The following is a 144179-nucleotide window of genomic DNA, read 5'->3' on the forward strand; positions in this document are numbered from 1 at the left end:
GTTGCTTGACTAGGGCTTGATGTGATATGCCACCATGGACCCATGTTTGAATAGTTATTCTCCAGCTGGTGATGATGTTTTGGAAGGTTATAAAAACTTTAGGAAGTAGAATGTCTCTGGAATGAAATAGGGAAATGAGATTGGACTTTGAGATATTTTTTAAAAAAGAATTTATTCACTTTATATCCTTGTTGTTGCCCCAACCCTTCTCCCCTCCAAGTTCCACCCTCCCTCTCTTTCCCATTCCCTCCCCTTTTCCTCAGAAAAGAGGAGCTCCCTTTCCCATCCAGCCCAGTTCATCAAGTTGCATCATGACTGAGCATGTCTTCTTCCCCTGTGGCCTAACAAACCAGCCTGGTCAGGGAAAATTGATCAAAAAGCTGGCAAGTGAGTCCATGTCCAATGTAGTCCCTTCTTCCCTTACTAGAGGACTTACATGAGGTCTAAAGCTGCCATCTGTTATATCTTTGTAGGGGACCTAGTGGACTTTGAGTTTTTATAGGTCAGCCCATGTCTTATCCACTCTCTGGTTTTTCTTCCAGTATACTAGATGAAGAATTCCAGCTGCATATTCTAGCCATCATGGAAGTTCCTGAGGCCATACCATCCTCTCTATGATCAATTGTAACACCTCCAACTATGAGCCAAAGTAAATGCTGCCTTTCTTAAGTTTCTTGTCAGGGATTTGGTCATAGAAACAAAGAACTGGTTCACCCAGGAAGCAATAGGAATGCAACTACAAAAGAATACCTTCCATGGACTTCACCTTGCATTTGTATTGCTGTAAAGCTGAAACTGTAAGTGAACCATGGTCAGATGGAGACCATCTATGTCTTTCATTACACCTTACCTAGATGAAAACCAAACCATTCATTTACTATTGTCTAGAACATGTATTTTGTTCACTGTGACTTGTATTCTAACATTTTAAAAATCTGGTACTTTGAGAGAGCAAGTTCTTCAACCAAGTTCTTGATACATCAGACTTCCGGTTCATGCTGGACAAAACCCAGTTTCTTCTGCCTCTCCAGAGAGAACATGGGATATAAATTCTTACAAAATTTTATTGGTGATTTAATAACGTGATTAAATAAAGAGTGTCAGACTCTCTCTTCCACATGGCCACATGTCACTGTGGTTTACCATTTAAAATTCAAAAAGTAAAATTCAATGTGGTAATAACTTTTTGATTCGATCTAGTCGTTTTGTTTGTTTTTGTTTTCTTTGCAAAAAATCACTGTTAGTTTTATTTTTAAAGATCGGTATTTTTTGCAGTTTTTTTTAAAAAGTTTATAGTCTCTGAAATGTTGATCAGAATGACTTAGAAGAGTTGGAATTATAAAAAAAAATCAAAATAGCCATTAACCATAGTAGCTAAAACAGACATGTTAACAATTGTCATTTGTGAGAAGACTTATGGAAAGGCTTATGGAAACCCTCCCATTCTAACAGGACAGTCACAGTATTGTGCCTATGCCAAGAAACTAGTCACAGGTTTTACAGTTATGCACAGTAAGCCATTTAGTAACTTGCTTCTGACAGCTGTCAGTTGGTAAGAAACATCATTGCTACATACAATGAAATCTACTCAAATTGAATCAATAGCATATACATCCCACACCCCATCAAGGAGTTCAGTATCTCCCAGCTAAACTCAGAGAACTCCTACATGCACAAGAGATTCATGCCAGGTAGGATGTCCTCTTTTTTATTTCAGTTAATTTGAAGATAACAGAAAAGGATGGGAAGGAGGGCAGGCTATTTCTTATTGCCCAGTTTGTGGAAATATGAGCCAGCTAGTGATTTATCTTAACACTTGTCTACACTTAGAAGGAGAAGGACCAGCACCAAGATACATTGACCAGCTGTTTTCTGTACCTCGCTCTTGAAGGAAAAATCCTGGAAAGCTTTCCCCGGTTGTTGATTGGTAACAAAAGAATGATGAACAAGACTATGGAGAGGACCTCTTTAGCCTGAGGTATTGGATTACATGCACTGTACATGTAAGAGTTATGCTGAAAACTTAAGTGTTATCTCTTGTGTCCCAACATTCACAGCCAATAATAGATATTTGCTAGATATAAAGCATTTGGTGAGACGTAATAGAGAGCTAGAAGTGAAGGTAGTCTATCATCCCAGCAATTCAGAGGCTGAGGCAAAATTACCATAAATTCCAGGCCAGGCTGGATTATATCATACCCTTTATAACCAAACAAACTTAGAAAGGCTATTAGCATTGGTAATCTGAGTGACTAGCATGAGATGTTTCATGACTCTACCTAAGACAGTGAGGGCTGAATGACCCTAAGTCCACTGATCTTTGTGTTGAGTGTTGTTGAATATTAATATTTACTATTGATTTATCTTTTAGTTTAGCAGCAATTATTCCTAAACCAGCTGTATACCCAAATCACCACATAGAGACTAGGATTTATTTAATTAACCCAGAGCACATTGCTGGGCAATAGTTACTCCTTTCTAAATCTCCAAGCCCACATGGTTTCCTACCATTCAGATTTCATCCATTGTACTTGCTGTTAGTCATATCTTAGGTCTGGTTAATCTCTCCTCATGGTTCAAAGTCCCCTCCTGCTGATCTCTCTCCCTACTCCTCCCACTTGCTTCCTTCCCCAGCTTTACACAATTTCTTTATCTATTCCTCAGTTAAGGTACATCAAGGTTGTTACCAGAAGCTGGCTATTATGAACAAAAACTGCTATGAACATAGTTGAGCAAATGTCCTTGTTGAGCATCTTTCAGATATATACCCAGGAGTGGTAAAGCTGGACCTTGACGTAGCACTATTCCTAATTTTCTGATAGATTCATATATCACCCTGCACAAAATTAGAGCACAAGCAGATCAAAGAGCTCAACACACATTAAATATGTTAGAAGAAAAATGGCAAAGAGCCTTGGACTCCTCTGCACAGAAGACATCTTCCTGAACAGAACACCAACAGTACAGGTTCTAAGATCACCAATCAATAAGTGGGACCTCATGAAACTGGAAAGCTTCTATTAAGCAAAGTACACTGTCAACAGAACAAAATGATAGCCTACAGGTTGGGAAAGGATCTTCACCAGCTCTATATCTGACAGAGGGCTAATATTCAGATTATATAAAGAACTTAAGAAGTTAAACACCAACAAACCAAGTAATCCAATTAAAAAAATGGGTACAGAGCTAAACAGAATTCTCAATAGAGGAATATCAAATGGCAGATAAACCCTTAACGAAATGTTCAACATCCTTAGACATCAGGGAGATGTAATTAAAATGACCCTGGTTTTCACCTTACACCTATAAGAATGGCTAAGATCAAAAATTCAAGTAAGTACACATGCTGGAGAGGATGCAGAGAAAGGAGAACCCTCCTCTATTGCTGGTGAGAATATAAACTTGTATAATCACTTTCCCTGATTTAAAAGATTTTTTAAATGTCCTCTTTAAGGACCTGTATCATCTTCAAAAGTTGTTTTTAAGATCATGCTTGTGCTTCAGCTGTGTTTGACTATTCAGGTCTTGCTACTACAGTAGGAATAGCTGGGCTCCAGTGGTACCTTATTGTCTTGGTTATTGTTGATTGTGTTCTTACACTGGTGTTTACGCATCTGGGTTTGTGATGATTATATGTCTACGTGCTGATTTTTGAGGTTTTTTTTTTAATTGTTGGATGGGTGTTCCTTTGTTTCTGTTTTCTCTGATCTTCTGGTCTTTGTGGAATGGATTTCTGGCAGCCAGTGTGAGTTCTGATCCAGTATGGAATGTCTATCCAAAGTTGGGGACTAGTGTTCTGGTGGCTAGCTTGGCTTTTGGTAGAGCATGGAATTCTGGTTGATTAGGCAGAGAGTATGTATTTGGCCACTGAATGAGTGGAGGGGGTCTGCTGGTGGCCCACCTGTCTGTGTCTCTGGAGGCAGGTGTGTTCTTTGGTTCATCAGGGAGTCAAGTTTGCCTTTCTGTTTTACTTGTCCTGCACCTACTCTTCAAATTGTTCTGACCTGCATCAGGGCAGCTGTTGTTCTGATTGGTGTGGCCTGCACCTGGGCAGTGGAAGTCAGCTGAAGTTGGGGCTAAGGGCACCACAGTGGGGCAGGACGGAGGACAGTGGAACCTAATGTAGGATCTAAGGAGTTGAGGAGTTTGTGGGCAAGCAGATCAGTCACCTGTTCTTCTGTCTGGTGTGGTCTGCTCCTATTCTGAGTGATGGGGGCTGCACCTGTTCTTCTGACTGGCATGGCCTATACCTGGTACACTGAACCTCTCTTAGGGTAGCCTGTGGCTCCAGATTGGCGCAAGTAGTACCCTATAGCCGGGTTTCCCTGCACTTCTTTTGACTTTGTCCAACATAATCTTTCTTACCATCATTTTGGAGAAGCAATCCAATTTCCCCTTGGTAATCTGGGTCAATTACCACTTGTAACACTGTTATTCCTTTCTTTGTCTATTGGCTTAAGGACATCAGGAGTCCAAAGTGGACAGGGGGATGGGAGATGGAGTCTGAGCTCCTATTTTATTGAAATGTTTGCTGTGACTCTAGGCAGGATCACTCCCAGGTCTGGAAGAAAAATTTTCCTAGTGAGTGACTAGAAGAAATAGTGCATAAAGCTATCCCCTTTCTAATTCTTTGATTCCTGGACCCATTGATTCTAGCTATGGAAAAAACTGTACTATATAGTAAAAGCTGATTCAATCTAGCCCAAACCCTGCAAGCTGCTTCCAACTAATTGGCACTGTAACCATGTATTCAAAAGGCTATTCCATCTTTCTACTAGGTCAGCTGCTTCAGAATGGTGGGGAACATGGTAATACCAGTGAATTCCATAACCATGGGCCCATTGTTACATTTCCCTGGCTATGAAGTGAATTTCTTGGTCAGAAGTAGTACTGTGTGCAATACCATGACAGTGTAAGGCTTTCTGTAAGTCCACAGATGGTGGTTTTGTCAGAAGCATTACATAATACAGAAAAGGCAAATCCATAATCAGAATAAATATCTATTCCAGTAAGAACAGAGTATTAACCTTTCCACAAAGGAAGTGGTCTTGTGGTCCAATATAGTCAACCTGTAAGCAGGTCATCTTGAATATTGATGCCATATCTGGGACTCAGTGTTCTTCTCTTCTGTTGTCAAATCTGGCACTCAGCAGCAATGACAGCCAGGTCAGCATTGGTGTTTGGCAGTCTATGATGTCGAGCCCATGAATAACCCCATCTCTGCCATCCTGTCCAGTTCATGAACCCACTGGGCAAAGACACGGATGACTAGGGAAAGAAGCTGACTGTCTGCAGAATGAGTATTCTTATCTACATATTTACTGAACTCCTCCTCAGCTGAAGTCACTTTATAATGAGCATTTACATGGAATACAAGTATCTTAACATCCTTCACCCATCTGCAGAGATCTAACTGCATACTTTCCCAGATGTCTTCATCACCAATTATCCAATGATGCTCTTTTCAAATCTCTGACCATCCAGTGAATCTGTTGGCTACAGTCATAAACTAAACATTCAACAATCCCACATCTGGCCTTTTCTCCTTCCAAAAAGAAAAAAAAAAAAAAAAAAAGCCATGTATGCCCGTAAGTACTCCCTGAAGTTTGCCCACTCTGAAGATTTCCTTTCACAAGTGTCTTTCATGATTGTCTAAGAAATGGTTTGTAATGCTGTAGCTTTCCACTCTGGCTTTTGCCTGTATAATGTACAGAACTATCATAGGAAACCATGAAGCTATAAGTGCATGTTTGGCAGCAGATGACACTGTAAACAATTAGAAACCATAGACATTCGGTTGTGCCTTCAGGATCTGCTCAGGTCCAATCATGTATATATACCATTTCCACTTGATAATGACTTGCTGTTCTGCATGTCCTACTTTAACATCTAGCTCCTGATGGGAAGCTCAGGTTGCATAACTTGGTGGCCCATTGTCAAATGTTCAGCTTTCGCTAAGGCCCAATAGTAGGATAAGACCTATTTCTCAAAGGGAGAATAATTGTCTGCAGATGATGATAGAGCCTTGCTCCAAAATTCCAAAGATCTTTTCAATGATTCACCTATAGGGGCCTGCAAAAGGCTCCAAACAACAGCAATATCTGTCACTGACACCTCAAATACCATTGGGTCTGCTGGATTATATGGTTCAAGTGGTAGAGCAGTATGGACAGCAGCCTGGATTTTTTGAAGAGCCTTCTCCTTTTCCAGATTCCACTCAAAGCTAGCAGGTTTCTAAATCACTTGATAGATAGGTTGGAGAAAGACATCCAAGTGAAGGAATCTAAATAGGCCCACCAAATAAATGTTGTGCTTCTTTTATGGTGGTGGAAGGGGTCAGGTACAATAACTTATCCTTCACCTTAGAATGACTTCTCCATGTCCCACATTACTGGACTCCTAAAAATTTTGCTGAGGTTGAAGGCCCTTAAACCTTGAAGGATGGGTTGGATTTATTATCCATCCTCTGATGCCCTATGTATTGCTATCAAGTTCAAAGAGTTCCTATCTCCTGCTCATTTGATCAAATTAGCATAATGAAGTCAATATAATGAACCAGTGTGATATTTTGTGGAAGAGACAGATAATCAAGATTGTTTTGAACTAAGCAAAGACATAGGACTGAATAGGTAATATAACCTTGAGGAAAACTACTGGCATATTGCTGCCCTTGCCAACTGAAAGCAAATTGCTTCTGGTAGTCTTTACGGACAAGTTACCAAAATACGTTATTTGGTAGAAAAATAGTTGCATACTATGTACCAAGAAATGTGTTAATTTGCTCAAATAAGGACATTACATTTGGTACAGGAGGTGCAATTGGTCACTGTCATGCTACACAATCCACCTTCCTTCTATATTGGCCAGAAAAGAGAGTTAAAAGGAGATGTGGTAGGGATAACTGGTTGCCCCATTGGTAGCTGATCTTGGGAATCCCAGGCTTCTGTAAGTCTGAGGTTGGAGCTCTGTGCCCCAGTACCCAAATGGTTATCAGTGGCTGGTGAGCAAAAATCTCATGCGTGCAGCAGGAGGCTAGAGCCTGGAGCCTTCGGGGACCCAGATTTCCCAGAGTTGGGCTTCCTGAAGGCAGACCTGATGTTAGCGCATGCAGGCTCAGGCAAGTGGTGGTTCCAAGCTGGCGATTGGTCGCCTGCAAGAACTTGGGAACTTTTCCGAGAACTTTTCCATGTGTGTATGTGTGGGTAGGAAGGAGGTCGTCTGAGTGCTCTGAGTTCAGACCCTCACTGTGGTGTTTTCTCCTGACAGGGAAACCCAGTCTCAGGTGCTCTGGGGCCCAAAGCTCTATCTGGGATGGTGAGTCGCGCATGAAGCAGATCTATGGGCTGGTGGCTGGTCCCGGGACCTTTTCCAGGGATTGACTGGGTGACCTGAGGTTAGTCCCTTTTGCTTCCTTCACTGTGGGGTTTTCTCTCGACTGGAAATCCCAGTCTCTGGTGTCTTGGTGCCCACAGTTCAGTATAGGAAGGTGATCAAGACACACAGGTCTGTGGCTCTGGACTGGTGACCAATTGCCTGCTAGTACCCTGGAACTCTTCTGGGTTATAGCTGGGTTACCAGAACCTGACTGATTCCCATCCCACGGGGTTTCCTCTCACCTGGGAAACACAGCTGGTGTTTTAGGGCCCAGAGTTAGGTCTCTTGGTTGCTGTGCCAACACTGCTGTCCTGCTCCTCAGACAGTGTCCTCCTCGAGGCACCATTTTGGATCCCAGAAGTTGTGGTGGGATACCTTTCCTATATCTTCCAAGTCCTTGATGGTGGCACAAATTATTCCATGGAGAAGATACTGTTTTTGATTCACTGTATTTCCTGGAAGAGGCAGCTCAAAAGGCTTCTATTTAGCCTTTCCAACTGTAATAACCCTCACTGCACAGGTCATGGAACCCTTGTGAGAATTTTGCCAGTGTCTGAGTATATTTACCAAGTTTGCATTCCTGGACTGGGAAAATAACCACAGGATGAGTTCAGGGATCCACAGGACCTACTGTGAGTTGTACTTTGGACAGTACTCTATGAGTCACCTGATCTTCATAAGTCCCTACTTTAACTGGGCAATTCAGAAGCAGTATCCAATAGATTCTGGAAAGTTTGATTGCTTCCTTTTTCCCAGTGTAAGAACCATAAAAAGGATAAATCATCTGGAGTATCTGGCTGTCTCTTCATTCAAGAGGTTCTTAATCAGTGAACTGATACACAGGCCAAAATTCTCTTTGCCATGATCCAATGGAGACTTTAATTTGTTTGATATTTTTTCTGTTTATAGTGATGAAACAAAAATTTAATAAGCCTTCTTATTATGTACTTCATGCCTGGAAACACTATAATTGCCAATATTAAATGCCAATATTAAAGAGTCATACAACCATAAAATTCACTTTGTATGTGCCACCTAAAAAGCTCTAAATTAAAGGTGTATCTTAGTTATGTTTCTATTGAAACAATGAAACACAATGACCAAAAAGCAAGCTGGGAAGGAAAGGGTTTATTTAGTTTACACTTTTACATTGTAGTCCATCATTGAGGAAAGCCGAGACAGGAACTCAAAAACTGGCAGGAACTGGAGACAAGAGCTGACACAGGCTATGAAGGTGCTGCTAGATTGCTTGGTCTTTTTGGCTAGCTCAGCCTGCTTTCTTATAAACTCAAGGACCATCAGTCCAGAGGTGGTCCCTCCCACAGTGGGATGGATACTCCCATATCAAGCAGTAATTAAGAAAATACTCTACAGGCATGCCTACAGCCCAATCTGATGGAGACATTTTTCTCAACTGGTGTTTCCTCCTCTTAGATTACTCTACTCTGAGTCATGTTCACATAAAATTAGTCAGCATAAAATGTACCTTCCAATCTCAACAATCCGGATTAGAAGTGGGATTTAGCCTGATGTGGTGGCACACACCTTTAATCCCAGGCAGAGGCAGGCAGATCTCTGAGCCGGAGGCCAGTATGGTATACAGAACAAGTTACAAGACATTCAGGATTACAGAGAGAAACCCTGTCTTGAAACCAAAAACATTTCTGTTGAGTTCGAGGCCAGCCTAGCCTACAAAGTGAGTCCAGGACAGCCAAGGCTACCCAGAGAAAACCTGTCTCAAGAAAAGAAAAAAAAATGCCTCCGCTCCCCACAATCAAACAAAAAGAAGCAGGTTTTCTCACTCCAAATGATTTAATTAAGAAAAAAGGTCCCTCATATGTGCAACCAGCTGCTTGGTTTTTAGTTAATTCCACATGTAGTCAAGTTGACAATGAAAAATAGCTATCACAGAAGGTTTAAAAAAATGCAACAAAGTTTCCTTTATTATAAGACTTAGTGAGTGATTCAAGTAAAACAGCCAGATAGTAAGGCCTGACACCGACCTTAGAAACAGTGACCTGGTGACACTCTCATTTCTCATCCTCAGGCCACACAGCTCTCTCTCCCCTTGGCCCTGACCAACTTGTTCATAGATTTGTTTTTTTCTTTTTAAATCCTTCATGTCCATTCTTTTTATATGAAAAATATAAAGAGGGAACCTGCAAACAAGTCTCAGTAGTCATTGTCTCCTGTGAGTCACTGTGTCCTCACACTACAGACTTACTTTCCAAAGAACTACAGTTGTTTTTAAAGATTTGTCACTGCACACTACATTAAATAGAGAATATAGTGGCATGAAAGGGCTATCAGTTTAACATATGTATTATATAATTTTTGAATATATTATTAAGCAAATATTCATTTTCATGCCATTATAATCTGTATTTTATATGCACACACATACACACACATACACAAACACATATACACACATGGGGAGAGATGATTGAGAGAGTTCCTCTGACTTAAACTGTTAAGAATGGACTCCCCTTCTATCTAACCATGACTTATCAGGTCTCATCAAGGCTGGTGCTAGGAAAAGGGTACTAGGAAAAGGACATAGGGGGAGAAAAGGAAGGGTAGGTGGAATTGGGAGGAGATGAGGGAGGGCACTGCAGCAGGATGCTAAGTTAATAAATCATAATAAAGAAATATATAAATAAAATTAAAATTGAAAGAAATTAAAATTTAAAAAAAAAGAATGGCCTCACTTCACACTCCAGAGGTACAGTTATGTGTCAGGCTTTTACAACTGCAGAACACTGCATTTGGAATCAGTAGAACAGCCGTGTAAGTTGAAAAGAAAGCTCTGGAAACCATAAAAAGAGTTCGCTCCCATGTGGGAAAACTCTAGGCAGTTAGCCACTCACCCAAAGAATAAGCACTTTGTTTTACTCGTTAACAGAGTAGAACATGGATGACTTCACATACTTCCAAACAACTCCTCATATACAGGCTCCGGCATTGTCCTTCAGCTCTGACATTGCTTGAGTGCTTATAATTCGTATTATGGGGGAAAAATAAAAGATTTGTTTCTTCCTTCATTTTTTCATATAAAACATTCTTTGTGAAAGGTGATACTTCTGAAGTGCTTGGTAAAAGTGAGGCCTGACTGAGATACTTGTTTTGGTCAGAAGCAGCTAATTTCACCTATATGCTCTACTTAAGAAAAGCCAACCATCAAAATCAAATGTGGCTGGATGTGGACATGGAAGTGTGTTCATGTAATCCTAAAACCCAGAGAGCTGGTGCAGGAGGACTGTTGAGTTCAAAGCCAGGCTGGCTCAAGAATGAAAGGAAAAATGGTATGAAGTCAAAGGGAAGGGTAAGGAGGGAGGGGTAAAACTACACATAGAATATTTACACTTTGTGATCAAATATTCTCAATCTCAAGATCACTCTAAGGTAACAGCTAAAAAAAAAAGTTCCTTCATGACATGTTTAGTACAGCATTATTATGTTAAAAAGTATATCACTTTTATAAGATTCCCTGCATTCTGGTCAAAGTTTGGCTATGAGTCTCAGCATCTGCTTTAATACCCTGAAGTCTTTCAGAGGCCCTCTGTGGTAGGCTCCTGTCCTGTTCCCTGTTTTCTCCTTCTGTTGTCTGTCCCACTTGCCTTTCTGACTGAGGATTGATCATCTTACCCAGGGTCCTCCTTCTTGCTTAGCTTCTTTAGGTATACAAATTTTGGTATGTTTATCCTATATTATATGACTAATATCACTTATAAGTAAGTATATTCCATGTGTGTTTTTCTGCTTCTGGGTTACCTTATTCAGGGTGATCCTTTCTGGTTCTTGCCATTTGCCTTCAAATTTCAGGATTTCCTTGTTTTTAATAGCTGAGTAGTATTCCATTGTATAAATGTACCACAATTTCTGTATCTATTCCTCAGTTGAGGGACATTTGGGTTGTTTCCAGATTCTGGCTATTATGAATAAAGCTGCTATGAACACAGTTAGGCAAATGCCCTTATTGTATACTTCAGCATATTTTGGATATATGCCGTGGACTGGTACAGCTGGATCTTGAGGTAGCACTATTCCCAATTTTCTGAGAAAGTGCCAGATTGATTTCCAAAGTGGTTGTACAAGTTTACATTCTCACCAGAAATGGAGGAGGCTTCCCCTTTCTCTATATCCTCTTCAGCATGTGCTGTCACTTGAGTTTTTGATCTTAGTGCCCTCCCTCATCTCCTCCTAATTCCACCGACCCACCTGACTCTGGTGGGTGTAAGGTGAAATCTCAGGGTCATTTTGATTTGCATTTCCCCAATGACTAAGGATGTTGAGCATCTCTTTAAGTGTTTCTCTGCCATTCAATATTCCTCTATTGAGAATTCTCTGTTTAGCTCTGTACCCCATTTTTTAATTGTTTCACTAGATTTGTTGTTTTTTTTAACTCTATACACTTAAAAAATCTAAGCAAGAAGGAAGAACCTTGGTTAAGATGATCAATTCTTAATCAGAAAGGCAAATGGGATGGACAATGGAAGAGGGAGAAAACAGAGAACAGGACAGTTGCCTACCACAGAGGGCCTCTGAAAGACTCTACCCAGCAAGGTATCAAAGCAGATGCTGAGACTCATAGCTAAATTTTGGACATAGTACAACGAATCTTATGAAAGAAGGGAGCAATGAAAGACATGGAGGGAACAGGAGAGCAACAAAACCAAAAAATCTGAACCTAGGGGTCTTTTCTGAGACTGAAACTCCAACCAAGGATCATGCATGGAGATAACCTAGAACGCCTGCACAGATCTAGTCTATGGCAACTCAGTGTCCAAGTGAGTACCCTAGTAAGGGGAACAGGGACTGTCTTAGACATGAACTCAGTGGCTGGTGTTTGATCACCTTCCCATGAGGGGGATGCAGCCTTATCAGGCCACAGAGGAAGATGATGCAGCCAGTACTGATGCAACCTGATAGGCTAGTGTCAGAAGGATTGGGAAGAGGACCTCCCCCATCATTAGGAAAGGGGCATGGGAGGAGAAGAGGGAGGGAGAGGGATTGGGAGGAGATGAGGGAGGGGATTACAGCTGAGATGCAAAGTGAATAAACTGTAATCAATAAAAAATAAATTTTAAAAATTAAAAATAAAACAAAAAAAGCACATCATGTCAATAGTCTTTCATCTGCTTTAGTCAGAAGTCAGTGTACTGAAGACACTATGAAGACACAGAAAGCATGAACACCTATAATCACCAATGAGAAGAATACAGAATGCATGGATATGAAGAAAAACTCAAGAGAAACACAATAAATATAGAAAAAGTAGGATGGCAAAGTTTGGTTCCTGTTTAATGCTTGTAGTCAGCCTCTTCCTGTAGTGACAGAGCTTATGGTAGCCCAGCCTCCCTAATGTTTTGCAAATGGTTTTGGATGTCATATAACCACATCACTTTCACAGCATATAGTAAAGATGAAACATTCTATTGGACAATTTTCTAACTAGGCCTAGATCACGGGAAACAGGACAGACAGAGAATGTATTATTCAGCCAGGGATATGATCATTTATAGCAAAAAGTGACTGTAGTGCAAGTAATAAATCTGTATTATTCTATGTAATAAATCTGTATTAGAGGGACAGAATTTACAGAATGGAATGTCTATTTACACACACACAAACTTATTAGAATTCCTTACAAGCTGTATAGTCCAGATAATCCAACAACAGCTGCCTATGAATGCAAAGTCCAAGAATCTAATAGTTGTTCAGTCCACAAGGCTGGATGTCTCAGCTGGCCTTTAGTATACATTGGAATCCTGAAGCAGTAGGTTGTAATGCAAGTGAAGGAATGGACTTGATAGAAAGAGTGAGAGCAAGCAGACAAAAAGAACTTCTTCTTCCATGTCTTTTATATAGGCTGACAGTAGAACACATGGTCCAGATTAAAGGTGGATCTTTGCACCTCAAAAGATCTGTATTAAAGGTATATTTTTCCACCTTAAAGATCTGGTGGGAAATGCAAACTTTGGGACTATAAAAAAAAAATAAGTGAACAACAACAACAAAAAAAGGAGAATCTGGTGGGAAAGTTGGTCTTCCCACCTCCAATGATTCAATTAAGAAAAAACCCTCTGTGCCCAGCCATTTGGTTAATTAATTCTAGAAGTTAATTTCAGAAGTTTTCAAATTGACCACCAAGAATAGCCACCACATCATTTACATGAAATGAAGGAGTCACAAGTATACTGGTTACATGACATGAAAGTACATGTAATCCTTTACCCTGATACCTATTCACTGCTAAAGTTAACCTCAGGTAACTACCATTCAGTAGGGCTTACAGTGAAACTGGGCCCAATTAGAAACTTGTCAAGAAATACACATTTATTTCTAAAAATACTCCAACTTTTCTAATCCTGTCATTAGCCTTGTATGGGTGTTTCAGTTTTTCAGTTGAAGAAAGATCTGAGAAAACATAAAAGGTGTCCAAGACTAGAGCAGTTACTGATGTCTATTTCACCAGAGTGTACACTTAGGTGGAACTTCATTTCAAAGCATTCTTCCTAACACACAGTGCTCACTGAGCTCTTCTTGATGACATTCTCATCACAACTGCAGTGTTACTTAAATAACTACAGAGCTGTTAAAACAGTAGGTCAGGGCAGGCTACAGTTCTCTGCTCCTGAGGTTTGTTTAATATTTAAAGTTTCTGTAGCTAGTTTGGATCTGGCACATCTCACAAAAAGGCCCTATGTTAAAGGCTTAGTGCCCAGCTAAGTATATTGCAAAAGTAGTTGTGATTGTGTCCTCTTTAAAGAGGATAGTGAGGCCCCGTGGTAGTCTGAATGACCATGGCCCCCATAGACCCTGGGAGTGGCACTATTAGGAGGTATGACCTTGATGGAAGTAGTGTATCACTAGGGTATCCTCTTTAAAGAGGATAATGAGGCCCCGTGGTAGTCTGAATGAACATGGCCCCCATAGACCCTGGGAGTGGCACTATTAGGAGGTATGACCTTGCTGGAAGTAGTGTATCACTAGGGTAGGCTATGAGGTTTCAGAAGCTCAAGCCAGGCCCATTGTCACTCTCTCTTCCTGCTGCCTGAGGATCTGGATATAGAACCTTAAGCTACTACTTCTTCATGTCTGCCTTCATACAGCCATGCTTCCCATCACAATGATAAGAGACAAAATCTCTTTACTGTAAGCCAGCCCCAATTAAATGTTTTCCTTATTGAGTTGCCATGATTATGGTGTCTTTCCATAGCATTAAAGACTCTAAGACCGACTGAGTACCTCTTCAAGGGTCCTCTTCTATTGAGCCATGGCTATTTGTACCACCATACAGCACCAGCAACCATAAAAGCAACAGATCTACTTGATCAAGAAATTGAACCACAAAGCTGCTAGCTAAAAATAAAGATTTTGACTTCTTTTTTAATGGCACTAGGAGAACACTATTATCATTGAACTACATCCCAGATCCAACCTTTCCACCTTTTAAATTGAGTCTATCAATTTATTTTTTAAGTAATAAAAAGGAGAGTCACACTCAATTACTGCTTTGAAGTAACCAAAAGATCATCAACACATTTAATTTTTACAAATTAATGATCTTTAATACTTAGAATACAAGCCTATATAAAATAAACAGGAGAGGTTAGAGAGAGGGAAACAGAGAGGCACAGAGACACAGAGACAGAATGACTGATTATAAAAGTAGTTCTGTAGAAACTAAGCCAAACAATGAGTTGAATTCTTAAGAATTCTTCAAGTGATTTTAAAAGAATTAATGTCAAAAAATAATAAGAAGATGACAATGCAGCCACTTCTGATGAGAAGTGATAGTCTAAGATCAGAAAGAAGGAGAGGAGAACCTCCCCTATCAGTGGACTTGGGGAGGGGCAGGCATGCAGAAAGGGGAGGAAGGGTGGGATCGGGAGGGGAGGAGGGAGGGGCTTATGGGGGGATACAAAATGAATAAAGTGTAATTAATTAAAAAATGAAAAAAAAAAGAAAGACAAATGGGATGGACATGGGAAGTAGGAGAAAACAAGAAACAGGACAGGAGCCAACTACAGAGGGCTTCTGAAAGACTCTACCTAGTAGCGTATCAAAGCAGATGCTGTGACTCATAATCAATCCTTCGGTAGAATATGATAAAAGGGGGAGTTAATATGACCAGGAGAGGACAGGAGCTCCACAAGGACAAAATATATCAGGGCACGGGGGTCCTCTCTGAGACTGTTTCTCCAATCAAGGACCATGTATGGATATAACCTAGGACCCCTGCTCAATGTAGCCCATGGTAGCTCAGTATCCAAGTGGCTATCCTAGTAAGGGCAACAGGAACTATTTCTGACATGAACTGAAGGACTGACTCCTTTACCTTCCCCTGCCCCCGAGAGAGGAACAGCCTTGCTAGGCCACAGAGGAGGACATTGCAGCCAGTACTGAAGATAACTGATAAGCTAGGGTCAGATGGAAGATGAGGAGGACTCCTCTAGCAGTGGACTTGGAAAGGGACGGGAAGGAGATGAGGGAGAGAGGGTCAGATTTGGAGGGAAGGAGGGAGGGGGCTATGGCTGGGATACAAAGTAAATAAGCTGTGATTAATATTGAAAAAATAAAAATTAAAAAAACAAACCAACCAACAAAAATAATAAGAAGAATTAATGTCAACTGGACACTTCTAAATGCAACCATAGAGGAACATAGAGGTAGTATCACAGGATGGAAATGAGTGCTGTTAAAAACTCAAAGCATAGCGTGAGGGCATCAACGGGCACAGGCACCCAGCAAGGCATGCGAGTAACCAGCTAGTAAATTTACTAGCATTATAGCATTGGGCAAAAAGGCAAGTATCATTACCACAATTACTTGGCTCTATCTGGCTAATAATGAATAAAAATGGGGGATATAAACAAACAGGTGTGGGCTTATAGGAAATATTATGAGAAGCCTTAACCCCCTCGTTGGAACATCCTGCATCAGTTCTAGAACTAGCAGTGGATGCCCTCACGCTATGACTCTCTTCAGACAGAAAAGGGATCTTGGAATTACAGCTGCCATTGTTACTGCCATCTCATTAGCGGCTGTTGGAGCTACCACCACAGCATTAGCCATGAGTCATACTGGGCAGACTGCTCAGACCCTGAATAACCTTTTAGCCAATTGTAGCTCATGCCTTAGATGTACAAAAAGGAATTAATGCTCAACTAAAAGGAGGTTTGATGGTGTTCAATCAGAGGATTGACCTCGTGCAGGAGCAAATTGATACCCTATGGCAAATCGCTCAACTTGGCTGTCAATGTATGGCTGTATGTTGGACTTTGAGTCACTAGCATACAACATGAGAATTTTCCCTGTGCTGCAAATCTGTCTAAACAATTGTCTAGCTATATTTTAGGTAATTGGACTGGAGAATTCGATACTACAATGGAGCAGCTGAGAGTGGCCATTGTCACAGTAAATTCTACCAGAGTGGACGCAGGACTAGCCACAGGATTATCATCATGAATTGCTGCAGCCATGAATCATCTGAAGGAATGGGCAGGCATGGGAGCATTAGCAGGCCTTTTGGTGTTGGTCACCTTGGTTTGCCTGTGGTATATATGCAAGATTAGAGTCTCACAACAGCGTAATGCAGCCATGACCATTCAGGCCTTTACAGCCATTGAAGCAGGACAGTCTCCTCAAGCATGGTTGGCTACCATAAAAAGCCAAAATGTTACGCTCAGGATGCGAGGCTAAGCACTGCACTCAGGGTCAGCTGCTTTCGACCCAGAGAAGATCAAGTCTGATTGCATGCGGGTTGATGCCCCAGGTCCCGCCTCTGAGAAAAAGGTATCAGACGGGTCTGATGCTCTTTGGGTGGATGACACCTAAATGAACATCAGTGCAAAGTCCCAATTTATTTCTAATATCAGAGATCAGACCTCTACTCTTGCCTGATGCATCCAAAACAAAAAGGGGGAACTGTAGAGAGCTGCGTAATGCTGCGCCTTAAAGATGGAGCTGGTTTCCGCCTTCCACCTTCCCGATAGTGAGTGCTCTCTGTCACAAACAACTCCACATTTGGCTAAGGCTGAGGATCTGGCTTGCTTCCATGTATGTGGACCTATCTGCATTGCCCACGTGGCATGCTGAGGTTGGCTACCCAGAGGCTATTTAAAGTGGGCTGGCTTTCCCCAGGGTCCGATGATTGTTCAAGGTTCCTGAATAAACTGCATTGAAAAAAAAAAAAAAAAAAAAAACCTCAAAGCAAAGTGTCTCAGTAAGTACCTGATGAGGGGGTATGCTAATTTGAAATTGAGAGATTCACAAGTCTAACAATCACTCTCATTGGCCACAGTTCAGAGCCAAGAGACCTTGGACCCTCTCCCAAGGTAACCAGCTGGACTACAAGGGGCTAGACAGTAGCTGACCTCAATTTAGAAGACCCAACAAAAATGGTTCCAGGACCCAACCTCACAACTCTACATAGAACCTACCACTGAAACAGAGCCTGCAGACCCATCGAGGTGCAAAACAGTTAAAATCCAGACCTAGAAACAGCTAATTGAAAAGGCAGTGTGGTGAGGAAGCTTACATGGCAGATCCTCAGCACCCTGTTTCCTGGAAGTAGGAAAGAGCACAAGAGGATATGATATGTTGTGTGCTGAAGGGTAGATTAGGGTAAGCAAACAGGTAGGCTCTCCTCAACCAGAAAAAAAGCACTGAGAAAACAATGACTGGGAGACGACAAGATGGCGGCGCCAGGAGAACAGGGCATCAGAGGAGCAGGACATTTCCTGTACAGCGACCAAGAGACTGAACTCTGGCCCTAAAACAACAGCGATTCTATTTCCCAGGTGAGAGGAAACCCCCACGGCGTGGAAATCAGTCTGGACCACTCTCAGGTCACCCAGCCAGAACCCGGGAGAGATCCCAGGTCGCGCAGGTACTAAGTCCCCAGACCAGAGCCACATGCCTGCATGTCCTGATCACCTTCCCAGGCTGATCTGTTGGTATAAAAAACACCACAGACTGGGAGTCCCTGTCGCGAGAGAATCCACAGGGAAGGAAGGAAACTGTACTGACTTAAATCAACCAGTCCTTCCCTAGAAAAAGTCTCATAGACCAGTGGGTCCAAGCCGCCATCACTGAACTGGGCTCCAGCAGCAGGCACAAACAGTTGCTGCACGCCAGCTCTCCAACTGTATGCGCCAGGGCAACAGAGCCTGGGAGTCACAGAAATCCTCACAGGGAACTAAGCAAAGAGGACAGACTTAGGCCACCCAGTATATCCCTGGAATAGGTCTCACAGACCGGCCCAACCCAGGGACCTACGGTGCACCAGATAGCCTGCTGTTACCAGGAAAGCAGTACCCACCCACCACAGATTACCTCTTGGGATTGGGACACAAAGCCCCAACCTCAGACCTACAAAAGCCAGGAATCCCGAGATGAACCCCCAGATATGGCTCCAAGGGGCAACTAGTTACCCCTAACAAAACTGACCAAACCATGGGACACACAGGTCACAGCAACAGATTATTAAATTTACAGCAAGAAACCCAGAAGCAGGGCAGCTGTCTTCAGGACTTCCCTGGGTGAGAGGAGAACCCTCTCGACTAACAAAGACCACAGTTACCACTCAGGTCTCTATCCCTGAGGGGAGCAGTAGCAACTCCTGAAAAACGCCAGCCATCCAGGGACTATACCCAAAAAGCTGAGACTTCCTTCAAGAAAAATCAGCTTTCTGCCAAGGGGGGATTTTCTCCACCACAAGTTCCCAGGAACCACTAGAAACTAACCCCAAACACCTACGATAGCCCAATGGGTAGAGGCCAGCGTAAAATCTCAACCAACAAAAGACAGAGTAATACGTCATCTCCAGAACCCAGTTATCCAGGGGCAAGTAGCCCTGGATACCCCTGCATAACTGAAATCCAAGAAGATGACCTAACAACTAAGCTCATGAAGATGATAACAGAGGAAACAAATAAGATACGTAAAGACATAGAGGAAGATAAACTCAAACAGAGTATGGCCATCCGTAAAGAGAGGAAGTTACAGCCAAACGGTTTGTGGCTGTTAGAAAGGAAATGCTTAAATCAGGGAATGAAATAAAAGAAACAGAGGTTTGTTAAAACAAACAGCTGAAAGAACTGATGGAAAAACAGAAAAAAACAGGAAGATCCAGCCATACCACTTCTAGGCATATATCCAAAAGGGGCTCAAGTACACAATAAAGACATTTGCTCAACCATGTTTATAGCAGCTTTATTTATAATAGCCAGAAGCTGGAAACAGCCCAGATGCCCCTCAACTGAAGAATGGATGCAGAAATTGTGGTACATCTACACAATGGAGTATTACTCAGCAATGGAAAATAAGGAAATCGTAAAATTTGCAGGTAAATGGTGGGAACTGAAAAGGATCATACTGAGTGAGCTATCCCAGAAGCAGAAAGACACACATGGTATATACTCACTCATATAGATATATAACATAGGATAAACCTACTAAAACCTGTACACCTAAAGAAACTAATTGAGAGAGGACCTTTACTAAAATGCTCAATCCCCATCCCGAAAGGCAAAGAGGATAGACATCAGAAGAAGAAAATAGGAAACAACGTAGGAATCTGCCACAGAGGGCCTCTGAAAGGCTCTGCCCTGCAGACTATCAAAGCAGATGCTGAGACTTATGAACAACTGTTGGGCAAAGTGCAGAGAATCTTATGTAAGAAGTGGGAAATAGTAAGATCTGGAGAGGACAGGAACCCCACAAGGAGAGCAACAGAACCAGAAAATTTGAACACAGGGGTCTTCCCAGAGACTCATACTCCAACCAAGTACCATCATGCATGGAGATAACCTAGAACCCCTGCACAGATCCATAGAAGTGTAGTATCCAAGTGGGTTACATAGTAATGGGAAGAGGGACTGCCTCTGACATATTCTGATAGGCCTGTTCTTTGATCACCTCCCCCTGAGGGGACAGCAGCCTTACCAGGCCACAGAAGATGACAATGCAGCCATTCCTGATGTGATCTGATAGACTAAGATCAGAAGGAACGAGAGGAGGACCTCCCCTATCAGTGGACTTGGGGAGGGGCATGCACGAAGATGGGGAAGGGAGGGTGGGACAGGGAGGGGAGGAGGGAGGGACTTATGGGGGGGATACAAAGTGAATAAACTGTAATTAATAATAATAAAAAAACAATGACTCTTGTAATCTTCATTTGGGTTTATTATTTTTAATTTCCTATTTTTCCTTTATATATAAATACACATATCATATTCCCTAAAATTAACTTTTTTTTTCTTTGGTTTGTCTTCTCTTAATAGGTTCAATTTTGTATTTTAAGTGTTCAGTTGATATGCTGTCATTTGTGTCTTAGAAAAAAACATTTGTTTTGTTCAGCCTTCTTGTCTACAAATCTAACATACAGTATTGTCTTGGCTTTTCATGCTTCTGGTTTAAATATAATCCCCCTACTTATATTTTAACCCCTCTCATCCCATACTCAACTCTGCATAAGAAAACTTCCTTTTCCCCAACCCTAGAACTGCTGGCTACTAACTTTACAGGGGACACAAGTAACATGCATTGAATCTTCCCTGTTACCTATCAATGGAACTACTATAAAGCCATCATAATTGTGAGTGCTGTCAGCTTTACCCAAATGAAGGCAGGTCACTGAGACTCATCAAATCAAATAAACATTGTGAGGCTTTGTTGGGTTCACACACTTTCTGAGTCCTGACATTAAAAGGTATAAAACATTGCATAGGTTGGGGTACCTCACTTTCACACTAGATATGCTCTCCAAATAAAATTCAGCAAAAGCTGGGCAGTGTTAGTGCACACCTTTAATCCCACCACTCAGGAGGCAAATGCAGGAAGATCTCTGTGAGTTCCAGGACAGGCAAAGTTACACTGAAAAACTCTGTCTCGAAAGAACAAAAAAAGTCCGAAAGAAAATTCATAAAAGAAAGCTCAGAATTAAACCATACCATAGGTAAATTGAATTTAACAGGTAAGTCTATAAAAGGTTGAACCTAACAGATAAGGATTACAGTCTTATCAGTGGCACATGACACTTTTTTGTTAAACTGAGCATATTGTAGCGCACAGCAAGCCAAAGAGAAGGACGGGTAAAAGAGAGTGAAAAAAGAAAAGTAAATGATTTCTGCATCTCAGACTGAGTACAACCAAACTAGAAAGCAACCAAAAAGCTAACTTTAAAAAATATGAAAATACTTTTAGGCAGAAGAGAGTAGGTCACTAAAGAAACCTGAAAGGAGATTTTTAACACAATGAAACAAGTAAAAATGAAAACAAAACTTCCCAGGAACTCTGGGACACAGCCAGGCCATCATTAGACTAAGTGTTATAGCTGGACATGATCACACAAATAACCTAATGATGTATCTCAAAACTCTAAAAAAGTAAAAAGTCAAAATAAAATTGATCACAGGCAAAAAAAATTAAGATCAGGGCGGAAAGTAATGAAACACAGAAATTAACCAAAACAACCGCAAGAAAAAGATTTCACAAATTAAAGGTGAAAAAAAAAAAAACAAGAAAGCTCAACCTCCCTAATTAAGGGCATAAAAGGAAATGAAGAATGCTACAGGATGCTCGGCAAGATGGCAGCAACAGGACAACTCTCATTCTGACCAGCAGCTCAGCAGGATCAGCACAGTGACCAGCAGTCAGAACTCTTGGCCCTAAAACACAAGAGATTGTGTTTCCCAGGTGAGAGGATACCCCACGGTGGGGATTCAATTATCTTCAACTCACCCAGCTAAATTGAAGATGAGATCCCAGTTCGATCAGGCGCTTGGTATCCAGCCCAGAGCCACACTCCAGCGTGCTCTGATCACTGTCCAAAACTGAACTGTGGGGACCACAACATCAGAGACTGCGATTTCCAGTCTCGAGATAACCCTACGGTGCAGGAAACGATTGGGACCGACCTTACATCACCCAGACATTCCCTGGAAAAGACCCGAAGTTCCACAGGAGCCAGACCAAAGCCAGAGCCGGAGACCCAGGCGCTGGCACAGAGTCTGGCCTGCACACCTGACTCGCTGCCCTGGATAGAACTGTGGGACCCAGGGCACCAGAGACTGAGTTTCTCTGGTGCAAACCCACAAGGAGGGGAACAGCAGGACTGATCTCAGAGTACTCAGCCAATATAACCACCCTGAAAAGGTCTCGGAAAAAATTACCCAGTTTCCACAGATGCCCAGGCACCCAATCGCCAGAAAGGTGGACCCACTTTAGTAGGTGCTTGCCGGTTCTACTCACCATCCCAGGCAGAATGGCTGTCTCCAAAGCAAAGACTGGGTGTCCCTGTCAGGGGGAAACCCCACAGTGGGGGGATCATCAGGTCCAACACTCAGGACATCCAGCTCCAAAAGACTTTCTGGATTCACGTAGACTATAGGCTCTAGCTTTCTACTGCAGGCATGAGCACCTTGCTTACATGCCATTGATGAATAGTGCTAGGGCATTGGGGCACAAAGCTGCATTTTCAGACCTACAAAAGCCAGAGCGCCATTACAGCAGACCTCAGATACTTTTCCAAGGTTCAACCAGTTATCCCTAGCTAAAATGACAAAATTGTGGAATCCCTGGTTCTTCAAGAGGGCTGCACCCAACAATTACACCTTAAGAGTAACAGCTGCTGCTTACTAAATTCAGAGCAAGAAACCCAGCAGCCATCACCAGGACTTCTCCTGATGAGAGGAGAGACTTCCTGAACACCACAGTTACCACACAGGTCCATATGCCTGAAGTGAACTGTGGCAATTCCTGAGAAGCACCACCATCCAGTTGACCATTCCCAAAAAGCTGAGGAGATCTCCTTAAGAACCATGCCAAGTAGATTCTCCCCACACCAGGACCCAGCAGGCACAGAAATTAACAGACAACACCTGAGACAGAGAGATAGGTAAAGGCCAGCAAAAAAGCATAACCAACAAAAGGCAAAGCAGTATGGCATCCCCAGAACCCAGTTATCCAGGGGTGAGTAGCCCTGGACATCCTAACATAAGTGAAATTCAAGAAGATGACCTTACATCTATGCTTATGAAGGAGGTTAATGGAGGAAGCAAGTAAAATGCATAAAGATTTAGGAGAAGATATAATAAAACAGATTATGGCCATCTATAAAGAAATACAGGAAGATGCAGCCAAACAGTTTGTGGCTTTCAGAGAGGAAATAATTAAAACACTGAAAGAAATAAAAAACAACAACAACAACAAAGGAATGTTCAAAGAAACAGGTGAAGGAATTGAAGGAAAAACAGGAAAATACAGTCAGACAGGTGAAGGAAATCAACAAAACGGTTCAAGATCTGAAGACAGAATTGGAAAAATTAAAGAAAATACAAATGGAGGAAATCATGGAGAGGGAGAACCTAGGAAAGAAAACAGGAACTGCAGAGGTAAGCATAACCAACAGACTACAAGAGACAGAAGAAAGAATCTTAAGAGTGCAAGATACAATGGAAGAAATCGATGTATCCGTCAAAGAAAATAATAAATCTAAAAAGTTCCTGACACAGACCATCCAAGAAATACAAGACAACATAAAAAGGTAAAACATAAGAATAATAGGAATAGAGGAAAAAGAAGATTCCTTCCTCCAAGGCCCAGAAAATATTTTTAACAAAACCACTGAAGAAAATTTCCCCAACTTAAAGGAGAGGCCTATAAGAATACAAGAGGACTACAGAACACCTAATGAATTAGACCAGAAAAGAAAATCCTTGCATCACATAATAATCAAAACAGTAAGTACACAGAACAAAGAAAAAATACTAAAAGCTTAAAGGGAAAAAGGCCAAGTAACATTTAATGGCAAACCCATCAGAATCAGATCTGACTTCTCAACAGAAACTATGAAAGCCAGAAGAGCATCAACGAATATCATGCAGGCACTAAAAGAACACAGATGTCAGCCCAGGCTATTATACCCAGCAAAACTCTCAGTCCTCACAGATGGAGAAAGGAAGATATTCAATGACAAAAACAAATTTCAACAATATCTACAAACACATCCAGCGTTACAAAAGATACTAGAAGGAAAAATACAACCCAAGAAAACTAACTACTTTCATGAAAACACAGGAAATAAATAACCCCACTACAGCAAAACAAAAAGTAGCCAAACACACAAACACACTACCATAGCCAACATCAATATCAAAGGATCTAACAGCCACTGGTCATTAATCTCCCTCAACATCAATGGACTCAATTCTCCAATAAAAAGACACAGACTAACAGAATGAATGTGTAAACAAGACCCAACAATCTGTTGCATTCAAGAAACACAGCTAAATCACAAAGATAGACATTATCTAAGAGTAAAGGGCTAGAAGACAGTTTTCAAAGCAAATGGACACAAGAAGAAAATAGGAGTAGCCGCTCTAATATCTAAAAAAATAGATTTAAAACCAAAATTAATCAAAAGAGATAGAAAAGCAAACTTCATACTCATCAAGGAAAAATTCCATCAGGAAGATATCGCAATCCTGAACATCTATGTCCCAAATGCAAGGGCACCCACATTTGTAAAAGAAACTTTAATAAAACTTAAACCACACATAGATCCCCACACATTAATAGTGGGAGACTTCAACACCCCACTCTCAACAAAGAACAGGTCAACAAAACAGAAATTAAACAAAGAAACAATACCTCTGACAGAGGTAATGAATCAAATGGACCTAACAGACATCTACAGAACCTTTCACCCAAACACAAAAGAATTTACCTTCTTCTCCGCACCTCATGGAACCTTCTCCAAAACAGACCATATAGTTGGTCACAAAGCAAGACTCAACAGATACAAGAAAACTGAAATAATCCCTTGTATCCTGTCTGATCACCATGGACTAAAGCTGGACTTCAATGACAAAAATAGCAAAAGGTCTACACACACGGAAACTGAAGAACTTACTACTAAATGACAGCTGGGTCAGGAAAGAAGTAAAGAAAGAAATTAAAGACGTCATAGAATTCAATGAAAATTATGGTACAACATACCCAAACTTATGGGACACAATGAAAGCAGTGCTAAGAGGAAAGTTCATAGCACTAAGTGCCTTCAAGAAGAAAATCGAGGCATCTCATGCAATCAACTTAATGGCTCACTTAAAAGCCCTAGGGGGGAAAAATCAGACACACCAAAGAGGAGTAGATGGCTGGAAATAATCAAACTCATGGCTGAAATCAATAAATTAGAAACAAATAAAGCAATTCAAAGAATCAATAAAACCAAGAGCTGGTTGTTTGAGAAAATCAACAAGATAGACAAACCCTTAGCCAAACTAACTAAAAGGCAGAGAGACACTATCCAAATCAACAAAACCGGAAACGATAAGGGGGATATAACCACAGACACTGAAGAAATCAAAACAATAATTAGGTCTTACTTTAAAAGCCTATGTGCCACAAAATTTGAAAATCTAAATGAAATGGACAATTTTCTTGATCGATTCCACAAGACAAAGCTGAATCAAGACCAGGTAAACCAATTAAATAGTCCTATATCCCCTAAGGAAATAGAAGCTGTCATCAAAAGTCTCCCATGCAAAAAAAGCCCAGGGCTAGATGGTTTCAGCACAGAATTCTACCAGACCTTCAAAGAAGAGCTAACACCAATACTCTTTAAACTATTCCACAAAATAGAAATTAAAGGAACACTATCAAACTCATTCTATGAAGCCACAGTCACCTTGGTACCTAAACCTCACACATACCCAACAAAGAAAGAGAATTTCCGGCCAATCTCCCTCATGAACATTGATGCAAAAATACTCAACAAAATAATTGCAAACCGAATACAAGAACGCATCAAAGATGTGTTGGAGAGATCATCAATACAAGGCACATACCTGAACATACTAAAGGCAATATACAGCAAGCCTATAATATAGCCAATAACAAACTCAATGGTGGAAACTTAAAGCAATCCCACTGAAATCAGGGACAAGGCAAGGCTGCCCACTCTTTCCATATGTCTTCAACATTGTTCTTGAAGTCCTTGCTAGAAAATATAAGACAATTGAAGGAGATCAAGAGGATAGAAATTGGAAAGGAAGAAGTCAAAGTATCACTATTTGCAGATGATATGATGGTATACCTGAGTGACCCCAAAAATTCTACCACGGAACTCCTATAGCTGATTAACACCTTCAGCAAAGTGGCTGGATACAAAATTAACTAAAAAAAAAAATCAGTAGCCCTCCTGTATACAAAAGACAAAAGGGCTGAGAAAGAAATTAGGGAAACAACACCGTTCACAATAGCCACAAATTACCTAAAGTACTTTGGTGTAACCCTAACCAAGCAAGTCAAAGACTTGTATGAAGAAAAATTCTAGTCTCTGAAGAAAGAATTAGAAGAAGATATCAGAGGATGGAAAGATCTCCCATGCTCATGGCTTGGCAGGATTAATATAGTAAAAATGGTTATCTTAGCAAAAGCAATCTACAGATTCAATGCAATTCCCATCAAATTACCAACACAATTCTTTACAGACCTTGAAAGAAAAATTCTTACCTTCATGTGGAACAACAAGAAACCCAGAATTGCTAAAACAATTTTCTACATTAAAAGATCTTCAGGAGTTATCTCCATCCCTGATCTCAAGCTGTACTATACAGCAACAATACATGGTACTGGCAGAGAAACAGACTGGTGGATCAAGGGAATCAAATTGAAGACCCAGAAGTAAACCCACACACTTATGGAGACCTGATTTTTGACAAAGATACCAAAAACATTCAATGGAAAAAAGAGCATCTTCAACAAATGGTGCAGGTCTAACTGGATGTCTACATGTAGAGAAATGCAAATAGATCCATACTTACCACCCTGCACAAAACTAAGGTCCAAGTGGATCAAAGACCTCAATATAAAACTAGACACACTAAACCGAGTAGAAGAAAAAGTGGGGAAAAGCCTTGAATGCATTGGCACAGGAGACAACTTCCTGAACAGAATACTGACAGCACAGGCTCTAAGAGCAACAATCAATAAATGGGACCTCATGAAACTGAAAAGCTTCTGTAAAGCAAAGGAAACTGTCATCAGAACATAACGACTGCCTATACGTTGGGAAAGGATCTTCACCAACCTTATATCTGACAGAGGACTAATATCCAGTAGTCATAAAGAACTCAAGAAGTTAAACAGCAACAAATCAAGTAATCTAATTAAAAAATAGAGTACAGAGATAAACAGTCCTCAATAGAGGAATATCGATTGGCAGAGAAACACTTAAAGAAATGCTCAACCTCATTAGCCATTAGGGAAATGCAAATCAAAATGACCCTGAGATTTCACCTTATACCCATCAGAATGGCCAAGATGAAAAACTCAGGTGACAAAACATGCTGGAGAGGTTGTGGAGAAAGGGGAATTCTCCTCCATTGCTGGTGGGAATGTAAACTTGTACAACCACTCTGGAAATCGATCTGGCGATTTCTCAGACAACTAGGAATAGAGCTTCCTCAAGATCCAGCTATACCACTCCTAGACATATATCCAAAAGTCTCAAGTACACAATAAGGACATTTGCTCAACCATGTTTGTAGCAGCTTCATTTGTAATAGCCAGAAGTTGCAAACAACCCAGATGCCCCTCAATGAAGAATGGATGCAGAAATTGTGGTACATCTACACAACAGAATATTACTCAGCAATGAACAATAAGGAAATCAAGAAATTTGCAGGTAAATGGTGGGATCTGGTAAATATAATCATGAGTGAGCTATCCCAGAAGCAGAAAGACACACATAGTATATATTCACTCATATAGACATATAATATAGGATAAACCTACTAAAATCTGTACATCTAAAGAAACTAATCAAGAGGGAGGACTCTGACTAAAATGCTCAATCTGCACTCTGAAACACAAGGAGGATGAATACCAGAAGAAGAAGAAAACAGGAAACAAGTTAGGAGCCTGCCATAGAGGGCCTCTGAAAGGCTCTGCCCTGCAGACTATCAAAGCCGGTATGCTGAGACTTATAGCCAAAGTTTGGGCAGAATGCAGGGAATCTTATGAAATAAGTGCAAAATAATAGTAAGAGCTGGAGAGGACAGGAGGTCCACAAGGAGAGCAACAGAACCAAAAAATTTTAGCATGTGGGTCTTTTCTATGACTCATACTCCAACCAAGGACTATGTATGGATATAACCCAGAACCACTGTACAGATGTAGCCTATGGCAGTTCAGTGTCCAAGTGGGTTGCATAGTAATAGGAACAGGGAGTGCTTCTGACATGAACTGATTGGCCTGCTCTTTGATCACCTCCCCCTGAGGGAGTAGCAGTCTTACCAGGCCACAGAGGAAGACAATGCAGCCACTCCTGATGAGACCTAACAGACTAGAATCAGAAGGAAGAAAAAGAAATTCTCCAATAACCAGTGGGCTTGGGAGGGGAGTATGTGGAAAAGGGGAAGGAAGGGAGGGATTGGGAGGGGAGGAGGGAGGGAACTAGAGGGGGGGATACAAAGTAAATCAAGTATAATTAAAAATAAGAATAAAAGAATTGGAAAGAAAAAAGAAATCAACTGAAATTACCCAGGGCTTCTAAGCAAAAAGGGAAGGCAGGACCAAGGATTTCTGCAAGTTACAAGCATTCACTAGTATATTTCACTGGGCTGCCATGAATGGCCAGGGTTCTTTCTAAGGGCAAAGTTTGTTGGTTATTTGTGACAGTTTCTCTGCTGCAACTACCAATAAGAGATAATAATGGATTCATGGGGCAAAGGTTAGCATTTCCTGTTATTTTCTCATATCCAGTTCAGAAGTGCATTTAACTAGACAGTAGCTTTTCAACACACACAGGCCCTGCTCATCTGATGACCTCCAAACTTCATTTTGAATTGTGGTTTTTTAAAGGTCCCTTTTAAAATGCATTTTAGTCTATGAGGATTTCATACCTAGTATTTAGAGCATATTGATCTTCTTGCTATCTTCTCCAAGATATCCCCCTTCCCTATCCACTCAACTTCTATTCTCTTTATTTCTTTTAACATCTCCAGGGAAAGTTGTGCTGCCCATATAATTACGGAGATGTGTCCTTTTTCTAGAATGTGATGAATCTAGATGCAGACATACGCCTAAAGAAAACTGGCTTCACCCCTCAGTTACTAATGTGTCATTGGCCTTCAGCTACGGTGGACCTACCCCCTTCTCCATACTGAAATTTTTGTCTAGCTTGAGCCTTGCAGGTCTTGTGCATGCTGTCATAACTGTTGAGTTTACTTTCACAACAATCCCTCTGTGTCTAGAAAATACTTTTTTGTGGTCATTGACTACTTCTTACAGTTACTTTCAATCACATACATTTTTATTCTGAACTTTACAATTTGTTTATCTACCTGGAAGGGACACGAGTGCCACAAGAAAAGCAACAGAGCCAACTAACCAGAGTCCAGAGGGATTTGCAGAGACTGAAGCATCCAAGAACCACTAAGCATGAACTGGATCTAGGCTTCCTACAATGATATAGCAGATGGGCAGTTTAGGCTTCAAGTGTATATTCTAATTAATGGAACTGGAGCCTGCATTGGACATAGACTCACTTGTTAAGACTTTAAATCACGTTCCCCTGGCAGGACTGCCTTGACAGGCCATGGGGAAGAGGATACATTCAGTCCTGAGGCAACTTGATGAGCTGGGGTGGATGGGAAAGGGAGCTCCCCTTTTCTGAAGAAAAGGGGATAGGGAGGAAGGAGAGAGAGAGGGTAGGGCAGGGAGGAGAGGAGGAAAGGGGCTACAAGGATGTAAAGTGAATAAAATAAATAAATGAGAAATAAAACAATTTGTTATCTATGGGCAGATACCAAGGAAATTTCTGATTTTAAGACAATTGTAATAATTTGCTATGTAAATGGATGTCAATGGATATATATGCTTTTGTTCTTCTTGAGTAAAATTAGGAAGGAAAAAAATAAATGTAATGTACCTCATAAATAGAAATAAATGCAATATACTACATAAACTGAAGAACAAAAATCTAGTGATTATCTCCTTAGATGGAGAAAATCCCTTTGAGACAAATCCAACATACTTTCTTGAGAAAAGGCCTAGAGAATCTAGGAATACAGGAGAAACATCTGAACCTAAGAAAGGCAATATATAGATAGCAAGCACACATCCAGCATCATCCCAAACAGAGGCAAACAACAACAAAAAGCACAACAAAAGAAAACCAACCAACCAATCAAAAAACAAACAAACAAACAAACAAAAAAAACAAAACATTTCCATGCCTACACTCCTCCATCCTAATCAATGTCTTAGAGCAATAAAACAAGTGAAAGAGATAAAGGGGCAGTAAATATGAAAAGATAAATATCCTTATTTATAGATGATAAAATTCTATATAAAAAATACCCTAAAGACTACTCCAGAAATCTTCTCTAACCAATAAACATTCTTGACAAATAAGAGGACACAAAATTAACACACAAAAACCAGCAGCCTTCCTAAGAACAAAAGACAAATAAAATGAGAAAGGTATCAGGCAAACAATTCCATTCACAACATCCTCCATAACAAACAAAGAAAACAAGCCTTGGAATAAATCTAAGAAAGTGAAAGACTTGAAAACTTTAAGACACTGAAAAACAAAACAGAAGGTACTATTAGAAGGGGTGACAGAAAGCCACTCCTCACAAATGTTCACTGATTGGTAGAATTAATATTGCTTGAAAATGGCCATCCTACCAAAAGTATTCTACCAATACAATGTAGTCTCCATCAAAACTCCAACACAATTCTTCACAGAAATTGAAGAATAATTTTAAATTCCAAATGGAAACTCAGAATAACCAAAGTAACTAAAGCAGTTTTGAACAACAAAGAAGTACTGGGTTATGTGTCAACACCTCAGACTTTAAGGTATAATACTGAGCTATCATGATAGAAATAGCATGGCACCACCATAAAATCAGATACACTGATATGGAACTAAGGCCCCACATAGAAGCTCACAATCCTTACAGACACCCAACTTTTGACCAAGAGGCCAACAACATACTTGGGAAAAAGACACACTCAAGAAATGCTGCTGGTCAAACTGGTGACATGTAAGCCAAACTAGTTCCTTATAACTCCTCCTATGCCAAAATGAACTTGAAATGAATCATAGACCTCAACATAAGACCTGATAGATACCCTCAATCTGACAGACAAGAGAGTAGAGAAGGTGCTTATGCTTTATAGGCACAGGAAAGGCCTTTCTGAATGGGATATTGATAGCACATTAATACTAACAAGTAAATGGGACCTCATGAAGCTAAAAGGCATTTTCACAACAAAGCACACTAGGGAAGAAAGCCTAGACAATGGGGGAAAAAGCTTTATTATACATCTCACAGATATTTGTAACTAGAATATGAAAAGAACTCAAAATAGTAAACATTAAAAAAAAAACAACAAAATATATGTGGCATGAACCTAAACAGAATGTTCTGAAAAGAGGGACTACTAATGGCTGAGACACGTTTTTTTTTTTTTTTTTTTTTTTTTTTTTTTTAATGTTCAACATTCTTAGCCATCAGAGAAATGCAAATTAAAATTACTTTGAGATTCCACCTTGGAGTGGAAGCAGAATGGCTAATTTATAAAAAAACAAACAAAAAAAAAAAAGCAAGAAAGCAACGACAAATGCTGATGTGGACATAGAGAATGAGGAATGTAGTTTACTGCTGGTGGGAGTACAGACTGGTGTAACCATTAGGGAAATCAGGGTGGAGAATACTTAAAATAGATCTCCACAGGATATAGCTTTTCCACTATCCGGACAAAGGCCCAAAGCCCTCTGCATTCTACTATAGAGATGCCTGATGATCAATGTTTCTCTTCTTACAATAGCCAGAAAATGGAAACAACTTACATGCCCACCAACTGATGAATGGAGGCTAAAAAAGGAAGAATATTTATACTCTGGAATTTTATTCAATTGTTACAAAAAAAAATCATGAAATTTGCAAGGAAGTTTATAAAATAGGGAAATAAAGAATTCTGAGTAAGGTAACCCCAGACCCAGAAAGACAAACACTCATGTTTTCCCTTATTTGTGGATGCTAACTTTGAATCTTCAGATGTATATATTTATTTAGAACAACCATACATATGAGGAAATTAGTGTGAGGAGGGCTTTCAAGGTAGACTATATAGAATATGGTTGCATAAAGGGTTGACTTAGAATAATGAAGCATGGAGAATTAAATTCACATGTGGGATAGAAGGTAGGACAGAGGAAGCATAAATAACACTAAAGACCTTTCCAAAAAGTCATATGAAAACCTACAAATCTAAAAGCTACTATGTTTATGTAGTAACACAGTTAACAATGAGTTACACTATTATGAGCAAGATGATGTCTCCATTTGTGAGACAGATGTCACTATATCCTGCTGAGTACCAACTTATGGTCCTCAAGATCTTGAGCAATAGGCACAATTTTTATCATTCATGATATACAAGTGAGAAACAATGACCTGGGCAGTTTCCATTTTCAGCTCCCACAGCCATTTCTCTTTTAGGCTGGACACACTATGTTTGTTTCAGGTAATGGGCTGGTGAATGGAAGGGATATAATAGATTCTATTCATTGGCTTATTTCTCTGGACTTCCGCCCTTTCCTACTTGTAGCTGGAAGTAAATCTGCAAAGCCCGAGGGTGAGCTAGGAGAGAAACAAATCCCTGTGTCCTTTCACCACTACATAGCTGAGTATATGGGTGGAAGGAGGAAAAGCACACAAACCTACTTCACAATATAGGGAAGGGAGACAGAAATTAGCCTTGGACATTAGGCTTTGTTATTTTCTTAATAAAAAGTATTAATAAACTTTGGAAAGCCACTTTTGGTGAAAACTAATGTTTTTAAAGATATAGAAATGTCTTGACAAATGAAAAGCATAAAAAAATAACTGCTCACCCACTGAATCGAAAAACAAGGACATAGGAAATTCCTTAGCTACTGGTACTTGCCAGTCACTATTTTCTAATACATAGTAGTAAACAACAAATCCACAAGCATGAGTTGTGTAGACTCTTCAAAAGAAAAAAAAAATGCTTGGGAACATACGAAGAGCCCAGTGTTACAGATATCACCTATTCAAATTAGTAAAAGCTTGTCTATAACAATAAGGACAAAAGATTAATGACAGACTGTAATGTCCAGAGCTGCAGGGACAATCTTAATGAAATGAATACAGCAAGGCTTGCTGGACTAAGTAAATTAGCATAATAGATCAAGTAAGTACTGAGACACAAACAGCTGACTTTCTACTTCACTTTTCCAGGAACATGAACTCCAGAGCTTTCCGAACAGCACACATCATAAAACAAAACATAAATCATCAATACATTTCTTGAAATACAAGAGAATAAAAATGTGGATAAGAAAAAACTGGGCCTTCCTAGTAAAAGAGTGATTCTGCTTATCAGTGACACACTAGGAAAAGGCAGAACTTTGTGACCTTGAAGAAAAATACTTATGGATTTCCTCTTAGACACAGAATCTAGATTTAACCAGATATACAAGCTCATGCTTATTTAATATGAAAGCAGAAAGGGTTTCTTTTTTTTTTTAATATATTAATTAGTTTATTTACTTTGTATCCCGACTGTAGCCCCCTCTCTCATTCCCTCCCAATCCCACTCTCCTTCCCTCATCTCCTCCCTGCCCCTCTCTAAGTCCACTGATAGGGGAGGTCTTCCTCCCCAGAAGGGGTTTCTCTGGTGGAAAGACAAAACGGGGAAAGGCAGGAAGAATAAGTATGTGTGAAAATAGGTTTATTATTTAAGTTAAAAAAAAAAAAAAAGTCAGGAAAGGTTGCACATACTTGTAATCCCAGCTGGGGCAAGAAGACTGTGACCAGCTCAAGGTGAGCCTGTGATGTAGTATAAGACCCATACTAAAAACAAAATAAAAATCATGATAATAGTTTAGGAGCTTGAATCACAACAGTCTCAAAGAATGAATCTCAAAGTAATTCCAATTTCTTCTATTAAAGCTGTCCCAATATAGCAGATGTCCACAGCCAAACATATTTGAGTAAGACAAATATACTGAAAACTTACCTATGTATGCATGGACTTTACTGACAAAGCCCACATCCATGGTTCCAAAGTGTTGATTAAAAATAATCAAGGAGCAAGACCACTTACTGATACTAAAGGCTTTACTTTAATAAACCAAATATATTTACAATTTATACAAATGTTGAATCAACAAAAATAAAAAAAGAAAAAAAAATCACGAGATGCAAAACCAAGACAAGTTCATTGAAGACACCACTGCTCTACAAAGGACTCAACGTGAAGCGAACTCCAAGGAACAGAAAGGTAAGCTCACAGTTGGGCAAGTCATGACCGACATCAGCAGCTTGCTCCTCTATCCCACACCTGTGGCCTCTGTGTGGTACCCAAATGTAGACAGGTGACTGTCTATTGATAAACTTGTCTTCTCTTTGTAGATTCAAAGCAGTTCTGTGTCAAGGTTTAGAAATAGGTTTCTTCAGTTGGTTTTTGTTGTTGTTTTGTGTTTTAAATTATAACTTTTCTATTTCTACAAATTCCAAACATTTGGCCCAATTCAACTGTAAATATGAAGCCATAGTGTTTTCAGTAGATGACCTCATAAACGGTAGCCTTTTTGTCCCCTGAGCCGGTGACTATGTATTTATCATCCACAGAGATGTCACAGCTAAGCACTGATGAAGATTCTTTGGACTGTAAGAAAAAAAAAACAGGAGGAGAATATTTAATGTGTTCCATTTCTGAGGCCACCTCATTATTGTTTCAAAGGCTATAAGGCAGGTACTTCCATACCTGGAATATGCTGGCTCCATACGGTGTCCGCCAGGCATTGAGGAGGTTGTCTTTTCCAGTACTCACAAACCACTTGCCTAGAATTAGCAAAAGCACATGTAATTTAAGTGCAATTAAAGTTCCACCATTGAAATTAATTAAAAAGAGCACTATTTTTCGTGTGTGTGTGTGTGTATGAAGGCTAGGAAACATGTGAAGGTGAGAGGATAGCTTTTTGAGACAGAATCTCTATATTACTGTTTCTATTGTACCCTCTGAGCTTCTAGGCCTGTCTTCTATCTCTGCTGCTTATCACACTATAGGAGTGCTGGGATTATATATAATTCCTATCTCATCTAGCTTTTAACATGGGTTTCAAAGACTGAGCTCAAGTCATTGGTCATAAGTGCTTCTTCTTCCCATGTAATTACCTAGCTAGCCCCAAAGAGAACATTTCTAACATATTGAGTACCATGTTCAAAGCGTTGCTCTATAATCCAAGCAAGTTTCAAATCCTTGGTACGATCAAAGAAGTTGTCAGGGGGCTAGGGAGATGGATTACTGAGTAGATAAACCTGTATAAGCAGGCCTACGAGTTCAGATTTCTAGCATGTGGCCCTGTATACTTGGAATCCAAGCCTTAGGGACAAGTGGGGGAAAGGCATAGTACAGCTAGTCCCTGGGCATTTGCTGGCCATCTAGTCTAGACAAAAGACAAGCTACAAGTTTAGTGAGAACTCTTGCCTCAAAACAAGATGGTGAGCGGGGGTGGGGTGGGGAGGATAAATGATAAAGACCACTGGCTTCCATACCCACCTGAGCTTATTTAAAAATGTGATGTGTGCTAGTACAATGAGTCATTCAATACATGGCTCAGCATCATAGCCATTTTCAGTATTATGGAAACAATGAGAGCAAAACAACTAATGTTCAACTAATGTAAAATGTTTTCAGATGCATATAGAATGTGCAATTAGTGTCAGCCACACATGCACCCTTATAGCCAATGAACAAATATTTGACCATAGAACGCACAAAGACAGTTTCCACATGGACTTTTCCTTCTCTGTTCTCATTAGAGAAAAAAAGAGTCTGAGTGCAGCGAAACATTCTTCTGACCCTGGTTGCTTGTTATAGTCAATACATGATTTCTATGGTTGCGCTGTTCTAAATAGAATTAACTCCCACACTTCAGAGCATGAACAATTACTCCCCACCCCCCAATGCAAGTGTGCACCCAAAGCTTATTTGAGTGCCTGCTGACTTTTCTCAAATTAACAAAGCAGGCTGAAACAGACATTACTCTGCAATAAGGGGTCATAGAATTACTGCATCCAGCTGTAAGGAAAGGCATTCCCCCCCCCCCCAAGTTACCATTTCTAACCATATTTATTTAAAGTATTTTCCCATTTAGGTCATTGACACGCTTATAGACAAACTTACCACAATAAGCAAATTTTAGGGACAGCACGCAGCTCTCATGGAGGTGTAGCTGGTACTTGTCAGGCTTGTTCACGTGCAGAACTTCCACATTGCTGCTTTCCATGCCCACAGCAAGCCACTCCCCAGTTGGACAGTATCCCAAGGAGAAAATCTGTTATAAGTAGGACAAGATCACTGATGATTTTAGCCAATAAATCAAGGAGGAGTTGCAAAGGGTAGCAAAAGGGGTTTAATCAACCAAACACAGACTGGGAAGGGGATGAGATGCAACCCTGTTTAGAATCCTTTTATTGAACAAATGGGAAACTAAATAGCTCCATCCATGCTATAAAATAAGAAATTATCTTTAAGAATAGCAGGGAAAAGTCATCATTAAGAGACACTAGCTAAAATATTTGTGTAAGAAATACAATGTATAGGATCTATAATCCAGTGTTTGGAGTGAGGATGGTAGAACAAAGACTGGCCAGGTGCTGATAATTGCTTATGGCTAGGCAATGTAACTCTCATGTAGGGTTGCATATGTTTGATATTTACAAATATTTGAAATGTTCTTAAGTTTAAAACTGGTGACCAAAATTAACATCCTGCATATTCCACACAAGGGTAAAACAGGAAATATTATAAAACTAAAACCAATAGTCATCTAAAATTAGTATATGTGATAGTTGACACAATCGAGAATTATCTGGGAAGAGTTTCAGTGAAGAACTGCCTGGATGTGGTCAGCCTGTGAAAAATTTTCTTAGTTGGGTTATTTGAGGTGGGAAGATACAACCCATGTAGACACATGTACATAATCAATTCAGAGGATGGGCCATGGACTGAATAAGGAGGACACAGAGAGTGAGTGCTCAAACCTGTATTCAGTATTCCCTTCCTCCTTGATCCTTGACTATGGATACAAAGTGACCACCTGTCCTAAGTTCCTGCCACTGTGACTTTCTAACAACAATGGACTGTAGCCTGGAATGTTTATCTAAAAGAAACCCTTTTTCTTCTAAGCTATTTTTGTCATGGAATTTTATCAGAGCAACAGAAATGAAACTAAAACAGTATATATGGTCGTTTTCACCATTTTTATTATTTATTTTTATTTTATTATTATTTTTATTTTTATTATTATTACATGGGAAGGAAATAAGGAGGGAAAGGAGGAAGGGAGGGAGAGAGGAAAGGAAGAAGTGCTGAATAATAAACAAAAGAACAACTCTACCATGAGGAAAACACCAGAAAATGGCAAGCACTGCCTTTGTCAAGTAAGTCTAGATCTAGACATGGGACATTTGACTACTTCTCCAAAAGTTGCTATGTTTACTTACTATCTTAAAACTCCAGTCAGTCATAGCAGTATATTCTTTTAATCTTAGTACTCTGGGGCTGAAGTAGTAGGACTGACTTTCATTTGAGGCAAGCATTCTGAACTAAGCTACAGAATGAGGCCCTAGCTTCAAAAACACTTCTACAGATCTAATTGGCCATGATATATATATATATATATATATATATATATATATATATATATATTTTACTTAAAAACACTTTTATAGAATATATTTTGATCATGTTTTCCAGCCCTTGATCCTCAAAGATCCTCCCCACCTCCCTAATCACCCACCTCTCTCTCTAAAATACACACAAACACAAACAAAACAATACAAATACAAACAAGCAAAATACTAATAAGACAAAAATATGACCAAGCACTCACCTGTGAAGTGAAGTCATGCTGTTGCAGCTGCCGCCCTTCTCTCAGGTCCCAGGACCTCACAGTGTTGTCTAAACCGCCTGTCCAGAGCTTGGTGCCATCATTAGAAATGTCAATACAGCTGGCTCCGTCTGTGTGGCCCTGGAATTGCCTGATAAAACAAACCAGACTGAATAATGATTTCCTGCCAGAGCTCAAGGTAAACATGTTGTGTTGTTAGTTTTGGACTCACTGTGTGTCATCTCAGTGTCTGTTGGTGTGCATATCAAACTAACCTTCCCCTGAGGAGCACAGGAAACAGGCCCTGCAGGTTCTGTTTCTTTTTTCAAGATCCAAGGTCTAGAAATGAGATGGCTTTGCAGGCTGCTGCCACAAGTCAGGTATGCTATGGACCCTGATAAACAGACCCAGTGAAACTCTTACCAGGTCTGGAAAAGAGTTTAAGTACTGAGAGACAATAAAGATAAACACACAAAACCCAATTTCCTTAAGAAAAAGATAAAGACCGGTCCTCAGTGGCAAAGGCTTGAACCCACAAAGAAGAAAAGGCTCATTCCCAGAACACACTCATTTAGAAGAGAATTGACCAGCAGTGCCCTTCCTGCCAGCACAGCATAACCTCTCCTGTGTACTCAGCTTTGCCCTTTTGTATCAGAAAGTGCCTTGCATTAGGAAATGTGGGCTCCCAAAGACCAAGGGTCAAGCAGGTCTCCTGACCTTAGAGGTGGTAGGTAGAGACAAAGAAAAGGACTGAAGAGGACAGATGATTGCCAGACCCCATCCCCAGGGCAAGGCTTTCTTTACAGGGGACCTTTCATGCAACATTCAAACAGCATCCAAAATCAACTATACGGCAGGGATTTCTGACCTGGAAGGACATGAGGCAACAAGTCAAACTGGCAGTGGAGAGAGCAACAGAGCACAGAGCGGCCTGGGGATGGCAAATGGGGAGGGTACATGCAGTGACTTTCTCAAACATGAGTCTACATGCATATCTCAAACATGAGTCAGGGCATATCAGAGAGGTCAGGACCCACCTGCAGAACCAGAAAAGCCCCAGCATAGAACTGCTTAGGAATTTCAATGGCAAGAAGGTCCTGTCTTTCTCTATGCCCCCCATACCTTATTACCACAGAGCGCCAAACATAGATTTTAAAAGTGCAAGGGAAGGAAAAATCACCATTGCTGCCCTGAATTCTTAGCCAAGATATGAGCCAGAAAACTTTCTCTCACAAGCAAATCTCTACTTCAGATCCTGCCCCTATTAGTTCCCTTCTCCCACATGCCCAGTATTCCCTGTGGTTACCTAGTAAATGGACTTCAATAGTACTAACTGGTCTCTTCATGATTACCCTGGAACGAAGGAGTCCTTATAATACCTTTCTTCCTTTTGTCTCTGCAAACAACTCTCACAACCTTTTTTCTTCATCCCGACTTATAACCTCTTCAACTCAAAAAATTATTAGTTCATTCCAATCATCTTTCTCTGTGTACTATCACACTAGATGGGTGTTCCTCAGCCTCCCCATCCACATACATCCTAGAGTGACTGGGAAGTTGTTGACTGTTAAGAATAGATTATGTCATAGGAAATATAGGACTCCTTCACACAGAGTAGCCACTGGCCACACATTGTCAGTCCAAGCTAAAAGATATTTAAAGCACCCTCCCCCCACATATATGTCTGGTGCTTACTCCAGAAAAACAGCACGGAGAGCAGAATGCCAGGTCTAACTACAGGACCAGAGCAAAGTGCCTTCTGTGCCTGGGGTACCTCATCTATAAAGTAAAGGATAGAGGTACAGAATGCCTTGATTTTAAATCTTCCTGTTTCTACTTCTCAAAAGCTGGGGTTACAAGTCTTTACCACTACACTTGAATTAAGTGCTTACTCTTAAAAATAGTTTCTGGAACACATCTGGTATGAACACTAAACGGAACCACACTAGCTGCTAAGGGAAGAGAGAGGATCTAGAAGCCAAGCAGAGGCTGATGTGTTCCCATGTGGAATGACCCTCTTAATCACCTATAGAGAAATACAGATATTTTAAAGCTATTTTTGTGGTTTCAATTCATGGAAGCTCATTTGTCTTGTGTCAGTTGACTTCAATTTGTACAAACAAGACTCTGGCCAAGCTCAAAACATCTAGACTGGAGGCCCTCATATTATTATTTACTCCACATTATGTTGTTCCTTGACACAGCCATATCTGCTATCTCAATGTGGACCAAAGAATGGGAACATGAAGGAAATAAGGTCTTGGTGACACTCTGGCATATGCCAAGACTACACTTCTCACCCACAGATGGCCACACTATACCTTTGTATCTACACTCAATAAACAGCATCTTAATTGAGGCTTCCCCTAGGAAGGCCCCTGTACTCACCTCACCAGGGTCTGGTTGTGCAAGTCCCACACTGCGATGTTGCCATCACTGCAGCATGAGAAGCAGACCTTGGAGTCAGGGCTGATGGCCAGAGCGTAGCAGGCAGGGGCTGAGGATGTCAGCTCTGCCTTTATGCGGGGGGTTGGAGCTGCAAGGTCCCAGATGGATAGAGTACTGGCTTCCCCTCCCACTATGAGAGTACAACCATCAGGTAGCAATTTACAGGAACGGATGTAGTTATCTCTATTCTGTGAAATAACAGAATGTAATCACTGCAGAGCATTGCCAACTGATAATACTGGGTATTTTTAAATGCTGTTCGGGTTTTTAACTTCAAGAGAGACACTTTGTGGACACTCTGCTTAAGACAAGGTCAAATTGCCATTCTCTTCTTCCAAAGAATAAACAAACTCACAGGGCTGCTCAGCTGTTTTCCTGACTCCCAACTACAAAGACACACTGAAATCATCTAGGTGGAAGGCAGGTGTAAGTGTACTTCCCCTCACCATCATTTACTGTTGGATATGCAGACTCACAAAATCTGCCTTTGTTTTCATTTTTCCTGACACTGCCCAATGAGTACTAAGTACTTACTAAGAATTTAGTGGCTTGGCTTTATCAATATTAGTGTGGCTTTTGTTCTATAGAACCGTCTTGATCAAAAGGGCAAAAGAAATATAAAAGGTTATCAAAGTCAACAGAGATGGAGGGACAAAGGGTGCCATCAGTACAAGTATGCACTACCATAGCAAAACCACAACACACGCATACATAAGAGAAATACAGAGAGACAGAGAGAGACAGACACAGAGAAAAACAGACAGACAGACAAGACAAGACAGAGAGACACATGCTTGCTAGGTATTTTTCTCTAGAAGGTCTGCCCTTCTGGTTTGTGAATAACATCTCCCCGATGTGTAGGCAGGTCAGCCCGTCCATAGTCTGCTGAAGACTAACATTACAGGTCCGGCAATCATAAGGCAAATGGGTGTCTTTAGGTTCTTGATGGGGTGGCTCAGTGTTTTAGGAGACAACTCTTTCTGTTCCCATCTTACTAAAACAATGACAGAACGGCAAACCATCTCCCCCACCTCCTCGTCAATACCAAACTTTTTGGAAGGGTTTTCATGTCATATTAGCAAATGTTGACATTTATCTGAAGTTTACAGGGAAATCTGCAGATGAGCAGATTGCAGGGGTCAGAGTCCACATTAACTGCTTTTTTTTTTTCTACAGCATGGGACACTATCTTAGAAAACATGTCTCCAAAGTGAGCTCCAAACCACAGCAAAACATCTCCAAAAATAAACGTATCAACACTGGAATTTAACCACTGTAGTAGCAGTAATGGAATCCTGCCCAGTTTGGGAAAGGGGCAGGAGCTTGAACAGCTAACATAGAAAACAGAGGGGCTTCTAGTCCTTCCTAATGGAAGTGAAGCTCAGGCCCCTCATGCTCGCTCACCAGACAATCCAGCTGAGAGACGGGGCTCTTGTTGCCAGGGTGGCTGATGTCCCAGACCTTAACGCAGCCCTTGCCACCTGTATACACGTGCCTTGTGGGGTTGCTGATGGTCACTGCACACACCACCTCCCCATGGTTGAGGGTGTTGATCTGCCGAGCATGTCGGGGGATCCCAGGTCCAATGAGGGCATCAGGGGGAAAGGGGACAGGCTGCATCTGGCCATCAGCAGTAACATGGAAGGAATATGCTCTACATGAAAGAAAAGAAAAGCATACTTATCACAAAGGGAGCCTTAGACTGGAGAATGGGAAAGGTGAGGCTTCCTTGCCATGGTTTCTCCTTCTGAAATCAAAACAAGTTGATGCATTTATGAGTGGAAAACATTTAAAGTCTGTATTCAAGCTACTATTTTAAAAATATCTAAGACACATAAAACTCTATTTAAAAACATAAAAATTGTTCATATAAATTTTACGAAGTATTCTCTCAAATCTAACTATTAAAAATTTTTTCTAAAGTAAATTAGTCTTCCATATACTTACATGATTCCTTAGTATAATTTAAAATACTTAAGATAAAGCCTTTAAAAACTCTAATCGTGGGGCAGGAGAGATGTCTCAGAGGTTATGAGCACTGACTTTTCTTCCCAAGAGCCTGAGTTGAATTCCCTGAAACCACATGGTGGTTCACAACCATCTACAATGTGATTGGATGTCCTCTTTTGGTGTTCCGGTGTACATGCAGACAGAGCATTCATATACATAAAATAAAAAAAAAAAAGCAAATCTTAAAAAAAGAAAACTCTAACCATCTAACCATATAGTAAATTATGTATCTTAATCTTAAAATAAAAACAAACAAATAGCTTTTGAGAAAGAGGCTGAAGGAAGATGTTAAGGGTATTGGCTGCTCTTGCAGAGATCTTGGGTTCTATTTACAGCACCCAAATGGTGGGTCACAAACATTGGTAACTCTAGTTCTAGGGGATCCAACACCCCCTCTCTGCCTCCATGAACAGATATAGCTGGTATTTTAACATATATGCATAAAAATACACATAAATATAAAATAATTTTTAAAAACTTTAAAAACAGCTTTTAAAACATTATATTAAGCTTTTGACTCAAACTTCTTTTGCATAGCCAAGAAAACATAAAAGAGTCTTGTATCAAGATGACAGAGACAATTTTTCTTTTTTACCTCAGAACCACCAACCCCAATTTTATCTGATGCAGACAAACAACCAACTGAAAGAACATCTTCCCAGTTCCATGATAGCCAGGGCAGCATATGCTGGACAATGAGAAGCAGAAAGAACTTGCTGAGAACACTTTCAATCTACTTGAAAGATGGGTAGGAGAGGGAAACATCTGCAAACTTTCTGCAAATTTTGCTGTGAACCTAAAACTTACCAAAAAATTGAAGTTTCTAACATTTTTAAAAGTAAAGCAAAGGAACTGTGGACAGCTCAAGGCTGAGCCCTACCTAAGATGTGTAAGAGCAAAAGTTCAATAAAAACAATACAAAAAAGAAACCAGGTTCAGGCTACTACGAATAAAGCTGCTACAAAAATGGTTGAGCAAATGTCCTTGTTGTGTACTTGAGCATATTTTAGATATATGCCTAGGAGTGGTATAGCTGGATTTTGAGGAAGTGCTATTGCTTGTTGTCTCAGAAAGCCCCAGATTGATTTCCAAGGTGGTTGTACAAGTTTACATTCCCACCAGCAGTGGAGGAAGGTTTCCAATTCTCCACAACCTCTCCAGCATGTGTTGTCACTTGAGTTTTTAACCTTTGCCATTCTGATGGTGTAAGGTGGAATCTCAGGGTTGTTTTGATTTGCATCTCTCTGATGGCTAAGGACGTTGAGCATCTCTTTAGGTGTTTCTCTGCCATTCTATATTCCTCTACAGAGAATTCTGTTTAGATTCGTACCCCATTTTTTAATTGGATTGCTTGATTTATTGCTTTTTAACTTCTTTAGTTCTTTAGCCCTCTGTCAGACATAGGGTTGGTAAAGATCCTTTCCCAGTCTGTAGGCTGTTCTGATGACAGTGTCTTTTGCTTTACAGAAGCTTTTCAGTTTCATGAGATCCCATTTATTGATTGTTGCTCTAAGAGCCTGTGCTGTTGGTGTTCTCTTCAGGAAGTTGTTTCCTGTGCCAATGAGTTCAAGGCTCATCCCCACTTTTTTTTCTAACCAATTTAGTGTGTCTGGTTTTATGTTGAGGTCTTTGATCCACTTGTACTTCAGTTTTGTGCAGGGTGACAAGTATGGATCTATTTGCATTTTTCTACATGCAGACATCTATTTAGACCAGCACCATTTGTTGAAGATGCTGTCTTTTTTCCATTGAATGGTTTTGGCTTCTTTGTCTAAAATCAAGTATTCATAGGTGTGTGGATTTATTTCTGGGTCTTCTATTCGGTTCCATTGATCTAATTTTCTGCTTCTATGCCAATACCATGTCGTTTTTATTACTATTGCTCTGTAGTACAGCTTGAGATCAGGGATGGAGATACCTCCAGGTGATCTGTTGTTGTACAGGATCATTTTGGAAATTCTGGGTTTTTTTTTATTTCTCCATATGAAGTTGACAAAAATTGTGGTACTTTTACACAATGGAATACTACTCAGCAATTAAAAACAAGAATATAATGAAATTTGCAGACAAATGGTGGGATCTAAAATATATTATCCTGAGGAAAAATGGTTGAGGATGCATAAAGTCAACCCAGGATCCCAGGAACAGAAAGACACACATGGGAAGCCTATATGGCTGCTAATTTATCAGTCCTGGGTCCTGAGAGGAAGCTGGATAGCCCAATGTGTGTCAGAGCCTCAACACATGAACAAACCAGAACAAACACACAGGCATAGTGCTTTCCTCCAGGGATCCACAGGAAGAAAAACAAGAGGGGAATAGAGATGGCTGGAATTAGTAATTCATCCACAAAAATAACAGGAATTTTCAACAACCCATATCATGACAATGTCAGAAACTCCAGAGGAGACTGTCTTCCCTACTGGCTGAGGAATAAGGAGTAACAACACCAATCAGGATGGAGAACTTTCAAGCAGAGAGTGAGCACAAGCATCTTTCCTTATCATCAGGGCATACATTTCTGTCCAGGTGGATGCCTAAAATAAAACCCGTACCACACTATAGTTACCTTCCTAACACACAATCTACAGTCAAGTTTAACTTACAAATCATGAAAAGTAAAACAGTAATAATAATAATAATAATAAAAACAAGTATCACATATTCTAATCAAATCACCACCCATATACTTTGAGGCCCTTATTATTAAGGATACAAGCACCACAACACACAGACCATAATATGAGCATGACAGGGATGGCACCACTCAGGAGGCAGAGGCAAGGGAACCTTGAACTCTGAATTTGAGGCTAAGTTGGGCAGTACAGTGAGTCTGTGCCCCCATGTATATACATTCAGTGTATACAGAGCAAAACCAATGGATAAGAGAGCAACTGATTTCCCAAGTGACATGAAGCAAATCTACAACTCAGAATGCCAGAATCTCATTGTTATATACCACAATATACATACATAACCCTGCTTTCCATACAAATAAAACCTGTTTATTTATTGTGTTGATCTGAAACTCCAGTTAAGTGAGGAATAAGAGCTTTCAGTGAAGTGGTTACCACCAGCACTCGAGCTAGATATATAATTACATGCACATCTCTGTACCTGTATTACACTTTTAAAACTGATTTACTTATTTCTTCAGAAAGTAGAGGGAAGGTCTCCTAACCAACTCACTCCCTACATTAAGTCCACAACTTGGTTGAGAGCCCAGACTTTTATGGTAAATGAACCTGACAGGGGGCACTCGCTTCCTAGCTGCATTAAGTGTATATGGCCTTACTGACTAGCTTGTCTGCAGCTTATGATTTGTCTGTTTCCTGATCCCCCGGGCAGAAACAACACAAAGTAAGTTCAGTCTGGTTCTAAGGGGTTGTTGTGAGGATTGAGATGGTACTAGTGGACACCCAGAAAAAAAGCAGTGCTGTTAAACCACCATAGATATAACAGCCAATGAGGCTCTGCTGAATATCCTACCAGTGGGCAAGCACAAGCCACTACTATCAGGGGATCCAGGAATGGAGGAAAGCACAGGTAGGAGCAATTAGGCAAGAAACAGATGACTCAAGAGGTAAATAAGTCACAAGAGCAAACACAGTGATGTGTCTATATGTAAAGATAGGTAAAGACTTGAACAAATGTCCCTAGAAGAGAAGGACACTAGCAGCAAACTGTGAGTCAGAAACTGAAAGATCTGGGGCCTGTTGAGAGCAAAGGGCTTTTCATTTATTGGGCAGATGGTAGAGGTGAAGTGCTAAAAGAAAAGGGTCCTCTCATGAGGTTCTTCCCAGGAACAGTAAGCTGAAAAGCAAGAATGCATTCTGAGTAAACAGACTGGCTTCTGTTGACAAAGTTATGCTGTGTTCTGCAACCAAAACAAAATGGGTGTTGACAGACTTGTCAGTGGTCTGGAAATAGATGGAACTGCACATGCAGAATCCAGAAAACAGTAATGAAACAGAGACTCTGGAGATGAAGGTCAAGTACCTATTGCTCAAGGACATGGCATTGCTGATATGAAAGTCCTTGCAGTATTAACAGGTACCAAAAGCCTCAGCAGTTCAAAACCTTCACTAGCTCTCCAACCTCTTTATAGCTTCTAAGGTCCTCCAAGATTTTAAAGTCAAACCAACTAATCTTTCCCCATAAGCTTCTAAGCCACTTGAGAGCACAAGCCTGTTCCCAAAGCATTACATCTTGCCACATCTTCAAGATACTTCATATTACTTGAAATTCTTCCCTTCTGCCCAGAAGAGCACCCTACTCTCTCAGGTACACATCACGAAGGCCCATTTGCCCCTCCCTGCAGATAGTTCTTCCTCTAAATCTTTGCCACAGCACTTATCACATGAAACATCACTGCCCTGATGTTCCATAGTTCTTTAAGTACAGGTGCAGTGTCTTGACCAGTCCATAGGAGAACTGGCGCATGACCACTGAGTCAGAGCAAGTCATTTGCTCTTGCCTGATCACTTTCAGAAAAAAAAGAAAAGAAAAAAGGTGTTAAAAAGGATATTGCCCAGACAGAATCAGCATGAGGAGTCCAAGTACAACATACTACACATTTTAAGTATGCTGGGGCAGGACAACAGAGCAAGCAACATGCCCAAAGGTTTCTGAGGGAAATATGCCTACTTTGAACTTAATTCTAAAATCCTAGCAAAAGAACTACCTGCTACAGACAAATGTGAACAATAAATACACAGGCTACACTTTTATCTCATATAAAGTCATTTCTGAAGATGGGAGAAAGGGGGTCAAAGAGAGACATCTATAACCACATACCAAAGAAAATCTTAGCTTCAAAATAGCCAAAAGACCCAGGAGTTGAAAACAAGTTAAAATAAATAGCAAAAACAAAACACAGATCAGACACTGTTTTTAGCAGACAACAGACTTCAAAAGCCAAATATCACTGTGGTGGTTAATTTTATTTGTCAACCTGCCCAGTCTAGGAAATGGCTGGAAACATTCCAACTGTGACTGGGAGGTGTTTCTGAAGAGATTAGCATCTCATTGGTGGACAGAAAAACATGATCTACACTCACCAATATAGGCAGGTAACACTGGCCATTGTCCAGCTCACTGAGGGGCCAAAACAGAACAACAACAACAACAAAAAGCTGAGAAAGGGTTAATTCACTCTCTGCTTAGGCTGGCCTGTCACCTGCTACTGCAACACTAGTACCTTGGTTCTCAGACCATCAGATATGGACAAGAATTCCAGCTAAAACTGCTATATCTTCCCTATCACTCCCAGTTCCTTTTCAGACTCAGAACTGCACAGTCAGATTTCCTAGTATTCCAGCTTACTGATGGTAGACCATGGGATTTCTCAATTTTCATAATCATGTGGGCCAATTCTTCCTAAAGAATTTCCTGTCTATCATATATTAGTTCTGTTTCTCTGAAGTAACCTAACAATATCATACTAAGAGAACTAGGTTTTCAAATACACTAAACAGGCTAGATATGTAAAGCAGGCAAATCATCAGAGAAGGCAGAGGGAGATGGGATGAAAGCTGTTGGTGCTGAACTCCCTCTTGGCTGAAAGCTACTGTAAAACAGTTTCTTCCTACAAGGTAATTTCTCTCTAACTTTTATTTTCCCTTTAGGCTCTAGACCCCAGAAAGAATTTTAAAGCCTAATTTAAACTCTAAACAAGTGGGTAGAGGACTCCAGAATTATGTGCCTGGCCTTCACACACAGAGAGAAATAACTTGAATTACCCTACAATCTCAAGTCACACTATAATTAGTCTGAGTTAAGACAACCCCAAAGGTGGTCATGGGGGTGGGAAACATGGATTTATTTATAGGGAGAAAGGACATGCTACAAGAAAAGACAAACACACTTTTAAGTTTCCTTGTCAAGGATCCTCATAGATTTCCTAGAACTAGGAACACATTCACATTAAGCTGACTGAATACCAACTACATCTCAGGGGTTCAAAAATAAAGTTACGATTTTCTCTTAGAAATCGACTAAACAGCTAGGATTTCTCCCTTAAAAATGAACTCAAAATGAACTCAAACTGTGAAGTGCAAAAACTATCCACATCCCTTCAAAAAGGATACATCAAGAGATCTTATACCATGACAGGCTCACATAGCCTTATTAAATGCAATAAACATGATGCATTGACACATTTAATATTTATCTACATCTCACTGCTTGAGGGACAAGAAAATTTTGGGAACCTTAATTCTACTAGGAAGAATATATAAACAGGGTTTGCACACATGACTATAATCCAAGGTCAATGAGTCTGTCACAAACCTAACAAAGGGCTAGCAGAATGAGAATGTCTGTGAAAACATATCTGAAAAGGGCTCCATGAATATGGCATCTGAGGAGGCATCTGAGAAGGTAAGACACTTCAACAGAGCTATGGTTTGGGTAAGCATCCCACCATTGCCTAATCCCAAGCATTGCCAAATTTACATTGTCCTTGGTAGGTGGTCCTGGAAGGTGTAAGAAAGACAGCTGAACATAAGCCTAAGAAGCAAGCAAGTAAGCAGCATCCCTCCATGATTTTTCCTTCTACACCTGCTCCAGGCTCCTGTCTTGACCTTCTTTCATGAGAAGCTGTTTACTTAGCTATTATTGCTATCACAGCAATGGAAAGCAAACTAGGACACCACCTAAATTATGCTTCACTGGCATATTAATTTAAGAGACTTTCTATCCCACCTCTCATAAAACCAAGTCCAAAAATTTATCACTCTGCAACTTATCACCAAAGTCTAGGAACCAATGCCGAAAGAGATTAAAATAACCTTTCTCTTCCATTCATTTCCCAATCCTTCACAGCCACTGAAATCCCTGTCTTGAATCTAAACTCCTTCTCTTGCCATCATCCCATTCTGTATAAGGTCTATGAGTCCTCTCTGCCTTGATACTTCTTTGCAACTTTATTTTCTTCTGAGGAGTTTCAACAACATGTAAAAACTTAATACAATTTATGTGTATTCTGTCAGTCTTATAAGTTTAGTCCCTAAGACAGTGGTATTCAACATGTGGATCATGATCCCTTTGGGGGTTCAATGTCCCTTTCACAGGGGTTGCCTAAGACCATCGGAAAACAGATATTTACTTTATGACTCATAACAGCAGCAAAATTAAAGTTATGAAGTAGCAACAAAAATAATTTATGGTTAGGAGTCACCACACCATGAGGAACTATATTAAAGGGTTATAGTATTAGGAAGGTTGAGAACCTCTGTCCTAAGATCATGGGGAGACTCTGAGATGGTAGAACAAGTGCCTCTTCTCCACCACACATCCATTCTCCTCAGTAAAAACTAGGCAAAAGAGAAGGAAGTGACAGTGCCTAGAAACTTGATGAGCTGATGTGGGGACCTCAAACTGTACTCTATAAGAAAAGACTGAAGCAGTGAGTAAAAGGCTGTATGTTGCAACAGTGCCTATGAATATCACAACGACAGATTAGCAACATAGTGTGGCTTCTGGGGGTAAGAACAAAGTTAAATTGCAGCTAAAGGGCCTGAAGAGTTTCATGTTCACAAGCTTCTGTTCAGAGGCATAACGCTGCATGGAGTGATTACCATAACCAAACTGATAAAGACAAAAACATTTGTACTACAGAGGTGAATGTCCCTCTAGCCCAGCTGAACCTGGAGGTCATTCTCTGGAGGCACTCATCCATGTGCACATGAGTCTTTTACCCCCTCTTTTTACATTATCTGGCTGCTCCAATCCCTGGATTCTGGTGGACCTAGTCCTTCCCACATAAACCTTGGCTTTGTGTACCTGCCTTCCTAAGGAGATTTTTCCCATCCTAATTTTGTTCATGTATGTTTGCCTGTCATCTACTGCTCTGCCTAACTTAACACAAGTGGAATGAATTGTGATTGGTAGTTATCAGACCCTTAAGGTAGGTAACATTGGGAGCTCTCTTTCTGGAGAGAGTCCTTTGCAAATACAGGGTACACTAAGAGGCTATTGATAGCTTTTCCCATCTCCAGGACTACCCAAACCCTTAGCTGCTCTTTCTCAGACTTATTTGCGTAAATTTTATTCTTTGTTCACCCCACCCAAGTCATGTTAATTTGTCTCTATTTCTCTTAAGAGCCTGAGATCAGCTCTGCTCAAAGTGCAGTCTGTAAACATTTGCCACTGTCATAATGAGCACAGTTGCTAAGAGCTTTACACAGCTGACAGTCATTTCAAGACTACCGACTCTTGTAACAAATAGTACTTAGATTTTGTGTCATGTCTCCAGATTAATTTTATACTGTATCAGAAATACCACTCTTTGACCAATCTGTCACCATAAATCTGAGCAGCACTGAGGCAATTAGTAACAGATAACACATTCTTTCATACAAACTAATGGATTAACATAAGCAATAAGATTGTATTATCAGAACCTAACAATGGGGAAGTTCACTGTCTCTGTACTACTAATTTATTTTCTTCATGCAGCTCACCTAATACATGCTAGTGGTGGCACTCAAATCAGATATCAATGGACACCTTAAGTCTTAACAATTTGCTACTATAGCCTTTGTTTCTATGAATATTATAATCCTAAATTACAGTTTTTGTTGTTGTTGCAGTTCAGACAGGGAGTGTTGTGATAAAAAAATTCAACCCTACCTCAAAGTTGCAATCCTCCTTTCTCTTCTTTCTGAGTGCTTGCTGTGCAACATATGCCACTAGGAATGGTGTTAGCACAGCTTTGAACATGAAGAAATACAAGGTACTCACAAGCTAAGAAAGGACTTAGCAGTGCCAATTAGAATAGTACTAACTTCTGCTGCAAATTATGCATGCATGGGTATGCCCAGGTGCACAGACCACCTGTAACTTCATGCACACAATGCACGCATATACAAATTTTAGGAAATGTAGTCTATATTAGACATGCCCTGAACACCAGTCTTCTATTCCAGTATTACAGCTCATATCTCTTCCTACAAGACAGCTACATAACCTTTATATTGCCCCGAAATGCACTGATAGAAGGAAAAGACATGCCCTGAGGGTAAGAGGTGGGATAAAGACTGAGGTATACCCTTTAGAACCTCACATTTGGAAAGTCAACACTCCATAATATCCTCCAGCCACAAACACAAAAGAGAGAGAGAGAGGAGAGATATTGACCTGTCCTTCACATTCTTCAATTCTGCTTTGTATATAACTTGAGAAAATCAGTTATACCTTGAATTTATGCTTCAAATAACTAGCATTGGAAGGGATTGATTTTTTTTTTGTTTGTTTGTTGAGTCAGAATAAACAATGGAGTGTTTCTGGATGTTTTTGTACCTTTAAATTCCTTGTTCCCCCATAAGAAAGCTGTACTTTAGATAAGTGTTATATGGCAAAGTAAAGCACCTATCAAAACTGGGACACTGGTGTCCCACAAGACTGACTGATCAAGTAACTTATTTCTACCAACAAAAGAAAAGGTTATATTGTCCTGGGTGAAGAGAGGGTGGTCCAAGCCTCTAACATTTCAAGAGTTCTTGACAGTTCACCTGTGTACGACATGAATAAAAAATCTGACAACTGCCTTCCAGTCCCACAAGGCAGCAACTTCCTGCAAAAGGATTAGGCAGGAGGGCCTAACACCTTCCGTTCTTTCCTCTTACTGGTACTCATTTTCTATAGCTTCTCTTCAAAAATAACTAAATGCATAAGCTCAGGAGCTCAGGCACAGGAAGAAGCCAAAGGCATGATAGCTACAAAACACCTATTTATAGAAAAGTCTTAGCACTCCTTGGAGACATCCAAGATTATCTTCCCTTTGGAACTGTACACTGCTGACACTACCACCTATGAAACAAACCAAAACCAAGGAACAAAGGTACTTACGGTTTCCCGCCAGGTATTCCTGCCAGGTTGGGGGGAATGGAAGGTACTCTCATGTGGGGAGGAGGATCAAAACCAACCTAGAAATAAAAGTAAAGTGTGAGAGACTCAGCTTATATGAGGTGGACACTCTGTGGGCACTGAGTTCACCTAAGAAATCCATATACCACCTAAACAATGTAAGTGGGCACAGTAAAAAGGGCAGGTTAATTCTCAAAAAAAAAAAAAAAAAAAAAAAAAAAGGTACAATGTGATAACTCAACTACCTCTAAATACCACAAAACACACTTTCTTTTGTGATGTGGAGATGAGGTGTGATCAGTTTGTACACTCTGGGTACCAGTTTCTCAGGATAAACTTTTTCCATAGATACTGGCTGTCCTGCCTCACCAAGCAAGTGAAGAGAGGATAGTGACCAGTCTAGCTATACTATTGGCTATTTAATTCTTTTCTTCCCTGGGGGCAGGTCACAGCACTGTGGAATGCTACTATTAATTCATAAGTGATAATAAGAGCATTGCCCCCTTCCCAATGTGGTAACTAAAACTGCTGCATGCCACTCATCAAGGTCAGTATTTACAGACTCACATGCCATCCTGTTATTAGGCCCTTCAATTGAGGAGGTAAAGAAAAAAATAAAACTGTCCATGATATATATACTTATAAGAAAGATTTTTCTGTGAGTTGCATTTTACTCCCCTTCTTTGTGTTATTTTACCTTTCAAATGTACTTCTTTATCTTCTAGGTAAAAAAAAATTGGAGCATTTGAGTGATGATAGCACAACATGAAAAGATTGTCCCTATGGTTTTAAAATCTGTCCACGTGATACATAAATGACATCTTTTACATAAGCCAGCATGTTCATTTTGAAGAACATATAGGCATGGAAAGAAAAGGCTATGGCTTCTCAAATGTTTTTCTTAAGATGTAGAAAATGGAAAATAGTTCAAAGATGACTACAATTACTTGAATACTTTCAGATTAAAAAAATTACTTTGGTGAGAGAAAACCATGTCTATCCTGGAACCATCTATCCAAGGAACCTCTAAATACTGCCTTTTTCATCCACAGACCCAATGAAACAAAAGGCATTTGTCTTAGCTTAATACTCAGAATAGTGAGAAAGGCTTATAAGAGGAAGGTAAATACGTGGCTTGAACAGTGATAATCATCTGTAGTGTTTGCTTCTAAGCATGGGGTTGGCTGTATCCCCTTCAGGGAAGTAAGGGCATCTTAGACCCAAGCACCCAGAATTCAACTCAGTGCCTTTCATCCCTGTCTGTGTATCCAGAAGCCCATTGCCACATTTCTACACCTTGGACCCTGTACCCTTTGGGTTGCCTACTCCCTGGGGCACACCCAAACACATTACCTACCATTGGGGAGCGCCCATAGGCCACCACAGCTGCAGCAGCTGCAGCAGCTGCAGCACTCATCTGTGGAGACATGCTGTGTAGACCTGCATAGGCAGCGCCGGGGCTGGTGAGCTCTCCATTCATGCCTGCATGGGGTACCATGCCAAAGGGGGCAGGGTATGGACCAGGCACTGCCAGGGGCGTCCTCAGGCCAGCTGCTGCAAGAAAACATGTTATGTGTGATTGTGTGATGAGACTTATCATCATGTCAAACCTGGCCAGTGATTCCAGTCATTAGTTATGATGATAGGTAGGACTTCCAGGGGATGGATCATCAGTCCCAACAAGGTCCTTTCCTTCCCAGAGCTAAACTTTCCTCCAGGACAGAAAGCATGACCCCCTTATTTCCTCATTGGCAAAGCAGCCGCACCAGAAAGCCAGGAGGATTAATCGACATCTTTGCACCCAATTCACAAAGGGCAAGCCAAGGCACAGATACTGCATGTTTACCTGACTTAATCTCAAAAGAAGATTTTCTGGATAAAATCCAAGATTTCTCCTTCAGTCCGAACTTTCCACTCCCTGGTACCAATTCCAAATGAAAACCATATCCTGGATTTGTGCAAACCAGAGTAGGGGTTTAGGAGGGGCATTCTGGTGCCTAATTCCCCTGGACTCAGACGGTTACTTTTTAGCTCCTCCGGTGAGGAAGATCAAATTCAAAATTATGAGTGATTCCATGGGCTAGAGTCTCAGCAAAACCCTCCCAACTTCCAGGAAAGAACCATTGATTCCTAAAGATATACAAAAACAACCAACTACAGGCGGCAGCAAAATGTACACTATGGCTATAAAGTCAGGCATTTTGGTCAATATTAGCAACATTAGACATGCAATGACAAATTTTGTAAGATTATTTTTGGAATAATTATCAGAAACTTTACTGTAATCCCTAGGATTTGAATTATTTTGAAATAAAAGAAAAGCTGAATGTAAACATCTAGAGACTAATTGGTGCAGCTGCTAAAATCCAGGACAAACAGGTCTATTACCATGTCTTTTCAGAGACAAGACAACAGTTCTAAGTGCTTCACATTCAGGGGCAAACTGTCATGAGATTAGCAGACAACACATCAAGCTGGGATGGAAGAAACAAAGCACAGCAGGAGAAGGGGTGCTGACCTGCTTGGTTGACAAGGGGCTCCATGGCTGGAGGCTTGCTGAGACCTGGACGGAGGCCTGGAGTAGCACTGGTGCCCGGGGTTGGCATGTCACTCCGAGGCGTTGGTGTGCTGGATTTCAGAATAGGCGTGTTGGCTTTTTCATGCTGGTATCATTAAACAAATTAAATGAGTATTATTTTTAATCCAAGCCATATTACACAATTTATTACAACAGCAGCTGGGGCACTGGGCACCTTCTAGTAACTCCCTAGCCAATCTTCATAAATCCACACAATGTCGACAGCATTAACTTATGAGCGAGAAATGTTGACCTTTCCTTTTCCTGCCAGATTAAAACTCAAGCCGGAGACACACAGAGCATGATTAGACTTCTTCCTCCACACATTTTATTTTAAAAAGACTTTTCCATTATGTTGTGAACTTTGGCACCATGCCTTGTTAGAATGATGACCATTCAGAGATTCTTTCCAAGTCACTTAGAAGGACATACCTCACCTCCAAATTTGAGTGGAACCCTTTTCCCAGCCTCACCTTTATAAGATTCAGACTGATAGTGACAGACAGTGGACTTAACTATTTCAGAAGCAAATCAGCACAGGGTTTAGACACAAGCCAAGAAGGAATTTCTGTTTGGAGGTAAGCAATCCATGTGGCTACCTAGCTAATGAGGATCTACAGTCCAGACAGGAGACATCACTTGCCATATGGCTCTTTTTTTTGAGACAGTAACAGGATAAAAAAAGGTTTCTTTTTTTATCTCTTAACTCCTCGTGTCCCTAGAACACAGCCTAAAAAGTACAAGGGTGTAGAAAAGAGAGTGGGCCAAAACCTCAGCTCTGTCTCAAGATTTGATAGAATGTTCTCAATAAATTGCTCAGCTTGGCTTTCCTCTGTTTGTATAAAGAGATAACCTTAAGGCTACCTACCACCTTGATGTACGTAGTCTCACAATGTAGCATAGACATTGGCTTTCAGTTACAGAGCAGCCTTCTTGCTGGGTCCTCCCAAGGACTATCACTACAGGCATGTTCTACCATCCTCAGTTATACAAAGTTTGTCCAATGAATGAATGACCACATGAATGGGCTATGATGCATCCCAAGCTTCATGTGTATATATACCAATTTTGATGTGACATTCCCTGGTACAAAGGCCCAGTTCACCTCATAAACAGTACCTTAACAAAATCAAGATAGTTATTTGCTACCAACTGTTTCACAGAGCTGAGGAAAGAAAGAAAACGATGCACAGAGAAGCTTTTGTACCCACTCTAATCGTGGTCCAAGAGACAAATGAGGCAAAGGTGAACAATGAATAGAACAGCAAGTGTTCTTTTTCAATACTTGAACACAAAACCTTTAAGCAGCAGAATCCCCAATTCACATACTTCAGGGTCCCATGTTCCACAAAGAAAATGGCAGTGTCAACCAGAGAAAGACCAGCTCCTACCTACCAGGCTCACTTCTTTGGATTTTAGGGAAGAGGAGCTTCCAGAGGAGGCTGTGGATGCCGGGCTGCCTGAAGCATCTTTTTTCAGCAGGCGGTTCTTGTCAATTCCATTTTCCGGGGGTGAGTGTGTGGGACTTGCATGTGGAGAAGAAGGGTCCTCAACACAGTAAGAAGTTGACATGTTTTAGCTCAGAATAGACATATTTTTCCATATTCTCAAGTAAAGAATAATGCTGAAATTTTTTTAGATTTGAGAAGGTATATAACGCCCACTTAATGAGCAAGAAAGTATTTATAATACACCTAGGACTATATCATGAGAAAAACAATCTATCTCTTCTAATACCAGGTGTATCCTCTAACAAGACATCTAATATAGAATTAAAAAATGACTTAGGAAACAGATTTTTTTTTTTCTGTTGGACCAAACACAGGTCTATAGGTGTTAAAGGTAGGTAACACTCTTCAACTGAGCTACATACCCAAACCTATTTTTTTTTTTAAGGGAAAAGTACAGTTTCTGTTAGGCTATGTCTAGCCCATTCATAAGTATCCTTTGAATTCTTAATATATGAAGGTGTAAGACTGACACTGTGATTCCACTCTTTCCCTTAAAATTGTACTTTTCTCAACACTATTCAAGAGATGAAAATGCAGTTACCTCATTAGATACATCCACAACTAAGTTGTCATCACTCTTGTCACCATCACTGTCCTGGAGAAAGAGTTTTGTTTAATAAAAGGTAAGAATAAGTTCTGAACAGTTCAATTTCTTTCAACAGTTCTTGGTAGCAGAGAAGCTAAATACACAGGATAAGCTTGCAAGTTCTCTTGCAGCCTATAGGCATCCACCCTCTTCCTCTAACCTACAGCACACAGAACCTCAAAAGGAATACTGGTGTAGTACAAGCCAGCTGCTTGTAGACAAGCTACCTAGTCTCAATTTGATTATAAAACATATATTGTTTTATAATGTATGGCTGCAATGGTAGTATCTTACTTAAAATCTGAATTTTATATACCTTCATATTAGAATTCAGTACACTTGATTTCAAAGTAAAGAACAACACTACCATTGCTTTCATACATATCACTCTGAAGATGCACAGCTAGTCAATACGGGGCTCACAGACAATCCATAACTACAGATATAAATTTAATTGCACCATCTTCCCATGAGGTCAGTAGTTGTAACACAAAACAAAAGATCTAATCTCATGTAAAGATGCTGGTGATACAGCTAAGTTTATATAGTGCTTACTGTGGACAAAGCCCATATCTTGTACAATTATCAGGTGTAGTGCTGCACACCAATATTGGAGTCATGAAAGTTTAAGTCAAGTTTATACTTGGCTACAAAGTGAGCTGAAGCCAGTTTGGCTACTATGTAAGAGAGCCTGTCTTTAAAAAAAAATGGAGAGTGGGTAGCTGATGAAATTTAGGTCAATGGCTAGGGTACTTGCTGTACATGCAGACTGGATCAGATCCTTAGAACTCACAAAAATGCCATACAGGCTCAGAGGGTACCTATAATCCCAGTCCTCAGGAGACAGAGAAAGGGATTCCCTGGGCATTCTAGGTAGATGGACTCTAGAGAGTGGACAAGACTCTTGACTCAATAAAATAAAAATAAATAAACTGGCATGCTATCAAAGAAAGCACACAATGTCAACTTCAAGCATCCACATGAACATTCAGACACACCAAACACATGAGAGTTAAAAAGAAAAGATAAGGCTCTTTACTCTGAGACTGTGAGAGATGGAGGTAGCTGGAGGGCACTGCCGTCCAGCATAGAAGCTTTTATTATATTTTCACTGAATATAAAGTTGGCTAATTGCAGGAAATTCTATGGTTACTTTCAGTCTGGAAAGCATTCAGAAAAGCTGCTCAATTTAATAAGAGTTCACTTCAAAACCAAAGTTTAAAAAATTCTATTTTCTTAGTGTGGTGGTTTGAATAAGAATGTCCTCCATAGGCTCAAATGTCTGAACACTTTGCTCCTAGTTGGTGGCTGTGTTTGGTGAGTTTGATTCTACTGAACAAAGTATATCACTGGGGATAGGCTTTGAGGTTTCAGAGCCAAGCAAGTACCATTCCGAGTACAATACAAAAGTTCCATGGAGTTCACCAGCAACATATATGACAGCCAGTGCTAAAGTCAGGAGCAAGTCAAGTTAAACATTTACTGAAATACTTTCATTGGAAAAAAAGGCAATAAAGAAAACAGATTTTCTTAGTTTCAAAGAAAAGCACAAATGTTCTCAGCTGTCAAGGGCAGAAATGGTGAACAAACATAAACCAGAACAACTTCTCTTTTAGAAAATCAATTATAAAAATGATCACAGTACAAAGCGTGAAATGGGTAACTATAGCAAGCAATTTACTACCCCTGGACTCCTTTTCAATTTAGGAAAAAAAATTCCTTTCAATGGAAAATAAATATGAGATTCTTATATAGTATTATAATGACCAAAATAGGATAATTAGTATTTCCGTTGTTTATCACTTCTGTTTGGGACCTCAAATTGTTCTATACTTCTTGATAAATATGTAAAAGGCTGTGCTAAACAGAATTCATCTTACTCTGCTGTAGAACACTGTCTTCATCTAAGTACTTTGCATGATTCCAGATCCTCAGTTTTAGCACCCTGTTACCCCTCTAATGAAATTCTGAAGTGAATCATTCATGTTTTCTGCAGCTGAAACTTAGCTTTGTAATGGGCCCTTCTGTAAATATAATCCAGCAAAGAGTTCTGGTCTTGGGCTTTGCCTCCCACATGTTCTAAAATAACCTCATTACATCACCCCAACCTCATTTATCTAATGAGACAAGACATTAGTACCAGAAAAATATAAGGCCAAGATATTGATTCTAGGTGCCTCATTGCTGAATTAAATATACAAGCCCCATAGAGAAACTAAAAACACAGAACTGGCTATCAACAAATAACCCACTATCTGAACATAACAAATAACCTTCTTGACTGCTAATCTTTACTGTTCCAAATGAAAGAAAATACATGGAGGTCTGGGCAACAGATAGAGGCAGAAGGAAATTTAAAAGGCTTGGGTGAAACTGGGGAGTACCAGAGACTTTGGTTTTTGAGATGTTTATGAAAACATGATATAAACTGTGGATTGATCTAGGACCTCTAGGGAAATGCCAATTCTAAGAATAGGTTCAGGGCTTCAACACAGCACAGCTGTGGAATACAGTGCTTCCAAAGTGCCACTAACCTATGACCTCTGATGAAACACAAGCTCTGGTCAAGTTTAGCTATGAAATGGAAGTGATACCCAAGTTGGCAGGTTATATAAAGAACTAAATAAAATAATCTGTGTCACAGCACAGGGTTCCTGGCACTAATCCTGGCAAACAAAATGTTACCTATTATTAGCTGAAGGCTTAGGCAAGCCAGCAGGAAACAGAGGCCTTGTGTCTAAACTTCCCCACAGCTCTGGAATAGACCCTTTTACTTTCAAGGCCAACAAGCAAGTAGCCCAAGACAATTTGGTCTTTCTTTTTTGTTTGTGTACATGTTGTATGTGCGCTTTAGCATGCTAGGGATCAATTCCAAGGCCTGGCAGATGTTAGAAAAATATTCTACCACAAAACTATGTCTGCAAACGTTGATTTTTTTTTTTAAGACAAGTTCTCACTATATAGCCCAATGTGGCCTTGGTGTTGTAATCCTCCTGCTCCATTCTCCAGGAACTGGTGCTATAGCCTCACACAAATAACCTGATACTTTCATAGTTCCCTTGTGAATAACTAAGTTAGAAAAAAAAAAAAAATCTAAGTCCAAATGAAGTGTAATATAATACACAACCCTGAAGGAAAACAACACCCTTCAGTGTAGGAACTTACCTCGTTACAGTATGAACTGATTAAGAATTAACACACTCTAGCATTATACCTGGATACTTGCTCATAAAGAAAGCAGTAAGTAAACAATTATCATAGGAATACCTTTATTCACTTACATAGTTATCCTTATCATCCACCTTCCTTTTTTTGATGTCACTGGAAAACTCTGGACCATTTCTGCGTTTATCTGTGCCTCTTAAGCTGTCTGAGACCAAGAGGGAATTACTCTGTAAGACAAAAAAGTACTAATAAAGGTTAGTAGGCCTTTTTGTATGCAAGAAAACCCAACCTGGAAAAATTATTTTAGAAAGTGGACCAACAATCTTGTATCTCAGCAGTAAACATTTAGAAAGAACTTCAAAAGAAACCTGAATTTATACCAAACTGTTTAAACGCTGGTGGATCCTTGAGGTCCTATTCACTCAAAATGTGCTTCTATTTAGTGTTGGAAAAATAGGCACTTGCTGACTATGTGTAGATGTGTTTTTATTCTTTTTCACTGCAACCTCTTGGGGAGGAATATGAATAGCCTTTGAGTAACGCCTGATATCCCTTTATTAGGCATATTTTATGACCAGAAGTCACCTTGTGCCACTTGTGCTACCAAAAGGCTCCAAAGGTGCTCATGGGAGTAATAGTAGTTCCTAACTGGGAAATTACACTTTCCACACAACAATAAAGGACTTTTAAATTGTTTTAATCTGCTGTTGAAATAAGATTTGGCACAGTTAGCCATGCCCCTGAAATTTAATATTCAAAAAGAAATCTTAGCCGGTTGTAAACCTTCAACAGCAAAAGCAGTTCAAACAAAAGCAGGAGTGAGGACTAATCTTTGCCACACACACAGGACACTTTCATCAGCATATGCTGAGTATAAACTGATGACCCAAAGAAAACAGGCATTTTAGATATTTTGGGGCCACATGACATGACCTGACATCCTTTCAATTCCCATCTTTCCTCAGGCTAAAGCAGAACGTGTTACAAAGAGTTCTTTTAGGAGCTGGATTAGCATATGCAAGGCGGCAATTTGTTCAGTGATGTGTTACTGGCTTGAACAATGCTGAATGAGCTGTGCAAAAATTGCCTTTCACAAGGCCCACATACCCCAATTTCTGCCAAGATGCTTGAGAACTAAGGACGGGGGTAGTGCCCAAGGTCAGAAATTATGCTAGCTTTTTTGGCCCAAACAGTACCACAGTATGTACCAGAAACATAATCAGCCAGTACTGGGATAAGATAAAACATGGACCCCCACTTTGACAGTATTCCCAGCTTCACTACAAAAAGAAAAAAAGGAAGGAAGGAAGGAAGGAAGGAAGGAAGGAAGGAAGGAAGGAAGGAAGGAAGGAGAGAGAGAGAGAAAGAAAGAAAGAAAGAAAGAAAGAAAGAAAGAAAGAAAGAAAGAAAGAAAGAACTGTTGGGACCAGAAGGCAGTTTGCAAATTCTTGTCCCCCTTTAGAGTTGATTCTATAAACTGAACTTTTTTTATTCATATTTGTTCAAACAAAACAAATGGCCATGAGGATCAGGTAAAAGGTAGAGTTCATAATTCAATACGGAGATGCTCAAAGGCCCACAGTGGCTAGGGCTGAAAGTAGAGCCAGGAGCTAATTAAAATTACCTCCTTAAAACACTCAGACACCAAACAGGGACCATGGCTGGCAACGGATAAGAATTCATACAACTCCTGCAAAGCAGTTACCAGGATGTTTGAGACATTCTAACCCTGAGGTTATATCCAAGCTCTGAAAAGAACAACTTACTTAACTTTACATCTGCACTAGTGCCTGGGGAAAAATCCTGACAGAAGTCCAGGTCTGGGGCAACTTCAAAATCAATGGTGATAACCTGGACTACTTAGTCTAAACCTAAAAGCTTTCTACATTTCTACAAGAACACCACAGTTTCTGCTGGGACAATAACATTTCAGTGGCAGATCTGTAAGGATGCCATGTTTTGAGGCCTCTGTTTCTATAAATACAGAACTCACAATTGTAATTTCCATTACAGCAGCTTAAATGAGGCCTATAATACAAAAAGGTTTTAGAAAGTTCTTCAAGTTCCCTGAAATTTGGACTGTGCTAATAATTAACATCCCTTGTAAGATGAAAATTGGTCCCATTCAACCAGTAGGCTACAGTTACAAAACAAACCATCTCTTTATACTTTTGATCCTGTAAATTTAATTAAAAAAAAAAAAAGCAGTAAAGAATGTGGACCAGGGAACATCATGATACTGCCAAAACCTACCAAGCTTTAAGTCTACCCTCCGAGAAAGAGGGTGCAATGCTCCAGCCTACTTAGCTACACAGAAAGCAACAAGCAATGTTTCAGAGTTCCAACTACTGCCTAAGATACTCATGTCTTTGATGTTTCTCTTTTACAATCCTGAAACTCAAAGTGACTGCTGAATTTCTTCTGATAAGAAAAGTTCTGTTCTAGCACCCGCTGCTTGCTCCTATTGCTCAAGGATAGGACAACTACCTTGATTGTCATTATGAATCACTGATATCTATATTAAGAACTAAAAGATAAAACCTAAATATTGACTCAATGGTCCCTTTGTTCCTTCATAATTTATGTTTCTATATCTTAGGGTATGTACAGTCCACGTTATCTAAAAAGCATTATGAGAAGATTGCAAAACAATGAAATTGAAATTGTTTCAAGTTCCTAAAGAGCTTGCAGTGAGGTAGCCAAGGCCATGCCCAGCATGTAAGAGGCTTTCAGTTGACTCTATAGCACTACATACAGGGAAAGACCCATAATGCATTAAGCACAAAAGACTGCAGATTCATATATGGGAAGAGGCCAAGGAAAACTTTAAAATACATCCCTGGAACACCAAATAAATATGCAGAGAGTAGAGATGACTGGCCTAAGACATTGTGTCACTTACAGGTTCCTTGTAAGAATAAGTGATTATTCTCCCAGAAAAGCAAATTCTAAGTTTGGTTTCAGAAAATATTTGTATCCAAGTATATTACATAAATAAAACCAAGAGTGGCTCTTTTAGACTAGTGTTAAACAATCTAATGTGACACACCAAGCCTGATATATGCTCTCTGGTACTCCTTCCTTACCATCAGTCAGACACACAACCTCTTGATCTACCTCGTTTACAGAATTTCCACACCAAATTATGAATATACAATTAGAAAAAATGAACAGTCTACTTCAGAGTGAGTAGACCTTTCTGGGAAATATCATGAGTCCCTGTCTCTTAAAAAAGCACACCATGACACACACACTACCAACAAAGATAGACTGTCTGTCTTTCCACTCATAAATCCTACCACTAATGAGCCAATACAAACACTGATAAAGACCTCAGAAGAGCCACAAGTAATGCATCTACTCCTATCACATCTGGGGGTACTGTTCTGTACACACAGATGTTCTATAGACCTGTGTGCCATGGCATAGGACTCTACCCAGACCTCACATTTTCAAGGTTTTAATTTACTACACAGATGTCATCAAAATGACATCTTACAAGTCAAGAATTAACACAGCATCAGATTTTTACCAACATAAGAACCAAAATTAGCAGTGTTACACTGACTGGCAGGTTATCGTCCTTAGAACCAGAACCAATCTTGTCACACTAACTGGCAGGTTCTTGAGCTGGCCAAGACAACACGCTATCAGTTCACCTTGCAGCTGATAAATGTAAACAATCTATGGGTCTTCTCAAGCATGGTCAGCACTGGGGAGAATGTGATTATAAACATCTTGAGGACTGAGATTTTCAGGCTATATATTAAGTTTTTGTTTTAAAATGTTAAATAAACAAAATCACCTTATTTATGTGATGTTTTCTATAGGAACTCAAACTAGGATTTATGGAACCCACGGGAATATGACAAACATGAACAAATCAAGGTCTAAAAACAATGTTTACAAAACAAACTAAAATTCTGAAATTATAATAGGCTTACGTGCTACACATGCTTTATGCTCTAGAGGTAAGTGAAGGGAGAGGTTTATCTGACATATCTGAGAAAGAAAACACAGATCAACTTACTTGCTGACTTTCTCCTGTTTGTATGCAGAAACTACACAGGTAATGACTGGACAAAGAGCAGAGGTGTGCTACCCAACACAAAGGGGCTTCTTCCCTCACAGCATGGAAATACTTGAGCAGAACAAATCTTGGGACAATTACACCAGTAGCAAGCAAATGAATTTTAAAGATATGTGCTTCCTAGAGTCACAATTACCCACTCTACCCAGAGAAAAGCTAGAGTTCTGCCACCCAAAAAAATAACCTGGAGTGTTGGAAGAGTGGTCTAAGCCTGGAATTGCAGCATTCAGGAAGTTCAGGCAGGCAGTTCAAGGGCAGCCTGGGGTACATAAACACCCATTAAAAAAAATCCAAGAAAACCACTTGTGTGCATTCCCTTGAGGTCAGAGTGGTGACGCTGTCATAATAGGGAACACTCCTCATAAAATAATAAGATAATGCCAAGGAATTATCTGTTGCAGTAAATGTCTAAGACTGAGCAACACAGTCAGCAAAGTATTCAACCTAGGGGCAAGGGAGGTCAACAGTTTCTTAAAATAACAACTAAGGATCCAAATGCAATTTTACAACCATATTGTAAATTCTAACGGGAATTTACATTGGCTAAATCTCAAGCAAACTTGGTATTATTTTATCTTCAAGTGTCATTGCATGCTGAGAACCCACTAAAGAAGGCAGCACAGACTCAGGTACTTTGACAAGGATAAAAGAATAAAGTCTTTATGGTCTTTTCCAAGAACTTTATTCTTCTTCATCAACTTATCAGTAGTGATTGCATTTATCTGTTCAGAAAATCCTGGAACTTTAAGTTACAAAAATCTCACGTGAAGGCTACAGTTTTCAAACACTAGTCTCAGAAGCTTCCAGCCAACTGAGTAACTCCTCTGCCAACAAATTTAAACCTTGAAACCACCAGGAGCACACGGGAGGTTCACTCATGGACATAGCAATTGTTAGACAGGCTTTACTAATATCAAGACAGAGCACAACTTAAATGGATTCTCCAGCTGCTATGCTGACTCCCCTGGGAACACTCCCTTCCCTGCAGGACAAGTGTCTATGTGAGAGGCACAGACTGGAGACTCGAGACACCTCATTTATCCTCAGTTACACTAAGACGGTAGGAACCTAATTTAATAGCACACTCCACACTGGCAATTAACTTCTCAGGGAACATTAAAACAATTAGGTAAGGATGCACCCCATCACATCTGTCTGCTATCTCCATCTACACATGATGACAATTAAGTCATCATCCTACCCTACAGGTTTGCAGCACTACAAAGTGGCCATTCACATTTTCTGCTACTCACTTCAAAAATATGCACTTTAACTCATAACCATAAGAATCACTTGTCAAAGGCAAAGAAAAAGTAGAAAATGTGTCCATAGGGCACACACATAACCTCTCCAACCTCGGCAGCAGGCCTGAAGAGGGCCCATCTGTCTCACAGTTACATGGGGAATATGGATAGGTGGTACCTGGACCACAGAGACCTGTGCTGCCAAATGCAGGTGGGCCTTGCAGGAGATGAGACTGAACCTGTGATATTGAAGCCAAATGTCACACATTAAATCGCATGACTCTGTCACCACTTCTCACTCCCTAAGTTGCCCTTTATACTCCCTTTTCAGGTAAAGCAAAAGAAATAAACAAATTTACTCTGGAACAGAGAAATACATTAAAAAAGTTTAAGTGACTTTAACATAATTATGTCTACAACACACATAGAGACAACAAAGTCAGTGTGCCAAGTCTTTCTAACTAGCGTACTTTGTTGTCCTTCAGTTCTCTACAGCACAGATATGGATGAGAACCTCTAATCTAAAACGCAAAATTCCAAAGCTCCTAAACCTGAACTTTATAAACACTAGCTTTGGTCTTCAGAGCATTTCAGTTTTAAACAGGATTTATAACCAGTAAGTCTATAAATGTTCTCAAATGTAAGATTCAACTCTGAAATACTTTTAGAACCAAACACTTCAGATAAGATACTCAAACTGTTTTCTAATGTAAGAAATGGCTCTACATTGAGTAAACATTCAGTCAGAACCTATATTATTTGGATTTCTGACAGCACTAATGTCTACAGCTCACCTCAAGCAGGCAGATGCTGTATTGGTTGCTGGTCTGAATTTCCAGTGAGGAAACAGCAATCATCACAAGGACAAAAGAAAAAGGGAAAATAGAAACACATGCCTGCTGAAGAAGCTTTTGAATTATTAGATACAAACTGAAGCCTAAAACTGGCTATGAGGGCTGGACAGATGGCTCAGCAGTTAAGAAAACTGGCTCCTCTTCCAGGACTTGGGTTCATTTCTTAGCAGCTGTAAGGCAGCTCACAGTCATCTGCAATGTGGGATTAGATACTAGGCATAGACATACCTGTGGTTCACAGACATACACAGGCAAAAAAAAAACCCCAAAAAACAAAAAAACACCCATACATATAAAAATTAAATTAAAAATAAATAAAACTGGCTGTGGGTTGAAGGCACCAGTTTTTCCAATAATCACAGACCTAAATGTTTTCCTAGGCGGCACAGGCCTCAGCACACATCTGAAAGAAATCCCACCCCTACATGTCACATGTACACACCAACATCAACCACCTGAGATCACTAGGCCTGTCTTTTTCAAGAGTTTATTCACAGCTGTGAGGACAGTTTTTTAAAGCAGTGTTAAATACTACCACACAGTTATATGCAGAAAGAGAACTACTTAGGTTGGGTTCACATTTTCTACCATGCCTGAAGGTTAATATTTTACAGGAGTCATCTCAACTTCAGCCTGTATTTCCAAGCCATCTTTTCACAAATCCGCTCAAAAATTAATTTGTAAATAGTTAAAGAAAAGAGTCTTTGCTATCCTTGTTTACTTTCAACAAAGCTGGATGTGCTGTACAGAGCAGGGCTGCTTGTTTGGATCAGCTCCATGGATGACACACTGCCATTTTGGCAGATGGACCCTTACACCCACAAATGCACTGCACAAGCTGTATTTTAAATTTCTAAAATATTTTTGTTTTCTGAGTATGTATATGCACCCACAGGGGTAAGGTATACAACCACCACAGCATGCACATAGAGGTCAGAAGACAACTTACAGAAGTCAGTCCTCTCCTTTTATCTCGTGGGTCCCACAGACTGAGCTTGGGTCATGAAGCACCTATCCCTGTTGAGTCAACTTGCCAGCATTAGTAATAGCTCAGCAGTTAAAAACACCTGCTGTTCTTGCAGAGGATCCAGGTTCAGTTCCTAGGGCCCACATAGTGCATAACAACTATCTGTTCCAATTGATCTATTCCTTCTTTTGGCCTTGGCAGGCAAGAGGCATATACACATAGGCAAACACTAAATAGGACCTTTCTTTGGTATTATTTATTTGTTCAACAGCTGTACTAACATAAAAAGGCTGATAAGTTAAAAAGCAAAACAACAAACTGGCATGATATGCTCCAGCCTGTAATTCCAATACTTAGGGGGAAGAGGCAGGAAAATTGCCATGAGTATGAGGTCAGAGTGGACTAGAGTATAAGTACTTTATCTCAAATAAAACAAGAGCCTGGCAAGTTGGCTCAAAAGACAGAGTTTACTGGTAAGTTTGATCGCTGGTATCCACTTGGTGGAGAAAATCAACTCTGACTCCCATAAATTGTCCTCTGACCTCTCCATGTGCACCATGGCACACCTGTGCCTGAGCACACAAATTTAAAACAAAATAGCAACAAAAACAGCTATCACAACAACAACAAAAAAGGAAGGCAGGGAATGGATTTTGAAAATTACAGATCAAATTTAAAACAAAACAAGGAAAGCCCAGCAGAACAAGCCCTTCATGGTTATTACATTCTTGCTCACCCACTGGAAATATTCTGTTCTTAATACTTTATTTTTTTTTAGGCTTTTACAGTAAAACACACTATATTAAGGTTCATTTGTTTTCTAACCTACTAGCAAACTTTTACATTAAAACATACTATGTTAAGGTTCATTTGTTTTCTAACCTAGGAGAAGCATTGTCACTAGAAGATAAAGCGCTTACCAACTGTGGACTACATCTCATTTCCTCTCAATTTGCATGTTTTTGCATTTGATTCAAATGTTGTTTTTAAAAAAAGCAGAAAAAATTAGCAGTAAGGAGTCAATGTACTCATGGCTCAAGTTGTCTGAGTTTGACCCAAGAACTCTCATCCCCTTACCCCTCCCCCCCCCAAAAAAAGGTCCCAGACACTTCCACAAATCTCTTAGGACAAATTTTCTTAAAGAATGACAAATGACAACTATGTGACAGGCTGACTATACAGGCTGATCAGAACCTAGTCAAGTTTTTTTTAAGGAACCACTAGGGATATCTGTAAATATGAAAAAGCATTTCATCCATTAAAAGCTTGTTTTAAAGCAAACATTGCTTTTTTGTTAGTATTCAAATAATTAATACAAGTGAGTAGCTCTAAGGTTTTTTTTTTTTTTAAGTTTTATTCTAATTGTGTATATGTCAAAGTATATCACCAAGAAAAACAAGTCCTTAGGGGTCCTCAGTAATTTTAATTAAAAAGGAGAAACACTGAGTCAGATCAGTTTGAAACCATCAGGATGTAGCAACCATCTTCATCTCTCTGGTAAAGGAAGATAGCAGCAAAGAATCAAATAAAGTCAAATTCATGACTCCAAGTGCTTTATCAAATAATAGTACTATACTATTTTAGACCCTAAGAGTATACACATCTCATTATTCAATGGTTTGCATATTCAATTTTACACATATTCAAATTTAAGTTGAAAAGCCACTTAATTTTATATAACTGTATAATCTTATATAACTTAGGTAAACAGAACAATTTAACTGCTCTACAGACTAATGTTTGGCTAGAGTTAGTGTACTATTCCCAATTTATCTCACCATCCAAGATGTTGCAGTTATTAGGCAGTAAAAACAGTATACATATACTTCTAAGCTTACCAAAAATCTTATGTGTTAAAGGATACAAGCTGTCACTTCTTTTATACTATTCTGAAGACTGGTGTGTGCCTGGCATACTCCATGTTTCTATGAAGTTCACTAATTCTAATTCAGACTCAGAAATAATACACAGTTTCATAAAATTCAAGAACTGTTTTATACTCCTTTCAGGCTGCAACTAGGAGGAGGAGCTATTTTAGAGGAGGAAGGAGACAATAGGAACAAAGAAACATGAAGGACAAGAGTAAGGGAGAAGCAAGAAGCAAGTGAGTATGAGCAAAGAAATTCATCAAAGTCATGAATTTATTTTACATGCTAACTAAAAAACTAATTTAAAAGAGTATGCATGCAGTTGATTCCCTATTATACCCTCATTTTCTCAAATTATTAAGTACTTGTACATATCTTTCAGCCAAAATTATGAGTTAAGTGGCCACTGTAGTAATTATACACATATGGGCAAGACCTCTAGCAGCTTCAGCATGCAAACCTGTTTGTACCCAAAGCATTTCTGAGTCCTGTGCCAGTGGAAACACTTGCCAAGCTGTGATGCTGAAACTGTGTCTCTTAGCATTTCTGTTGCTTGTTCTGTCTTTGACTGACAAACTGCTTTTACTCTGTAGCAATATACCTCTAGTAGATGCCTTACATTTAGAAAGCACTCAATGAATGCATTCATTTAAGGCTAAAGAGTAGTAAGAGATAAGAGAATTATTACATTAGAAAAGGCCCCTCTCAAACAAAATAAATTCAGACGAAAACCATGCAACACAATCCATCACCACATCTTCTGCTGATTTTACATGTTCAAAGCTAAGGTTTCAAAATATTGTACTGTGATGAACATGGAAAAAAAAAAGATGACAGTCTATAATGAAACCAAAAATAGTAAAACATAAAGGTTACTTCATTAATCAAAGGCAATTTACTCAAATATATACTCTGCCTGTCAGGTATTTTATTTCGTAGTTAAAGCTTTTGTCTATTCTCTTCCTAGAAAACCTGATACTATAATAATTAAAAACATAACTACCCCTTCTTTTAATAATTCCTCATACCCCTAGACAAATCCCAATACAAGAACACACACAGTATCTATCTTAAAGCAGAACCTATTCTACACAGGAACTTGTCAAAGTGCAATCTTCTTCCTAAACTCTTAAGAAATCTTTGACCCAAGCACCCAAGACTAAACAGTGAGACCCATCTCACAGGAGCTTGACTGACTTTGTGAATGTGTGTGTGTGTGTATGTGTGTGCGCCTGTGTGTGTGTGTGTGTGTGTGTGTGTGTGTGCGCATATAGGTAAAGACACTTGCCACCAAGTCTGACAACCTGAGTTCAATTCCTGAGACGCACATTATGGAAAAAATAGACTCCCAACCTCTACACACATACACACATATCTAACACACATACACACGGTGTGGGGATGAGAGGGCATGAATGAACAAATAGCACTAGGAACAAGTTCCACGATACAAACTCTCCTTCTAGCATAAGGCCCTGGGTTCAGTTCTCAGGATCAAAAGACAGAAAAAAAAAAAAAAAAAAAAAAAAAAAGGGAAAAAAGAAAGAAAGAAAGACAGGGAAGGAATGAATTAAAATGTAGTGTCCCATTTCTTCCTTCCTTCTTTTCTTTTTTTTAACCAACATGGTCAAAATATTATTCTGTTCAGAAATGGGGATAAGCAGGAAAAACTGTAGGCCACCCTCATTAAACAGAGCAGCCTCTCATTCTGAATCCTTAAAATGTGTCTTCCCAACACTATTTTCATGTATACAGTGTAAGCATTCAGCCCATGAAAGGGTATGTATGACTCAGGCTTGTGAACAGATGAGCTCTATAAATACACAGCCCTGACTCTGAAGCTCCATGTTTTTAAGAATTTACTATCAGATGCAGTCTTAGGTCTGAAAAAATTTAAGATCAAGTTTACACTTGAACAATAAATATGCGAAGAAAAACAGATACAGAAAATAAGCAACTAAGATGCATTCACCAAGGAAAACATACAGTTTAGATGGAAATACCAAAGTAATTCATATACGGGCTGTAACTGCAAGGCTGCTAAGACAAAAATGAATATTCCTTTAAACTAAGTGCAACTTAGACTCCAGATATAGTCCACACTTTTCAAGCAGGTCTAGCTGTACATTGAGCAGTAAGGAATCATAGCAAATAGCTTTACTTCCAAAGCAGGCTGCTCTCCTCACAGGCTAGATGTATAAAAATAGAAGAGAGGGTAAGTACTCAAAAACATAAAACGACTTTTAAAAAGAAAAAGGAGAAACCCAGGCCACCACACTCGGGGTGTCTGTGTGTCTGTTTGGTGCTTGTATTCAAAGAAAGGCAGCTTAGGAAGGCATGTGGGTCTGTGTTCATATGCAGCAGGTGGTGGGGTACTTACCGTGCCCGGCTCTCTGTCTGCTCCCGAGGTTACCAAGAAACGCACAGACACGCCCGTTCAGACACAGAGGAAAGAACAGAAATAAAAAAAGGGGGGAATAATTAGAACACAGGCCCCAGGCAGTTTTAAAAATGGCTTTATTTATATAAGTCATTGCACATTCCTAATACAGTGATTTCCTGAAAATTACAGTATTTGTAAACATAAGATTTACAGTTTAACCATACACAAAACCTATTTTTAATTTCTTGACAGAATAAATTACCTTTCTTAAAAAAATTAGTCAAGTGCAATTTGCCCAATATTTAATGCATACTAGGATTAAAGCCTACAAAACTAGTAACAGATGCAATTGTCAAGCCTTTCATTTAAACACATTCACTTTCAAATTTAACTTCTTATTTCGCCCCATTTAACAAACATCACTTTCTTTGAAAATTACCCAATTAAGCAGTTAACAGTTCTCCATAATATGGTACAGGCCACTGGCAATTAAAAAGGCAGTTACTAAGATGTCAAGATGCCTGCAGGCTAGCAAGATGGAAAAAACCCACAGCTGCCCAAGGCACACCTTGCAGAGTGGCAGGGTGAATTGAGTGTCAGTGGAAAGCTTTCCAACAGCTCCTGTTAGCTCACTGTTTGCTCTGTGTGTGGGGCTGGGGCTTTCCACAGCGAAGCACAGCTCTGTAGCACTGTCTGAGTATGAGAGCAAAGCCTAATCTGGCTTGCCCAGCCTCTCACCTCTGTGGCGCTCTGCATCATGGTGCTTCTTGTCATCTTTTATTGCCAAGTGAGACTGCCCACTCAGAGCACTTGACAGCGCGAGAAGGCTGGCACTGCCCCCAAGGGGCGGGATGCCAGGAGGCTGAAGTCCTGAAGGGTGAGGCGTGAGAGGTACGGGGGGTCCATGGCCATGAGAAAGATGCTGAGCTTGCAACTGCTGCTGCTGTTGGCAGTGGTTGGAGGAGGAGGTGGAGGAAGAGAAAGTGGAAGAAAAGTAAAAGCAAGAGGAGGAAGAAGGGGAAGAGGAGGAGGAAGGGGAGAAAGAGAAGAACAGGAGGAAGAAGAGGAAGAAGAAAAAAAGGAGGAGAAGGAAGAGGTGGCAGTAATGGCAATAGAGAAACCATCCAGGTGGAAAGCATAAATAATAAAAGAAAGAAAGAACCACAAGTTGGACATAGAAAAGGGAATGGAGACAGAGGTAGGAAAGAGGAAATGAAGTTAGTGCTTTCAACTTATCAAAAACTTTAGCCCCTCAGTACTCACTCCCAGCTAATCACCAAATCTAACCCTAGAGTCCTACACCTGCCTCTACTTTTTGCTCTAACCAACCTGGACAAGAAACATCTAGCTACTTTAAAAGATTCATGTGTGGATCTCATTTAGATCTCAGTGCCTTCAAAGAGGAACATCAATGTGCCACTGAATTAAGTTGTACAGTTGTCCTGAGTTGACTTAAGTTAATCAGGGTACATAAGTACCCCACAATGAAGTAACCACACTATTTATGATGTGAGTACATTTCACCAACATTCACTATCACAATGATGCCATGAATGAAAGCCTGAACTCAGAAAGCAAGAAGTGCTGGCATTTGGACACACTGAGATATATCCTTAACCCACCAAGCTCTCTGAGAACTGTAAGAAAGCAATGACTTCCTCATTTCTCAAAAGCAACTAAGTTCCATGGTACTGGGAAAGTTGCTGAGTTTTACTAGGGTGAGGGGGAGTGTTTGTGAGCCATACAACTGCTCCACCCTACCCTCTATAGGGAAGGGATGATCCTGGGAAGCAGGTTGACCACTGGAAGAAACTTCAGAGTCAACCTTTATTAGCCATTCCTTTCATCCGATAAACTTCATTCCTGAAACGCAGCCACACATATCTCTATGTTACAGAACAAAGTGCTGAGACTGCGGTTGAAACCTTGAGAAACATTTTCTGATTGCAGAGATGTAGAGGGGCCCAGGAGCCTACATTCTCAGATACCTCTTCTGCTGCCCATTCTGCCTCATCCATCTAATCCATTCCAGAAATTATAAACCTGCTCATAAGAAACCACACTATTGCTTTCAAGTATTACACTTAAAATCAGTAAATATATATGAAATGGCCCTGAAACATCTGGATGTATCTCAGCTGTCCAATACAGAATTCAGTTTTGATGAGACAGTAAAAACAGTTAAATCTCTATTCCTAAAGTATAATGTGAGGAAGTTCTTAAGATCCTAATTCATGCTCATTTTTCAGGACTGAATTGCTTGTTTATTTACTGCCCATTCCAGGAACACACTGGACCTCTTCACAGCTGAGTATAGTAGCTTCCACCCATACCAGAAATTCATTTGTAATTCCATTTCAGTTGTGCTTCCTATCCTCAAGAGTAAACAAAAAGCAACATGTTAGGCATTGAAAATCAGTGATTTTTACAGTAGATTTTCAACTACTCCCAACACCTTAAAAACCTTTATGAGTCCACAGTCATTTCAAAGTTCCACTCTTTCCTAAGAGAATTAGTTTTAATTAGAGGGGTAAATGGAAAGCAAGGGTGAGGTCCAAGCAGGCACCATTAATAATATTCTTGGAAAGTTTTTATAAATTTCTCCACTTGAGATCACAATCACAGTTTCTTTATATGTAAAAATCACTTTCCTGTCATCAGAAGACACGAATTCTTGCTCTGTCACCTTCTAAGAGCACGGCAACAGTGAGACATAAAACTGAAGAAGCTGGCAGCAGCAACACGGTCCACTAGGCATGCTCATTAGCACTTAATTAGGAACGAGACACCTGCCATAGAAATGTGCTTGGAGGAGGGTAAAGAACAGGTCTGCCCTACTAGCAATTACTATCATTACGTGTGAGCACAAGCCACGTCCAGCTTCAGAAAAGCGGTGAAGCGGACACAAGCCTGCCTCGGGTCATTAGGCACAGCACTGATTAGAGGGAAAGAGACTGAACAGAGCGGAACAGACAGCCACAGCATGATACCCTTCCTACCCCTCCACAAACCTCCAAGATAGAACCACTGTAAGCATCTCGGAGACAGGATTTTAGTTGGGCAGCAAATCTGTGTTAGGCAACATGTATCTAGGTACTCACACCGTAAAGATGTGCCCCCCCACCCCCCCCCCAAAAAAACAATTCCAAGGTAACGTTCATAAGAAAGAAAGAAAAAAAAAACACTAGAAAAAGTATAATACACTATTGAAAAGAGGGCTGAGCTTTATATAACATGAATGTTGTCACAGCCCTGAAATAACTATAAGTGTTTAAAGTGAAGAGTTGAGGTCATGACTATCAGTGTGAATATTCAACAGACTAACTGACCCAGAGAGCTTCTATTTCTACCCTGACCTGTTTTCTCCAAGCCCTGCAAAAACTGCTGTCACGTAAAGGTAAGTAACTGAGCTCAGCCATCCTTGGCTCAGAAAACATGAAAGCCTTTTTGCTTTAAACCAAATTATTTTTTATAAATAAAATTATGTAATTTTTAAAGCAGAATATTATGTAATATGAAGTAATATGAAGAAATGAAGCGGAGATATGAAGAGATGGGTTACAGCATGTAGATGCTCGAGACTGTAGGAAACTTGAGCGTATGCCTCCCATTCTGCCTCCTGAGCCAAGGTAATTCATTCATGTTTATTAACCCAGCAGAGGCTACAACTCACCTAAGGGAGAGTGCTTAGGCGGGGGCTCAAAGCTAAGAGTTATGAGTCAGGGCTGAGAGCCATGAACACAAAAACCCTCTCAGCTTCCTAAAAACAAGGTTAAGTTTACATTCATAGTGCAAGGAAAAAAGAAAGAAATCTCCTCCAAAGAGAACTGTGTTTTTCTTTCAGCGCTGCCAGGATGAATGCTTTTGACATCACACAATTCCATGTCCTCAATCACAAGTCCACTTTTACTATGGAGCCTAAAGGCAGTGACAAATACAGCGCTGTTCTTAAGACTTCATGAACACAGCTTCTCTCAATGCTTCTTCCTATATCCCTGCTCTCTTTCCAGGAGTTTTGAAAAAAAGAGAATCAAGTTCCCAGACACAGCTTTGGCCTTTTTTCCAAAAGTAGATACTATATTAAGATAAAACAGTTTATTGTAAATAAAGGCCTACCATCAGAATAATTAACTTTGGAGGGGCAGCCTACACCTTATTCTATCTATTAGTAATGGAACATTTTCTCTCCACAAAGTATCCTGAGATAATCTGGTACATATCACCCTTTCCCACCATAAAAAGCAGCAACATCATTTAAAAATGTGTCTTAGGTCAAATACAATACTGACATTGCTAGACAGACAAACAATAGTTCTATCATTTAGAAAAATTTTATGCACCTGCCCTCCACAGACCCAAATGTCATCTGTCATTTGCTTTCAACATGACAGCAAGAATGGGATAATTCAAACTCCATTTGAGGCATTAGGATTATTTAAAAATTAGGATTTTAAGTTAATGCTTACAGGTTTATAGTACATAGAGACTCAGGAAAAATAGTGCGTACAGCTGTCATTTTAAAGCCTGAGGTAAGGGTCAATGATAGAGGAAAGCCTGACATGCTCATAATTATTCATTCAACTTCCAGCAGTGCAAGCAGATACAAGATATTTTTGAAGAGCACCATTTTATCAATATAGGATGTTCCCCAGGTTATCAACTGAGACCATAGCAACTTGACAGGGACACCTAGACAAAGGGGAGTCAAATGTTAGTAGGATCTTGTGTCTAAAGGAAGATGATGACCTTCAATGCACAGTATAGCTCTCCACCAGACAAATGGGGGGAGCAAAATGCCACCCAATGCTAGAAAAAACTGGTAACAGCTGGATTCCACCCACTAACTCTAAAGTGATCTGGCAAACTTCTCTTTAAAACATAATGCTTTTCAATAATCAGAAACTTAACTGTCATCCCCATCCAAGTCCCCTGTACCATCTCAAAAACCAAAAATACAGCTCAGTGGGTAAAGGCAACTATAAGCAAGCCTGTTGACCTAAGTTCAATCCTAAGATTCAATGTAAAGGGGGAAGGAAAAAAACCAACACTACAAAAAGTCATCTTACCTCCAGTGGAGCAGTAAAGCCACTGCTGCATGCATGTACACACATGTGCACGCACACACACACGCACAGATGTTCTAAGCACACAACAGCCAGGGCACATTCTCAGCATCTGGCAGGCTGGGGCAAAAGAACATTGATGAAAACATGTGCTACACAGGAAGACCTGTCTCAAAATAAAACAGCCAATAAACAAACAAGGGGCTGACAATGTAGCTTAAATGGATCACAAGAACCACATAAAATCTGATGTGGTGCTACTTATCACAGCACGTGAGAAGACAGAATGGTCAGATGTTTATGTTTATTCTTCACAAGATAGTGAGTTCTATGCCAGACTTGGTTACAAAACAACAACAGAAATAAATTTTTCGAAGAAAACCTGCTTTCTAAAGCTGATCTTACTAACAACTTGAAAACTGAAATAAAGAAAGGAAGAAAAAAAAGGGCATTGTAAAAAGGGTACCCTGAAATTTCCATGGAGTATCCTGATCCCTAAGAGGAAGTCATGTAAAGTGCAGATCTGCTCTCACTGAAAGAAGTGGGGACAGGCTGAGTGAGAGATGAAAGCATCCTCCAAACCCTGAGTTAATGATCCTGAAAACCCACAAGGAATAAAGTAGCCTTACTCACATCAAGCAACTGCATGTTACTGAATCCACATTATAATGAACCTGGCTGTGTTGCTGGCATTTAGAACTATCATGGAGTGGAATGGTAACTGTCATTTTTGTTCTAAATCACAAGTATAACGGAGTCCATCACTACAGAGCTGCCCAGAAAGACATAAACTGCAGAAAGATGCAAAACCCCATGGCTCCAGCAACCAAATTCCAAAACTGTAACACATTTCACAAACCCAGGAAAAGTCATGTTATCAAAATCACACTTAATCCAACTAGACTGAATGATCCTCAACTAGCATCTCCACACCTGAATCACAGCAAGCAGCAATGATAATATGTATGTAAATACTGTTAAGGGAGACAAGGTGTGACAAGTGGCACTGCTGAACTTCGTAAAATGCTCTTCCTTAGTGTCTAGTTCTCTGCTCCTTAAAAACATTCATTTCTTATCTTCAGGGGTATGGGGAACAGAAGAAAGAGAGAAATCGGTTCACTCCATAATCAAGTCTGTTTGGAAGCAGTAACCTCAAGAACATTATAGGAGCTGGCTGAAAATCTCATATTACATGAATGGCCTCCATCTATAAGAAGAGCAAAGGTTGATAAACAGAAAGAAGCTGCTTACTGAGGGAAAGAATTCTCCAGCCACTTGAAAGCAATAAAGATAAAGTAGCAATGCACTAAAAGGCCCAGAAAATGACATGTGGATGATCTAAGAAATCGGAGAAAATACCTGCAAACCATAATCTGAACTCAGCTCAGCAGGAAACAACAAATTAACAGACAAGGAATTCTCAAAAGAAGGGTCTGTCATCAAGGAAATGTTAAAATGCATCCACAAGCCATCTTTCTGATGAGAAGCACTGAGATGCCTGGTCAGGATGATAATACTCAAAGGAAACCAGACAAGTTTCAGTAAATAATACAGAAAAAAAGTGAACCTATGGATAGTGTTGCTGGGAACTTAAACTAGCAACATCATTACAGAAAACACAGGACAGTGTCTAAAAATAATTAATTCAATACAGAACAACCACATGATGCAGAAACACTATTCTTGACAGATACCTGAATAAAATTGTCTCAAAGAGTCATCTGCACTTACATATTCACTGCATTCCCAACAGCCAAGATGTACAAACAATTGAGTCCATCAATATGTGATTAGAGAAGGAAAATGTGTTGTATACATATGGTTCAGTCTTGGAAAAGCCAGAAACAAAGCTAGGTATGATGGCCCATGCCTCTAATTCCAGCATCCAAGGTGGAGGCAGAAGAATCACGAGTTCTATAGCAGCCTGGGCTACTGAAGTAAAATCCTATGTCAACCAAACCAAAGCCAGGAAATTCAACCATTTACAACAACCTTATGCTAAGTAAAGTCAGCCAAATATAAATATTACGTAAATTTGTGTATATAAAATATCCAGAACAAGCCAACTGGTAGCCACCAAATGTTAGAAAAGAGGACATGAGAAGTCAATGATAAAAGATATAAGGTTTCTTTCAGTGGTGACAAAAACATTTTAGAATGAGACAGAGATGACTGAATATACTAACTAGTGAAATGTATGACTTAAAGGGTCAATTTAATCTGAATTGTATCTCAATTTTAAAAAATTCATATACCCATACTTGTTTAGCCTCTAAAATGGGATACTCTATTTTCTTTTTCTTTTGTTTTTTGGTTTTTTTTTTGGTTTTGGTTTTTCAAAGCAGGGTTTCTCTGTGTAGCCTTGGCTGTCGTGGACTGGCTTTGTAGACCAGTCTGGCCCTGAATTAACAGAGATCCACCTACCTCTGCCTCCCCCAATTCTAGGATTATAGGCGTGTACTGCCATGCCCAGTAGACACCCTATTTTCTATAGAGCAATTTCTTCCTCTTAGAAACATGTGTAAGTTTAAAACACCTACACCAAGGAATCAATTAAAATTCATGCATAGCACCTGGCAGGGAAATTAAATAAATATACCAGCAAATTTCTAGGAACTAAAATGCACATTAACTGTGAGAAAATCCAGATATTAAGGCCAAGTTCCACATCTAGGTGAGATACTGGGTAGTATTCTATTAAAAAACAAACTAACAACAACAACAAAAATCAAACTGACTTAAACAGGAGAAACAAGATATACAGGAAAAAAATCATTTTCTACCTTACACATCTGTAATCTTTGTATGAGGGAAGTTGAAGCAGGTGGATCTGAGTTGCAGGTCAGCCTGGGCTATAAAGAGAGACCGTTTCATGAGGGAAAGATATAGGGGCACAAAACAGGGTAGGTCTTCCATGCAATGTTGCCTTTGCAAATTCAGTGAAAAATTAGACTATTAGAATTTAAGAAGGTTTAAGTCTTTGAAACTTGTAGAAGATCCACATTCACTCTACCTGTGTAGTCTTCTCCAACTAGCAGGATATCCACTCTTCTAGAAAGGCACTTAAGGCTGGATTAAAGATGGGCTCTCCAGGGATTACTTGCATTGTCCTAAGAATAAGAAGCTCATCCTCTTTAAACTTCACACACTACAATCTCATCAACAGCTGACAGCTATAGTTAAAGGAGAAGGATAATCCAAGTTTGCTAATCCTTGAACCAATCATCTGATGCAACAGCAGAGCACTTTTTATATCTACAACTGATTAGTTTAGGCAAAAAGTCCTATCCCTCTGAAGATGCACAGGCTCCCACAGACACAAATATTCCACAGCTATCAAGCACACAAATACTCTAAGCTCTTTTGTTTCATACAAAATTGTTTTAAAGTACAAAGAGGTGTAAGCTTGCCAATGAATCAGGAAGATCCAAATCTAACCAATAACCAAAGCCATCCTTGTCTTCATAGAAGTTATATGCATTAAAAGTTACACTGAATCAAAATAGATTACAAAGAAAAATAAGGTACCCTAAATTTAGACTAGCCCTAAATTTCTTCAGTTTACATAGTTTAGATACTGCTATGGAAAACTGTTTAAATTTTCTTATATAGTCAACAATGCTACCAAAAGAGCTAGCATTTTGTGGATAGGAAAGATAATCTCTACTGTAACTCTTAAAATCACAAAGGCAGGGTACTCCTCTGTTGGGTATGGAAAACAGCACTGGTCTGTCCTAACTCTATCTCCATCTGTCCTCCCATTTTAACTTTAGAGTATATACAGGTAAACAGAAGGCTACCTCAGCAGTAAAATGCTTATGTAGCACACTTAAGGCCCTTGGTTTGCAGAAGCAAGCAGGTGAAGAGGAGAATGGCAGTGCTTTTTCCACTGCTAAAACATAAGGCAATGCACTCAGGAAACATAAACTCATGAAAATGCTAACAACACAGCACCCCAGAGAAACCACACATACAAGGCTACATCTAAGAGCTTGGACAACTACATCCACAAATCTATCACAAGCACTCAGAAATGAGGCAGACAAAACTACAGTTCATGGAAGCTCGAGCACAGTGGGTCAAGGCTTCCAGCCAAGGTCTCAACCCCTCAAAAGGTATGAAAGTATGCATCATCTATCTATAGAAGAGGGCACTAACGTGTATCTATCTCCTGGTACAGACACTAGAAAATTACAGAACAGGCAGTCAGAAATAAGGTATACAACCATACAATTGCTTCCTTTAAATTAGAAAAACAGCACTCAGCTTTTAATACTACATTACTTTCACTGAAAAGACAAATATTTTCTTTCAGCAAGCAGGAAGTTTACTAAAAAGCAGAGAACACAATGGGTGACAAAAACTATCTGCCTCTTGTGAAGTGCAGTTGCTTGATGTATATAGTTGCCATAAGTGATCAGGCTAGACATTTCAAACGTATGCATTTCACCACACAGAAAATATATTAAGTGGGGGGTGAGGGCATCCCGCTATGGACTTGTGTGTGTAGCTTTATAGCACATGGATATCAACAGTAATTTTTTTTGTGATATAACTTGATTGAAAGAAAACATGTATTTGAAACTGCACTCAAGTAAGTTTGAGCAGGCTGAAAGCAGGTTTTAGTTCCAATCTCAAATAGAATATGTGCTCACCCTTAACTTCTTTAATTCTCTATTTCAGGTAGCCATTAATCATCTCACTAATAAGACATTACATTGTGAACAGCTTATCTTATATTCAGTTTTTCATAAAAAATCATGTTTAAAAACATTTTACGAATATTGCTGATTGATGGTGGCACATGCCTTTGATCCTAATACTTGGGAGGCAGAGGCAGGCAGATGTCTAGGTTGGAGGACAGCCTGGTCTATAGAGAGTTCTAGGACAGCCAGGGCTACATAGAGTAACCCTGTCTTGAAAGGGGGAAAAAAAGGGGAAAAAGGGGGAGGAGGGCATTGGGGTTGGGACTATAAAGATGACTCAGTGCTAAAAACAGGCTGCTTTTTCACTGGGTTCTGTTCTCAGCACCCACATGTCAGATTATAGCTGTAACTCCAGTCTTAAGGAATACAATGCCCTCTTCTGCCCTCTCTGGGCACTGGACACATGTGATACATATTCATGTAAAACACTTCTAAACATACAAATAAAAACTTAAGCTGGCATGGTGTCACATATGTTTAATCCCAGCACTTGAGAGACAGAAGCAGGTGGATGTCTAAGTTTGAGGCCAATCTACTCTACAGAGTGAGTTCGAAAACAGCAGGGCTACACAGCAAAACCTGGTGTCAAAAAACAAATCCCCCTTCAAGAAATGTAAAGTAAATAAGGATTAAAAAAATATTGCTGTAGGCATCAATTTTACTCTATCTTCAAGAACAAGGCCTCAGCTGAGTAAGTCACCTTTCCTAGAATGCACTGTGCTTTCTAACAGTATGTGTGAAACCAGTTAGTTCAATTGGAGCAATCTTTGCACTATGAACACCTCCATTTGTTGCCCCACCACCCAACAACAACAGCAAAAAAAGAAGCATCTTTGATGAGGGTGAGAGCTAGCTATTCTAATTAGTGACTATAAAGACAGGTATTTGAATGAAGTTGGGAAATTGTAATGGTTTAGAGTGGCAGTAGCGGGTTCTGCTAAGATCCATGAACTCACTGACCACTGGTAGAGCTGACTGGGTTTACAGTATCAGACATGAATTCTTACCTAGACCCTTAAGTCTACTTAGACAGCTATTAGTTACTGCCGAGCTAATAGTGTCAGTATTGTACCCTTTTTGTTACCTTGCCAGACTGGTCATTATTGTGCTTCGTAAGCTTTACAGCTGTATGACAGGAAACTGCATCCATGAAATCTCAACAATATGACTGCCTAAAATAAGACCAGACAATACCAGTCCGGTTGGCATCTCAATATGGGTGGAGATATCTCACCAGGCCCCACCCTGGGATGGACAAATACAAACAACTAATGGCTGCTAAAAGTAACAATCATCTTTTTCAGGAACAAGCTCTCTAACAGTCTATCTAATCCCAAGTGTTCATCTCTATATGAGCAACATGAAATGGACTGCACAGTGTGTATATTTTGTGTGTGTGTGTGCGTGTGTGTGAGTGCCTGTGCCATGTATGTGTGTGAAGAGGGGAGTAGATAGGGGAATGAGGGTGGTGGGAATTATTTAATTACTTAAAGAGAAAATGAACTTGAACAGGAGTAGATACAGAGAGAATTTGGGAGAGGAAGAGAGGATGGAATGATGTAAATACAGTACTAATATATAGGAGGGAAATCTGCACTAAAAATCCTTGTTAGACAGGGAAGTGGCTCAGTGGTAAAAGTGCTTACCTGAAACTCTAGTGACCTGAATTTGACCCCTGAAATGCATGTAAACAGTGGAAAGAGAGAATCAACATGAACACATGCGTACACACACACACACACATACACTCCACAATAAAAAATAAATAAAACTAAGTTTACATTAATAAAATTCTTTGTTACTGTAACAACAGAACACATTAGCAGCAAGAAACTTTGAGAAGGAGGATTCAAAAAGCAATGTTGTTAGTTGATATTCTGCCAGTCACCAAATTTGCTATCAAACCTGCTTTTAGCAGGTCAACAACAGGCTAGGTGAGGTGGATCTCTATGAATTTAAGCCTAGCAATGTCTACACAGCTAGTTGCAAGACAGACAGCACTACATAGTAAAACCCTGTCTTAAAATATTTAATTAGTTTTCCCAGAAATTAACTAAGTGAAAAAATCTTCCTCAAATATTAGTATGTTAGATAAGGTTTGAAGGCAAGTGAAAAGAGCTAAAATTCAGTATTTTTCCTAGATTGGAGAACATTTACATGCTGCTGAGAAGCTGTTATCACTCACTCGATAAGGGCAGAAAAAAGTAGAACTTTCTCCCCTCCTCTAGCCAAAGAGCACTCAGAGGCCAAGAACATTAGCTAAGCTTACCAAGAGTTTAGAGTCCTTGACAAGCCCAAGCTACTTTGTTAAAGCAAAGTATATTTAGTCATAATAAGCAAACCATAAGGGTCTTGATTATACTTTAAAGGGAAGGTGATGGTTTCAGTCTATTTACATTTTAAAGTATACTCTTTCATGATTTTTCACATTTAAAATAGATGTCTAAATCTTGTTTTCTTTGCCTGAAAAGTCAATGAAGAGCTTGGCCTCTCCCATTGTACCTAGCCTAACCCATCCCAGGATAATACTGACAGCTGCTATCAAACAGGCTGCATTTTTTTCTGCACAGATGCTACAAGAACTGTCTCCCAGTGCTTCTTCCCCTCTGGCCACACAGGCTGGCACACTGCATGTGCATAGAAGGGGTGGAAAGGTCCACTGAATTGTCAGCCCAATTTTATGCTACTTCGACTTTCCAGGATGTATGCAATTCTTTTCAAGCAAAAATCAAGCATATGTCATAGCATAAAACTAAAAGCAAGGGATAGTTCTGATCATTTTGAACTTTCAAAGTGCCACTGTCATAAATTAATATACTAATCCCATCATTTGAATGATTAAAAACTGCACAGGTTAAAATGCTAAACACACCATGATGTATTGGCTCAATTCAGTAACTTGGGTTATTACTGCTATGCTATCAAAGCTAATCTGCCTTTATAATCGCAACATGATTTCCAAAACTGAAACCACTGATAAAATTTGTAATCTACTTACCCTTCTGAAGTAACCTATTTTTATTTTTTTATTTTATTCAAAATAAATATTAACTATAACTATCTGGCTGATTAATACATTTTCTTCCTTTTGAAATGCAGGTTCAAGGAAAATTCTCAGGGTCTCAGCAATGCCTTTGAAAACTCAAAGACCAGCATTTTATTCTTGAAAAACTACACATAGCTGACCATGTAGTTCACTTGTAGAGTACTTTCTTAAATTAGTATGTGTGAAGCCCCAGCTTCAATGCCTAGTACTGGCAAAAACAAACCAGAAAAATTACATGTGAAAATTTAGAGTCTATCAGAAAACAAACATGTCCCACAAAATTGAACAGGGCCCTTGAGATCTGCTTTGCATATGTCATCTTTTAATCAAAACAGGCTTTTCCATCCTCATTCATTTGGTTAAAAAAAATTCTTGCTCCAGCTACAAGTACAATTGCGATTGGTCTCTTCTAATCAAACACGGTATGTGCAAAGGCAGTCCACAAATGCAGGCATAATTGTGTTTTTTGTTGAATATGATTAGAGAGCCCACTAAGTAACAGTCAAAAATGTGATACAGAAGGGAAAGAAAGACAGAGCCCAGACCTGAGAGGGAAGGAGGGAGAACTGTTTATGCAGAGCTAAGCTGTCAAGTGCAATAAAGCGGCTTGAATAAAATCTAAGCTGAAAATCCACTGAAGCTTTCTGGTTCATGGAGGAAAAAGCTATTAAAAGGAAATGAAGGTCACCCTCCCAGTTTATTTCACCTAATTGACTGCCAATAGCTTACCACAGGCACCCCAACTGCAGATCTGCAATTGAGAAACTGATGAAAGGAGGGTTTTCAAGCTGAGGCTCATTCTTTAATCCTCCTTGGCTCTTGTGTTTTTCCCATCTCCAGTGGGGATGTAATTTTAAACCTTGATAGATTAACTGGTTCCATTGTCTGTCACAGCACTGGACTATGGCACTCTTAATCCCTATAGCAGCATGTCTAATTATCATTACAAAGTGTCTGAGGGAACTATAAAGACCAGCAGGGCATCTTCTCACAAGCAATTAACATAAATTGATAAATGAGTGATTTTGAATCCATTTGAGGAACTTGAGAATGAACAAAATAAAGCAGCCAACCTCCTCCACCCCAATTTCAGCTACTTCTTTCCTTTAATCTAAATGGGACAGAGCATATGAGAACCACCTTAGGTCCTACAGTGGATGGGGTCGAACTCCTGCAAAGAAAGAGACAGAATGCCTGGCTCACTAGATCCCTTAGTGCAGAATAAATGACTTGTGATTGACAAGAGAAACCAACTTCACCAGCAAGAAAAGATGGCTAAACTCCAGAGATGTGAACCCTGAAAGGCCACGGAGTACTGGGCAGACAATTAACACTCCTTCCCTATGGAGGGAGCTTTTCATTGGTATGCCACTTTAAAATTCATGAAAGAGGTACAATAAAGAGAAGACTCAAACAACCACACAGGTTCCAGTGCCCTAGAAAGCAAATGGCAAGGGCAACTCTGGGAATTATTCAAGAGTCTTGTTCTGATCTCACTGTGGTGGAATTGTACTAGACAGAAAGAAACAAGGAAAGTGTTTAGAAAGTGATCTACATCTTCTGCCTCACTAACAGCAAGGGTGATTCTAAGATCCACAGGATAAACATTTTACTTCTCCATTTAGAAGAGTTATTTTTCTTCCTTACTAGTGTTTCTCCTTTTATTCTCCTTGTGCTACTACATCCTATTCCCTAAACATCTCCACCTACACCCAAACCCCCTTTCACCCTCCCTTATTAATCAAATCAGTCATCTCTAAGTTACACAACTTAGCGGTGTGTGTGTTATGTTATCAAACCATAAAGAAATGAAAGCTGGTGATACACACTGTAGGAGGTAGACCTGGTAGGCCACGTACCCCGATGATGGCATTCAACTCTGCCATGGTCACCTGTTTGGCACGTTCGACAGCCTGGGCCACCTGTTGTTGATGCTTTGAAAACAAGGAGAAAAAAAATGTGTTAACAATAGCTAAGGATTTCCCTGTTCATTCTGACAACAAAGACAGAAAGGCTGATTCTCATACACTGTCACTTTACAGAATACAAAGGAAGGACAACATGATGGTGTTTTCCCTTTATTTCTGAAGGGTTCTAGTCACTACTGAACTCCTGGTGGGGTGATAAATATCAGAAGAGATATCAAGAATGGTGACCAGTCTTTGGATACTACAGAGATAAACACATGGAGGACAGTCCTAGCTTACAGGAGTTTGTGGTAGTAGATTTGGGCACATGACATTCACAACTGAAACACCCATCTTGATATTTAAAATGTAACTAGTCAGTCTAGGATTTCTCTGATTAAAAAATCTAGATGTGTCAGCAGTTTTTTATAGAACTGGAAATTCTCCCTACTATTTTTTTTAGCCTTTTGGTATTTTACCTTCCAAGGAGAAAGCAAGCTCTGTTTTCAATTTAGAGAATGAAAATTCACCTTGCCCATTCCCCAACTCTATACATAATCAAAATAACGACACAGTTAATTTAAAGAGAATAGAAAAACAGAGGTGAGGTCACTGAAAGCTGGAAGCAAATCAGTAGACATTCAGGGTGTTCCACAGCCAACTCTAGTGCTCTAATCTCCCACCAGTGGGGTTTCCCCCACGTCACCACACATTCATTTTTACATATTGAAAACACATTATTCCCCTGGTCCCAGAAAGAAGATAACACTCTCAAAGCAAAACTGAAATACAATACTGAGTCAATCTAAAATTACCCCTATGAAGGACTTCCTTTGAAAATGTTAAAGTAAACTCAAACCACATGGCTTCTTTATCTAAGTCTATGAGTAGATGAATCAACATGATATAAATACTCATTTTATCCTTATAATAATTATCTACTCTCTCCGTGAAATAAATCTGATACATAAATGAAGTCCCTGCTTTCTTGTAGATTAACTCCAATGCAGTTACTTTCAAGAAAACACAAAAGGGTACCTGAGTCATACCAAGCACACAGAACTCAAACACATGCACAGCCAGAGTTGTGGCACAGGCCTTAAATATAAGCACTGAAGAGGCAGGATAAGACAAATCTCTGTAAATTTTATGGTAGCTTGTTCTACTTAAGGAATTCCAGGCCATAGTCACACACACACACACACATACACACACACACACACACACACACACACACACAGAGAGAGAGAGAGAGAGAGAGAGAAACAGCTTTCTTTATGCTTGACAGTCACTTTGTAGTTTTCAAAATAATAATAAAAACAACAACAATAACTTGGGGTTGAGCTACTGTTACACCCTTCCAAAAGCCTGCTCTTGGATGCCTTAGAGAGAATGACATGGTTGAGACACTTCAGATGTAACAGATGTTCTTCACACTTGTTCCTCCTGATAAAATTAACATCTAAAACTGGCTAATTTGCAAACAGAGAAGCAACATAATTTCACTTTAACAGCTGAACATTTTACTTACTTCCTGAGACAGAAATGGGATGACTTGTGCACAAATGGTATTCAATCTCTTGGCGATTTCAGTCTACAAAGACAAAGCCACACACATATTTAGAACACCTCCCAGTCAGTTCAGAAAGGTGAAACTTGAGTCTTCAACTCTCACTCCAGGAGACAGAAAATTGTTCCTTAAACCATGTTACCAATAATTACCGGAAGATAAACAGTAGATACCAAGGCAGAATAGAGTAGGCAGAAGTGCAAATTTTACTGGTCACTTAAAAGATAATGATGGAGCTGGAGAAATTACTCAGTGGTTAAAATCACTGGCTGCTCTCCCAGAGGACCCAGTTTCCACTCCTAGAACACACACAGTGGTTCACAACCAGTTCTAACTCCAGCTCACTTGCCCTCTTCTATCTTCTTTAGGTACCAGGCACACACATGGTACACAAACACACATGCTGGTGAAATATACACATTATTGTTTAATTAAGATATAAATAAAAATAAGAATTATGAGTAAAAAATCTCCATGATTTAGAATATATTGTCCTTTCAATCTGGAATTGTATGTCCTTAACACTTTCTCATTGAGGGTATACTGTGGGACATGTTTACAGTTACAGCAAGTTCACTCGGAGTAGTATCAAAAATCATAATGTTAAGGCAATCTGGCTTTCAAAGATGCATAGAGCAAAAGTAGAAGAAAAAGGTACTGCCATCCTCTCCATTGTTTCTCTTCACTACACAATGACGGTGCAAATGTAAACTGGTGTAGTCACTACAGGAGTGTAGAAACTAAAATACAAAAAACTGAAAATACAACTACTGCATGAGCTAGCTATATGACTCTTGAATAAGTCAATGCACCACATATAATTTCACTAGTCACAATCGCCAGGAAGTGGAACCAGCCTAAATGTCTGTCAACAAATGAACAGATAAAAGAAAATGAGGTTCACATACTCAACAGAATTTTATGTAACCATGATGATAAGTGAAATCATATCATAACATCTGCAGGAAAGTGCATGTGTAGGTGTATGTGAGAGAGAGGCAGACAGACAGACAGACAGACAGGGAGAAAGGGAATCATGATCCAAAAGGAAGAGATCTTGCAGGGGCTATAGAGATTAATGGAACATGTAACATTAAAGTAGAACTAAGGGTCTATCTGAAGGAGGGAAAGAGGAGGCAGGGCAGGGGTAATAAGTGAGGGCAGTCAGGGGGATGAATTTATAAAATATAATGATACATATGCACTAAAATGTCATACAACCTGCTACTTTGTATGATTACATACCCTCCCCTCATAAAACGCCTCTGCTAAAATCCTATATCCTTTCATAATAAAAAAAAGTCCTAGAGATGCCAGGGACATATCATAACACAAAAGCAAATTACAGCAAGCCCACAGCTAACATCATTCTAAACAAAGAAACTCAAAGTCCACTAAAATCACAAACCAGACAACAAAATCCCTTCTCTCCATACCTGTTTGATATAGTGTGCAAAGTTTTAGCTACAGCAATAAGACAACTGGAAAAGACCAAGGGGGAAAAGTTCCTAGCTGTAAACAATAGTACTTTATACATAAAGGACCCTAAAGACACCACCAGGAAACAGCTATAGCGTATAAATATTTTTCAGCAAAGTAGTGTGATACAAAATTAAAGACATACAAATCAGCCTTCTTAGATACAAGTAACAAAACAAACATGCTAAGAAAAGATTTCAGAGAAACAGTACCTTTCAAGATAGCTTCTTACTACAAAGGTCTATGCTCACTTATGTTCATTGCTGCTATAATCATAGTAGACAGAAACTGAGAAACTAGAAACAGCCTCAACATCCATCAAGTGCTGAATGGATAATAAACAACTATTACGTGAACTTTTACAATGGAATACTATACAGCTCTTTTTTTTAAGTGGAATTTGCAGGTAAGTGGATGTTTATCTGAAGTTTATGGGTAAATGGATGGCTCCTGAATGTTTTCTCTTGTATGTGAGTTTTAAGTGTGTGTATTTCATTCAGAATACCGACAGCGGTTAGCTAGAAAAGGATAAGGAAGAAACAGAGAAGGGAATCTTCAAAGGAAGGAGAAATAGAACACAATGTCTTAAAGGAATAAAGAGGAAACAAGAACAGGATTAAATAGGGAGGGGGAAAAAGGCAGGCAGGCAGAAGATGAAACGGTAATAATTAACACTAACTGCCTTCGTAAAAAGCTAGATCAAGCTGGGCATGGCAGCATAAGCCTTTAACCCCAACACTCAGGAGGCAGAGGCAAGCAGATCTCTGTTAGTTTGAGGCCATCCTGGTCTACAAAGCAAATCCACGGTGTCCTGGATTTGCTACACAGTTTCAACACCCAGTTTCAAAAAACCCAAAAAGAGCCAGACAGAAACCTACTAAGGTAGTAGCTTCCTAAAATATATACATATATAAAAGCAATCTAAATGGAGTTATCATGTAATGGGGAAACATTACCCAACTAGAAAAATCCAAGTATCAAAATGGGGTTCATCTTTCTTAAAATGGCTAAAGGGGTCCCACAGATCTTCCCAAACATTACATGCTATTGCAAGACTACTAGTTACCCTCCACAACCTGACAGTAATAGCCTATTATTGAAGATACAAATTATATCACCAAACATGAAGAAACTGGTGCCCAAGTAAAATTTCATTCCTGCTGACTAGTATAGTGTTTAAAGGTACTACAGACAGTGCTGGAGGTGAAAACTAATCATCAGTCTCATTCATGTATAAACCCAGCATCCTGCAACAGAGACCTACCTGAGAACCAGACCCATTGGTACTTTAGTGGCACAAATTTAACAGAAGTAACTATGCTGGCTACTTCTATGTCAACTTTGGAAGTCTGAAGTTCCAAAGATCCAGAGTAACTTTGATACTTTTATGTCAACACAGTTTTGAAGAGGAAACCTCAACTGGGAAAACCGCCCCAACCAGACTGCCTATGGAAAAGCCTATGGTACATTTTCTTGATTAATGATTGGTGTGGGAAGGCTAAGCCTTGGTGTCTTTTGTTCCTAGGTTCTGTAAGAAGAGGGTTGAACAAGCCACAAGGAGCATGCCAGTAAGCAGCATTTCTCCATGCCCTTTGTGATGGGTGTAAAACGGAACTCAGTAAGGAATTCACAGTCCATTTATCACTATCACTCATCCATTCAAAGTAGGTAACTCAAAGTCAAGGCTCTTCCATGAAGCACATGCAGACTTCCCTTTCCTTTTTGGTAGTTACAGACACACACACACACACACACACACACAGTAGAAAGACACTCATTACCCACATTCCATACATATTCTAGCATTATTCTGTTCTTTCTCTTTCAAAATACACTTAAAGTTTTCCAACTGTAGAAGTGATAGTGGTGGAAATAAAGAGATGATTCACAGGGACTGTCTCTGACATAAACTCAGTGGCTGGCTCTTTGACTTCCTCCCTACACCTCCAAGGGAGGAGCAGCCTTGCTAGGCCACAAAGGAGGACACTGCAGCTAGTCCAGATGAGACCTGATAAACCAGGATTAGATGGAAGGGGAGGAGGACTGGGATTGGGAGGGAATGAAGGAGGGGGGGGCTACAGCTAGGATACAAAGTAAATAAACTGTAATTAATATTAAAAAAAAGAGAGAGATATAATTCAATGATTCTGGTTGCTCATATAGAGGTCTAGAGTTCAGTTCCTAGCACCTACATAGTAGCTCACAACTATCTGTAATTCCTCTTCCATGGGACCTAATGCCCTTTTCTAATGTCTGTGAACACCAGACATAATGTGGTATAAATTCATACACATCAGCAAAAATAATCAAAGATGTAAAAGAAGTTATTTTTTAAGTGACATTACTTGGAGATTCAGCTCAGTGGTACTTACTTGCCCGATATTCCAGGGCAAAAGCATGAAATGAAGGGTAATTTGCTTTGAATAAGTAACTCATGCACACAGGAGAGCAAACCCATGGATAGAGAAGCCTGATAAAAAGGTAAAATAACACTAAACACATCATCCAGAAACAGTAACAGGTGTATGTTAAGTGGCCTTGGGCCACCATCATTTCTGCCTTGCACTTCACCCACAGAAGCCCAGAGTAAGAGAACACATTTTAATAACAACAGGTCCCATTCCATATACCCCTGTTCTATTTGTTGTCCATCTAAGAAACAACTGCCCAGTAAATAAACACAGACAGACTGAATACATCAGCATACTTCACTCTAAGTACTCACACATATAAGCAAGACACTGATGTTTTATCCAATTTTCCAGAATTCTGAAGTCTGTGCCAAATAATGTTCAATATATGGACCTCTTGAGTTTCAGGGTCAGAATGTATGTGCAAGTTAGACTGTGAAGTATGCTGTCAACCTGCTCAGCAGAAAATCTCTGGGAATAAGAGTGCCTGCCTTAATGAGAATGCAGGAGGTCATATCAATAATGAATTTTCTGGACATATTAAATGCCTACCCATCCATCTGTTTTTTTTTATTACCTCCTTTTTATTTTTATTATTTGGATTCTTTCTGAAGTTCAACAAGTTTCTATATATGTATGTATTTATGTATGTGTATTGATCTATAGTATTTATCTTTTCTCCTTTTTCTGTTGATACTTACAACCTGTCCTTGTATAGCCATTCTTCCCCTAAAATAATACAAATATTATCCTTCATTGGTTTGTCTGATGCCCTCCATTGATTTCTTACTGAGAAAAACACCATGTCCAAAAACAGCTTGAAAAAAAAGGAGAGTTTATTTTCATACCACTAAGAGAAGCCAGGGTAAGAACTCAAAGAACCTGGAGGCAAGAACTAAAGCCGAGATCATGAAGGAAAGCTACTTACTGGTTGTCCCCTATGGCTTATTCAGCCTGATTTTTATAAAGTACAGAACCTCAGGGTTGCAAGCATCCTGTGAGCAGAGCACTCCCCATATCAATCATTAATCAAGTCTATACCCCCACAGACTTGCCTAGAGGTCAATGTGATAGAGGCATTTTCTCAATAGAGGCTCCCCCCTCACAGATTAACTCCAGATTGTTTAGTTGATCAAAAATAACCAACTCACCTGGCCTGCCACTTGTCTACCAGCTTTGCCTAAAAAGATTTTTTTTTCTTCTGTTTAGAATGTTAAGTTAGATGGCCAAATTGATGAGTTTTCTTCTGCTGTTTCTGGCTTTTAGGTCAGAACACATTAAGAGTACATAAACTATACTCAAGGTTTTTCTGATGTTACAGCTATTCATATTAATTTATGCAGCCAAAATTTTTGTAAACCCCGCTTTACAAAAATCAAAATCCTCACCTTTATTGTAATACATATTACATAAAAATGCATCAAGGTAAGCTTGAACATGGCCAAAAGGACTATTAAGACCCACTCTGAGCTTAGTGTGACAGCAACAAACTAATTCCATGACACAGAAAGCTAAAGCAGAAGTACTGAGCTCAAGGCCAGTGTGGGTTATATAGTGAAGGCTTGTCTCACAAAAAGAAAAGAACTCATTCTGAATAGACTACATTTACAGTGTAACTTTTAACGATTAAAGTGACTGTGAAGCAAACAGAAGTAAAAACTAATATAAAAGCAATACAAAATTAGACTTGTTGAGACTGATAAATGAAGACAGAGATCAAAGCTTCAAGTGATGAGAAATCATCAGAAACCATGTCATACGTCCTGCAAATTCTATATTGACAAAAGGAATAGATACAACGCAGGAAAAGGAAAGTTACTTCAGCAATCCCTTTCCTTTGCCAGGTCTCTAAACCAACCTTAAACCATCTGACCAGAAAACCAGGAGAACTCAGTCCAAGTCTGCTTCTGCTGCACAACTCTATCTACATGTAAGATATCAACAAGATCACCTTCCCCCTGGCAGTGAGGGTACTACATATACCTCAGAATGCTTTGTAAGTTCCACAGACAGCATCTCTACTTCCCACATCCATACTTCCTAAAATGTTCCCTTTTCTTCTCTTCAAAATGTGGACAGTAGTGGGGGGGGGCAGAGAAGGTACAAAACAGATATAGATAGATGAATGGATGGATGGATGGGTGGATGAAAAAAACAAAGATGATGATTCTTAGCATTATTTTCTGCCTAGATACCAAAGGCACTCTGATAAAATTCTTAGTTTAGCATGAATTAACAAGCATCAATGTTTTGCACCTATGCTTCTATTCTACATCTCAATGCTGACAAGCAAGTTATACCAGGTCCTATCTTAGTATTATGAGTTTCACAACCTAAGGGCTTAAGAGATGGTTTGCTAGTTAAGTAAGGATCATTTGGTGCTCTTGCAACAGACAGATTTAGTCCCCAGAACAGACATGGTGGCTCATAACCTGTAACTCCCATTCCAGGAGACACAATACACTCTCTTATGGCCTTCTGGTAACAGGTATGTATATGGTTCACAAACATACATGCACGTAAAACCCTCAAATAAGAATAAATGTTAAAGCAAGTTTTAAATCCTTTGATAAAACTTCTGAAAACTAGAGAATCTACTGAGACTGTGTGCAAACTCTATTTTCCACCTACAGAGGACTTCCCTATTAAAGCTAAAAATGTATTTCGTACTGCTAGATTACAATTGACACTTTAGGGCATCAATAACAAATCAGCATCTGGAGGTCATTCCCAACTCAAACAGTTCTCCACCCAGACCTGTGTTTGTTTTATGAGTATGTATGGTATATGTACATTAAAGGTGAGGCTATATTCCTTTTAAGAAACAAGCTTCATTGATTAGGTAAGCAGCCAGCATTGCCCTAGCAATCACCCTGTCTCTACTCTCACAAGTACATGAGACTCTGCAAGGTTGTTGAGATAAAATTCAGTTCTTCATGGTTGTGTTGCAAATACTCTTAGCCATTGAGCCATCACTCTTGGCTCCCTACCCAGAAATGCCCAGTCAAGCTCCCAGAATAGGCCTTACTCTGTGGACAACCTGTACCTATCAAGGTAGCAGGGGGCAGGGATAATATTTACTTATCTAGCACAATCTTTTATGTTTCTTGTACATATTTGCTCCCTTTACTGATTTACCCTTATGAAGTCTCATGACCCAAGAATTTAGATTCACACCTCAGCAAACTATTATCAGGTGTTTCCAAGTTAAGATTCAACTGCCAAATCATAGTTGTGTTACATGAATAACAGGAATGAGACTACTCTATCTTAGAGTTCCATCAAAGTCAAGTGAACTAATGTATAAGCTACAGGTATCCTATTCAAACCGAAGAGGACTTCCAATCCTTCAAGGCCTCCCTCAAGTACATTCAGAAGGTGCCTTTGCTCCTAACAAAATAAGCACTCTTCTCTTCATTCTTCAAGATCCTTACACTCACTGTCACTTGATAAACTAAGTTATACATACTAAAAAGCCATATATACTTCCTCCATATAGCACGGTGAAGACATGAGAATAAGACTTCACTGAACATTCTGACATACCTTCACCCTCCCAGATCTACTAAAACTGATCCTCAGTCCACACTACCATCAAAGTAAAACTTGACTGCAGTACAAAGCTGATTCTCCCTATAATGCTAAATTCAATGTCCAACGTACTTCAGATAAACTATCAGGAAATGCAATATAGTAACACTTTGTTTACTGTAATAGGATAACAGCCACAGTTGTCAGCTGAGTGTGGTGCCACATGCCTGTAATCCCAGTACCTGGGAGCTATTTTCCTTTCTTTTTTTTTTTTTAACTTTCGGTTTTTTTTTGAGGTGGGGTCTATATTACCAGACTAGCCTTAAACTCAGAAAAAGCCAACTGCCTCCACCTCCTAATGCATCAACAATTCAGTAAGTAGGAATTTGGGTCTTAGATGAAAAGCAAAACACACTCTCAGGATGCAAAAAGTCCTGGCTCTGATCCCTAAGACTAACAAAACAACAACAATGATGCAGAGGTGCATGCATACTTGCAAGAAGTAAAACCAAAAGGTACCTTGAAGCCCAGAAATGGATGAAAATTAGAAATGCTCTGCAGGGCTTTTAAACTGAAGTGTGCACATGACAATGTCACGATTCTGATTCCTAAAAGCTCAGCATTCTCTTCTCATACTCCTCACACTTTTGCAATTACAAGGACTAAAGAGCCCACTCCCCGGGGGGGGGGGGGCTCCTATACTTCCCCACTACACCCAAAGTTAATGCATAATGAATGCTGTTTGAAGCTCAAAGCAGCATGAGGACTGTGCAAGAGTAATTGCCCTTGGGTCTCAAGGCAGTCCTGTGGCACTCTGCCCAAAGTCAGTTTATGGAGGAGAAACTCCACCAGGAGTAAATTATAAAGTTGAAGGATCCTAAAAAGTAGTGTTCACACTGGAGGCTGCCAAAGTGATAACTTTTTTTTCTTCTCTTTTATGTTGATTTCCCTGAAACAATCTTGAGGCCTAGAGAAAAACAATAAATGAAGTGTTGGTAAGATTTTAAGTAAGATGGGCCATTTGGAACTTGTTATTATAATATATGTATATATACATACATACATACATACATACATATATATATATATATATATATAGAGAGAGAGAGAGAGAGAGAGAAAGGGAGAGTAGAGAGAAGAGAGAGAGAGACTAAGGATGACAAATTGCTTTTCTAGCATACATAAAGCCCTGAATGCAATCCCAAGCACCCCATAAAACAAAGTGTTGGGGCACATGACTGTAAATCTCAACACTTGGGAGCTGAGGCAGGAGGATGAGGAGTTCAAAGTCTTCTACAGCTCCAGAGTGAAGCTGAGTAGAACCTGGGTCTCTGAAATAAATAAATAAATAAATAAATAAATAAACAAACAAACTTTTTATTAAAATCGAATTTGAGTATTCAGAAAAACTAGACTAAGTACATATCACTGAGGACAGTAAACTAATACAGTAGTAATTTTGGGTTTTGTTTTGGGCAGTACTGGGAACTGACACTAGGGCCTAACACATGGTAGACAAGTGCTCGAACACTGAACTACACATTTGCGTTCCCAGTAGAGTTGGTCTTGAAAAAGAGATGGACAGTTCATCAAAAGGAGAAAATTATCGAAATCCCAGAACAAAGCTCTCCATAGCTAAAAGTCTATCCTAAGGCAACAGTTCAAATTGAAAAGCATTCTATATTAAAACAAAACAAAACAAAAAATTCACTGTAGAGCTGGTTTCAAAGCACAAGAAAGGAAAAAGCAGATAAAGATGCGGTAGTAGTTCTACATATTACAACCATTTCACATTTCAAAAAACCTAACACTTACCTCCTGACAAATCAGCTGTCTAATCAGCTGTCTACCCACAGGAATGTAAATCACATTTATGATGATTCTAAAATGGCCACATACATTCACTAGATGGGAGTGGGTAGGAAGAGAAGCCTTGGTGTAGTGTGTGCACATCTGTGTGCATATGGTAGGCAGGTACTATAAGCTGATACCTCAAAGAAAAAAATGTATGTATGATAAGAGTATTTATGACTCCCTCATCAGTCTTTCTAAACACTTCTCTTACTTTACTGTTTCAATTTATAATTTAAGGAAGGTAAGAGCTGTCAACTGTACAATCCAGACAGCAGCTATGTTATTTGTATACCTGTCTCTCTATCCATCTTCAAAGTACAAATGTAAGCATCTACACTTAAAGGAAATGATTTATTAACACAGTAAAGGAAAATTAGAAATCTCCAAAAGCTCATAAACTCAAGTATTGTTTACAAAATAATAAAACTGGGTAGACACACAATCCACACAGGCCTTGTCACCCCTTAGTTAATAATGGCATCACAAGAAGGAGGTCATGTGACCTATAATGACAAGGACACTGTGCTCTTGCTGCTCTGACACAAAGGCTTTACATGCCAGAACAGGCATTTTATAAGCAACTCCAACTACAAACTGTAAGTCTTAAGCAAGCAAGCTATAGACAATATCTTCACCACTAAGAACATTATATATCTGTCAATCTTACCCACCTGCAGAGCACAATCCATTAAAGGCATTTCTAGTTCCTGGAGGCAACTAACTCTGACATATCTAAAGTTAGTGCAGGTTATATATATATATATATATATACACATATATACACAAACTGGCCCCAGAATGGGTATACATAGCTAGCACTGTAAATCCCACCCAGTGTTCCTTACCCCTTTGCAGGAAAGAACTACCTTTAGGGTTAACAGAATGCTCATAAAACGGTAAGGTATCCAAAATTCTAATACACTGGAGTAGACTTCTGCTTAAAATACACTCAATGCCAGTAAAATCACATCTTGGAAAAATCTAAATTAAAACAATGTGAGATTGATTTGTCTTGCTTCCAGGGATGGAATCCAGGGCTCGGCAAATGTTAGGCACATGCTGTACCCCTAAACAACAGTCCTGGCATATGGGTTACCTTCAAACTGAGGTGGCCAGTGGTGTCTAATCAGGCTGTCCAGAGTAGCTCCCTTAACTCCAGTGATTCTGCCAGAGATCTGGGCCTGGAAGCTTGCCATTCTTTCTCAAGGTTCCCAGGTGCTCCTGTAGTTGTGGGGACTCAGAATAACAACAATGGGCTCTAACACTATCTACCACTTAATGGCACAGCATCTGCTGCTTAGCTCCCAGCCTGACCCTGGGGCATATCTCTCAATTTCAAACCAATTCCTCTTGGAAATGCACTCAAAGGTTAAAATAACTAGCCTAAGGTCAAAACAACCTGTAACACATCCAGAACTTTCTCCAAAGTCTTGCTATGGCAGCATACAGTTCCAAGAAATAAGACAAAGACAAGAACACAAACCCAGGGCCCAGGATCACAACCCTCTCCTCTAAGATGTCAGGTTCTATTCAGATACTTCTCCCACCACCCACCACTGACTACATTTTTGAAACTTGTAACAAAAACAAAACAAAGAGCAACAAAGGATACAAAGCTTTTGGCGGGTCAGCTAAGCGGAAGTTATCACAGATACTGCAGATAATAACGTTTATGTTCCCTCTCCCTGTCACTTGGGAGCCCCTACACTTGCTAAACCTGAGCCTTTCCAACTGGGTGGAGGTACTATCTCTCTTTAACTGCTCATCTTTATACCTGGCCTCTCTGAAAATAAGGAGGGGTTAAGAGAAGGGAAAAAAGGAAAAACAGATGTGGGGGGAGTGCAGAAGGCTGCCTAGGTGGAGACAACAACATTAATTGCTCCCATTAATTAATTAATTAATTGCTGTGGAGGCAGAATGCAGAAAACTCTGCCATCTTTTCTCTTAGGCAGCTCTCAGCAGACCAGTGCAAGTGGCCTTAATTGTTTACGTTTTTAATACAGAGCCTCTTGAATGCATTCATTTTTAATAGCAGGCTTGAGTGTGGGGCTCATCAAAGAATGACAAAGCAATTCTATTCACTGGGTCTCCTTCCTGCAATGATGGTCTTTTGATTTATTTGCAAATGACAAGCTTGTCAGGCCCCACTTGAGGGCTGCCCTAATTTTTTCCCCAAAGAATTCAGTTGCATTTTCTGGGAGGAGTTCTGAGCCTGTGATGTATTTGTGTAAGCTCCCTCCCTGCCTTGAGTTCCTTCTAATTAATGATTTAAATGTTTTGACCCAACTGTTGCCAAGCAGAACATTTGGGCTTTAATTTGTCACTTTGGTTAAGCTGCATCTTTGACAAAATCATCACAGCTGTTTAGGCTTCTAACTGGCTCATTTCTATTATTCAGAAACCCTTGTTACAGAGTTCACAGAGGGCCTGTTCACAGGAAATCATATTGACTTGTTACAGGATGGAAAAACAGTTTCTCGTGCCCTCAAAGCAAAACACCTTCTGGGACTACAGAGGCTTCCAAGACAAATTCTAGTGTTCTGGGCTGAAAAGAGCAAATCTCTCCATAGCCACCTCCAAATAAGCCGAGCCTTTAACTCAGCTCACAGATCCTGCTGCTCACTTGACAGCACAAGAAAAATTAGGTATTTCATAAACAGCAAGATCAGAAAGAGGAAAAGCCAGTGATGACATAACATCATCGTCATTGCCATTTCTACAAGATTAGAGTCACACAACCAAAACATGATCTACCTGAGCCTATTGAGATAGGACACAAGAAAGTCTGGTTGAAAAGCAGAAGTGACTTTCACAAGATGGGTACACTGTAATGAAATAAACAACATTCCCTTTACTACAGCTATTACTGAGGCCCATGTCACTTTTATTTGGTAGGTGCTGACCTCCAGCCAGCTCTAACCTCTGTTTTGTACTGTCCATTGTGACCCAGCAAAGGCTCCTTGCCCCTAAGGTTTACATCTTGGCCATCACTGAGTAAGCAGTTTTACATGTGTGTTTTCTTCTTCTTTTTTCTTTTTCTTTGACATTTTTATTTTTATTAATTACATTTTATTCACTATGTATCCCACCTGTAGCCCTCTCCCTCAACCCCTCCCAATCCCACTCTCCCTCTTCTCCACCCATGTCCCTCCCCCAGTCCACTGATAGGGGCTGCCTTTCGATCTGATCCTAGTCTATCAGGTCTCATCAGGAGTGGCTGCATTGTCTTCTTCTGTGGCCTGGTAAGGCTGCACCTGCCTGAGGGGGAGGTGATCAAAGAGCAGGCCACTGAGTTCATGTCAGAGACAGTTCCTTTCCCCACTTGGAAACTGAGCTGCCATTAATCTGGACACGGGTCTTTTCTCAGATTGATACTCCAACCAAGGATCATTCATGGACATAACCTAGAACCCCTGTACAGATGTAGCCCATGACTGTGTGTTTTCTTAACACACTGAAATCTTAAATGGTGGATGCAACTGTGAGCAAGCAGTTTCCTAACTTTATAAGCATGCTATATACAGTTACATTACCTGTACACACATGGTAGCACTTCCTGCTCCCAAAAGGCATCTCAGAAAAAGCTGCTATTCTGACAACTACACAAGACCCAGACCATGGACAACCATGGCCTAGCAGAATGGCTTTGCATGTGACATGTATTATCTTAGTTTATTTTAGCTGAAAAGACAGAGCCCCTGAGCTGCCTTCCCAATTCCTAGGCGGAACTATCAGCCAGAAATTGCCCCTTAGGAAGGCAGGCAGTGGTCCTGGTTTCCCAGGTAGGCATGTTTAAATCTCTTCTCCATCAATATCAGGAAACAGGCAAAGATCCCTGGAAGAGGGAATTGTAGGGAGGGAGCAAAAGAGTTACTTCATGCTAGTACCAGGGTCTAAGGACTAGTATTAGCTATACCTAGTCAGTACAAGGGCAGTGGAATGAGCTACAGGTTGGGATCCACTATGAACAGATAACAGTCAAAGTAATTTTAAAAAATTCTCAAAAACATTTTAGAACAAATGTTAAACACTAAAAATTTTCAAAGCACAATCCCCAGAAAAGCCTCACTTTTAAGAAGGTGGTTTGCAGAATGACTTGGGTGTACAAACCTACTGCATAATAATGCAGCTTTGCTTGAGGGAGGTAATCAGGAATTATACCTTAACTACAAATTAAATTACTGCTTTACTGAAATATAACCTACAGAGAAATCTAATCTGAAGAAAAATTATACTCCTTTGAGGTAACAACAGCCCACCTACTTTCTGAAGAAAAATCGTATAGAGGAGACAGCATTCATGGCTACACAGATTAACTAAAACATATATAAGAATAAGTATTCTAAAGGAAAGACAGTCTCCAAAAGCACAACCATGCCCATTTGTTATTATGCAACATGGTTTTATGTCATCCTTGTAAGGTTCACACAAGTACAACATGAATGGAACACAACCCAGGGTCACAGAAATGAGAGAAACTTATATAAGGGACAGACTCAAATAAGTTACTTTAAAAGCAGACAAATCAATTCAGGTGAGTGTTTTTTGAAAACATCCCAGATATCCTCTCACTAACTTTGCAGGTTCCAGGACATGCCAGCTGTCATTTCCCAGAGCATCAGAAACCAAAATTAACCCATGTATTCTCTTACACTGGTCTGCACTTGTGTGGTTCCCACAGGGCTAGGCTGACTCAATAATGTTTCTCTCATTCCACAGAACAGAATAGACTTCCTGCCATTCTGACTGTGAAACACAGTAATTCACCAGGGAATAAAGGTCAATATTGCACTTTTGGTCATTACTGAATCATTTGAGATGATCTGTGGTTAGAATGAAAGGAAAATCGAAGGCTGTGAGAATGCAGCAAATGGCTCAACCTCAGACCAGTTTTCATCTCCATCTACCTAACAGGCATATGGGTAAAAGGCCCACATGTCAACATGCTTCAGGGCATTGGGTTGCTTTCAAATCCAAAACACAAGCCAGGAACCAGTTAAACAATGTAGAAATAAGGGGAATAAACCTCAGGCCAATGCTTACTCAGGTTTTAGGTCACCAGCTGAAGTTAGGAACAGTTTTCCAGTCTGCAAGTGACACCACGAAGTAGAAAATTTTAGCAAATACAAAAAAGTACCTTCAGTGCAGGAGTCTATGCCAAAATCTCCTCCATTGTGCATGCAGACATAAGCATGCTCACATCTCCACCCACACTGAGAAGCAGCCACAGGTTTTCTACTGCATCTGCAAACACACAGAGCAGAGCAGAGAAGAGCAGCTCTGAAAACTCACATGGCTGCTAAATCAATCTTTTCTTAAAATGTCCAATTTAAGCCACTTCATCTTTAAGGCATTTAAATCCTTAAATATAAAACATCTTAGGAATCTAGGGCCAATTTATCATTTAATCCATAGAATAAATGTTCATGGTGCTTGATTTTTATATCAATATTTTCCTTCACTGGTTTAAACTGGGCTACTTTTTAAAGACAATGTATCATATATAAATTTAGGCCCCCACAGTTTATCAATGTCAAACAACATCGTGTCAGGCTAAGATTCAATTCAGGTAAGTGCTACTGCCAAATTTTCTTGTTCCCAGACGGGCTTTAAGATTATTTTATTGCTTAAAATTTAATTTGTTCCAACTCATGTCTCCATGACAACGTTGGCTAACCCTGCAAATCATTTGAGTAATTGGATATCTTATCTTTCTATTGCTCTCAAATCGAATGATTCTGCTAGAATTGTAACAGCCAATCAAATTTACAGTCCTCCTGAGTAATAGACTTGGAAAAGGAGCCACATTCATCTCCTCTGTACAGCCATATTAACCAGTATGGGACAAACAGCAGAATCTGATCTTCCAACTGTACTCCAGATTATAAACAGTGTCAATACCAATATTCTCACAAGGCAAAGTCTACTCAAAAAGCTCTTCCCTGTCCTTCCTTTAATTTGAGAGCGACAATTGATACTCACTCCATACAAACTCATGAGCAATGTCAATCTCAGCAGTGAAGAAAACTGACAAGAGTAATCCCCGAAGCTGATGAGAAAACTAACTTATTTTAAAGCACGTTTTAGATATTGAACCTGTGCTACATATGGTCAAAACGATACTGAAAAGTATTATTTTTAAAACACTGCCAGTAAACTCGGGCTTTTCAGGTATCCGAGTCAAGTTCCTTGTAAATCAGTTATCAACAAATAGAAATAAATACAAATAGACAAATTTTAACAACCAGCAGTAACACTTTAGGTGCCCTCAGAGAAAGAACAGTCAAAATGTCCTTTATTTACTTCAACACTACCCCAACACCCAAGTCAATAAGAAACAGGTTTCTTACTAAGTTCAAAGCCAGCAGTTCCCCTCTTGAATTTAACAGGTCCGCTAAAAAGTAGGGACGTTGGATATACTTCAGTGGGCCAATTCCACTCTTCTCTACAGATCTGAAGACACTGGCTCCAAGGGAGTTCATAGCCCAGAAACATAAGAAAGTCACCATGCTTATAAATGGGAAGGCTCTGGAACCTCACCAACTGACAGGTCAAAGAAGCTGTCAACAACCGGTGCTTGTACACAGACGGACAGCTAAGGTACTTCTCAGCTCCTGAGACTAGTCTTGACTGTGCTATGCTTTCTTCATCCTAAGGACTTGGGCCAGAGATAAGTTTTTCTGAGTACTAAATGCCTCAACTTCCAGCATGTCACCCAGAAGCAGTGGCCCATTTCTGCAGTGCCAGCAACATGGTAAACTGAGGCAGGTGGCTAATGAACCTTAGAAATTCATTACTAATATGGGCAATAACAGAGCAAGGCCCCATCTCAAAATAAAGACAATAAACATCCCCAGCCACTCCCAAAGGCCTTACTTTTCTCTGTCCTGAGAGTTTTTGCTACTTTTTATTTTACTTCTGCAAATAGAAAACAGCTGTCAAGTCAGCAAACATCTCAAGACCAGTAATAGATACAGAAAAGTAATTACACAAGTCCTCTACACAGCACTTTACACATTGTATAGCAAAAACAAAACCACATGAAGACAGTACCCCCTACACAAATGCACAATTGTACAAAATTACATACATCCATTTTTCAAGGCTTGTTACTTTCTCTCATGACATAACTTAATCTAGTAGCTCTACAAACAAACCCCTGTATCTTCAGGACAATTTCTTCAATTTCATAGTTAGTTTTGTTATATTAAAAAGAAAATAATCTAAAACACATCTACACAGCTCTTCTACCATTTACTCTGTTGAAACTATAAAAACGAACTGTCTTATTTATTATTATTATTTATTATTCATCCCCATTTATGGAAAAAGGAAAAAAAAACAACCTACTTTATTTTCTCTGGTAGTTATATTAATTGCTTGAGACACATTGCCAGCTGACCTATATTCATCATTTTAATTATTTTATATTTCTTAAATAGTAGAGTCTGCCAATAGGGGCTGTATTATTTATTGTAGGGGCTATAGTTTTGGTTTTTCAAATTTTCCTTTTGAATATAAAGACAAATGCCTATGATCTAAAGAAGAAAACAATAATAAGAAAAATACTTTCTAATTATATTGAGAAAAATGAAGTGAATTCAGACAGAGAGAAAAGAACTCTGGGATTGAAAAACAGAAACAAGATGGAGCAAGATCTGCAAGGCCAAGAGTATGAATACATCTTAAAAGGGCTGCTGACAGATTTGATAACCCCTCTAATTCCACGACTCCCAAATATCTACCTGTTGGGGAGCTGCTTTGGCCACTCCCTAATTTTACTTGTCTGTATTCCTATTTACATCACTGAAAGCAATGCAATTAATATCTACCCACAAAGAAGTTCAGGAAACTGAGGGAGTTGATAGGAAGTTCTTGCAGAGTAATTCCCAAGAATTAATTCTCCTGGCTAAAAGACTCAATAGTCACCCTAATACCGCCCACTCCATAATAATGAAACAAAAAAACCTTTGGTAACCAAACACTAAGTATCTGGAACTGGGCATGGTGGCTTACTCCAGTAAATAATGTCTGGGAAGGACATAGGGCAACCTCAAATTCAGTTAGCCCAGCTACAATGGTAATGCTCATCTCAGGGAAAAAATAAAATAAAATATAATAAATTAAAGAAGATGAGAAAAACTACTGTGAATGATGCCACATGGCTATAATCCTAATCCTTGTATACTGGAAATAGGGGATCAGAAGTTCAACTCCAGCTTTCACAGTGAATTGGAGGCTACTAGCACTCTATGTGCCAAACAACAGCAAAACAAAACAAACAAACAAACAAACAAAAAAACAACTAAGTGGAGCAAGCACCTTAACTAAAGGCTACATATGGACAGGATGTTTTTCTTCCATCCCCATGGCCCATCCTTTTCCATTTTGGACTAAGATCCATGTCAGTGTTAACACACCCTTTCCTAAGCCCAAAGCAACCTTTTTATTGTCACTCATTAATCCATAGAAGCCTTTCAAATGGCATAAAGTCAGCTGCATTTTGTTCTTCAAATCAATTTCCTCCTCAGACATCAAGTAAATGTTCCTGCACAAAGAAAGAACAGCCCTTCCCTTCTAATTCAAAAATCCATACTGCCATTGCCCTTGCAAACGGCTAAACAAGCAGTATCGGCAAATCACTTGTGTGCTGTAATATATTTACTGCAAATCCCAATGGTTTACCTCCCTGATGCAGTTTCTCCTGTGTCTGAGCATGTCAATAGACCACTGGAAACCACAGTTCTAAGTAGCTCTGACTCACTACTTGCTCAAAGCATCAGAGGGTGCTGGGAAAGAACAAAAGCCTGACTCCTGAAGGGCCAACCTGAGGTCTGGAGACCTAAGCTTCAGGAAGACCACTGTGCTCCCCTATACAGGGAGTCTCAGAAGTTGTGGCCCCTGACACTTCACACTCTTTTACTACAACTGAAATGCCCCACTAGGACACTTTCTATATGCACATGAATTTCAAAATTAGCTTCCTTTTGCAAAAGCATTTCCTGTCCCTGGTTTTTAATAATAAGACAATTTTTTCCTAGCAAACACTGTGGAGAGATTTCCAGGTGTCTCAAAGTTTTGTTAAAAGGCCAAAAGCAAAGTGGCTGGAGGCCTGGTGAGGCACAGTCTTATATTTCCTTTGGGTTGGAGTATCAGTAGGGATGGGGTGAAGAAAGTGGCCATGTGCATGTGGAATGTGGAGAGGAGACGAGGTTGATATTTTGTGTTTTCATTAATCATTCTTCATCCTATATTTTAGACAAAGTCTTGCAGTTAACTTAGAACTCACTGGCTGAGCTAAAAACTCTTAATCTACCTGTCTCTCCACCCTCTACCCCACTAATTGCCTCTAACTGGTGTTCCCCTCCCCCAATGTTAGGGCTATAGAGGCACAGCAGGGAACTGTGGTTGGTGGAGTCAGGATTCTTATGCTTACACAGTAAGTGTTTCGTTCTCCCCAACTGAACATTTTCCAACTAAGTATAAATCTATGCTTTTTGGGAAGAGTTGAAGAAAAGCACTATGTTAATCAGTAATTCACACATGCTAAAAGCACAAGGATAAGTTTAGTTGAAAAAAGGAAGAATCCATTAAGACTTGGGGAGGGACATGGGAGAGGATGAGGGAGGGGGCTACAGCCGAGATACAAAGAGAATAAACTGTAATTTATGAAAATATAAATAATTTTTTAAAAAGATTGTTAAAAAAGAAAGATAGAATTCCTAAGATACGCATCAAGACTCCTCCCTCACATTAAGACAGGGCCAAAATAAAGCCCCTGTCATCTGCTAAGCCCACTGGACTCTCTAGATCCATTCTTTCTTCAAACAGGTAATACAAGCTCTTAGGAGATGAAGCAAGTAGGTCAGGAGTTCAAAGATATCATTGGCAAAATAATTAACTTTAAGCCAGCCTTGGCTAGCTAGGTAAGGCCATGTGCACTTCCAACTATCCTCTCCCTTCCCCCGCCACACACACACAACTAAAACCACCACCACCACCACCACCACTACCAACAACAACAACACAACAATGGGGCAAGTAGCATAAGTTCATGAATTTTCACTGTATGTTTCTCTCTCCTTTTCTTTTTAGTTGTGAATCTAGCCTTTAACTGCTAAGCCATCTCTCCAGCCCTTTCTCTCCTTCTCTGAATATTTAGATTTATATAATAAAATGTTCAAGGACACAAAAACTTGGAAATTTTAAAAAAAGGTAAAATACTGTATATAATCATGCTAAGACTATAACTGAATTTAATCAACAGTTCTACTTGCCTGTCCATAAATGACAAGCAACGGTTCACTATGAATTCACTATGAATTCCAGGCTTCAACAATAGCAAGTTATTTTGTCCTTTTTGAAGCCCAAATCTAAATATATTACTGTAATTAACCTCCTCATTAAGAAGCCTCAGTTGAAAACCAGGAATGGTAGCATAAACCTATAAATAATCTCAGCACTCAAAGTAGAGGCAACTACATGGTGAGTTTGCCTTCAGCCTAGAATACATGAGACCTTGTCTAAAGAAAATGGGGAAGGTGGAGAGATATTCAGAAGTTAAAAGTCCTTGAAAAGACCCGAGTTCATCAACCATACACAGGTAAATATGAATAAAAATAAAACAAATCTTAAAAAAAAAAAGCCTCCTGAAACCTGGATGCCTTTGGGATATTTAAACTATAAATTACCCATAAGAAGAAAAGGAGGCAGGCATAACACATCTTTAAATCCACAGGCAGGAGGATCTCAGAGTTTAAAGCCAGCCTGCTCTGCACAGCAAGTTCTAGGCCAAACTGAAATACATTACAAGAGCCTTTATAAAACAAGTTTAAAGCAATAAAAATAAACATTATCAGTACTCAACTGAACACATTTCATTTTAAAATTTAGCGTAAGAACCATTGTTGATATTCTTTATTTAGGACTTTAATCTGAATAAAGTTCGACAAATCTGAATTGTTGGTTCTACTTTTTGTATCTGGATATTAAAATGGTCACAATTCATTGGTTTTGTTTTGTTGTTTTCGGTAAAGAACTTCTCACCAAAATTCAGAGGATGAGGATCCAAAATGGTTGCAAAGACCATGGAACATGGGATTATACTAACCACATTGTGATATATAGCTCAACTCCTGAGAACGTAGATAACCAAGCTACGAGCAGAATGTAGAGAATAATGAACAAGACATAAGAAAAAAACACCAGTTTTAAATAAGTGGGTGACAACAGGTTGTGAAGGCACTGAGGTAAAAAGATCTTGAAAGAAGCTGAGAGAGGCCATGTGAGGTTTAAGAAAAAGTCCAGAACTATTAGCAAAAAGAGAACCATTTGGCCGGAATAAAAGAACTGCAGGACAGAAAATAAAAGAAGTACAGAAAGGAACAATAATGGAGAAAATACTCAGAGGCAGACATAGAAAGTGATGAGTGAAAAGCAGAATGGGAAACAGAAATATAAGGATACCCACTCCCAAGCCCCAAGCTCATGAAGCATTCAAAGGGCCTATAGCTAACAGGCCTGAAAAGCAATTCTCTGACACAGCTAGTGTGTGTTTACCCAGGGACACACTGGGAAAGCTGACAAAATAAACTCATACATTAGCACTTTTAGTTTCATGCCTATATTTAAAATGTCCAATTCATTGTAAATGTATACAATATATTCATACAGCAGTATAGTGCACAGATTGGAAAGAGGTAAAATGCTCCAGTGGTTTGTGCTCAAACTTCCTGGTGAACAAGATGTACAGAACACCAGTTTAAATACTCTGGCTGGAGTATGTATGCTAAAACAAATCCAGTCAAATATTACTGCATATACTCCAGCAAGTTCACAGAACAGCATGACCATAACATTAGCATGTGTTCGTCTCACCTCCTCTAAAGGATGATGAGAACCTAGTGCCATCTTGTCAGTTATACTGCTCCTCGGTGGAGCTGATATTTCCAGTTTTTCTATTTGGAAGATGAAAATTTCATTGATAAAAAAAGTCAGATTTATTTCTTTTTCTCAATTTTTTCCCTCTATCAAAAATGTCCAGTACCCCATATTTGTCAAAAATGGCAAAATACCATATAACACTTACACTAAACTTAAGAAAACCATGCAGACATGGTGGGGCACACCTATGATCCCAGGACTCTGGGAGACAGACAGGTGGATCGCTCTGGGTTAGAGGCCAGCCTGGGCTATAAAGAGAGTCCAGGACAACCAAGACTACACAGAGAAATCCTGTCTCAAAAAAAGAAAAGGAAAAGAAACAAAAAGAAAGCCATTATTATACCTAGTATGAAAGTCTGAATGCGAAGGAAGTCAATGCTAATTCTCATATTGACTCTGTGGTTGCTTCACAGTAGATCAAAAGAATGAAACAGCAATTCAAAATTTAAATGATAAAAACTGAAGTAACTATTATATCATAGGTTACTTGATAAACTGTACTTATAATTTTAAAGGTCATTATAAATGGTTGATAAACTAAGATATTATGAAGATATGATTTTGTATAGTTTTATGTAGTACCGCATATAAAATGCAGTAAAAAGTTTTGTAAAAACTATATGAACATCCTGTCAAACCATGCCACAGAATAAAACAGAATATTTATCTCCTACTTATATACCCACCTACCCCTAGCCTCCCAACACACATACCGCAGCACTCTTTAAAATACCAAGTTGGGCTGGGTTTGTAAAGCACTTGCCTACCATGTGAGATAGCCTGACTTCCATCTGGGTGATGTCTGGGGGTGAGGAGTGGGGGGCGAGGTGTTTCCTACGTCAGGTAATTCTACTAGAGAATTCTTAATGCTATCATGAGGGCTGCTTTGAAGGAATCAACATTCAACTTTGTCAAAAAGACAAAGGTGGGTATTTAAAACAGAATTTAAAAAGCATGATAGCTGGATAGGGTCTCCAATCCCAACACTGGAGATGTTGACTGAGTCAAAGTCTCTTGGAATGCCTCTTCTGTTTCCTCTTATTTAATCCTCTTCCAGAAACCACAAGTAGGAAAGAACAAAGACTCAACTGTACAGAAATGTAAAGTAGTCCATGAACCAGTAAGTAAATCCATCTTTAAATACCACTCAAGGTGATTTATTTGCTGGAGAAAGGTTTTTCTGTTTGTGGTTCTTAATAACCACTATTTAGTAGGACACCATAAGTGCTCTGGTGAAGAACTCCCCTCAGTCTGTACACAGAGTGCTGGATCTGTAAGTGTGCACTGTTGTGGCTCATACACTGGGTAACAGACTTTAATTCATTCTCACTTTCAATTTATAAAGACATAAACTAGGGTTTGGGAACTTGTTCATGAGATGCCCAGTCCCTAATTATGTGATTTCTAAGTATCCAAAGCAAAGCCACAGATCTCAGGGACTCTTCCAGGCAGTACAGTCAAGGGGGAGTAGTGACTATGGCACTAAGAGCTACCAAGGTACAGATTCTACTTGCATTTGTCTAAGGCCAGCCTGAATATGCAGAGATCCTGTCTAAAGTACAGCAGCAGCAGACACTGCTCTTGCAGAAGACCATCCCCATTTCCCAGCACCCACACAGGGTGGATCACAACTGCCTATAACTCCAGCTCCAGGGATTCCAACTCCTTCTGACCAACTCCTGAACCTAAACTACTATGTACACACCTTCTCCCATCATGGAAACCCCCAACATACACATAACTGAATATAAATCTTTTTTAAACTACCAATTATCACTTTTTTTCTGGTGCCTCCTTAAATTTCTAGCCAGATACTGCCACAGATAGAAAGTAGACAAAGGGCTCGGGGAAGAAAACGTTAGGTAGTAAGAAATCAGACTTGTTTGCTCATTTAACAGATATATAGATAAATAGATAAGTAAGTAAATAAATAAATAAATAGGTAAATAAATAGATAAATAATCCATCAAGCTAATCTTGCACTTCAGACTCAAGGAGTTAAAATACACCATCTTTATCTCATAGAACTTATGCTTGTAAAGCACAAGCCTGGCTCATGAAAACAAAGTTAGCGGCCACTCCAATATTGATGACAGCTATCCTATTTATACTACAAGGTGATTAAAACCTGGTAGAGCTAAACAAACAAACAAACAAACAAACAAAAACTGGTAGAGCCTTAATCTAGGTGTTGCCCTCTGACTAGTCATTCCTGAGGCCTGCTCTTCTAGGGGGAAGGGGAAGTGAAGGAAGAGGGTTATTCAGGATTGTAGGGTGGTGGCAGCTCAGTTGTAGATCAAATGTCTGATTTGTATGGTGGTCTTGGGTTCCATCCTAAAATAAGATCTTGGGGCCAGTAAGATGGCTAAAGTTGTCCCACACATGCAGAGAAACTCGCACACACACACATATACACATAGGCAAAATAAACGTGATTTTTTAAAACTCTCAAAGCAGGTAAAGGTGTCTCAGAGATGAACGTATTCAAGGGACAAATGCACATACACAGGCAAAATAAATAATGTGATATTTTAAAACTCTCAAAACAAGAAAATGCAGACAAACAACAATAATTAGAATGTACGGGGGCACACATCCTCTAATCCCAGCACTTGGATCAAGAATCAAAGCCATTCCTTAGCAACAGAATCAAAGTAGAAAAAGGGTAAATTTTACAGAAAAGTAGGAAATGCCTCACCTAAAAAAGGAGTCCCTACCAGTTCCACCTAAATACTTCACAAGCATGCATACACCAAAGAATAATCTGTTTCCTAGTAAAAATTAAAAATACACAGTAAAATTGTGAATAGCAGTTTCACTCCAAAATTCACTCAATCTGAGATACTGTGTGACGTAGGTCAGGACACAGGTCCAAAAGTGATTCTGCAACTGGTTTCCTGCTTCTGCAGGCAGTCTGAAGGGGACCAGAAGTAGGTCTGAATTAAGAACACCAGCTTCCATGATGCTGAGCCCTGATCTCTAGGTGCTGAGCATGTGTCAAGAAAGAGCAAGGTACCTAGCCAGCTACTTCTCAATGCGTCAGATAGGAGGCAGACTACCACTGAAAATGGTACAACCAAAGGTAAGGAATACCACTTATAGCCACATCCAACTTTTCTTTAAGAGGTGGTCTGACTATGAATTTCTGGCTAACCTCAGACTCAAAATCCCGCTGCCTTACTGCCAAGCTCATACTGTAGGTATTTGCCACCATACCAGGCTGTATCCTTGTCCCTATTCCCATACAGAAAAGATACAGTACGTGATACAACACATCTTGTTTCCCAAAATATTAAGGGACACAGAACACAACAACAAAAAAATTATAGCTCAGACATAGGGAATCAGCTCTTGAACCCAGATTCACAACAGCTTGTTTTTTTGTTGTTGTTTTCTTTTTCCCAACATAATTTCGAACACTTTGGTGTTCACAGAATTGCCCTGCTTTCTCACAAATGGGCCCCACCTCTCTGCTGATGAGAAATAGAATTTACCACCTACACAGAAAGAGACAGACATCAGTGGCCTATTAAAAAGCACCAAAGCAAAAAAAAAAAAAAAAAAAAAAAAAAATTCTCAATAAGCTGTCTTTTCTGTAACCAGCCACAGAATGGAGGAAAGAAAGTCATGGGAAGATTTTATCAGAAAGTGTTGACACAACATAAACATGGACTGTGGGCGCCATACCAAGTACAGAAACCACAATTATACCACTCGTGATTTGGATGCACTTCCACTTTAAAACTTCCAGACAGAAAAGTCAGTGGTGAGATCTTGATGACAAAGCTGTTGAAAGCTAGGAAGGGAGAACAGGAGCCATACTACAGACAAACCTTAACAGCATTCAAGTGCTCTCTGGGCAAAATTTCCCCACTGCTACCCTTTTTCCAGTTCTACCCTTTCTTCAGTAACAAAGATGTTGTCAGAAATGACAATTTTTTGTGTCCCCTGATGATGCCTTGCTAGCATTTGGTTATAAGCCATAAAGCAAGAATAATTTCAGCCTGTCAAGAGTCTCACTAATGCCCAGTTTCCCCCTAGAGAGAATTCCTGTCAAATCTAATGAGAGCTCCAAAGGCCCTCTCTACAATATAATGAGCACTTAGGCCATGCTGGTGATCAGGCGGCAAAAAGCATCAATTTGAGCCTGGCTACACCCTGGGGGCCAGACATCACTAGTTTTAATAAGAATTATGATCACCAGCAGTACCAAATGCCTCCTCAAAACTTACTATTAACATGTGACATTCAGAAAGATGCTTTTCAAATATATGACCACTTTAAACTAAATTATAGCACGACTTTGCACACCACTCTAGTGAAGGAGCTGTCAGCATTTACAATAAAAACTAAATTTCAGGGGGCTTACTCTTTCTATGAAGAATATGGTGCCCCTAACTTCCCAATTGTTTCAAATTATACACAGTAGATTATTAATGCATATTGCCATACAAAGAGACAATAAATACCCACAAATGCCCAAGACAGAACAGTACAAAACCCAAGAGAAAACTTTTTGTTCACACCGGGGGTGTCTGACAGATCCTCCTGGCTCCTCATTCCTCTCTATATAGTAAATAAAAAGCCACCAGAACCCACAACTACATCCTTCCTTCTGCTTCCCCAGTAAGAACAACACAAGCATATCATAGGACCTGCTGCTCCATTGCACAGGAGTCCATGGGGTCATTAAATCCTTCCAGTTTATATGCTTAAGAAAAAGCCCTACACCCAGAATACTTAATGGAAAAGAGAAAATGCCCTACAGCGTAACTTAAAAGATGCAAATTAGAACTCCTACACCGAGTTTATTTACATACTTAATTTAAATGCCCACAGACCAAAGATATTCTAGCTCACTGTCATTGGCTTAAAACCTCAACATAGCACTAGCCATAGAAACACAGAAAAACAACCCAACATAAAGAACTTAGCAATCAGTAAAGCAAACATTTATGAAAGGTTCATTACATTACTAATGATAGACTATGAACTCAGAACTCTGAAAACATGTATCTGAGAACAGATCTAATGTCCACAATTATAAAATCTATGATGAATTAAAAATCAAAGAGTACACAGTTACAAAAGGAGAATTCAACTCTGAAACGGACTTGCTTAATAAAAATCTTTGAATATGAGGAAGATCTAAAGGCTGAACTAATCAATTTCTCCACCATGCCCCAGCTGGTCACATGTTCTTTAATTTAATGAAACAAGGATCTGAGATGAAATAGCACATATACATCAAGTAAGAACTGTATTGTTGCACTTTGAAACATGTCCAACTGTGCAACTTCATCTGATCATAATTTTTAAGAGGTAATCAATTTCTAAAAGACTTATTGTACCAGCATTTTGATAAAGTGAATGTCAGCATCTCCAGAACACTTGCACCCTGCCATTAATGCTTTCTTTGGCAGACAATGACTACTCAATTGAGGGTCCTTTGGGCTGAGCAATCATTTAGCTTTTCTTCTCTTATGAGGTCCTTAGTGTCTTGTTCCAGCTCAATACTCTTTTTATACACCATTATAGTAGCCTTAAGTGTGAATTTTATGGGAACTTGCAAACTCAGTCATTGCTAAGTCTTTCCAGTCACTAATCTTTTCATGCTTTTAAAACCACTAGGACTGAAACACCTTCCAACATGTTCATTGGCCGTAAAAGGACATTATTTTATCACCTCAAAATCTGCATCAACTGAGAAATTTTTCACAAACATGTTTGCTAATAAGCCACTAATCCTGAGTGTCACTTTATGGAACCCCAAAGCATAAAAGTACTCTAAAGTCATACGCTTTATTAAATCTGATAATAAAAAAACTCCCAAGTACCCCTCACACTTTCTACATTTTACCCAAACATATAAAAAAAATTAACTTTTCTAAACTCCAAAACCCACATGATATCTGAGATCTTTACAGTATAAGTCTATCCATGTGGAAAAGTAGACGGAGCTTAGGTTCTGTCTGCTGGTAAACACTCCCAAAGCACCTAACCTAGTCTTGTAACCATGAAGAAGCAATCCGGGCTGCAGAGTGCTAACACCAACTCAAAGAAGGGCAGAAAAATAGTCCTTGAACACCCACCTCTAATATGAAGTAACTGAAGACAAGGCCAGTAAGTATGGAAGAAGCCTATAAATTGATTTCTCAGCTTTAAAGATTTAGCTAAAACTTACCTGTTTGTGCATTTCAATGTTTAATCCATATGACATTTCATAATACTGTAAAGAGAAGAACCAAGCATGTCATTAACTCACATTTTGTAGTAAGGACACACACTATTATGTAAAAAGAAAAAGGACCTTTCTTTGATACCTACCATCACATAGTGCCTCTGCATTTCTGTCTTTTCACTTGCCAATTTCTCACACTCCAATTTAAGACTACAAAAACAAAACAGGCAGCTTAAGGTAAACATTATGTCACTTGTTTTAACATCTGCCTCACATATTTGCACTTCAGCAAAAACAATTTAGAAAAGTCCTAACCTAAGAAAACATCCTAAAAGCTGTCTTTTGTAATAAATGCAACAAAGGTGAATACTGGGAATGTCCCTGGAATATCCACCAACTACTGTTCTTTTTGTTCTTGGGACACATGTCATGTTAAGGCCAAGAACTGAAAAAACTATCAAAACAGATTCCTCATCTATCCTCTACTTCCCTTCTCTTGAGGGCACCAAAGTCTGTCCTAAATACAACCTCCATTCTCCAGCCCAGCCAGTGTTTAGGTTTGAAAAACTTTATTGGTAGAGTTATGCCTTATAATGACTAGTGCCTTTCAAAACCTTTGGTTTTGAATCCCAGCCAAAATATGGCAAGCAGCTACAGCAACGAAGTGGGTTGAAGTTTGTCACTGTTCAGTAAACAGTGTGTGCAAGTATGCCTCAAGTTCTGGGGAGATGAAAAAAGTAGATGAAAAGTCAAAAATCAGAAAGTCCCTGACAAAATAAGAAAAGAAAACCAAGTCTTAAGTTGGTCCTTTTTCTCAAGCATGACAAGAGTAAAATTCTCCTTGAAGAATTAGCTACAATGAATCAAAACCTCAGAGTAGCAAAATAAGTAGCCTGAAATATTCTCTATAGGTGGAGGCTTTAGCAAAAATTTCCACTAATAAATCCACAGAGGCACGTTATCAGTACATAAAGAACCCAGAATCTAGGTGAGTATAAATGTAATTCTACTACTTTGGGCCTATCCCAGAGTGTGGCACATGCATATTATCTACACCCTACCGCCTAATCGCTCCTGATGGGCACAGCTAATCATATAGGGCCTTCCCTAATGGACTTTGTCTCAGACAACCCAATTTTCTAGAATGGTAAACAGTGATTTCAACATGGCTTTGCTTTCCTGAACGCACACTACAGTGCTGAGCCATTGATTGAACCCATGTTTCAGTTCAGCCTGTTGCAAAATAAATAAACGAAGAGCAAATATTGACGGTTCTCATGCAACTCCAAAATACACGAAAAGGGACTCCTTGGAACAGCCACAAATGCGCAAAGGGGAAACAATGGGAGGAGGAGGGGACAACAGAAGGGGCGGCCCAGGAAGAGCCAAGAAAGGGGGGGTAACATGAATGACAGGGCTTAACTGTAACTCCACACGCCACCGCCTGGACACAAGCACTAAGTACAGCAGCCCTAGCAGCCTGGCCGTATATGGGACCCCCACCCACCCAAGTGACCACCACACGGGGCAGGTTGACACCCACCTGTGATACTGTGCCTGAAGAAACTGGAATTCCTCTTTAATCCGGTCCAGGGACTCCGGGATAGTAAACTTAAAGGGCTGGCCTGCAGCCTGGTGCGGCGTCTGCAGGTGACCAGCAAGGGGGACCAAGGGAGGAGATATGAGGGTGAGGGCGTAAAGCAGAAAAGTCAGAGAAGGAAGACGCATAAACAAAAAGAAAATAATAATAATAATAATAATAATAAAGTTAGAAGTGGTGGATAACGGAGCCCCAAACTAGAAACCCTCGGTTCACTTTAGAGAAGGAGAAAGCGGGTCTTCCTGGGGCCCTAATTTCTCAGGGAGCTCAAAAGCAAATCTTCCTCCAGCGTAGACAGTACGTGCCCGGCGTTCTGGGGTCACCTGGCCTAGAGGAGGATAAAAAGGCCCAGGCCAGAGCTTCGCTGTCCAGGCCGCCCCTGCCCAACTGGTAAGATAAAGACCCCGGAAACCGGAGGAGAAAAGCAACTCACTCTCGGTCCCCAGTTCCGGAGTGACCCAGCCTCACTGACTAAACGTAAACAGGTTAGAAGATGGGCAAAACGGGGATCACTCCGGTCTCGGGAACAGGGGGACGTGACTGTGCGACGCCCGTCTGCCCGTCTAGACATCCAGTAAGAGGGGGAAGTGGGGCTTCGTGGGCTCCCGCGTGGGACAAGCTCCCACCCGCGCCGGCGACTCACTGGGTGCCGGCTCTGCGGGAACATCGCTCTGGCAGCAGCCACGGCTCTGTTCCGGGACAGCTCTATCCTCCGCGCCACTTCCAACTTGAATCCCGCGGAGGAACGCGAAGCAGCGCAGCAGGCCGGCGCGCAGGGCGCTTGGGATGCAAGGCCAGGGCACGAGGAGTGCGGCCCCCGCCCTTAGGGCCACATTGCGGGGCACCTCGGCCCCGCGCCTGCGAGTCTGCGCAGCGGGGGGGCCCGGTCCTACCGTGGCCTTCCACCCGGTGGCCCCCGCCGCACTCCCTTCTGCGGCTCACGAGTGCAAGCGGGCCCTGAGTCTCCTCTCCGCGGCCGCGCAGGTGGCGCCTTAGCTAAAAACCCACGTAGAGAGCCAGCGGCCAGCGCCGCGTCTCGGGTCGTGAGGTCACCAGCTCCCACGACGGGGAGCTCTGGGTCACCGGCGGCTCGGCGACCGGCTTTGCAAGATCTCCAGCGTGGCGCGGAGCTGCGGAGCGGAAGCGGGGTCCGAGCAGGGTCGCGCCAGCGTGCGCCCTCCCTCTGGTCCGCGACTAGTGCTAACCCTGCAGCCCCTCGGCCACCCGCCGCGCTTCTAGCCCGCTCATCAGGCCGCCGGGTGCTCCGTGGTTCCAGCGCTCCCTACGCTCGCTGTCCCCTCCCCGGCTTTCGGCGAACCAGTTCCAGCCGCCGCAAAGTTCTCCCACGACCCGGAGTCAAACATCCACGCGACGAAGAGCGCTCTGCCACTCGGCCTCCCTTCCCGGCCGGCCACGTCGAAGGCGAATCCCGGCTCCTGCCCCGGGACGCGGGGTCTCTGCCGCCGCTGCTCCTGCCGCCGCCCGCGCCTCTTGCGCCGCTTACATTAACACGCGGTTTCACACTCGCTAGCAAACCTGCACCCCGCCCGAGCCGTGCGGAGGGGGCTGCTAGCACCCAGGCGGCCGCGGACCTGGGCGGAGCCGCGGCCGCTCGGCCAACCGAGTGCGCCGCACCAACGTGGGGCGCTGACGCGTGCCGGCCACAACCGGTGGTGGCCTTCGCTCCGCCCGCCTCGCGCGGTCGGGTCCGCCTGTCTCTCCACCCACCCGCCTGCGCCCCTCCTCCGCCAGCGAGTCCAGCGCGCTGTGAGTGCGGCGGTGCCCGCAGAGCTGCGGGGCGCCCACGCCAGCCAATAGGGAGCGGCCAGACTCCGAGATTGGCAAGCGGCTTCGGAAGGTCGGTGGGAAGGAGAGCGGCGGGCCGGGTTGTCAGTCAAAGTAACGTGGGGCGAAAAGGGGGAGCGCGCAAGTGCACGCTAGCCCCAGCGACCTGCGCGCGGGAGGCGAGAAAAGCAGGGGGCTGAAGTTTGCAGAAGCCTGCGGCTCGGTCTTCTGTTCCTTGAAGGAAATCTCAGTCAAAGTACCAGAGACTAACCGCGGGGTGTCTTGTTGGGGGAGGGTATGCGTCTTGGTAACAAGAACCGAATGCGTTTCCCGGTATTGGTTCCCTTTGTGCTACTCTGAAGGTGAGATTCCATTCACAACTTTGTCGGAGGCTTATTATTTCGCGAGCTGCCGTTCCACGGACGCACGGGAAGTGAACTGTGCCTTTGATGGGAAGTGCATGAGCATCGCAGCAGCTGGCGAGAGCACATCATCGTGGGAAGGCTAGACCGCGGCTCGGGCTTCTAAAGATTTCTGACCACTTCTTGAAAGGTCGACCTGGCTTCGTTTGGCGGGAAAGAGCCCCTAGGTGCTGGCTGTATTAGACACGCGAGTCCCACGTGTAGAGAAGATGCTTTTGCACCCCTCGAGAAATCCGGGTTCTGATCTTGAATTATTTCATTGTTTGAATAGGAGAAAAGGGGCCGAGCGTTTTTTTGGAGAGTGCACTAGTCAGTTTCAAATTTCTGGGAAATGAAAGACAATGGAATAAATCAATTCTGAGACATGAAACCTGCCCTCCCGCTTGCCAGTTGCTTTGGTTGAACTCCTGGCAGAGGCTTGCGAACCACAGAGTTGGTAAATGAAGCAGCTTGAGGGTCTTGGTTAATTGGGGATTGATTTAAGAGGAATTTGGAAGTTTTAAATAAAGCAGACATGTTATGGAACTAATGCGGAGAGTCTCCAGTTTTGAGGGTTTTGTTTGTTTTGTTTTGTTTTCTGGCAGAAAACCTGCAGTATCTCCACATGTATGCTTTCTTTAGCGAGCAGTTCGTTCGTGGAGCTGTTAGTTTATTTGTTTGTTTGTACCACTAATGAATGATGCTGCTTTAGCTTCCTGGTGATAACTTATCTGGTAAGAAAGGCACCTCTTGGGCAAGCATTTATCTTTTGTTGAAACCTGGTTAACAAGTTTGGGGCATTAATACCTCCATGCCGATTATTTTACTTTATATTGACACCGGAAGGAGCTTACTGAGCTAGATATGAATTTGCTCTTAACAGATTTTTTTTGTTTGAATTATTGAAAAACTAGATAATACATTACAGTGTTTGGAATGTCCTTTTTAAACATGCGTGCTGCTGATGTGTCTGTACGTGCATCAACTCTAATCAGTAATAAATGAAAAGCAAAAGAATAGTATCAGCCAATCTGTGGACCACAATGAACGCTTAAACTGATTCAGTGTAGTTTGAGGTTGTTCTTAGAATTGGGAACAGTTTTATGATACTCCTTTTCATAGCATGCAAAAATGGAAAGGAAGAAAACCAGGCCTCTTTTTTTCTGTTGGATTTGGTGATGTGTGGCCCTGCACTTTTGAACTCCTGTGATCCTGGGTAACTCATATGTTCTTTGAAATCATCCTAATTTGATGATCACTTTCCCCAGTCAATGGCCAGTCCATACAGTCAGCTCCCAGTCTGGGAAGGAAGAGCTTGGGACTCCACAAGTCTATGCTTGTACCTACCTTGAAATTGTCTCCCCAGAGTCCCATCCCCAAGTTTTACCTGTCAGATATACCTTCACCGGCTGGAGTACAGATAGTCAAGTTTAAAAGTACTAGGTTAGGGTCAGAAGAAAAAGTATTGCTACTTGCCCCACTCTCTAAATAACTCATGGTCTTTATTCTCCATTAACTGTAATTCCCAATTTGTTGTGAGTAAAAACTAGAAATACTCTCTTAACTAATGCTTTCCTAGCAGCAGCCTTTGATACCAGGCCAACCCTTCTGATTTCTTTAAAATGCAGTTTGGAGGACAGAAGACATAATGATTTTGAAATTGGAAGCCCTCTGATTGCACATATAAAGATGACTGGATTTTAAAGGTGTCTTTCCACTCAGATCATCCTCTTTGAGAATAGAAGATGGCTGGGTCCTTTTTCATTTTCAAGGTCATATTTGCTCTGATTGGCATGCTGTAATAATTATATTACAAAAGTCTCATCAAACTGTGTTACAGATGATGTTGTTTAAGACAATCAAATTGCATTAATTGTATGTTTGAAATGAATAATGTATGTGCAATTAATTACCTGTAGCTTATTTAAAAGAACATAGTCTCATAAATCTATAATTTTGATATTTCACATTTTTGTAGGTTTTTTTATTTTTTTTATTTTTATTTTTTTGTTGAGACAAGGTCTCATTCTGTAGCCCAGCTAACTTAGAACTCACCGTGTAGACACACTGGCCTCAAAATTTAATGTATTGCTGTCCTCTTTCCACTGTCTCCCTTGTGCTGGGATTTGGTGCAGACATGTACTAACATGTCTTCTTTTTTTTTAATCTGTTAACAATGTTAAATATCCTACCTCCATCAGAAATTATCTTGGAAAAATAATAATACCCACTTTGTCCTCTGTGGAGGAGCTTGTTGGTGTCTTCATTTGATCTTGATGCACATATAGGTGGATTTTCATTGATTTCTTGCTAATTACAGTTTTTCAACGCACATAAATAATCATTTGAAATGAACAGTCATGACTGTTTTATCTTCTTTTACTTCAGAGATAGGGCTTCAAACTGATTCTCTTGCTACTTGGATCATGAGAGTGACACCACACAGGGTTTGTGCAGGGTAGGCAAGTACTCCACCAGAATAGCTGCATCCCTAGCCCTGGTTTTGTTTTGGGATACTTATTTACTTATTTATTTATTTGAGAGGAGTTCTTGCTTGTAAACTTAGTTAGCCTGGAGCTAGCTATGTAAATGCAACTGGCCTTGAATTTGTAACAGTCCTGCCTATGCCTCCAAAATAATGGAATTATAAGCATGAGTCAATGTGCTTTGGCTGGGTTGGTTTGGTTTGCTTTGGTTTGATGTGGAGTGGTATGGTGTGGTGTAGTTTGGTTTGGGGTGTTTTCTTAAACCTAGGAGTAGAGTCCACAAGAAAGTTTTCTCAACAGTGCTTGTAACATTTCATCCATTCCTGAAGAGTGGAGGTGGAGGGTAGAAGGCATAGAAGGAAAAGAAATCAGTAGCAGATCCATACAGCAGTAAAACCACAAATAGAATCACATCCAAAGAATCTCTTGTGGTTTCACACAATATGGTAAATTTAGAGATTGCAGGAAACCAACCAAATTAAACTGGGAGCATTTGAAGAGAAACCAGTAGACATTATGAAAATTACACATTGACTGACCAGTATGCTTTTTATCAACAATTTCTTTGTTAAGATGAAGATCAAAGGGACCTGCATATGTTTTCATTTTGTTCTAACTAGAAAATTACATCCAGATGTTTAATAGTCATTTCAGCAATGATTAGATACATTGGTTCTGTTTGCTTACAAGTGTGGCCGGATCATTAGCTAAAGCAAAGAAATGTTTGCTGTGAGTTGCTAATTAGGGCTTTTGGAAACCCTCCATGCTCAAGAACAATTTGTACAGTGGCCAGAAGAACTTGAGGGACTTGGGGAAGTTGTTTTTCCTTGTCTGGCAGAGTGGGCAAAGTCAGACAGCCCATTCCCTAATCTCCCTGCCTAGGGGGATTGTGATTGATCCCCTAGGACAGGAGAACAAATAAATTAGGAAGAGACCACACAGGAACTCCTAAATACACAGATGAACGTGTTGTTTCTAGAACCACCACTAAGTTGTAAGGAGGTGGGGAATGACAACAACAGCTGAAACACTAAACATTAACACGTGGAAGATGCGTGGTGCTAATGTTATCAAATATACAGCGTTTCTAAGTATGCTTTAGAGACAGATGGGAAAGCCCTTTATGATAAATGAGTGTACTTGAATTCATTACTGTAGTACTTGTAATTAAAAAGGTCTCTTTTGCAATTTCAATACTTTCACAGGATAGGAAACCAAACTAGGGAAGAGAGTGTGAATAGTGAAAGGAGAAGAAAGGAATTCTGGAAACTGGGATGAGCCTGGGAAGAACTGCAGTGTTTATTTTTGCAGGCCAGCCATTTGTTTTCCTAAGTAAAGCCCCCAAAATTGAAAGAGATTAGCTATTCACTCAGTATTCAAGTAAACTGAGAACTAGAGGTGCTACACTGAAATTGGAAGCCAGTCAATCAGGCCATTAAAGAGTCTTATGTGTGTGGCCCTAGAACATCAGAGTCAGCCAGACACAAACTTTTGTTTATTTAAGTCTGTATTTCAAGAGAAGTATCAACCCAAAAGGGCATGTGTTTATAAGTAGACATTACTGCACTTAGATAGAAATGTCATTGTACTATGTCTTCTTTTGTGTATTGCTTCTTTCTAATCCTGTTTACTTCTGTTGCACTGGGATGGCACATTCCTTCAAGGTAGCGTAGTCCAATTCATTTGGTCAAGGGGGACACATAGCTCAATTGGTTAAAACAATTGCTAGCTTGCAAGAGGCCATGGGTTCGATGCCTAGTACTAAATCAGCTGGGCATGGTAACATATACCTGTTATCCTAGCACTGGAGAGGCAAGTTGATCAGAAAGTTCAAGGTCATCCTCATGAAGTCCAGCTAGCCTAAGAAGACTCTTGAGACTGTCTGGGGGGTGGGGGGAAGTTTCATACCAATAAAACAGATTCAAGATTAGGTTCTTTGAAGGTGTTCAAGAAAAGCTTCCTGTTTGCTTCCTTCTAATCCTGTTTACTTATAATGCACTGGGATGGCACTTTCCTTCAAGTTAGTGTAGTCTAGTTCATTTAAACGTTTTCCCTGTCCACCTAGCAAGAAGCCTTAAAAAAAACAGAGGTAGTATTTGGAAACCTGATCATTTGCTGCCTGGAGTTCCAGACATAGTTAGGAATCTCTCGGTGAGTACACTTATTTTAATCCGCTGTAAAGTTGATCAAAGTTCATTATTGCTTTGGGCTGGACAGTAGCTGAAGGACAGCCATTTGGTAGACTAAAGACCAAAACCGAAGCACTTTGTTTTTGTTGGAGCATCCTAAAAATTTGCATGATAAGAAGGGACACAGCCCCTTTAATAACTGTAAAGTAAGGAATTGCTAGGCAATGAAACAGATTGACACATTCTGCATCTTGAAAGCTTCTGTTCTGAAAATATTATTTGAATAAAGTTTCTTTCTGAAAGTAACAAGGTCTTTTGAGAGTTTAGGCTTACCTCAACTGATAGGAAATCTCTGGGGTTTTGTTTGTTTGTTTGTTTGCTTGCTTGTTTGTTTTGAGGCTGGGTTTCTCTGTGTAGCCTTGGCTGGCCCAGAACTCAAAGAGATCCACCTGCCTTTGCCTCCTGAGCGCTGGGAGAGGTATGCGCCACCACTGTCTTTAATAATACTTATGCTCTGGTGTTATTAAAGATAGACACCTTCTGGGGACCAGAACCCACAATCAGGCCAGGGTATGTTAAAGGTACTTTCATGTTTCCAAAACATAAAGTCTAGGTCTAGAAGAAGTCAAATTCCATAAATTTAATATTGAGACATTCCACAAAACAACTATCCTTGGGCTCTTTTCAAAACCAACTAAACCAACTAGGCTCTGTGAGCCACACCTGTTATCATCCCAGCTATTAGGAAGTAGAGACAGGATGATCAAGGGATTCAAGGCCAGCCAAGGCCACTTACTGAGTCCAAGGCCAGCCAGGGTTATTATGAGACCCAGTCTTAAACAAGTCAAAATCTGCTATGAAATATATACTGAGTGCTTATCCCTAAATCTGTTTCCTAGAATAAAAAATAAATAAAAAGTCAGTTTCAAGAGATAGATGGAAAAAAACCTAAGAGGATTATTTCCTAAAAATAATGACATCTTAGAAAGATAGTTCATTGGTAATTGCACTTGCTGAGCAAGCCTGGCAGCCTGAGTTTGATTATTCGAACACACGTAAAAATGGAAGGTGAAAACTAACTCCAGAAAATTGGCCTCTGCCTTCTATATGTGTGTCCGCACACACTTCATATGTATACACACAATATTAAATACAGAAATAATGGTTTTTTTTATCCATTTAAAATTTATTTTTATTTAATGTGCATAAATGTTTGGCCTTCATGTATGTATGTATACTACATGTATACTGGGTGCCTCTGGAAGAGGTGGTAGGATACCCTGGAAATGGAGTTACAGATGCTTATCAACCACCATGTGCATTGTGGGAACAGATCCCAGCTTCTCTGAAAGAAGAGTAAATGGGCTTAACTCCTGAGTTATTTCTTCAGCTCCCAAATAAATTTTCTTTTAAAGTCAGTTAAGAGTGAAAGAAAGAAAAAAAAAATGCAGACTTCTTATGTAGAGCATGTTCAGCATGTTCAAGGCCCCAGATTTTATCCCCAGCACCCAAAAGCAAAAACAAACAAAACAAATCTTGATGTCTGCCAAATAGCTGATGCTCTGTATGATTTTACTCAATGTGGCCTCCACAGCCTTGTGATCCCAGTACTCAGGAGGCTGAACCCAAAGAATAACAACTGTGAGAACCCAGCAGATCTCTTGGGCTGGTGGGAGTAGAATAAAATGCTTTGTATGAATCCTATTAGCTACTGTATTGATTATCTGGAACAGATTAAAAGTAGCTGTAATATGGGTTGGATATTAGGTAATATAGAATTGTGTTTCTTTTTTTAATGGAAATGTTGTGACTATATCAATAAGTTGTTATTGTGTAAAGTTAAGTGATAACACAAGGCAGTATTTGTGCCTACAAATAAATACTGGGTTCAGAGAGAAAAAGAAAACATTTGCCAACAGGCTTACTATTATAAAATTTATGGGATGAGTATATAGCTGCTCATTTCATTATCCCTTTAAGTTTTTTTGTCTAAAATTTTTCATTATGAAAAGTCTAGAAAGAGGCTTTCTTGATGTTGCAGCAAGTAAAGGCACTTAGAGCGAAGCCTACCACCTGAGTTCAATCTCAGGCATCCTCCCAAGGAGAGAATCCCCTCCTGCACTGTGTTTTCTGACATCTAAAGGAGCACAAGTGACACAGACAGATAGACAGACAGACACACACACACACACACACAAAGTAAAAAAAAAATTAAATAACTTTTTAAAAGGTTTTATACGTCTAAGAAAAGAAGTTTATTACCCACACCTATATTTCTTTCTCTTAAATGGTTTTATGTATTTTTATTTTATGTGTGTAAATGTTTCCCCTGCATGTATTTATGTAGAACAAGGGTGCAGTGTCCAAAAAGTCCAGAAAAAGCTTCAGATTCCCAGGAGTTACAGGGAACTCCAGTTGTGAGCCACCATGTAGGTGCTGGGAATAGAGGCCAGGTAGTCAAAAAAATAATTGGAACTCTTAACAGGTGAGCTTAGTTTCCAGACCCCCCCCCCATATATACCACAAATACATATATGTGTGTGTGTGTGTGTGTGTATGGTGAGTGCCATTTGCTTTAGATTAAAATTTGATTTTAATGTCTCTAGGAAAAAAGTGTAAGATTGTTTTTTTTATTTTGATCATGGAAAAACTGCCATAAGTAATAAATTATTGCTCAATGATCTTGCTCTGAATCATTGAGTGTTTTAATTTTGTTATTCCATTTACTTTTGTTTTTCTGAAATATCCACTAGTTATCAACTAGTATAAAATTGATATTTGAAATATCACCTTCATAACACTGTAAAGTGTTTTTGGGAGCTATAACGCTCATAATCACTTAGAAAAATTGGTACGATAAAGAACACAACTGTTTATGTTAAATACCAAACAAAATGCATTTTAACTTTGAGGAATAAAGATTTAGACAGATTTTTGACAAGAAAAGAGGCTCTAGGTAGAGTCATGTCCCTCTCTAATACAAAGACTCCTCCCACACACAACCCTTCATGGGACTTTTTTTTTTTTAGAATTTTTTAATTAATTTATTTTTTTATTAATTACAATTTATTCATTTTGTATCCCAGCTGTAGCCCCCTCCGTCATCCCCTCCCATTCCCACTCTTCCTCTTCTCTTCCCATGCCTCTCCCCCAGTCTGTAGGGGTGGTTCTTTTCCCCTTCCATCTGACCCTAGCCTATCAGGTCTCATCAGGACTGGCTGCATTGTCTTCCTCTGTGGGCTGGTAAGGCTGCTCTTCCCTGGGGTGGGGGGGTGGGGCTGGGGGGAACAAAGAGCCAGACACTAAGTTCTTGTCAGAGACAGCCCCTGTTCCTTGAGCTGCCATGGGCTACATCTGTGCAGGGGTTCTAGGTTATCTCCATGCATGGTCCTTGGTTGGACTATCAGTCTCAGAAAAGACCTCTGTGCCCAGGTTTCTTATTTCTGTTGCTCTCCTTGTGGAGCTTCTTTCCCCTCCTGGTCTTTCATCTCCTACTTCTTTCATAAGATTCTCTGCACTCTGCCCAAAGTTTGGCTGGGTCTTAGCATCTGCTTTGCTGGGTAGAGTCTTTCAGGGGTAGTCTCTCTGTGGTAGTCTCCTGTCCTGTTCCCTGTTTTCTCCCTCTTCTGATGTCCATCCTGTTTGCCTTTCTGAATGAGGATCAATCATCTTACCCAGGGTCCTTCTTCTTGCTTAGTTTCTTTAGTGCTATCTCAAAATCCTAGGCATATATCCAAAATATGCTCAAGAATACAACAAGGACATTTGCTCAACCATGTTTGTAGCAGCTTTATTTGTAATAGCCAGAAGCTGGAAACAACCCAGATGTCCCTCAGTGGAGGAATGGATACAGAAATTGTGGTATATTTACACAATGGAATACTACTCAGCAATTAAAAACAAGGAAATCATGAAATTTGCAGGCAAATGGTGGGAACTAGAAAAAATCACATGGTATATACTCACTTATAAGTGGGCATTAGAAATATAATATAGGATAAACATACTTAAATCTGTACATCATGGACCTTTCGAATCTACCACTTTTGTGGGATTCTAAGATAGAAAACAATCAGCTTCCCTCTGCTTGTTTGGAATAGCCAGTAACCGTAATATAGTTCAAAGCAGCCAATTCTGAGAGCAAAAGGGAACTAATCCCAACTTCTCTTTTAATCCCAACTAATCCACTGTCAGGGAAGTCTGGAACAAGGCTCTGGGTTCCCTTCCCAACTGGTGAGACTCTCTGTTATGTGCTTTGATCTCTCTCTCTCTCTCTCTTTCTGTCTCACTCTCTCACTTTTTCTGTATCTATCTATCTATATCTATCTATCTATCTATAACTATCTATTCATTTACCACCCTCTCTCTGTCTCTCTGAGTGTATATAAGCATGAACGTGTTTGCTTCTGCTTTCAATAAACTGGCTGAATGCTAAGACTTTACTTTTCCTGCCTTTTTATTTTTGAAATCAACTGAAGAAAAGTATCCTGATATCAAATCTTTTCATAAATAGTTTGATATATTACCCTTTTATCACTTTGGAGCCCAGATATGAAACTTATAAATTAGTAGGTGGATTTTTAAATGTTCCTTTAAAAAGTTTTTTGAAGTGTGTGTCTCTCTGTGTATTGTTTGGTGTGTGTGTTTGTGTGTGTGCCACATGTGTACAGGCACTCTCAAAGGCCAGAAGGAGTCAGTTGTGAAGGAGACAGGTGGTTGTGAGCCATTTGACATAGGTGCTGGAAACTGAAATGAAGAACTGTTATTGCAGCAAGCTCTCTGAATTGTTGGGCCCCTCAATTTTCTTTCTCTCTCTCTCTCTCTTTCTTTCTTTCCTTCTTTTTTTCTTTCTCTCTCTCTCTCTTTCTTTCTTTTTTAATTTGTGTGTCTATACATGTTCCTCTGTGTATGCCAATATGTGTGTACATAGATGCATGGAGGACAAAGGGTGATATCAGATGTCTTTCTCCATTTCTCTCCATTGAATTATTTATTTATTTATGTTTATTATTATGTGGTTTTCTGTCTACACATATGTCTATGTGAGGGTGTCAGATCCCCTGGAACAAAAATTACAGGCAGTTGTGAGCTGCCATGTGGGTGCTGAGGATTAAACCAGGATTTTTTGGAAGAACATCCAGTACTCTTAACCACTGAGTCATATTTCCAGCTCCTTCCATCTTCATTTTTATTAAATATTTTATATATTTATTTTTACTTTTCTCTAGATAAGGTTTCTTTGTGTAGCTCTGGCTGTCCTGTAACTTATTCTGTAGATCAGGATGGCCTCGAACTCAGAGATCCACCTGCCTCTGCCTCCCCGGTGCCAGGAATAAAGACATATAATACCAGGCATAGCTGTTTGTTTGTTCATTTGTTTTGTTTTTTGTTTTTTGACCCAGGAGTTTTCTGTGTTGCTGGGCATGTTGGCACACAACTTTAATTCCAGCATTTAGGAGGCAGAGGCAGGCAGATCTCAGAGTTCTACAAAATGAGTTTATTAAATATTTTAAATTACATTTATTTAGTATATGTGTGTGTGTGTAAGGACACCTGTATGGCACATCATATGTATGTAAATGAAAGAATAACTTTCAAAAGCCAGGTCTCTCATTCCACTCTGTAGATTCTAGGGATTCAGGCTTGGTAGCAGATGCCTTTTCCTGATGAGCCTTTTCAGCTTTCTGACCCTGCATCTTAGTTTTTTGAGGCAGGTCCTATTTTCCTAGATTCCTGGACAACAAGCTCCAGGAATCCTGCCTTCTAGCCCTGGCTTTTTCTGGTGTGAGTGCTGGGAACCTAAACTCAAGACCTTGTGCTTGCAATCCACTTTACCACTGCAACATAGTTTTCTCAGTGTTTTGAAGTATAAGGCTGATGTCCATTATTGTACTGCATACTCAGCATTAGATATTAATATGGAAATTAAAAATAGCACTAAATCGGACAGTTGAAATTATCTTCATGCAGAATCACAAAAGCCCACTGTCTTTTTTTTTTAGTATCCTTAGAGGATCGGTTCTAGGTTTCCATGATGATCTGTGCATGCTCGTGTCCTTTGTGTGTAGTGCACATCCTCCTATGTACTTAATTCATTTCTCAAGTATTCACATCACCTAATGAGATATGAATGTTGTAAAGTCATCCTACATCATTATGTAACAGATAATGACATGGTAGAGTCTATAATGTTCCATACAAATGCAGTTTCCCCCCTCACTATTTTCAGTTAGCAGTTGTTTGAATCTGCCATAGCAGAGCCCAAGGACAAATGCAGGGTCCACTGTGTTTATAATATATTAGTAAACAGTTTTCCAGAAAGGCCTTGAAAAGTGATAAGGTGTAAGCTGAGAGGAGATAGCTTGTATGCCCCATGCATCAGCTTCTTCATGGTAGAAATAAATATGAGTTAGTTGGAAGAGTCCTGCCTAGCCTGCACAAAGTCCAGGGTCAGATTTCTAACATGAACAAAACAAACATGGTGGTACACACTTAAAATCCCAGCATTGAAGGTGGAGGCTGAGGACAAGAAGTTCAAGGTAGCTGAATTCATCCTTAGCAACATAGGGAAATGAGGCTACCCTGGTCTACATAAGATTCTGTCTCAAAAGAAAATAGTTTCCCTTTTAGTTTTATTCTTTTTTTTTTTCTAATGCATTATGTTTATTAACTGGAAAGCTTTGTTAGACATTAATAGGTTATGGTCTGTGTGTCAAAGAGATTTACTCTGCACTTTGTCTTTTAGATTTATGTATTTATTTATCTACCTATCTGTATTTATTTATTGTGTGTGTTCATGGGTGTTTTGTGTCTGTAGCCACAGAACTCTGTTTATAGACAGTTGTGACCCCCACTCATGGGTGCTGCAAATCAAACCAAGGTCTTCTGGAAGAGTAGCAAGTATCCTAACCCTCTGAGCCATTTCTTCAGCCAACCAATCTTTAATTTATAATAAATCTCAACTGCCCTTAAGGACAATAAATATAAAAATACAGGGAAACCACCACTTTCCACACACAATGACTCATCAGTTTATCCACTACTTCTAGCTACCATCTGTGAACTAATAATTACATAAAATGAGAATGATGAAAAAAGTTGTGTTTCATTATGGCAGTACCAACCCCAAGGGACTGCTTTTCCATTCCAGTTTCCTCCTTTTGCAGCCCCTGCACTGGAGGAAAACTGGCAAGCTATAGTTGGCACTTAAAAACGTGTTACAAAACACTGCCAAGTATTAGAGAAATGTTGGTTAATGTAAACAGTCTATCTCAAGGAATAATGCCTGTCTTAAGAAAAGTGCCTTCCAATTATCAGTTCTGTGAAGACACTATCTTCAAACTCTAGAAAGTATCTGCTGAAGAAAGGGGCAGTGCCCTTTCTGCCATCTTATTTATATCTTAAATTCCTGAAAATGTTTAGAAATAAATTAGTTAAAAGTTAAAGAAGGGTAGAGTGATTCACCTGGGTAGTACCTGTACTTACAAGGTTGAGGTAAGAGAATCCCAAGTGGATCTATGTGAGTTCAAGGCCAGCCTGCACTACAGAATATGAATCTGTCTCAGAAAAGCAAAGAAAAAGCCAAATTTTAAAAGGAAAGAACTTCTGACAGATGGTTGAACCACGGGGTTGTTGTAGTATTAGAAATTATGAGGAGTCCTATCAGAGGTACCACATGTTAACACAGAAATAAGGCCACCAATTTAAAGTTCATAGCCTGGTTAATAAAAAGAATTTAAAAATGGAACAATGGAGCCAGAGAGATGACTCAGCAGTTAGGAGCACTTGCTGATCCTGCAGAAGACCCAGGTTCAATTCCCAATACCAATATGGCAGGCAGCTAACAAACATCTGTAACTCCATTTCTAAGAAATCCTGGCTTCTGAGGGCAATGCATGTATCTGATGCACATATAGTGTGGGAGAAGAAACACTTACTATACAAGTGCCTGTCCAAGGCACAAAGGAGGTACCTTTCACGAAGAACCAGAAGTGATGAATACCCAAATGTGAGACATTCTGCTTGAGATGGTGATCAGTATGGTGGGTATGTATAACAGCAAGACCTTCAAATAGGTGGAAATCAAGCCAGAGATAATGGCTGGCTTGCCTAGTTCACTCCACCCCGCCCCAAACACACACACATAAGTAGCCATAACCAAGAAAAACTCTTGTCTAATCCTTGGATTAATTAATTAACTAATTAATTATCCCAGTGCAATCAAGTTGTAAATCTTGACAGCTGCCCAGAGGAGTAAGATGGAGAAGAGAAAGTCATGCCATTTGAGTTAGGACAGAATGGATGAAATCCACATGATAGAAAAGCAGCCACATGACAGAAAGGGAAGCTTTAGAGAAGAATAAAGTCAGAAATGTCAGGGAAAGTATGCTTAGAAAGAAAAAAAAAAAAAACAACAAAACACCTATATGGGACTTACGATTCAGTCTTTGCACAATTCAGTGTTGATGTAAAAATTAGATTTCAGAAGTAGTCCTGGGTCAGCTTAAGGTAAATGAGTTCTAAGCCCCAAAACAGAACTTCTGTAGAGTTAGAGGCTTTTCACGATCAATTCTCAGGAGTCATGGGGAGTTACTCAGGACTTTTCCTCAGGCAACAGGTACTAGTAGAACTAGCAATGAGAGTCTGGGATCCCTCCATGAAAGGAAAGGGGCAGAATGCAGGTGTTAGACACATGGTCCTAAGGTTAGCCATAAAGGTAGGAGGAGTTGCCAGTATGGATCTAGTGTACCTCCCTAGAGAGGGGAAGTTCTCAGGATGGTTGTGGTTAAAAACAAAAATCTAGAATCTGCTTAGAGAGGGGCCTAAGTATGTACAGCAGAGATGGCTAGAGTGAGCAGGATAAGGAGTTGGTAGCTAAACTCTAGACTTTCTGCCTAGGGTGGCAGGTAAGGGAGATCATTGACACTGGATGAAATGAACCTCCTTATCTGAGAAAGTAAGATCCTAGGGATTGCACCTAAGGCCTTATGGATGCTAGACAAGGACCCTACCACAGAGTTACAATGCTAGCACACTACCAACAGTGTGTTTTCCATTCTCTATTATCTCCTTTCAGCCTTACATAGGATTACATTAAGTACTATTTAAATGGAGGTTAGGGAAAGTGGGGTCCTGTGGAGGCTTTCTAACCTCTAATGAGTTTAACCCAGGAGTTAGGGTTAAAAGCTCATGGTCACAGGAAAGTTCTATTGACTTAGCTCTTCTGGATTCTTGTCTCATGAATTGCAAGAACAGACTTTGTGGAAAACAAAGATGGTCAGGTTTTAAGAAGTTTACTACAGGCTCATAGGCAGAAACCAAAAAGCAAGCAAGCAAGCAAGCAGGGCACCTATGTGGGTCCCAGATATGGAGTGCTATTAAGCTAATTTAGGAACATTTTATAGAATATATCGTAGAACCTGAATTGAGATAAAAGAAAAGGAGTCAGTCAGTCCAGTTGGTCCACCCATCAGTTACTGTGCCTCTCCTCAGGTGGAGTTTCATTCACACCCTCATGCAAGGCTTCCAGGCAACCATATAAAAGGAGAACCAAGATCAGTTAGAAACTAGAGCCATAACCACTTCTAGGGCAAAATCAAGGGCCATTCTAGCTTCTGGCTACAGATAAGAACTTGGGTCCCTGTCCCTCAAACTGCCTAACAAGCTTCTATCTCCTGTTTTATCTCTATTGTCCTTATCTTATTGGCAAGGAATCTGAAGCTCAGAGTCCCTTTGGAAGAGCTGTGTTTCTAATCCTAATACTTCACAGAGTTCACTAACAGACATTGGTCATGACTAGTAGAGTAGTTGTTCTTCTAGTGACTTCCCCATAGATCTACTGAGAAAAAAAATGTGTGTACATGACACATGTACATGTGTGCACATTGAATTTTGCCCACAAATTTAGCAGAATTTCACTTGATATTTTTGAGGTCAAAGTGGTACTTTAAAAATTAACTTTTTTAGTTGAGCACGGTGGCCCACACCTTTAATCCCAGCACTCCAGAGGCAGGTGGATCTCTATACCTTTGAGGCAAGCCTGGTCTACAGAGTGAGTTCCAGGACAGAGAAACCCTGTCTCAAAAATCCAACCTCATCCTCTTAAAAAAGAATGGTTAACTTCTATATACTATAAAAGCAAGCAAACAAACAAAAAACAAAAAACAAAGAACAAATTTTTTTTAAAGAATTAATTTTCTGGAAAACAGAATTAACAGATAGCTCTCTGGATTCTGGAGTTATACCTACTGATGAAAACAGTGCCACTATCAGTTGTGAGTTTTCTGACAGCACCCAGTCCATATCTTAAACTGTAATTCAGTCAATAAAATATTAGAAACCACTTGGAGATGATGAATTCAAGAGGCTTCAAGAGAGAATATTAACAACAATAGCAACAAAACAATAGCAAAACAAGTATCCTCAGAATTACAACTTTGTGAATATTTCAATTAAGTGGAATATAGACAGAATTGTATGGGTACATATAACACACATGAAAAAGATACCTATCAAATATGAAAAACTATCTTAAACATTACCTTGAAACCAGGTATATCGGCACACAGCTGTAATCCCACCAGTTAAGAGGCAGAGGAAGGTAAGTCTGAAGGCAGCCTGGTCTACACAGTGAGTTCCAGGACAGACAGAGCTATGGAGTGAGACCCAGTCTCAATAAACAGATAGATAGATAGATAGATAGATAGATAGATAGATAGATAGATAGATAGATAGATAGTAGATAGATAGATAAGTTAATTAAAAACAAAGAGTCTAAGACTCATGAACATGACTGTCTAAACATGAGCTGAAAAAAAAATAACATAGACATGGGTATGCAAACAAGGGCAAGGGACATGTCCTGGAACATATAGTTTCAAAAACCTCTTTGTCCAGAAAAGCAGTTGATGGATTTGGTGGAACCATGACCCCTTGTCCTACTCTCCACTATAAAAAACTATTCTCAGACTCTGCATGGCATGTTCTCCTGCATATGCCAATTGCTATTCTAGCAGAACTCAGTACATGACAACTCTCAGACCAATCAAAGTTGACTCTCAACAACAATAAAAGGTATATGGAGGAAAGCCCATTGAGGCCTCAACCCTACACAAACAATTACAGATAACTAAGGAATGCTGAGAGCAAGAGAATTAGTGTTCCTAGGGAATATACACCCAATACCCAGTTAATTGGGTATGCTGATCTCATCATCTACACTGAAGTTTACCTATCCTAGACAATTATATTCTGTGTTAAACATACTGCTGAAAATCTTAGAATAGTGTACATTTTACATGTATTGGTTTATCACATTGTAACACATAGATAAAGACAATTGCTATATTTTATTTTATTTTACTTTTTGCTTTTTCAAGACAGGATTTCTCAGTGTAGCCTTGGCTGTACTTGACTTGCTTTGTAGACCATGCTGGCCTCAAACTCACAGAGATCAACTACTTCTATCTCCGCAAGTACTGGAATTACAGGCATATGCCATGGTGCCTGGCTCAATTATTATATTTTAACTTAAAACACTTAAAAACCTTAGAATATTGTACAGGATTGTTTTAGCTATTCTGGGTTTTTCTGTTATTCCATATGAAGTTGAGAATTTTTCTTTCAAGGTCTATAAAGAATTGTGTTGGTAATTTTATGGGAAATGCATTGAATCTGTAGATTGCTTTTGGTAAGATAGCCATTTTTACTATGATAATCCTGCCAAGCCATGACCATGGGAGATCTTTTCATCTTCTGATATCTTCTGTTTCTTTCTTCAGAGACTTGAAGTTTCTTTCTTACAAATCTTTGACTTGCTTGGTTAAAGTTATGTACTTTATGGTTTTTGTGGCTATTGTGAAGAGTATTGTTTCCCTAATTCCTTTCTCAGCCCATTTGTCTTTTGTGTATAGGAAGGCGACTGATTTTTTTTGAGTTAATTTTGTATCTAGCCAGTTTGCTGAAGGTGTTTATCAGCTATAGGGGTTCCTGAGTAAAATTTTGGGGTTCACTTATGTATACTATCATATCATCTGCAAATGGTGATACTTTGACTTCTTTTTTTATTTGAATCTCCTTTAATTTGATCTCCTTTAATTGTCTTATTGCTCTAGCTAGCACTTCCAGTACTATGTTGAAGAGATATGGAGAGAATAGGCAGCCTGCCCTGTCCCTTATTTCAGCAGGACTGATTTACGTTTCTCTCCATTTAGTTTGATATTGGCTATAGACTTGCTGTACATTGCCTTTACTGTGTTTAGGTAAGTGCTTTGTATCCCTGACCTCTCTAGTACTTTAAACTTGCAAGAGTGTTGGATTTTATCAAATGCTTTTCAGCATCTAAGGAGATGATTATGTGGAGGTATCTACATCCCTGATCTCAGGCTGCACTATAGAGCAAGAGTAATAAAAACTTCATGGTACTACCAAATATAAACATTCTGGTGGATCAATGGAAGTGAATTGAAGACTCAGAAATAAACTCACATACATAAGATCACCTGATTTTTTTTACAAAGAAGCCAAAACCATACAATGGAAAAAAGACAGCATCTTAAAAAATGGTGCTCTTCTAACTAGATATCTACATGTATAAAAATGCAAATAGACCATATCTATCACCCTGCACAAAATTAAAGTCCAAGTGGAACAAAGACCTCAACATAAAACCAGACACACTGAGTCTGTTGGAAGAAAAAGTGAGGAAGAGCCTTGAACTCATTGGTACAGGAGACAATTTCCTGAACAGAACACCAACAGCTCAGGCTCTAAGATCTACAATTAATAAATGGGACCTCATAAAACTGAGAAGCTTCTGTAAAGCAAACGACACTATCATGAGCTCAGTTGACTGCTCTTTGATTACTCGCCCTGGTGATGAGGCCTTACCAGGCCATAGAGGAAAACGACCCAAGCAGTCCTGATGAGACTTAAGCTACGGGCAGATGGCAATGGTGGAGAACTCCCCCTTTCATTGGACTAACGAAAGGAGACGCGGTGGGGTGAGAGGGAAGGATGGTGGGACTGGGGGAGTTGAGGAAAGGGACTTCAATCAGAATATATAATGAATAAGTTGTGAAAAAATAATAAAAATTAAATTAAAAAAAAAAACCTTAAAATAGCTTGGTGTTGGCAGCACATACTGGCAATCCCAGTACTTGAGTAGTTAATTTTGTCAACTTGGCACAAACCTTGTCACATCTGGGAATAGGTAATACCAACTGAGGAATTGCCTCTGTCAGATTGACTTGATGTAGCAATCTGAGGGGCATTTTCTCAATAAATTATTGATGTGGGAGGGTTAAGCCCACTGTAGATGATGACAGCTCTGAGCATATGGGTCTGGGATCAGCATAAGAAAGATAGCTGAGCAAGCAGAGGAAGTGAGGTAGTCCTTTTAGGATCGCTGGTTCTGTTCCTGCAATAGGCTTCTCTTCACAATAAACTAATTTATGAGATGAAATAAACCTTTTCCACCCCAGTTTGGTTTTGGTAAGTGTTTTATCACATCATCAGGAAAGCAAACTGGATAGGAAGCTAAATAAGAGGATCAAAAGTTCAAAGTCATTCTTAGTTGCATAATTATGTGACTTCCTGAGGATCCATGAAAAAAAAGTCTCCACTCAGAGTAGACCACCAATGATAGACTAACAAAATGATAAGGGGATAGCAAGAGTGTTCAGTGGGTAAAGGCACTTTGCCATCAAGCCTGATGAGTTTGCTTCCCATGACTCACAAGATAGAGGAACAGATCAGACACCTGCTTATTGTCCTCTGACCTCCACACAAGTAGACAACATACACAGATAAATAAATGTAGTAAAAAAAAAAAATATGAAGCTGAATGTGGACACTTAATAAAGAAATAACTCTACCCAAGTCTGGCTTAGTGAAATAGTGAGCTTACTGGGGACTTATAGGACTATGGCTAAACAGATCCTCACTGGAGCATAGACAATTGAAAGAGAACTGCATCAGCAATAACTCATTCCAGCATGAGTGCTGGACCCTGGAACTCCCTGCAGGACTTGCTGTCAACTCCCAACTGGAAAGGCTCTACTTCTCAGTAGTTCTTACTACTTTTATAACCTGGAGATGGGGAGCAGGCTTCTAAGTTTCAAAAAACTGTCTGAGATCTGTGAGTTGTTTACTTCTACAGAATGGAATTTTTCAGTTTATAGAAGAATGATAGTGAGTTCAGATCCTGGGGAGGGGAGAAAAGGAGAGGGAGAGAGGAAAAGGGAGAGAGAGAGTAATGATGAATTTAAAATTCTAGGTGGGAATGGTGGTACACACATAATTCTAGCGCTCTTTAGACTGAGGCATAAAGATTGAGTGTTCAAGGCTATTTAATGAAATTGAGGTGAACCTTGGGTGTATAGTGAGACTTTTCTCAAGAAAACCAAAACTAAATAAAATTTCATTCATTTATTTAATTTGGAATACAATTAGTGAAAGATAGAGGTAGGAAAGTCAGTGAGTGTTTGGTTAAGGCAGCAAATCCATTTAGATCATTAGTTTGAAAGGAGTTTTCAAATGAAAGGAATAATCACATATACTCATGGGTGTAAGGCCATCTACTAGAATATGATTGACTTACCTAAAAATAAAGTAAAACCTCTCTTCCTAAGAAGCCATCAACTAGTTCCTCAATTAGGAGTGTGGATTCAGGAGCTCCTTTCCACATCATGTTAACTGGCTTAATTTTTTACTAGTCATGTGCAAGCAACCACAGCTGCTAAGAGTTCATGAGTCCAGTGGTCCAGTCATGTCCAGAAGACACTGTTTTAGTCCAGAAAATCTTTCCACTATTCCATCCCACACTGTATTGTTCCTGAGATTTAGGAAAAGCAGATGTGATGTAGCTATCCCATTTGTTGTTTAAATCTCCAAAGATACTTATTCTTTGAACTTTGACCAGTTGTGAGGAAACCATTATTCATTGCACAAAATAATCTGAAGTTATTAAATACCTATATGAGGTATGAAAGCTGTACTGGCCTCAAATTTATAGAGAGATATTAATTTAGAGGGCAGTTTGAAATTATGTTCACTTAGCAAAATAATACTAGTACATTCAACCCTGGATCCTACGACATCTCCATTTGTGGAATGTTGGCCAGGTATGATTCATACCAGGTATGTATTTCCTCTTGTTGACTGGGTCTTAAATCCAATCAGAATTACATCTATGGGCATATCTTGATAAGTAATTATTCTAGCCCAAAGTATCTGCTGATGAGTAAGCCAGTTGATGACTCCTAGCCTGAGCAGCCTGTATAACAACTTTGCCTCTATAAAAGACATATAGCTGGGAGGAAGCTTCCCAGTCAGTACTGCCTTGAATTCTCCAGTCCTGTGGATAGAGCATATGGTGTTTTTAGCAGTAAGGTTCTACCATTAAGTTCTGGTAAGCAAGCAAGAGCAGTGGCAATAGCCTGTATTGTTATATGGGTATCTGGAATACCTCTGACTGGCAACTCAAGAAAAGGTATACCATATTTGGTAATTATTTTTCATTTAGCAACTGATAGCACTACCCTGTATGTAGAATAACTACAGTGAAATCCCTTTATATAAATGTATGTATCTGAATATACACATTTAGAATTATATATAAAGCTTACAAAATAGTATATTTGCATATGGATTTTTCAAGCAACGTTTGAGTTGTACCTCTTCCTAGCTCACTCTTCACAATACTTTCCATCCTGCTCTCTGTTTAATCTCTCTCTGCATTATTCTCCTTTTCCCACTCATTAAAAAAAAAAGTGTTTTATTTTCTTCCCTACTTAAGAACTTTCTTCTTCCTCCCCAGCAATGACTCCTTTATAGCTTACTGGAGTGGCATGTACTTCCAAGTTAAACTCACAAGGTTGAAGATGTAACCCTAAACTCCACGTATTAGTGAAAACATGTGGCATTTTATTCCTGGAACTGGGCTACCTCACTCAAGATACTGTTTTCCAGTGCCCTGCCTTTGCCCACAAATTTTATTTTTCTTCACAGGAGAACAGATTTTCATTGTGTAGAGATCCCACAGTATATAGATCACTATCCAGTCATTAGCTAATGGGCATCTGGACTGTTTCCATGCCCTCATTATTGTGAGTAAAGTAGCTATAAAAATGGATGAGCAGTCATCAGCTAATGGGCATCTAGAATATTTCCATGCTCTCAATTTTGTGAATAGAATAACTATAAACAAGGATGAGCATGTGTCTGTGTAGCTGGAAACAGAGTTCTTTGGATATATTCTCGGGAAATATATAGCTGATACATATGGTAGGTCTATTTCTAGTTTTTTGAGGAACTACAACAGTGATTTTTATAGTGTGTGCACCAGTTTATATTCCTGCCAACAATATATGAGGGTTCCCTGTATCCCTCATCCTCACTCACATTTGTTGTCTTTCATTTCTTAATCTTAGTCACTGTGACTGGGGTAATGTAAAACTCAAAGTAGTTTTTAGCTTGCATTTCCCAGATGGCTAATGATGGTGAACACTTTTAAATATATATTTTTTATCCATTTTTATTTCTTCCTTCGAGAACTCTCTATTCTGCTTATTAATTGGGTTTCTTGCTTGCTTGGTGTTTACTATCTTTAGTTCTTTGTATATTCTAGGCATTCATCCTCTGTCAAAATCTAGCAAAGTTTTTTTTCCTTTTTCTTTCTGTTAGGTTGCCTTTGCAGTTGTTTGAGAGTGTCCTCTGCACTACAGCATAAGCTCCTACTTCTTGATTGTTGGTTCTATGTCTTGGGTTCTGGAGTCCCATTTAGAAAGTCCTTATCTAAACCAATATTCTGAAGTTTACTCTCTACTCTTACTTCTAGAAGTTTCAAAGTTCTGGCTATAAAATTGGTATCTGATCAAATTGGAATTGATTTATGTGCAGAATAAAAGAAAAGGATCACGTTTTAATCTTCCAACATTTATTTAAAATGGTGTATTATTTTCCAATGTGAATTTGAGTATCTTTATAAAAGCTCAGGTGATTATAAGTGCATGAACCTATGTCTGTGTTCTTAATTCTATTCCACTGATCTCTGTGTCATTTTGTATCTGTTACTATGCTTTTGTTACGACTATACCTCTGTAGTATTAGGAAATCAGGAATGGTGATACCTAAAGAAGTCTTTCTCTTTTTTTAAAAATGTGTTTTGTATATTTATCTATGCATATGTGTTTTGTATGTAAGTGCCCAATGTGCATTTTGTTTCCAAAAAGGATAAAAGAGGATATCAGATTCTCTGGAACTAGAATTACAGATGAGCACCCATGCTTTCTTCAGAACCAAATGCAGGTACTCTGCTAGAGTAGCAAATACTCCAACACTGAACCATCTCTCAGCCCCTCAAGCAGTGATTTGGATTTTCTTTCTTTCAATTAAATTTTTTAAGGGCTTACAATTTTTATTTTTTAATATTTATTTTATATTAATATGTATTTGTGTGTGTGCCTGAGTCCATGTATGTGTTCCATATGTGTGCAGAAGCACACAGAAGTCAAAAGAGGATTTTAATTTTCTGAAAATAAAACTTCTAAGTGGGTTCTGGAAACTGAATCCACTTTTTCTACGACAGCAGCAAGTACTCTCAACCATGGCACTAAATGATACATTCCACCAGCCTTAGTATCTTAGTTTGGGTTATAATGGATATGATGAAGAACCATGATCAAGTGCAAATTGGGGAGGAAAACATTTATTTGACTTATGATTCTATATCCATAGGTCATCACTGAAAGAAGTGAGGATAAGAATTCAAACAGGGCAGACACCTGGATGCAGGAGCTGATGCAGAGGCCATAGAAAAGTGGTGCTTACAGTATTGCCTCATATGACTTACCCCATCTGCTTTCTTGTAGAACCCGGAACCACCAGCTCAGGGGTGGCCCCACCCACAATGGCCTGGGCCCTCACACATCAATCACTACCCAGCGTGGTATTAAAGCAGATGCTGAGACTCATAGCCAAACTTTGGGCAGAGTGCAGGGAATCTTAGAAAAGAAGTGGGAGATGAAAGACCTCGAGGGGCCAGGAGCTCCACAGGAGAGCAACAGAAACAAAAAACTGGGTCGAGGAGTCTTTTCTGAGACTGATACTCCAACCAAGGGCCATGCATGGAGATAACCTCGAACCCCTGCACAGATGTAGCCCATGGCAGCTCAGTGTCCAAGTGGGTACCCTAGTAAGGGGAAGAGGGGCTGTCTCTGACATGATCTCAGTGGCTGGCTCTTTGATCATCTCTGTCAGAGAGGGGAGCAGCCGTTACCAGGCCACAGAGGAAGACAATTTAGTCAGTCCTGATGAGACCTGATAGGTAGTCAGGAAGGGGAAGAGGACAGCCTTATCAGTGGAATAAGGGAGGGGCATGGGAAAAGTAGAGGGAGGAATGGTGGGAGGGGAGGAGAGAGGGATCTACAGCTGGGATACAAAATGAATAAATTGTAATTAGTAAAATAAATTAGTTAATTTAAAAAAAAATGAAAAAGAAAATGTTCTACAGGCTTGCCCACAGCCCAGTCTTATGGAGGCATTTTCTCAATTGGGATTCCTTCCTCTCAAACGTCTATAGCCTGTGTCAAGAAGACATAAAATTATACAGCACACTTTGTTTATCTCTTCAAGAAAGCAACTCCTTCTTTTATTGATTCTCTTTTATTGTTTTTTTATGTTTTGTTTAATTAATTTCTTTCTTGATCTTTGTTGTCTCTGTGCAAATACAGCATTTGTGATTGGTTTCTTCTTGTTTCCAATGCTTTTATATCATAAGATACTTTATTTGAAATATCTCTGTCATTAGAAATATAAGCTTCCTTTTTAGGAATGCCTTTATTATATCTCACAGATGTGAGTATGTTGTATTTTTATTTTTCCTAAATTCTAGAAATTTCTAAAGTTTCTTCTTGATTTCTTCAATGACACATTCACCATTCTGTAGTGTGTGGTTTAATCCTTGTGAATTTGTAAATAATTTTTATTTATCTTACTGTTGCTTTTTAGCTTTAGTCCATTGTCATCATATAGAATCCAGGATATTACGTTAGTTTTTCTATACTTATTGAGACTTACCTTGTGTCTTAATAAATAATCTGTTTTAGAGAAGTTTCTGTGTGCTTCTAACAATAAAGTTTAGTCTTTAATGTAGTCTTTTAGGTAGTATATGCTGTAGATGTCTGTTAGGTCTATTTGCTCTGTGATGTAATTTTACTTATTTGAGACAAGGTCTTACTGTAGCTCCAGCTGGCCTGGAATTTGCTATGTATACCAGGATAGCCTTGAACTCACAAACATCTTCCTTCCTCTCCCTTCTGGGTGAAGGAATTAAAGTTGTACTCTACCACATCCATTCTTCTAAGATGTGCTGGATATGAAAATGGTGCTTGGATGATGTTCAGTAAAGAGATGTAAACTAGGCTCTGTATGGAATGAGTGGTGGTTGAAGTTGTTTGAATTTCTCTGATGAGTAAAATAGAGATGAGGCTATGACTGTGGAGCCAGATATCTACACAGACTAAATGCTGATATAGCATGTATGGATAATAAGGTCAAATCAATTTGGACAAATTTTTTCAGGTACTGTCTAGATTCCATTCTAAGAACACAATGGCTACAGTTTTCAAAGAGAGTCCTAATATTCAATTCCTTTGTCCAGACCTAACAAACACATCCATTACTAGGGCCTAGCTAGCTTATTCCATCTGATATCTCCTTCTATGCATCAACCACCAGATCTGGCCTGGGTTCCACATCCAGTACCCAGGCCTAGTCTTGATAACCCTCTCTGTACCACCAACAATCTCGAGGATTCTGCCAAGACCCTACTTGCCTGCCCACAACCTAAAGTATCCATCCAACCCTTTTGTCCAGTCATAAACTCATATGATTTGCCAGAGTTTGTCCAAGTGAATCCACTGGATTCTGCTATCCACTCATCCTCACAAACATCCATATTTACCATGAAACTCTTTGTTAGACCAAGATGCACAAACTGCACATCAGTCCAGTCCCATTTGTCCACCTGACCTTATTCTACCTAAGCAATCTACAACATTTAGTTCCAACCTGGCCTGCATATCATTTATTCTACCTCAATCTATTTGGCCTATCTCAGACACCGAACTAATAATAAAAGTCCATATGCTCAGATCTTTTCACAAAAATACAAGCAAAATC

The 144179-nt window shown here is 39.8% G+C and overlaps 1 protein-coding gene across 14 annotated transcripts; it reads right to left on the reverse strand.

Annotated features, from left to right (window-relative positions):
- Positions 1–34535: 34535 nt before the first annotated feature.
- LOC110561700 (TLE family member 1, transcriptional corepressor) lies at positions 34536–118029 on the reverse strand. 14 transcript variants are annotated; one of them, XM_021658211.2, is made up of 21 exons: positions 117841–118029; positions 117141–117241; positions 115744–115807; positions 115601–115645; positions 88160–88222; positions 86581–86655; positions 72645–72846; positions 71904–71920; positions 60617–60727; positions 57291–57344; positions 56634–56786; positions 55179–55323; positions 54507–54608; positions 54018–54214; positions 52643–52719; positions 42185–42434; positions 40721–40968; positions 38336–38483; positions 36625–36775; positions 35203–35279; positions 34536–35103 (listed from the first exon to the last, which is right to left on the reverse strand). In XM_021658211.2, the coding sequence occupies exons 1-21, from the start codon at positions 117862–117864 to the stop codon at positions 34996–34998; spliced, it is 2412 nt and encodes an 803-aa protein (XP_021513886.1). In that variant the 5' UTR covers positions 117865–118029; the 3' UTR covers positions 34536–34995. The 14 variants fall into 14 exon arrangements, with proteins under 14 accessions (XP_021513886.1, XP_021513885.1, XP_060221694.1 ...); XM_021658210.2 differs by having other exon boundaries at positions 72645–72849; XM_060365711.1 differs by having other exon boundaries at positions 86551–86655.
- Between the last annotated feature and the right edge of the window lie 26150 nt (positions 118030–144179).

Source organism: Meriones unguiculatus, chromosome 12 (assembly GCF_030254825.1).
Source record: "Meriones unguiculatus strain TT.TT164.6M chromosome 12, Bangor_MerUng_6.1, whole genome shotgun sequence".
Classification (NCBI taxonomy): Eukaryota; Metazoa; Chordata; class Mammalia; order Rodentia; family Muridae; genus Meriones; species Meriones unguiculatus.

Bases quoted from the DNA above. Each gene is read 5' to 3' on its own strand.
- LOC110561700 (XM_021658209.2), bottom strand. From the start codon at position 117,864: ATGTTCCCGCAGAGCCGGCACCCA. The intron at 88,223-115,600 runs GTAAGTTTTAGC...TTGTCTTTGTAG, and splicing joins ACATTGAAATGCACAAACAG to ACTGAAATCGCCAAGAGATT. The intron at 36,776-38,335 runs GTGAGTGCTTGG...TACTTATAACAG, and splicing joins AGCATGACTTCACTTCACAG to ATTTTCTCCTTGGGATACTG.